The 121,896-nt window shown below is 37.6% G+C and overlaps 3 protein-coding genes across 5 annotated transcripts; 1 reads left to right on the top strand and 2 right to left on the bottom strand.

Annotated features, from left to right (window-relative positions):
• Positions 1 to 742: 742 nt before the first annotated feature.
• On the top strand, positions 743 to 19,381 carry LIG1_1 (tRNA ligase; the record flags this gene model as incomplete). 2 transcript variants are annotated; one of them, XM_051211017.1, is made up of 20 exons in its annotated part: positions 743 to 930; positions 4,528 to 4,575; positions 4,612 to 4,721; positions 4,755 to 4,771; positions 4,810 to 4,884; positions 4,919 to 4,991; positions 5,034 to 5,103; positions 5,135 to 5,197; positions 5,230 to 5,286; positions 5,318 to 5,490; positions 6,835 to 6,899; positions 7,209 to 9,002; positions 10,115 to 10,316; positions 12,272 to 12,571; positions 14,701 to 14,816; positions 16,126 to 16,226; positions 16,901 to 17,136; positions 17,267 to 17,464; positions 18,375 to 18,467; positions 19,187 to 19,381. In XM_051211017.1, exons 12-20 carry the CDS (start codon positions 8,875 to 8,877, stop codon positions 19,274 to 19,276), a joined length of 1,464 nt encoding a protein of 487 aa, XP_051071047.1. In that variant the 5' UTR covers positions 743 to 930; positions 4,528 to 4,575; positions 4,612 to 4,721; positions 4,755 to 4,771; positions 4,810 to 4,884; positions 4,919 to 4,991; positions 5,034 to 5,103; positions 5,135 to 5,197; positions 5,230 to 5,286; positions 5,318 to 5,490; positions 6,835 to 6,899; positions 7,209 to 8,874. The 2 variants fall into 2 exon arrangements, with proteins under 2 accessions (XP_051071047.1, XP_035588593.2); XM_035732126.2 differs by having other exon boundaries at positions 4,919 to 5,103; positions 7,209 to 7,310; positions 8,725 to 8,996; positions 19,187 to 19,276.
• Positions 19,382 to 19,444: 63 nt separating this feature from the next.
• On the bottom strand, positions 19,445 to 53,983 carry MS3_00003273 (uncharacterized protein; the record flags this gene model as incomplete). Its single annotated transcript, XM_051211015.1, has 13 exons — positions 53,946 to 53,983; positions 51,146 to 51,324; positions 49,335 to 49,419; positions 49,091 to 49,298; positions 48,657 to 49,042; positions 48,536 to 48,619; positions 47,075 to 47,354; positions 45,025 to 45,341; positions 38,023 to 38,645; positions 32,899 to 33,104; positions 28,332 to 28,394; positions 21,078 to 21,388; positions 19,445 to 20,210 (listed from the first exon to the last, which is right to left on the bottom strand). Exons 2-13 carry the CDS (start codon positions 51,171 to 51,173, stop codon positions 19,445 to 19,447), a joined length of 3,357 nt encoding a protein of 1,118 aa, XP_051071046.1. The 5' UTR covers positions 51,174 to 51,324; positions 53,946 to 53,983.
• Positions 53,984 to 77,868: 23,885 nt separating this feature from the next.
• On the bottom strand, positions 77,869 to 111,762 carry GLUD1_1 (glutamate dehydrogenase). 2 transcript variants are annotated; one of them, XM_051211013.1, is made up of 14 exons: positions 111,675 to 111,762; positions 110,688 to 111,276; positions 110,569 to 110,655; positions 110,341 to 110,429; positions 109,869 to 110,105; positions 105,237 to 105,425; positions 104,782 to 104,938; positions 103,066 to 103,148; positions 100,889 to 100,951; positions 94,254 to 94,512; positions 93,048 to 93,167; positions 90,150 to 90,242; positions 80,753 to 80,979; positions 77,869 to 78,440 (listed from the first exon to the last, which is right to left on the bottom strand). In XM_051211013.1, the coding sequence occupies exons 2-10, from the start codon at positions 111,256 to 111,258 to the stop codon at positions 94,393 to 94,395; spliced, it is 1,596 nt and encodes a 531-aa protein (XP_051071045.1). In that variant the 5' UTR covers positions 111,259 to 111,276; positions 111,675 to 111,762; the 3' UTR covers positions 77,869 to 78,440; positions 80,753 to 80,979; positions 90,150 to 90,242; positions 93,048 to 93,167; positions 94,254 to 94,392. The 2 variants fall into 2 exon arrangements, with proteins under 2 accessions (XP_051071045.1, XP_051071044.1); XM_051211014.1 differs by lacking the exons at positions 77,869 to 78,440; positions 80,753 to 80,979 and having other exon boundaries at positions 85,310 to 94,512; positions 110,341 to 111,215; positions 111,249 to 111,762.
• Between the last annotated feature and the right edge of the window lie 10,134 nt (positions 111,763 to 121,896).

Raw genomic sequence — 121,896 nt, 5'->3', positions numbered from 1 at the left:
GAAGCTCTCCTTCTTATGGTTTGGCATATATGTGAAATACCTAGCACTTGTAAATCATCAACGTAGATCATCTATGCCGAAATGATTGGAGGCGTAGTTGAATTAGACGTGAATCGTGTGACAAACTAGTTAACGTCGAAATCACACCTCGTGGTCGGCACCTTACGTGGATTACCCCATTTACGTATCAAGGTACAGTGGATGTTTCCGAGACTGTACAACACAAAGGACGTTATTACAGGAATATATTAGTTGAAGTAGATCCAAACGAAGGTATGACCACTGCCGTATGGGTCAGTCCGTGGCGTACGATTAACTTATGCGGGTTGGTTGTCCTTGACCTTGACGTCGATCGGTGATTTGTTCGATATTCAATGACCTAACTGCCGGATGATTTGGCTAGGGCTCAGTGGAATTTCACTGACCCTACACACTTTCACACTCAATAATTATATCAGTGATGCTTATATGATAGTAACTTTCGTTAAGAGACTCATCCTAGACCATAATTTTTACTGTCTTCGCTTTTTAACCAGGGGTTCTGATTCACGACAGAAACACGTTCATATAAAGCGCATGTAGATAGCCTTAGATGATTGAAATAATAGCTTAATTAAGATTTATACTAGTATATGCAATAATGAATTTCCAAATGAGTTAAAAAATGCTCGAAAATAGTAGTTATCGGTCTTCATTGTTCGTCGAATTATATTATAATTCTCGCTAGCAGTCAAATTTAAAAGGTTGTTGCGTAGTGACCTTGCTTGAGGAGGTTGTTCAATTCAATCTGGCAAGTGTAGGTGTCCGGCTTGCCTGCAATCGTCTTTTCTCTCTAAGTTACTCAGGGTCTTGTCGTACGAAGTTTGCACCAAAAATCCATCTCTACATACTCAGATATACTTTTTATTCCATGCCGCAGAAATCAATCTTGTGAGTTATGTGTCTGGAAATAATGCATCTTAAAACACTTCATCTAAATACTTTCATGATTTTAATAATCGCCTAGATTGTTTGTATTAGGCTATATTTGTGAGTGAATATTTTTCCTAGAGTGTCATATAGCTAAATGGTTTTGGTAACCATTACCTGTTTTTTCTAGAATTTCAGTCTCCCTATTTTTGGGAAAGTTTTATCTTGTTTAGGTAAATTTTGGGGAAACGGCGCAAAACCCTGAAGTTTCTCTAGACACTTTTGGGATTTTCCCCAAAATCTACCCAAACTAAACAAAACTTTCCCCAGTATAGGGATGTTGGGTTTCTTGTCTAGAAACCAAATTTTCACTTCATGTGGTTTCCCTAAAGCCTGTGGAGCCGAAAATTTGTGTACTTATATCAGGAGTTATGTGCTACTTGATTTCCCCGAAAAGTACTACCGTAGTAATCTTTGGATGGCACTTTTCCTACTGGTCTCGTATTATCACCGAAATTTTTTGATGTTTTTCGTGAACAAACATGTGTGTATTTGATGAAAATGGTTAAAGGCGCGACATTTTCTGATTTTTTTCCAAATGATTCTCGGTTCTGTTGAAAAGGCTTGAAATGTCATATGCGATGGGCTTTTTCGCAAGTTCTGGAACGGGCATATTACTGACTAGCATGTTTATTAAGGAGAGTTCTTCAATTAACCTCTGATTAGTAACAGTGGTAGCTGGGGACGGTCTGTTTTCATGTTCAATATGTTGGGATATCTTAAATCAAGAACAATTAAGATTTGTTTTTCAATTGACTTGGGTGTATAGTCTTCAGAAAATGCATCGAAGTAAACAGCCATTTGAATTCTTCGAAATTTTTTTAGGGAATTTTATCATCTCCCTGTTTTTTGATAGCATCTCTTTCTACCGGAGCTTATCAAGTCTAATCAAAAGTGTTCATTAATTAAAGCTCTCTTATCATTCATCCTTCAAATTTTAAATACAACTGACTGAGTCGATTCCATAGAAAAAAAAAACAAGTTTATATAGTAGTTTCCATATAGTGCCCTCCTATTCAACATCGTTACCAGTTTCTTCAGCTAGGCTTCAAGCTTTGATTTATTCTTCGTTTGACCGCCCCCAAATGCCTTGGTATGGCTGAGGGTGGGTAGAGTTATCCCTCTCGAAATGCTATCACATGGCCAGAGAAGTCCTACTCACTGCCTTCTCGCAGCGGGGGTGTTGTTTTCAACATTGAGAGGACGAAAAGCGAATGTCTGGCGCTTTAACTGGGTTGGTGGACACGGAGGGTCCACCTAGGGTCGTTGGAAAATTCTAATTTTAAACCAATAGTGCACACGGGTTCCGGGGCCCTGAAGGAACACATGGCGTATGAATCTATTGTTCGTCAACGGCTACATTGGGGCTGCATTTCCTGACGTTGCTCCACTGCCTTCTGGATCAAACCAGGCGTTGCCACCTAAGAAAACCACCTGTTTTGGTCTAGGCACCCGTGCAGTATCACATCCCACATATGTATTCGGTGCCCCTTTATATTAATATTTGTGTTCAAATAAATAAATATACTTCGTTTGACAACGCTTCTCAACAATACTTTCTAAAATCTAAGAGAATATTAGCTCTGACCTTATTTTGCAGCCAATATTTTCTATTGTGTTCGACTTACATGTTAAGGTTAAACCAACGATAGCAGTTGAAATCCCAAAGAACCTACCAAACAAACACCTAACTTTTTTCGACTGGCGTCATAGTCAAATTAAATGCAATGACGTTTTTCACATGATCAGATTTGTAAAACTTCGTTATTTCCTTCTACACTTACAAAATATCATAGATACTAGGTCACATTTTTAGTGATGTGAAGTCAGAAGGCCTGAGTTTAGGGTGAACATGGCAGTCAATCAAGCGTCGAGTCTTATACTAGTTCATCAGTTCAGTTTGCCACTTTTTGTTAACTCCAAGGGATGAAAATGTTTCTAAGATAAAAGATGAGAGTTGATAAGGAGAAACATTTGAAAGATGTAAACTGGTTGCAATTCTAAACAAAATATGTGCATCGGAAATGTTATGATGGGTTCTAATCCGAATTCTCCAGTTGAATCTTAAGGTTTCACCTACTTCATCTATAAAGCCCACAAAAATTAAACCAACAATATTTGATTATATGAACAGACGTAAATATACCCAACTACTCAGTCGCTTTATGAACATGCATGTACATCATCCAACAACACGCGTCTTTGTAAGTAGCTTAATTAACACTATTAGACCTAACTATTTATCGCAGTTCGACCGAGTTGTCCAAAACCTCGCACTTATAATTAACGTTGCTTAATCAACGATATCATACTAATCTAATGTTTCAAAGTAACCCGATTTCATCTATATCTAAATATCAGCATACTGTGGTTGGTAAATCTGATCAAATATGCTCTAGGGTTACAAGTTTTGATAATTTAAGCAACTAATATGGTTATCTTAATTCATAGGTGTTCTCTTAACTTTTGCATACTACGCTATCGTGTTCTATATTCCGTTTACTTTATTTGACCTAGTCTGACTACTGTGCTCTACTGTTTTCTCATGTTAACTTAGCGGTGGAAAACACTAAATATGCTGAGTCCGGAGGTATATTCAACGTTGTACTTTATTATTCAACTGCTCATTGTTAATTCTCGTTCATAAACTCCAAGGATCAACAAAGATACTCCCGGTATTCCCCTGTACGTGAGTGGAAATGTTTCCATTCAGCATTTGAGCTCTTGTTCATCAGGAATATACGAAGAGTGTTAAACTTCATCATCCTGCTCAATAGAGCACATTTCTCATCTATATCTAAATATAATTTTCAATTTATTCAAATACTATGTTAAGTACCTAGTTATATGTATCTTGATTTCGTATAAATCAGAGGGGTGCTTGGAATTCTTACCAATCACCTGCCAAAATATATATCATGTCTGTTCCTCTGTTTCCAATCCTAGCCGTCTGATTTCAGACACACTTACAATCTTAGACTATTATTTTTTGTTCAAAGGATTTATATCAAGCCATTTGTTCCCGCAGGATACTGGAGTCCATGTGCACAATTGGTTTGGAATCCGGTTAAAGCGTCGGGCATTCGCTTTTCGTCCTCTCATTTTCGTAAACAACACCCCCGCCACGAGAAGGCAGTGAGTAGGACTTCCCTGGCAGACGCGTATATAGCACATGGACTCCAGTATCCTGCGGGAACAAATGGCATATGAACCAATCGTTGGTCACCGGCTTCCATGGGACTGCATCTCCTTACGATGCTCCACTGCCTTGTGTGTTAGACCTTTAGGTCAAAGTCTCGGGGTGTGACCCCCTAAGATAACCACCTGCTTCGGTCTGGGCACCCGGGCAGTATCACAGCCCTCACACATATCGAATGAGACTTGTGTGGCGCATATGTATTTGGTGCCTCTTTGTACCAATATCTATGTGTTAAAATAAATAATAAATAAAATTCAGCCACTGAAACATTTTTGAGTAAAATTAAACCAGTTAAGCCATTTATTATTCTAACCGACTTAAAATATTATGCTCTAACTTTGAAGTTCTTTTTACTGTAGATCATTCTTTTCCGGGAGTGACAAAAAAGAAACTGAGAAAACAAATAAGTAGTATTGAGATTATTGCTTACATTCTGTCGTAAGGGAAAAGATGATTAGTTCAAAACAGCCTGACAATACTTCACATAAAAGCATAAAGCGCAGACGCATCATTGTCGAAAGTGATGATTCATTAACAGAAATGCCCAATAAAAGTAACTAATTTTTTTGTGTCTAAGTAACATTAGGTAGTGAATATGTTCATGTATGTCAATTGGAGTATAAAATTGAATAACATTTTAGAACGATATTAATTTTGAAGAAAGTGATGCAGAAATCCCTTCTAAATTACCTGATTTAGTACATCAACCAATAAGTGTATGTTTCTCCTCAAAATTTGTCATAACCTAAGAATCCTACAAGTGAGGATAAATTGTTACAGAATGTGACTGATACAAGAACTAAAGACAAATTCAAGGACTTAAGTGAGTCTAATTTAGTCCGTTTTCAGTGTGCGAAAATTGAAGCAGGCAATATTCTAAGCAGATCAAATGTTAATGAAAAGTCGTCACGGAGTCCTGACAAACTAGTTACCCGGTATGAATTGTCAATAATGTTATTTCTTTAGTTACGACCCCAGCAAAACGGATTATCACCCTATCCATGATTGCAACTGGCGAGAAGGTGAAAGGTTGGTGACTACTTGAAAATAACAATTTCTAGTGTCCCTTATTTGTCATTGGCGAGAACATTTGAGTGTATTGAGGCCACATCTGGCAGGTAACATAAATTTAAATTGTATTGGTTTTAGAATAAAAATAACAGAAATGCTGTGCAATTTTTTTCGCTCAGTCGGTTTGTTGTCTTCATTTGATTTGACAAGCTGCGTTTACCTATGCCTCAACCAACTGGGACCCGCATATGAAGGGATGGAACTAGGCGTGGGGGAGACAGTCCTATTAAAGGCTTTGGCCGCAACTACAGGTAATTCCGCATTTCTTTAACTTTTTCTGATGTCTACTAACATACGACTAAAAGCCAAAATATCTTCTAGTAGTTGGTAATGTGTATCAAAATGAGTTCGAAATTCAATAGAAAATGTATCTGACAAAAAATTATACACCGAGTGTATTTTTACTCGCTTTTGTTAGTAATTCAAATAGTTAAAACTTCTAAAGGACTTTGATAAACATGTGAATAACTTGTCTTCCAAGAGGCAATAAACTTGGTTTTTGCAGATGATTACAGTTTTTACCATATTGAAGGAGTGAAAAATATTCACATGGCTCATTATTCATGTCCAAGTTGTTGAAGAGATAGCTAAGTGATTAAAGCACTCACCTTTCAATAAGTAAGTTATTGGTTCGAACTCCACTCCAGATATTTCATTTTGAATCCCTGGATAGTGTCAATATCCCTTACAGAAACAGTGCGTAAGATTGTAGTTGGTAGTTAAGTTGAATTATCATCTATTTAGTCTTAAAACCACTTAGTATGTGATGGCTGGAGGTAGTTCTTAAGTATTTAAACCTAACTGAATTAAGTACTTTAGAACCGGTCCCTAGACTACCAAGCTGTACTTCAGTAATGCTTGTTTTCTACACGCTTCTCTAAAAATGCAATAACGTCAATTTTCCTGAGCAGTAGCTTGGTGTTTGAGGCATTTGACTTTTGGTTCAAAGTCCCAGACTCGGACTCCATTACATTTTCTTAAGCTTAGGCAACCGAGTAATATTATTAACCGTCACAGCGTGACTTATACTCAAGTACCTGGTTAATGGTTTTATTTAATTTTACTGATTTTAATGTAAGGTAGTCTACTTAATAAACAACTATTGTCTTGATAAAAATAATATTTTTAATCATTCAAAGTCATATGAGTGAAAGCTAGTTAATTTCGCTAACAGAAATGTCAAAGTTGGTCTGGAATAGTAGCAAGTGTTTAAGTGATCTATATTCATCAAAATTAGTGTACGTTTGTAAAAAGATTTACTGACCGTTTCTAACTTTGTTATTTAAACTGTGATCGTTTTAATATTGGTTATTTTTACTCTTATATACATAGATTAGATATTTAATCCAGTAACATTAGGAGGAATATCATTTTCTTTAATTTGGAGTAAGATTAGGAAGAAGTCAGCTACGCTGACGTTTTTTGTCTACAAGATATACGTGGCCTAATAATATAGAAATTTACAGGTTTCGACTATACAGTTGGAGACATTTTTAACCTCCAGACTCATCTGTTTTATCTAACTCACTTTAAATAATTTAATAATTTTATTATCAATTGGGAATTTGTTAACATGTTGTGCATGGTTTTCATAGGTGTTGGGATTGAACATATGCGTTCGAGTTTGAAGCAACATGGTGATCTTGGGGTTGTCGCCGAAGTAAGTTTCTAAAACAAAGTTGATCGTACCCTACTTTTTATGTAAATATCTGTAGATAAAATATTTCAGTAGTCGTAGCTGAGTGTAATAGACGTTCATTCTACAAGTATGAGGATGTAGTAAAATCAGACGACTGGCTACTGTTTTTAACACCTTACAAAATCTTTATGAATAACACCGCAGTATTTTAATGGAAATATGTTTTTATTGGTCCTATTTGGCCAATATGTTCAGTATTCCTATTTTTTTTGTCTTAACTTGCTTATGATATATAATCCTAAAACTTCACTGTGAATGGAATTTTTTCAGACTATCAGATCACGCCAGAAAATCCTGTCAGCTCCGAAACCATTGACCATTTCTCTAGTATTTTCTAAACTGAAAGATATTGCTTCAATGTCTGGAAATTCAGTAAGTTATTATATTCTCTTTTGAGAATGATTGGTGTGTTAATTAGCCATTTATCCTATGAAGTAAATTTCATCTTGTTGCTTTAATCTAAACAAAAGTTCAACTTTCATTGATCATATCTAGCGAAACGAAAGTTCATTCATGGTCATTTTGTTTATATTGTCCCACTATCCATGGGAACAGACAGACTGATATTTCCTCATTAAGTCTGCCATGCAGCAATTTGTCCATCACTCTTTAAAACTTATCGCTGAAAATTTTCTAAAATATTATCAACAAGAAGTCTTCTCAAGCTTTCTATTTGTAGCCTGCTTTTTTCTCCCAATTAAACCTAATAAGTATCAGTTTGTTTTTCAAAGATTTCTTCAAATTCCAAAGAGTTTGGTAAATTAATTTCATCATGGCTGAGAAGTTTGTCAGTTTTTTACTTAATGTTAGCCTCCTGTTTATGAACTCCATATACATTCCATCTTTTCAGCTCATAAGTAATTAGAATTTTTGAGCCCAGCTCCATTTCAGTCCTAAATCCTATAGATGGACGCCAATCAGGAAAAGGTATGACAGTTTCTTTTGTATTGAAGGGGAATTTACATATGGTTGACGTGTTGATAGTTTACCAGTCGTTGCTTTTAGACTTATCTCCATCACTTTGCTAGCAAAATGGAGTCATATAAGGACCCCATATCCGTGTCATCTTCTTGTTTGTATCAGTATAATAAGTGAATAGCAGAATCTCTTACATTAGTTATGTCCATAAATAAACAATTGTGCAAATCAAGGTACTGCATAATGCCCATTACCATAACTTTGGTTTGTGACATTATCTAGCTTTACCTGCTAATTACCAGTCGATGGAATATTGACTTATCGGAGTAAGTTTTATTCGTAATTGTATCCATTTTATGCTCAGCGAATTTAAACGTTTATTACTAATAGCTTTATTTCTAGTTTCTGTACTATTTACACTGTTTATATTTTAGAAATTGATTAAACCGCTTTGTACTTGTTTTACTCGTAGTTTCCTTTCAGATTAATTCATCAGAGAGATTAAACGCTACAACTGGCACGTTTGTCAGTAGGAGAATTTAAACCTACTTGTCCCTGTGTATTAGTCTGAATATTACTAAGGATTATTATCACTTATCTGTTTGCGATTTTCTACCGTAATTTTAACTAGGTGTTTGCATAAAATTTCAGTTGATTAGTAACCAGTTATAAAACCCTAACTTACCACAACATTCAATTTTTCATATGACGCATATACAACAAACTACTTGAATCTTTACGCATCTAATTTTTTTCATGCTGTTCTGCGTCAGTTCTTTGATTTTATTAAAGCGTGTTGGAACAGTAAACTTCTTTTCGCATTCTGATAGTCAAATCGACTTCGTCAACTTTCCCATTCGCTTATTAGGCTCAAAACAAAAAGGTGGAAATTATTCGCTCGCTTCTAGTGGCTTGTCGAGAATCTGAAACTAAATATATTATACGTAGTTTATCAGGAAAATTGCGTATTGGCTTAGCTGAACAAACGGTGCTCACAGCTCTTGGTCAGGCTGTGGCTATGACGCCATTTCATTTTAAAGTCGGTGATAAAAGCACGCGAGTAGTCAATGCTTCTAATGGTATGTCTAATGAGCACTGGAAAGTTACAATGGATACTGCAGTTGCAAATGTTAAAAGGGCGTATTGGTAAGTTATTTGTTAAGTATCTTTCACTTTATTTGGCATCCTGATTTTACAACCAGGTACCGGTTGATTATCTCACGTCTTAAATAAACGCTGGTTATCTGTGACTCCTTGTAGTAGGGTTTGAACCTTATCTTCAATGTAAAGTTCTTTATATTGTGTTGCTACAGCATATTATAACAAATGTTCTGCGGTTGTGATCGAAAGAGAGATATTATCAATACAGAACCTTGAACCTATGTGTATTGTCCAAAATTACCGTACCTGATCATCACGATAAGATTTAAATAACAAGAGTAATCGAAGTAATGTAGTAGCAATGATAAAAAGAAAGACTAAGACGTGGGAATATGATTTGAAAAGTCAGTGATAAGGTATGTATGAAGGGTTATAGGGATTCAAGAGTGAGAAACTAAAGGATAAGTATATCTAAGTAATTGTGAACAGTTCTAAGCCATGCCATCCAGTTTTCAACGACTGATCGAGGTTATCGAGTGGACCCTAACCAGGTGGTCTGTTTCTACCGAAATGACTTAATTCAATTGTTAATGACTTCATGAACTAGTAACACATTTTGGTTTGACCACTCCTAGCTTCCCATCTATTTCTACACTAGTAAGCAACGCTCGTCGAAGTAGGGGATGATTGGGTATTAATAACATTTTTCTAACTACTCCAGCTGATGAAGATCCACTACTTCATCAACCGATTTGCCATCTTTGCCAATCACCCTATGCATTTATGAATAGATGATTCGAAATTTGTTTCTATGTGTGTTTAAAATCCATGAAGTAAGCATTACCAATGTATGATGAATTGTTTATCCATGTTCAGTCATATTTTTGTCTATTCCCTTTAAGAATTAAAAAAAACGTGAATGAGAATTAACTCAACTACCATCAACTGATTACAGAATGTCAACATCAAAATTCAAATAAAACTTGAGATTTTTTGATACTAGCTAGGAGCACTATTAACCATAAAAGCTTCATTCTCTTTAGGTTAAATGAATCTAGGTTTGAATAGACGTTGCTGTTCATACTCCCTCAGTTGGATTCAGAAATATTATGAACTATATGATTTCCTTTATTCTACCTATTTCTCATCTCATCTAGCGTTTGTCCAGACTACAGCCGTCTTATAAAAGCTCTTTTAACAAGTAGTCATGAATCCCTGGATCAAATATGCACAATCACTCCAGGTATTCCTCTAAAACCAATGTTAGCTTCTCCTACACATGGAATATACGAAATTTTAAAGAGGTTTGAAGAATGTGATTTCACTTGTGAATATAAATATGATGGTGAAAGGGCTCAAGTAGGTTGATATCGTGAAATACAAATAAGTTTTTCTCTTTACAAAAGTTAACTTGCGTATTTGTGTCATTATTCTCGTTGGGACATATTGGTTAAAGAGGTGTTGGTATACTGGTGTAAAATCGTAATAATAATAATTTATTAACATTGTTTCTGGTTTGGCCATTACAGAATACACTATCTATGCAGTCCACATTAGCAGATATTTATTACTACGTGTTTAAATTAGTCGATTTCATAGTTGTAAGATTGAGATGAAAGTACAGTTCAACTCGTGTTCATATTGCTTACAGTTCCACAGGTGAAGGGTCAATTTTAAAACGAATTTGTTCTGAGCACTATATGTACACTGTGTACACAGTTTCATTATCAAAACACCGATTGTTTTAGTTACTAACAGTCCATCCCCATTCGTTTCCTCCAGAAAATATCGAGTGATTTTCCCCGACTTTTATGAATTATGTGAAAGGGAACTACATCAGGGTCGTCACTGACTTATATTATAAACTATGTGTAATTACATTTCATGACACTAAGTTCAGCGATTTTTTGGACTCGAGTCGAGGAATTGTGATGAACCAACAAATGTCACTTGTAAACAGTGTCCTTTCATACCACTGCCTCATGTCATAAACTGACCATCTCTCCGCTTTTTTCAACTCAGAAAAGGAAAATAATGCACTGCATAGAAGTTACTAGGGTTGTATTAGTAAAACGTTCAAGCCACTAAAACCATTGTTTTAACATGATAACACTAATTGCACGTTGGTAGGGTGATAGATAGGCTGTACTGTCCCTTGTGAAACTGTCTATCGTCCAGAACGTCGTTAAAGGTTATTACTTGTCGTCCCATCGGCTCGACAGACTGTTCTGCTCACACCAGACTTCTCAATACCAGTGTTTTAAGTGAGTCGAATTAGCTTCCAGCAACTGCTGTTTCCAACTCGATATCACTGTCCGACCATCAGGTTTCTCGGTCGTTACCCAAAATTCCTTCACACAGGACTTTACATGTAACTTCATACTGGCGGTTCATCGGACTAAATTAGCGTGCGCCGAGTGGTTGTAGAGAGCTTTCAGATACCCAGTGCTTATAAACTGGACGTTTTGCGAAGGCACTGGTTACATGACCTGCCATTTTGACGGCTTCATGCAGACACAAACAACGCTCATTAACATTTTTGTGAACTGGTAGCTAACAGCACATAAACAACAGTTGATAAGGATCCAATCGATTAGTCCCGCCTCTGCTCTGATGCTTAGTGTACAATCACTGCCAGCCAAACCGATGTCACAATCTCTGAAAAACTACATGTGAAACAGGCTTTTCGGATCGAGAGATACAATGCAAATGTCCAGAAATCGGACAGAGTTTTGAATAAGGCAAACATCGGTGTTAAGACTTGACTGTTTTGTTTGTAGATTTATCAAAACATAGTAGTCTAGTTATGATTTTCTTCTGCTTCTGTCCAATAACTATGAGTTCAATAAACGCAGTTACTACATATGCTAAAAAGTGATTGTTTATAAGATATTCTTACCGTCTAAAACTATCAATCAAAGCACCAGGAAGACTATAAAACTTGTGTATTCATGTTGATGAAATCTAAGACTATAGAGCATCATGAATAATAAATCACAGTATATGGATAGCTAAGACATTTATGGTACAGAACTGAGTGACAGGTTTATGATTAGTTTGATGTAATTTATGGACTGCAAAAGATATATCGGCAACTGATAAATCAAAGAATCTTATAATCAAAACAGTCTAAAAATACTATAAACCAATATCTTGATAAATACGCATTGTATATATATATATATATATATATATATATATATATATATATATACTCATTTAATTCTCGGAGAACATCTTCAGAATCTTCCCTAATTCTAAAAGCTTATGTTCATCGTCGAAATAAAATTACGGCTTTTAAAAATTTATTTCAGATTCATATTCTCCCTTCAGGTGCCAGTCACGTGTATTCACGTAATCAAGAAGATAATACGACAAAATATCCTGATATCGTAAATAATCTGATGTCTAGGGTTCTGCCAGAGTCTAAACTAACGCCTCATGCAATTGAGCTACTCAGTGAAATTGTTAAAGATAATAAAAGACAAGTTCAATCAAATGGTATAATTGGAAACAAACTGGAGAGTTGTATTATCGACTCGGAAGTTGTAGCTTGGGATCGTTTAGCTGGACATATTTTACCATTCCAAGTTCTATCAACGCGAAAGCGTAAAGTAAGTAAAACTCAGTAAATATCTTTAATTACCTTAATTTCATCAGTTTACTATTTCCACTGTATGAAAGATTACTGTGTATGCTCACTCATTTATGAGTAACCGAATATCCAACTAAGTATATCTTTATGAAATTTTGTCAATGTAGATAAAAGATCACCTTTGTTACAATTTCTCTTATTGCTTAGTATTCTTGGACACTACTTCACTCGAAAAGTCTCAAGTCAGAACACGATTGGATAGGAACGTGATTATATTCCAATTGAAAGAGTTGTATGGAAGTAGGAATCACAGTAAAAAAAGTTAGTAATTTATAATTTATACACAAGAAGATTCTAGAGTCTTCTCCAGGTCTCTACTAGCGCTGATTGGTTAAGAAATAGTCAGTCAGCCTACCGCAACACAATCTTGCACGGGGCATGTTTTGATCTAATTTATATTCCGTTAACAACCTTCAAGTCTTTAATCCATAATAAAATATTTATACTCAATAATTTTGTTAAATAAAATCTGGTTGATGCAGTGATTAAATGAACCAGATACATTTTTTACAGTCACTTGTACAATGGATATGTTATTGACTAAGATCTGCAAAAGGCTATCCACTTTGATTTTTATAACATTATAATTGACGTTAAGGGTCACACGTTTACGCTGACACTTGAAATCGACTCTTGATATGGTGTAGAATTTATTTGTTTGCTGGCTCGGTATCAAAGGGGCGCGTTTGACTTCTGAGTGAACGTTCCAAAGGTGTGTGTAATCTATCTAAACAACTGTTTACTTAAAATTGTTTGTATTTATTCGTTTTAAAAATGAATGAATCCTAAACGTGCCACGTTTCGCAGTAACTTGTGAAAGGATAACTACGAAAACTGAACAATTGTCGTTCATCAAATAAAGCATGAAGACAGACATTACATATAGACCTCAAATATTCGATAATTATTTTATCTTGGTTAAGGCTAGTAAGAGCGCTAGCACTCACTACTATCTATATATAGTTATAAACGTAGGCTTTTGCATTTTATGATTGGCTAAAACTGTGTCACATTTTCCCTTAGCATGTTTTGCACATATACTACCAGGAAATATACATTCCGTTTTAATGGCTTTTAGTGAATCTAATATTGGTTTGTTGTTTGCTTGTTATTTATTGCAAAAAGGGCAAATTAAACATTTTACTAATGTTACGGAAATAAGTGGTTATAGTATACCCCATTTCCATCCGTTACTGCATTCCTGGTGATAGACTTGGACTGAATCAATGTGTTCTTCGGAATATGATTTTCATATTCACTATATGCGTGTCACTCCGCATATATAGACTTTAGTATGTTACCATTCATTTAAATAACTACTATTTTATGATTCTCTGTTCCTTGAAGAAATTCGATAGCTTTTGTGTCCTTTTAGGAGTAGGGTACCCTCTAGGAAGACTTATGTAGGTAGTTATTCACGATTTCACCTTGTTTGTCTCTGTTGAGAAAGAGCATAAGTTATTGTCGGCCAAGATTTATCTATATTAACTCATCTACACTAGGTGTGTGGTTTCCGGGTTTTCAGAGAATAATCTGTCACGAGCCACAAAAATTCCAGTGCTTGCTCAAATGAAATAACAGGCTTCAGAAATACACCATGTGTATCAAAGAATAAACATTTTTGGTAGTTTGGATAGTTCCCAAGTGATACAAAACTCATTAGAATAAAATGTCCATATACAGTTAAGAACATATTCTTTGCGTTTGATTCTTGATATGTAAACGTTTGAGACACCATGGAGTTGCAAAGCTTCCAACGTCTTTGAAGATCAAGGTGTAATCGGATTACAAGATGGGTAGATTATAGGAGCACAATCAAAAGTCACTATGTTCATTGTGCGCACAATTTCAAGATGATAATGTTTCGAATTTAACTGACTAGTCTATCCGTTTATAGGGTTTTTTATGGACTGATCCGATGCTCCCTATATTTTCATGTTGATTATAATTTTTATGGTCACTCGGTGTTAGAAATAGGATGAAACCTCTGTGTTGTTTTAATTTGAATGAAAATTAATAATTTTATGTTGCCAACAAGAAATTAAGGATCTCAAACATAATTTTTTCGTATTTTCTTCATTTTTATAGGATGTAGATGAATCTACACTGAAAGTACAAATATGCATTTATGTATTCGATATACTTTTTATAAATGGTGTATCTTTAATTGAACAGCCATTACGCATACGTCGAGAAATACTTCGGTAAGTCTGCACTTGTTTTATCGCATACACTGCACAAATATTGAATCTTGAGGTTGTCAATTCCATTTTATTATCGCATCGCTTTTCATGCACTATCATTTTGATCTAGATTTAATCAGCTTTAATTCAGACACATATAAAACAATGATTTTAGCCTGTCCTTGAAAGATTTGGTTTTCTTTTAAAAAGCTAAAACGATTTAACTTTTGAACAAACTACATTTAGCGTAAGCGCGATTAGGTAGCTGGAACATTATAGTGGGTCTAGATTAGTCATTGACTAATGAATTTTATTCTAATACTACATTATTCATAATATGTAATGCTCTATACTTGAATGTTATCTCACAGTAAAGTGCCACTAAAAAAATAAACGAATGGTTTTTATTGAAGTGTTCACAAATTGAGTTTCGCCTAATATAACATGATAACTTATAAGTCTTTTACCGGAACTGTCGATCCGATTTGCTAGCCGTTTCTAATAACTCCAGGCTAAATTTACACGGCAGCCTGAATATGAGAGAAAAGATACGAAGGCCGGTGATAAGAACTTAATTAACTCCCAAAATAAATCAAAATGATTTAAAAATACACTACACTTTATATGATTTATTTACAGTTGAATTAACAGACAGATTTGTATAAATTAAACTGAGTTGTATTTAACGATAATAATTCAGTAACTTACTGTGTAAATATATATCATATTATGCAATTAAGCATCTGTAATTCTTCTTAAAATGTGATGAATCCATATCACACACGATTGGAAAAAAATTATTCCCACTTCAACTGATCGAGCTATTACTCGCCATATTTTGGTGTATGCTACTTATCTTGATAGATAAAAGTAGTATGTAGTACCAATCGGAAGCAGAATGCATACCAGCAGAAGATTGAGTAGAAGTGATCAGAAATCAATTGTAATAACAACGAAGTTGAAAGAATCATGAAGCACGCAAAGAATAACTGATGGAAGATGTACAAATTATGTATTTGATGTATGGTCTTCATATTTTACGAAAGTACTCTATAATCTTACATTATACAAAAGATTGGACTTTTCTATCTGACTGTTTCTTCACGAAAATATTACTAACTAATAACACCTTTTCAAAAAGTATTAATTCCATTGACTGAATGTTCTTTTCTTCTGTGAAGACGAAATGTTTGAATAAAAACTTATGTTTTGCATTACTTTCTACTGTCTACTTGGAAAAAGTACATTTAATGGTAGATTCACTAAAGTTGTATTAGGATGTGAAGTATTTTCTGTTATCAGTTTTCTGCAACTATCTTTTTTAATTTAGAGAAGTATTTCCGCGCATTTCTGGAGAGTTCATGATGGCAACCTCTCTTGATTCATCTGATACAGATGAGATCGCGACTTTTCTTGACGAAGCCATCAAAGGTAAATCATTTTCTCTGATTAACAAGTAAATCTAACAATTTCTAAACCACAAATCACAAAAACCTTTGTAAGCAAATATATATAATTAATAACTTATTATTTTCAAGCTATTCACATTTACCCGGAATTTATTAGCCAACAATTCGATAACCTCCCTGGTTGTCACGTGAAACTACTCGACATAATTACCTTTTAACTTTTATACCAACTAGTCAATACGTAATTATAACTGTCAGTATAATATCCGAAGCACCTTTGGTTTGTTATCACCTCCAGCAATTATCTCATGGAGAACGACTCAAAATATTATCTTTCGGTTGTATTATTAGAACTTTTAGAGTTACGGCTCATTTGTTTCGGCATTTTAAAGGTTCATTTCTCCCTTTATATGTCCAGGTTTATGGAGTTGGATAATTTAGGCCTTTGTTCAACGGTCATCGCAGGTACCATAGACTTTACTGGATCGGTTTACTCTATGCAGAGTCGGTTAGAAGATCAATATGCATAAATAAGTGGCAGCAGTTTTATCGATCACATAAGATCAACAGCACATTCACAAACACCTTATAAAGTACACATTTGACGAAGGATAACAAAATCATCATATTTAAAACACTTGTTTAACATCTGTACCAAATAAATTAAAATTAATTACCGTATTTAAATTCATCTAGGTAATTGTGAAGGGTTAATGATAAAAACACTGGATCATAATTCTACCTACGAAATCGCTAAAAGATCTCATAGCTGGTTAAAATTGAAAAAAGACTATTTAGAAGGTGTTGGTGATACATTGGATTTAGTGGTGATAGGTGGATTTCATGGAACTGGTAAACGTGCTGGTCGTTACGGTGGTTACTTGCTGGCATGCTATGACCCAGATACAGAAGAATACCAGACAATATGCAAAGTAAGTGATCTATTGTATTATTCTGTTCTGAGTCATGTATGGGAGACTTCTAATCTACTAAGTTGCACCACCTTCAGGATATGAATTCCAAGATTAATGAATGGCTCACTCTCGGTTATTTCTTCCACAGATTGGTACAGGAATGAAAGATGATGAATTGGCTTCATTTTCGGAGTTTTTCAAGAACCATGTAACTGACAAAGCAAAACCTTATTATCAATACACAATTAGTTTAATTCCAGACCAATGGTTTGAGCCTGTTCAAGTTTGGGAAGTAAAGGCAGCCGATTTGAGTATATCACCTGGACACAAAGCCGCTGCTGGTTTAGTAAGTTCTTTCCATAGTTCATAGGTATTGTAATATGAAAAGGGATATGTTTGAGGCTATCTTTATCTTAATTAAAAAGTCACTACGTGTCACACTTGCATATTTAAGACCATCAAGTTGAGTAGTGATGTGATGAAGCAATAAGTATCTCCATTATCAGTAAATTTGTTTGTCGAATAAATAATCTCTAAACTTATATATGGCATTGAACATGCACTTGGCGTTTGTTATCAGTTTTTGGTTATCTCCAAAATATTAGGAACCAATATTATTCCAACAGATACTAGCTAAACTAAGGATCGTCAATGGCTCTACTTGGTCTATGCATTTAATAGTCTATAAAACAGTTGTAAACCGAAATATCTGGTATTACAAGGTTGACAGATTAGTAACATGCTGTCGGAGAAAAACTTTACACTAAGAATGCAGATAAAAATTGTCTGCAGTTACGGTTTATTCTTTGATTTACTTTAGAGATTTAACACAAAGTTACATGCAGGGTAAATTATGCCTAGTGCATTAAACTTGTTGCGTAATATCACTGAATTCTCAGAAGACGTGGACGGCCTTATTGTGACACGTTTAGCATTCAAAGTTTATCCACATGGCTATTAACAGGTATACTCATATTTGAAATTAGATGTAGTTAAATCGATCTTACTAAAGATTTAACTGTATAAGGAATATGATCATAATCAATGTTTTTCAATACAAGGGCCTATTCCCATGTTTCTTCCCAATGTTGGTCTTATTATGTTATCGTAATACAAGGTATAATATAGATTTCGTGCATTATATCTGTAAAATAGTTTATTGAGTTTTTCTTTTTTGAACTACATATAATCGATGTATATACTATCTGCTCGAAGTGATGAGCCTAATTAGTTTGTTTAATGTACACGCTCTTCAGGCGGATCCACAAAAAGGTATTTCACTGAGATTCCCGAGGTTCGTTCGGATTCGAGATGACAAGAAGCCTGAAGACGCGACAACAGCCCAACAAGTAATTTTTCTTTTGTTAACTAGTCTTCTTTTTGGGTTTTGAAGATGAATGACACAGTGACAGTGTATTTTAGTGTCATACTATTTGTAGTTATTGTAAAGGTCTTACGAATAACAAGTAACGACCTGTTTACCGACTTGTTTTGCATTTCTGACGAGTCGAAAATCCAATCAAAATATGCATCTTCAGTCTTCGTATTCGAAAATACACATTCAGTCGCTTCAGAATCTCTAGATTCTTAAAGCGTAAAAACACATGGGCTTACTATGTTAATCAATTAAGAAACTATTTGGTCTCTATGTACGAAAAACTGAATACTTACATGATGCAAAACATTTCGAGTAAATTACGAATTACAACCAAATTATAAAGCAAACAATATAAACTCAAAGTAATGGCAATATGGATTTATACAGTTAAACTGTAAAGTAAGATTACTGGTTCCAAATTCCAAATTTATGACAGTACTACAACGATTTCCCTCAATTCCTTCAAAGAGATAACAAAACTGGTAATCAGCTCCGATGCTAACAATAGACAATACGTTTGCTGTGTTAAGATAACTGATCAATAAAGGATTGCTTTGTTGTGTGGACAAAAACTAGACAGTTATCTTCTATTGCCTACCATGTTTGTATAAGTACCTTAATAAACACCTACATTTACCCACCTTTACATTTGTATTCCTTGTCGTTCATATTTCATTTAATTACCTCCAGGTTTATGAACTTTATCAAAGTCAAGAGCAGATAAAGAATCAGCATGGCAATATACAAACAGGCAACAATGATGATGAAGATATGTATTGAATTCATATTCTTTTTTATAAACACAGGCACCACCTTATATAACATTAGTTGTAAAATATTTTATATAAAAATGATAAATTAAAATATAAAATACATCTATTTGTGAACCCATCACAAACAGCTTCAGTTTTAAGTTTAGTTCTAATTACAGTTCGTGCACAACGAGAGTCATAGGAGTTTGGGAAGCGATCGTAATCGTTCTAAATCGAGAATTGGACTGTTTATAACGTTGGGCTCATAATCAAAAATGTGTGAGTATTCCGATACTGTTAAAATTGGTCGTATAGAAGTATCTTTTTCTGAAGAACAATCAGACAAGGTAGACAGATAATTAGTGTCAGGGTTGCATATTTCAGTATGTTGTGTCATTTGTAATTTATCTAAACCCAACTCATTCATTATATTTGGGAGCGACTCTCCACTTGTAAGGTCACCGCGTATATCAGGTGATTTTGGATCCATAGACACAAACGGAATGGAAGATGATGGACCACTCGATGGAGCACATACAGAATCATCCCTTTGAGCCTTAAAGCAAGTATAGTTATGTAATGCATTTTTGTGGTTAGCGGTTGGAGTACTATTTATTACTGGCGCGGTACTTTGTTTACATTTGTCATCTCCATGACATTCAATTATACCATGTCGCTTCATATAATCCAGCGTCGCTAAGCTGTAGTCGACTACGATAGAACTATCTGTATCCACTGTTCCACTACCAACAGCTTTGTTACCCAAATATTTATTTACTAAAGAAGATAAGTAAATACTTTGATCGGTATCGCCTGCACATCCACTATTAAGAAAGTTTTCGCTTCTCTTTTTCACATTAACTAAATGTATATCTTGAATAGATTCTGGAACAGTTAATTTCTGGTTCACATTGAGCTGGTTTGTTGAATGACTGGGATCAACATATGTATGGGTGTCAGTTCTAAAAAAAGATAATGAAAATATAGTATCAAAAAGAATAGTTAGGAATATATTTTACAAAGGTTAGCAAACGACTGGTGTGTATTTACATCTGACCCACTGTACTGACTGACAGTCATTTCCACTTGTGTTCCATTGGGTTTTTAACACGGAACAGGACCAATGATGCACCAACTTATGGTAATAAAGTAAAAACGTAGAATTGAGGAACAACATAGGGTTTAATAACTCGTTTGCTGTTTGATAAATGGACGACTTAGCAACACAAACTATCTGCTGAACTTTCAATAAAAATTACGTCCGTATTCATATAGTTTTCCATGAATCTTTTCTTTTGCGAGTCGCTTACTTATTAGTTATTAGTCAAATTGTTGCACAACCTTTGCAGCAACTGGAATTTTCCTTTCACATGTAATATCAGTATCCCTTCCTTTCTGAACTATCTATATCAATTGTACTGCGCATCGTTTTCAACGACAAACGTATTTTCTTTAGCTTTTTGTATCTTCGGATCTTTAGTTGTAAAGAAGCGATAAAAATGAAACAAACATTTCACTGATTACTTTGATGGCGAATTTAGTTGAGGACTGGCATGATACAGGACCCTTATATGTTAAATAAGGAGATAGTCAGTTCTTGGAAAAAAGTGAAGGTCTAGTGCATTTAATAATAGATCTGACTTTTGTTTGTCAAATAACGTCTACTATTATCTGGTGCTTACAGCTTCTTACTCAGATAACTGCCACAGCAGAGAAGTGCTACGAGTGGTTTGTTGCTACCATCGTCTAATTTCAGTTTGCGTATTAGTTATTATAATACTGCATTAATTTTCTTCAAATGTGAAGGAATACTTCGGAAAATAACTTACCTTTTATAATTACCATTAGTTAATGCAGTATCATTGACCTTGGTGGCCGATGACGAGGAATTATCACTTTTCTTATTTGGATCAGACTGCAACCAATTTGAAACTCTTCGATTGAAATTTTCAGGATTTTTATCACTATTTACACGATAGTTGACACAATCGTCTTTTTCGTGAAAAACAATAGGAATAGAATTTGATGTACGCAATTCTTGATTGAAAAAGATTTTCGTAATATTATTGCTATCTGGATGAGGTGCGGAAGCTGCAGAATCACATCTCATTCTATTATTCAAAACTTGTTGTATATTTGCCTGCCATGTAAAATACAAAGTATTGATCGGTGATTAGTGCAAACGAAATCCTGGTGAAAGGTTGACCCAAAATTTAACATACCAGCCAAACGCAATATAGAACCTGGTACGTGTGTACATTGTTTCACGTTGCACACTCCATTAGCAAAGCAAGATGAGATTGTTAGGGCGAACCCCAGAGTATTAACAGTATTAAAGATAACAGGAAAGATCAACCATTGCAGATACAATTCGAGAAGATATAAATTAGTGAAATAAGATTATGTGGAATCTAGAAACTTAGGTTTTAAAGGAAGATGAAAAACTATAAACTAGTGACATAAAAAAGATTATGACGGATTCAGAAACGTAGAACTCAAGTGAAAACAAAGAGCGGATGCGCCTGCGCCATTGCGAACGATTTCGAGCCATGTGATACAAAGTCTCTAACCATTGGTTACGATAATCACACAGACCTTAACTAGATAGTCTACACCCACCTACATGGCTCAAAGCCAATCAGGCTGGTTCTGCCCATAACTTTCTTCCAAGCTACTCCTATACCAGACAACATTACCCGTCGAGGTAAGCAGACATACGTAATACATGTCCCAACCACCTCAGTTGGTTAAGATTCACCACCTTGTCAACTGATTTACCACTTTTACCTAGGGCCCTAGCCCAGGCATTGGTCACTCAGTGGTCTCAAGACACACGAGCAATGCTTCGAGGACACCTATGGTCGAATACTAGCAACCCACGAATATCCTCTATTTAATGCCAATGTTTTACATCCATAAATTAGAACAGAGTGAACTGTTAGTCTGAAAACTTTGGCTAAGGGACGGATAACTCGCCTATGCTACAAGTGATGCAAATTGACCAAAGCCAATCGAGCTTTCTGAATCCGTGTCGAGATTTCGCCAGACACCAGCCCATCGGGACTGATGGGACTCCCAGGATAAGTGAAGCGGTCGATACGCTCAACTACTTCACTTCCTGTCATTAGTTCGGGCGTTGGTTCAGACCAGTGCAGAAAAAACATTTTGCATTTGGAAGGAGAAAAACGCATCCAAACTATGCTTTTGTTGTTGCTCAGGGTAGTCAGGAGACTGCATTTTTTCAGTATCTTCACTAAATGAAACTGCATCATCCGCGTACTTCAAGTCGACAGATGAATCTCTTGGTGGAAGATCGACCTCCGAAAAATCAGACGATGAGTGTTTTGTCTCTAAAAGTGTTTATGACAAAGCTAAATAAAAATAGGGAAAGCGGACAACGTTGATGAACACCAATTGAGGTTAGCGATTCCGATAGCGGTCCGTCATAAGTTCTAACTCGACCAGCAATGCTCGAGTAGAGAGCCTGTACAAGGTTCATTTACTTCTTTGATACTCCTTCCAATGACACACAGAGCTCGATCAACAGAGTCGAACGCTACTTTAAAGTTAGGAAGTACGACAATAATTTGACATGAAAGGGTATATCTATGGATATGTGGTATATACATCCGCATACAGGTGTAAAACCAGAATGGTTTTCTCGGGTTCACTCTTCATGAGCCCTAGTTAAGCGTATCCTACCCACTTCCAGCGCTTCCTGATTTCTTCCTCCACTGGGATCTGGTTTGTTCTCTCCCACAGTAGGTTGTTGCCGATAGTGTCTGGCCAACAGATCCGAAGTATTTTGCGTAGCAACTGTTAATGAACACTTGTATTTTCTGGATGATGTCTTTCGTAGTGCTCCAGGTTTCCGCCCCATACAGTAGAACTTTCTTGACATTTGTATAGGAAATTCTTACCTTGATGTTGGTTGACAGTTGTTTTGCGTTACAGATGTTCTTCAGTTGTAGATATGCTGATCTTACTTTGCCGATCCGCGCCTTCACATCTGCATCAAATCTACCGTGTTCATCAATGATGCTGCCCAGATATGTAAAGGTTTTTACATCTTCCAAATCTTCTCCGTCAATTGTGACTGGATTGGTGCATGCTGTGTTGTAACGGAGAATCTTGCTTTTCCCTTTGTGTATATTGAGACCTACTGCTGCTGAGGCTGCTACTACACTGATCATCTTCTCCTGCATTTGTTGTTGCGTTTGCGATAGAACAGTCAGATCATCTGCGAAGTCTAGATCGTCCAACTGCATCCTAGATGTTCACTGTATCCCATGCTTCCCCCAGATGTTGGCGTTTTCATAATCCATTCGATCACCAGGGGAAAGGGAAAGGGTGAGAGTAAGCAACCTTGCCTGAAGCCGGTCTTTACTTCGAATGAGTCTGTCAACTGTCCTCCATGCACGATTTTGCAGTTTAACCTATCAAATAAATTCCGTATTATATTGACCATCTTCTCAGGCACACCGTAGTGTCAAAGAAGCCTCCATAGTGTTGTCCTGTCCACGCTATCAAATGCCTTTTCGTAGTCAATGAAGTTGAGGTAGAGTGATGAATTCCATTCAACTGATTGTTCCACAATGATCCGTAGTGTTTCAATTTGGTCTGTACACGATCGATCCTTACGGAATCGAGCCTGTTGGTCTCGAAGTTGAGCATCTACGGAGTCCTTCATTCTGTTTAACAATACCCTGTCGAAGACTTTTCCTGCTATTGAGAGAAGAGTAATGCCTCTGTAGATCTCACACTTGCTGAGATCGCCTTTCTTTGGTATTTTGACCAGGTGTCCCTCTTTCCAGTCTGTTGGTACTTGTTCTCCATCCCAAATCTTGCTAAAGAGAATGTGGAGTATCCTTGCAGTTACTGCTACGTCTGCTTTCAGTGCTTCTCCTGGAATTCGGAGCATTATCGGAGAGGGTATTTTAGATACTATATCGGTCAGACTGATTCCTCTGTGGTTGTTACAAGAGGATATTTGTCCTCTCTTATGGACTGGTACGACCAGCAACTGAGACCAATCAGATGGGACTACATCCAGTCCCCACATTCAAACTAAGACCTCAATCAATCTAACTGCTAAAACTGGACCACTATCCTTGAAAGTTTCCGGGATAAATTCATCTGGACCTGGTACTCTCCATTGCTTTAGATTTCCTATAACCTCAACCCCACAATTGAGAGATGTATTTCAGTTTGCCACTCGGGTTGATTGGAGATAGTAGGTAACTGAATTGTGACTGAAGGTCAGTTGAACTGTTTCTCAAAGTGTTTTGCCCATCAATCCAATCTAATGGATTGGGAGTGAATAATGGTTCCATGTTTTCCGAGTTAGTCTCAATAATAGTCGGATTTTTAGTACCAGTTTCCTTGATAACTCCGAATAGCTGTTTATTATTACCCATCGCCGCTACCTTTCCCATCTCTTCTGCTTTCGTTAACCACTACTGATCTTTTGTTAGCTTGATTTGTCGTCATTATCGTTCACCTAGTGTGACAGGATGAGTTTTCGAGCTCTGATCAACTTAGTGGATACCATCGAAAATCCATTGGTTTTCCTAACTTCCGATCTAAATTATTGGTAGATGTCACTGGCGTATTTACAGCTGCTTGGGTATCGTTCTCAGCTCCTTCAGGATAAACTTTCTGTACAACCGACCAGGTGCTTAACTGATTCTTCCCCGAATGCTTCTCCCATCTTTCCGTCTCTGAATCAGTATTTAAGAGGTCTTCCTGCTCTGAGCTTTCTACATCCAGTAAAACCTATAGAAATGCGTGCTCTCACTAGGGCATGATTACAAATTGTATTAAAGTTTTCTTCTAACGGCATGATTTTAAATAATCAGCAAGCATCAAAAGATACCACGAACCAATCTGATATATTTAAATGATTCATTTCTTCAGAAAACTGAAATGTGTTGTTTAAACTATGGGCCACCATTCTTCTTCGGATTCGTTCTAATAATTGAGCTAACCATCGAGCCAATTTGTAATATGATGAGTTTACTATACATATTGTGAGTCTTAATGGATGTTGGATTTTTGTACTTTCAAAAGACCATATATAAATGAAAATCATGACTTTTCCCTTCAGACTGTTGTAAGTTGCGTTCTCAATGAGTTCCCAAAGATTTTTATTAACCCTGTTTTCGATTATTGCAATGACATCTTTTCTAGATTTACCAAATTGGAATCTTGATTTATCATTGCGAACATTTTATGCACATCTTTTTGATTCATTGTTACAACACTTGAATCTTTATCTGGCCATACTGCTGCTTGTCCAATTATCCAGTGCTTCTTCAGTTTCAGTTTTGCCCTGGTCGCTACCACCTGGTGATGATCTGAAGCTGTTTCGGTTCCTCTCTTCATGCCTATATCTTCTATGGGTTCTCTAATTTTTTATTCATGAATGTGTGATCAATCTGGTCTTCCATAGTGGGGGAACCCATGCAGCTCTGTGTGCTTTTATAGGGAAAATGCTTCCACATATGACCACGTTGTTGAAAGTATATAGATCTACTATTCTCTTGCCGATCTCAGTTTGTTTTCTCAGTCCATTTCGTGCTATGATGTGTTGGTACCCAACCCGATCCCGACGTTGAGGTTCCTTATCAGGATGGTGAGGTGTTCTTCTGGGTATTTCCCTATGATGAACTGCAGGGTCTTATAAAAATGGTCTTTATCATGTTTACTACTGTCATTGGTGGTCGCATAACAATTTGTTTTGAAGGATGCTTTGGTAATCCTTGAGCCATGAGTTTCCTATCCTACATGCGCTTATATACGTGCTTCTTTGCACAGCAACAACACAACTTATGTGTGGTGGCCATTTTCTTCTTCATGATCAAAATACATCTTTCCTGAGATTAGTGTCTTCTATCCAGGTTGTGCCCAATAAGTTTCACTTATTGCAACACTGACAGGGTATGATCTTCTCATTTCCATTGCTATTTTGAGGACTCCGTCGGTCTCCCACTTGGTCCGAACATTTCACGTACCCATACTAATTGTTGTCAGAAGTAGCTTCGGCCTCATGGCCTCAAAGAATCTCAGCTTTCACCATGAAGCATCATAACTCTCCTATATGAAGACCCTTTAGATCCCAGAAAAGAGTTCAAACGGTTTGAACAACTTTCTGGTTAGCGTTTTTGTAGTAGGGTTCTGTTTTTACGAAATAGGATTTCTAACTCTATGTCCAATGCTCCTCCTCTGTGCCTGGGCTTGGGGCCGGTAGTAACCCTAGAAGGGCTCTAGGCAGCGCTAATACAGTTCGTACCATTATATTGTATTATATCAAAAAGTTGGCTAGGTGGTTTATGTAATTGACTTCTAAGAATTCATCACGGATTTGAACATTTCTGATCCTTTAGCAGTACGAGTAGTTAGTTAGTATCCTCTAGTTGCCATATGTTGTTTCATCGCATTTCGTTGAATTAAGTCTTAAATTTCATGATGGTTATTGATTTGAGACGTTGGTAGTCATGGTTCGGAATTCGAGATAACGTCTATCGTGCTAAAATTAGTTATTTTCTACATTGTAGTACTGTTAAATAGTTATTATTTCGCCTTCATATTTATTGACTGTTTGGTTTCCCCATATTTTTTTCTACAGTGTTGAATTTTTGTTTTGTACGATGCTTGTTTAGATTTTCGTTTGTATCAAAAGGATTTTCTATCCAACATATCAATCTCCCCAATGAATATAATGAAGTACGTATAATTTTTCATGTAATGTAATTCACAGAAAAAAACTGAAAAGATACTAGTATGTAGAATCTTGTTTTACAGTGTAGTTTGGGGGGTTCGCTTAGTACAGATGAGAATATGATGCAAAATTTTTGAACTTTTACTAATTTTCTTAATGTAATTCTTATTCTAGCTGAAACATTCCACGAATTGATATTCTTCATCATAAATTCTTAGTCATATAAAAATAACCACAATTCCGAAATCTCAGAGTTTTATTTGGGATAAACAATAGCTTGAAAATGATGGAAATTTAATCTTCACAATGGCGGATTTCAATAATGATAAATGTTTATTCGAAGTCTTAGCACATACTCCCCAACGTAGGACCAGACACATATATGCATAGGTTCAAGTTGCCATACCTCATTAGCACAACAAGATGAACACCGAATTCATACAAATAGTTACTTCAAAAGTAATAATATATCAAAGAAAGATTGTGTATAAGGATATATACAGGAGGAAAGAATTAGTTCGTAGAAAGAAAGGTATACAGCAATTTTAATCCCATAGTTTAAGGGAAGAGAAAGAGTATATATACCTACGCCATTGTGATCGATTCTGAGCCACGTCACACAGTCTCCAACCATTGGTTGCGATAGTCACGGGGACCCCAACCAAGTAGTCTGCATCTACCAACATGACTTACACTAGAAGTTAGTGACTTCAAGCACTGATGCCACGTTTGGTTTGGCCGCCCCCAACTTTCTTCCAACCATTCTCAACACTAGTCAGCATTGCGCGTCGTGGTAATCGGTGTTCAGGCATACGCAACACGTGGCTCAACCATTTCAGTCGATGAAGATTCACAACCTCATCAACTGATTTACTATCATTCCCTAATACCCTGCGTCTAACCTCACTATTACTTACCCGGTAATCCCAGCAGATGCGAGCAATATTCCTAAGACATCTATCATCAAACACAGGTAACTTTCGAGGGCCTTATCAAATGCCTGTTAAAGTGACTTGAACTACTTTTCGAATATTCGGAAATATTTGTATTTTCAAAAAACAATCTATAGTTATTGGCTAGAATTTTAATCAAAAACACTTTGCTTTATCGAAATAATAATTGTAATTGTGAATGATTATCCGCAGTGAACTTGGTAATTTCTTTATAAAATGCGATCTGATCCAAAACAATGTAATATGGACCATATTTATTTATGGCAAACTACAATATTCACCCACTGACTTAATTCATGTAAGAGCTTAAAAAGAGACCCCATTTTCTAAAAAGAGCTTCAAACTACCCAATGATCATATCTGACATTTTACGAAAAAGACATGATAAACTACCTTTCATTCGAACTTACTAACAACCAACTGTATTTGTCTGCAGTATCACTTTGGTATTGTAAATCCATTTGTAGTTCACCCTGGTTTTAAAAAAACACAATAAAATATGGATGTCAATTCAACTTTTTTACTTCACAACCTGTAAGTCATAAATTATTCATATTTCTAGTAGTTCCCTATTGATTTTTCTGGATTACATCAAGCTATGAGATATATTTTTGGTTGATATTTATGAACAGAAAGCCAGACGAACTAGATGCTATTTGTTAGATTTCTGCTGTTATTTGAAGAGCCTTTTAGTTAGTGGAACTAATTTCAATAAGACTGAAAAGAAAGTGCGGATTCAAAAATAAACTAAAATACATAACAACATTCAAAACATAACATCATTCCTAAGGGAAATATAACCACCACAAAAAAAAGCATCAGCCCACCTAGTGGAACAGCGCGAATTTACTCAATTCTCTACACGCGAAAATAAAGTAAGAGGAAGACTAGTGCCATACCTGATCAGCAGGATAAGATTTAAATAACAAGAGTAATCGAAGTAATGTGGTAGCAATGATAAAAAGAAAGACTAAGCCGTGGAAATATGATTTGAAAAGACAGAATGATAAGGTATATGTGAAGGGTTACTGGGATCCAAGAGTGAGGAGCTAAACGATAAGTATATCTAAACAATTGTGAACAATTTATCAGATGGTGCACTAGATCACATTCCCATCTGAATAAATAGAAATAATCGAATACTTTTGGATCATCGAAAAAAAAATAATGGGAGACGTAGATACCAGTAATCATCAGATAGTATTGAAGTTGTACTACGGAACACTCCTAAATTTAGTAAACAATAATAGATGAGATCGTAACATTGATGGGGGGTAAATCATCAGTTTTTCCATAAAATATCTTAAAAGTGACTGTACAACCTATTCGACTGTACCGTAAAAACGAAAGGAAACATTTACTTATCTATTTGAACACATAAACACCGATACAAGGGGGCACCAAATACATATGCGCCACAGAAAAATAATGAGAATGTGAAGAGATAAATATAAGGTGCGTATAAGAAGAAAAGAAGTACAACAATGAACAGAAATTAGTGTATGATAATGAAATAATAATAATGGGAGAGACAGGTCAATTAGCAGAAGTACACCCACAAAGAATTCTCCAACTTAAAGACGTTATGTCTTTTTATGAAGAAAGTGAAATAAAGTTGCAGCACGATCGCCAATAGCGAATGTAAGGCGCGTATGAGAAAAAGGGGAACAACAACGAACAGAAATTAGTACGTGAGTGAAATATTAATAACGGGAGGAAGAATTCAGTTAGCGAAAGTACAATTAGGAAGAATTCTTTCAGTTAAAGAAGTTACATCCTTTTTTATGAAAAAAGTAAAATAAAGTTACAGCAGGATCGCCACTGGCTTCTATTCTGAGCCATATCTGATAACGTCTCTAGCCACTGTGTAGCACCATCTCTAGGACCCCGACCAGGGAGTCGTGAAGGACCGCCAGAAGCAAGTCCTTTGCAGCTTTCTTTCATGCCACGACACCATGTCATGCACTGACCACCTCTCCGCTTCTTCCAACCAGTCCCAGAGTCGGCAAATAATGCACAACGTGGAATTCTCTGGGACGACATTCGTAGAACATGTCCAAGCCACCGAAGTCGGTGTTTCAAGATGGTGACATCGATTGCATTATCATCTCTGTGCCCGAACACACGATGCCGAACCTCTGCATTACTAACATGGTGTTGCCACTGGATGTCAGCAATCCTTCGGAGACAGCGATGATCGAACACAGAGAGTCGTCTAACGTCCTCAACTCGGAGAGACCAGGTTTCACAAGCATAGAGCAAGACTGCTCTCACCGACGCGTTGTAGATTCGACCTTTTACAGCCAGACTAACATCACGAAGGCGCCAAAGGTGGTCCAGATTGGCATAAGCGGCTCTAGCTTTCTCTATACGTGAATCGACCTCACCACTCACGTCACCACCAGCAATTATGCAGCTACCTAGATACACGAACTTCTCGACTACTTCTATCTGCTCACCATCCAGGGTGAGTACAGGATTAGAATCCTGCCAGTCTTGTAGAAGTACTTTGCAATTCGAAGGTGCAAAGCACATACCATACCTACGGACACTGATTGCCAACTGATTAAGTGCGGATTGCATGCCTTGGGTATTATCGCACAGTAAGACAATATCATCCGCATAATCAAGGTCGAGAAGTCTTTCTCTAGGCAACGGATCCATACCACCATTACTTACATCCATCAGAGCTGTTTCCAGAATGTCATCGATCGCAAAGTTGAAGAGGAATGGTGAGATTGGGCAACCCTGTGTAACCCCACTGCTCGAATGGAACAATGGAGAGGTGGTTGTATGCCCTCACTCTGCCTGAGGTATTTGTATATAGGGCTTTTAGGATGTTAATAAACTTCTCAGGCACACCCTTCTTCAATAGACAATCCCAGAGAACAGTCCTGTCCAACGAATCGAAGGCAGCCCTAATGCCAAGAAACACTACGATTGTTGGCCTTTGATAAGTATGGCGGTGTTCTAACATTTGGCGAAGGGTGAAGATATGATCAATACATCCTCTACCAGAACGAAACCCAGCCTGCTCCTCACTAGTTGATCTTTCTCGGGTTTTGAACAACCTACGAAGTATGACGAAAGCCAATAGCTTGGACGCAATCGGAAGTAGACTTATCCCCGATAGTTGTTACAGGAACGACGTGAAGCCTTTTTAAAGATAGGGACAACTATCGACTCATTCCATGACGTTGGTACACTCTCTAGCTCCCAAACCTTTGTAAACAACGTCGTGAACCCACAACTGACTGTACCCGCCATTTTCATGGCGTCATGAAGTTGCAACCAATGCTCATCTATACTTTTCGGTGGAATGGTAGCTAGCATAGAAGCTAGCTCGGTTCGATACTTACTAGCAACAGAAGTTGCAACCAACTTGCTGACATCAATCCTTTGGTGGCGGTCACTTTGTTGGCCACTGGGAAGTAAGGTGAGATTGGCGCAGACCAGGGCATGATCAGAGTCCAGAGGGGTACTCCAAAAGGAGCGGCAGTCTTGTACACAACCACGCTAGCGGTAGCTAATCGCGATGTGATCGATCTGAGTCCAGGCTTGAGATGCAGAAGGAGGATGCCAGGTGGCACATCGGCGATGACTGTGCCGAAAGTTAGTGCTAGCCAGAAACAGGTTGTGGTCTGTGGACAGTTGCAGTAGACGGTCCCCGTTATCTGTCCTGCGACCAACAACTCCCCATCGGCCACCTAAACGACTCTCTTCTGTGTTTAGACGCCCGACCCGAGCATTCAAGTCTCCGGCTAGTACTAAAATATCTGTCGAACGCACTTTCTGGAGAAGAACAGATAATTGGTGGTAGAATTCATCCTTGATTGCATCCGGGCTGCAATCTGTCGGGGCATAGGCGGAGATGACGAAAAGACATCGTTTTTCAGGCCGATTTCTTCTCACTTTGATTGAACTTTCTAATCTAACAGCACATAACCGACTGTTGATGGGGATCCAATGGATTAGTGCTGCCTCAGCTCTGGCGCTTAGTGCGACACCAACGCCAGCAAGACCAGACGAAGATGACACAGGGTCCCCGGGTAAGCGCACGTAAAACAAAAGCGACAGATGAAGAGCGAATCTGCAGTACTAACTAGAGCCTTGTATACGACAGAAGTCGATATTAAGACTTTATAAAGATATAACCGACCCTATCTGTTTCCCGAACTGCGTTAGTGTGCGAACGTTGAACGAAGCCAGTTTGAATGGTATACGTGATTTCAGAAAGACAGTTTCAGTATTCGTATTCGATGGTAGCATTCACTTTTCGACCAGTCAGTGACTCGAGATCGTTTAGATAGAACAAAGTTCTCACCATAGGCAATCTGCTGCATAAGTTGAAAAATAAGGATACACAAAGTGGGAATAAAAGAGAGTGGATAAGTGACGTAGTATATAAAAAAAGGAATGTGAATTGTCTGACTTTTAATAGAGGCGAAAATAGTACTTTCCGTAATTATCGTCATTTCATTTTATTTGTGTGTGGGCTGTGATACTGTCCAGGTTCCCAGACCGGAAAAGGGGGTCTTCTTAGTGGGCCACAACCCGAGCCTTCGACCTAAAGGACTGATCCATAAGGCAGTGGAACAACGTCAGATCTAGTCCCATGGTAGCCGGAAACCAACAATTGGCACATATGCCGTTTGTTCCCTCAGTATTCTGGAGCCCATATGCACCATTGGTTGGTAATCAGGGTTTTCCAACTCCCCTAGGTGTCCACTAAGCCGGTTAGAGCGCCGGACGTTCAATTTCCGTCCTCACAATTTCGTAAACAACATCCCCACCGCGAGAAGGTAGTGAATAGGACTTCCCTGGCAGTGATTGTATGCACGTGGCCATGTGAGAGCATTTCGAGAGGGAGAGCTGACTCTCTCCACTCTCGGCCGTACCAGGGCATGTTGGGGTGACTGTACAACCTATTCGATTCTACTAAAAAAAGGAAATAGCTAAATTTTAAATAAAACTTACTTTCTTTATGCCTTTCAAATGCACCGGGCTTGATGATTTGAGTTGCAAAATAGGGCGATAATTCTCAAACACATCTTGTCTTGAATAATTTACATTCTTGTTGTGATGTTGTACAACGCTTAAACTATCATTGATAAAGGATGACTTTCTTGTACAAACTGAAGATTGCACATCCTTATTATCCAGACTATCACAACTTAGCCGCTCTGAAAAATGAACATTCAGCATAAAATCTAAGAAAAAATATGGTAGTATGGTAATGATACATTCATATAAATTAAACAAAAATAAAACGAAAAACCACCTATTCAAAAGAGGATTATTGCTTTTATTAACTATGGCTGACAATTAAATAACCATTAGAATGAGAACAAACGCCAGAAATATAAAATTTGCCTGGAACTTAACTACATTTTCTACCTTCAGAAACACTAAATTTCCAAATAGCATTTTTATAGAAAGTTCAGAGAATAATTCGATTCCCTAATGACACAAAAATTTATACAATGGATATATGGTCAAAATTCGAGGATACTAACTAACTACTCGTACTGCTAAAGGATCAGAAATGTTCAAATCCGTGATGAATTCTTAGAAGTCAATTACATAAACCACCTAGCCAACTTTTTGATATAATACAATATAATGGTACGAACTGTATTAGCGCTGCCTAGAGCCCTTCTAGGGTTACTACCGGCCCCAAGCCCAGGCACAGAGGAGGAGCATTGGACATAGAGTTAGAAATCCTATTTCGTAAAAACAGAACCCTACTACAAAAACGCTAACCAGAAAGTTGTTCAAACCGTTTGAACTCTTTTCTGGGATCTAAAGGGTCTTCATATAGGAGAGTTATGATGCTTCATGGTGAAAGCTGAGATTCTTTGAGGCCATGAGGCCGAAGCTACTTCTGACAACAATTAGTATGGGTACGTGAAATGTTCGGACCAAGTGGGAGACCGACGGAGTCCTCAAAATAGCAATGGAAATGAGAAGATCATACCCTGTCAGTGTTGCAATAAGTGAAACTTATTGGGCACAACCTGGATAGAAGACACTAATCTCAGGAAAGATGTATTTTGATCATGAAGAAGAAAATGGCCACCACACATAAGTTGTGTTGTTGCTGTGCAAAGAAGCACGTATATAAGCGCATGTAGGATAGGAAACTCATGGCTCAAGGATTACCAAAGCATCCTTCAAAACAAATTGTTATGCGACCACCAATGACAGTAGTAAACATGATAAAGACCATTTTTATAAGACCCTGCAGTTCATCATAGGGAAATACCCAGAAGAACACCTCACCATCCTGATAAGGAACCTCAACGTCGGGATCGGGTTGGGTACCAACACATCATAGCACGAAATGGACTGAGAAAACAAACTGAGATCGGCAAGAGAATAGTAGATCTATATACTTTCAACAACGTGGTCATATGTGGAAGCATTTTCCCTATAAAAGCACACAGAGCTGCATGGGTTCCCCACTATGGAAGACCAGATTGATCACACATTCATGAATAAAAAATTAGAGAACCCATAGAAGATATAGGCATGAAGAGAGGAACCGAAACAGCTTCAGATCATCACCAGGTGGTAGCGACCAGGGCAAAACTGAAACTGAAGAAGCACTGGATAATTGGACAAGCAGCAGTATGGCCAGATAAAGATTCAAGTGTTGTAACAATGAATCAAAAAGATGTGCATAAAATGTTCGCAATGATAAATCAAGATTCCAATTTGGTAAATCTAGAAAAGATGTCATTGCAATAATCGAAAACAGGGTTAATAAAAATCTTTGGGAACTCATTGAGAACGCAACTTACAACAGTCTGAAGGGAAAAGTCATGATTTTCATTTATATATGGTCTTTTGAAAGTACAAAAATCCAACATCCATTAAGACTCACAATATGTATAGTAAACTCATCATATTACAAATTGGCTCGATGGTTAGCTCAATTATTAGAACGAATCCGAAGAAGAATGGTGGCCCATAGTTTAAACGACACATTTCAGTTTTCTGAAGAAATGAATCATTTAAATATATCAGATTGGTTCGTGGTATCTTTTGATGCTTGCTGATTATTTAAAATCATGCCGTTAGAAGAAAACTTTAATACAATTTGTAATCATGCCCTAGTGAGAGCACGCATTTCTATAGGTTTTACTGGATGTAGAAAGCTCAGAGCAGGAAGACCTCTTAAATACTGATTCAGAGACGGAAAGATGGGAGAAGCATTCGGGGAAGAATCAGTTAAGCACCTGGTCGGTTGTACAGAAAGTTTATCCTGAAGGAGCTGAGAACGATACCCAAGCAGCTGTAAATACGCCAGTGACATCTACCAATAATTTAGATCGGAAGTTAGGAAAAACCAATGGATTTTCGATGGTATCCACTAAGTTGATCAGAGCTCGAAAACTCATCCTGTCACACTAGGTGAACGATAATGACGACAAATCAAGCTAACAAAAGATCAGTAGTGGTTAACGAAAGCAGAAGAGATGGGAAAGGTAGCGGCGATGGGTAATAATAAACAGCTATTCGGAGTTATCAAGGAAACTGGTACTAAAAATCCGACTATTATTGAGACTAACTCGGAAAAACATGGAACCATTATTCACTCCCAATCCATTAGATTGGATTGATGGGCAAAACACTTTGAGAAACAGTTCAACTGACCTTCAGTCACAATTCAGTTACCTACTATCTCCAATCAACCCGAGTGGCAAACTGAAATACATCTCTCAATTGTGGGGTTGAGGTTATAGGAAATCTAAAGCAATGGAGAGTACCAGGTCCAGATGAATTTATCCCGGAAACTTTCAAGGATAGTGGTCCAGTTTTAGCAGTTAGATTGATTGAGGTCTTAGTTTGAATGTGGGGACTGGATGTAGTCCCATCTGATTGGTCTCAGTTGCTGGTCGTACCAGTCCATAAGAGAGGACAAATATCCTCTTGTAACAACCACAGAGGAATCAGTCTGACCGATATAGTATCTAAAATACCCTCTCCGATAATGCTCCGAATTCCAGGAGAAGCACTGAAAGCAGACGTAGCAGTAACTGCAAGGATACTCCACATTCTCTTTAGCAAGATTTGGGATGGAGAACAAGTACCAACAGACTGGAAAGAGGGACACCTGGTCAAAATACCAAAGAAAGGCGATCTCAGCAAGTGTGAGATCTACAGAGGCATTACTCTTCTCTCAATAGCAGGAAAAGTCTTCGACAGGGTATTGTTAAACAGAATGAAGGACTCCGTAGATGCTCAACTTCGAGACCAACAGGCTCGATTCCGTAAGGATCGATCGTGTACAGACCAAATTGAAACACTACGGATCATTGTGGAACAATCAGTTGAATGGAATTCATCACTCTACCTCAACTTCATTGACTACGAAAAGGCATTTGATAGCGTGGACAGGACAACACTATGGAGGCTTCTTTGACACTACGGTGTGCCTGAGAAGATGGTCAATATAATACGGAATTTATTTGATAGGTTAAACTGCAAAATCGTGCATGGAGGACAGTTGACAGACTCATTCGAAGTAAAGACCGGCTTCAGGCAAGGTTGCTTACTCTCACCCTTTCCCTTTCCCCTGGTGATCGAATGGATTATGAAAACGCCAACATCTGGGGGAAGCATGGGATACAGTGAACATCTAGGATGCAGTTGGACGATCTAGACTTCGCAGATGATCTGACTGTTCTATCGCAAACGCAACAACAAATGCAGGAGAAGATGATCAGTGTAGTAGCAGCCTCAGCAGCAGTAGGTCTCAATATACACAAAGGGAAAAGCAAGATTCTCCGTTACAACACAGCATGCACCAATCCAGTCACAATTGACGGAGAAGATTTGGAAGATGTAAAAACCTTTACATATCTGGGCAGCATCATTGATGAACACGGTAGATTTGATGCAGATGTGAAGGCGCGGATCGGCAAAGTAAGATCAGCATATCTACAACTGAAGAACATCTGTAACGCAAAACAACTGTCAACCAACATCAAGGTAAGAATTTCCTATACAAATGTCAAGAAAGTTCTACTGTATGGGGCGGAAACCTGGAGCACTACGAAAGACATCATCCAGAAAATACAAGTGTTCATTAACAGTTGCTACGCAAAATACTTCGGATCTGTTGGCCAGACACTATCGGCAACAACCTACTGTGGGAGAGAACAAACCAGATCCCAGTGGAGGAAGAAATCAGGAAGCGCTGGAAGTGGATAGGAAATACATTGAGGAAAGCACCCAACGGCGTCACAAAACAAGCCCTCACATGGAATCCTCAAGGCCAAAGGAGGAGAGGAAGACGAAGAAACATATTACGCCGGGAAATGGAGATAGACATGAGAAAAATGAACAAGAATTGGACGGAATTAGAAAAGAAGATCCAGGACAGAGTGGGTTGGAGAATGCTGGTCGGTGGCCTATGCTCCATTGGGAGTAACAGGCGTAAGTTATTAAATTCAACAGTATCGGAATACTCACACATTTTTGGTTATGAACCCAACGTTACAAACAGTCCAATTCTCGATTTAGAATGATTACGATCGCTTCCCAAACTCCTGTGACTCTCGTTGTGCACGAACTGTAATTTGAACTCAACTTAGAACTCAAGCTGCTTGTGATGAATGAACATGTTCGTGTTATACATTCGCTTTGCCTTCTAGGATAAAAAGTACCGTACACTGACTTATGAACATTAAGTGACATGAATTCATCAATAAAATATAAGCTTTTTTGTTTGTGTGAAAATTCCCTTCGTTGGTATCAAGTATGCTGGAATGAATCCAAATGTTAAGGTTAAAGGATGAGCAGATTCCAGGAACCATTTCAATCACTGAAGTCACTTCATAAAGTCCGCATAATAGTCATGGAGAAACAATTGACCTGATAAAAACCTCTGCAACATGTTCCATACTTTTGGTGAAAATACGTTACATAAATACGTTTACATAAAATATACGGTTTAGGAGTAAAATTAGTGCTATTCATTGAATGCCAACACTAAAGTAATTTAGCTATCAACTGACTATAAATAAGTAAACAAAAGGAAATAGTTGAAGTTTCAGTATAAGATATGTTATAAGATATTACACATAAAAATACCTTTATTCTTGAAACTGGTTCTACTGGATACAAAAGTTGTGTTAACACCAATACTTATACCCCGTTTTATATCATGCTTGTTAAAACAATCCTGGTTATTACCACGTACCAAACCATTTTTCGAAGTATCAGATGCCAAACAGCCAATTTTCTTCTTACCTAACATGTTAGCAATGATTTTTTCAAGACGCTCCAACTGATTCATCGGAAGGTCGGAAAGGATAGGAAGAAAATGCATTGTTATGTCGATAATATCAAACCTTGAATGAATCTCCGAGAAAACGGCTTTGGGACCAATATTAACAGTACATCCTGTGTTAGGAGTTGAAGTTGTACTAACTGGTGAAACTGATGCAGATGAAGTAACAGGATTAGGAAAATTCCGATAACGATTTGGATCATAATTATAAATATCTTCTTGATTGAAATTATTGTCAGATGATTCGCCACTTTTAATGAAACCATTTGATTTTCTAGGAGGCTCTCTAGGAAAAGATTCTTCATCTAATTGTTCTGAAGTAATTCTATAGGAGTGACTTCCTCTAGAATTCTGATATGAAGTTTTAACACCCTCTTCGGATAGTAAAGAAGCTTCCAGAATATTAGATTCAGACAAATCCAAGCTAGGGAAGAAAATAAGAAAGCTTAGGTAACATGATCAAATACAAGCAATTTTTGATGTCATGTGTGCATCCCCTGTGTCCATCTTATAGAATTCAAGAAGAGAACAATGGAGAATAAAATCCAACAACAGACTACAGTACTGTCGAATTGTGAATTTTTACTCAGAGCATAATATTTGATATAGACTTAAACGATTCCATTCACTACTACTTTGTTTTTATAATAAACAGCATATAACAATTGATATAATATTAAAAACAGTTGGTACAATGGTGAACTCGTTAAAATGTGTTACAGGAATGGAAAGGATCAATGAAAATCCTTTAAAATTGATGGAAGCAATCATTTGAAAAATGGATACGAAGTCTTTAAGAGTTCAGTTGTTTTAACCAGTTCTCATTGACGACAACAATGGACAGAAAAACGTCAGACGTAACAAAGTAGTACAGAAGATCAATTTCTTACATTTCAAAATAAAGAAAACTTTAAACAAAATGGAAAACTGACAGTAATAACATAAAATAAATGACACAATCGAAAAACAAGTGAGGATGGATCATGAAAATCTCATAAGAAAGATGAATATTGGATACAACTGAGCTATTATGCATTATCTAGCAGAGTGTGTTATCTAAAGTTGTGAATCATATCGGAGTCCATAACAATAGGTCTCTGGATTCCTTTGCATGGTAAAAATTCTAAAATTATTTTTTTTGCAGCTCTAAATCAAATATATCAAGATTTTAACAAGACACACATCTTTTTATTTATCTCTAGATTCGACGAATGCATTAACTAAAGTTATTATTAAGTCAAACAAATCACTAAGAAATGTGAACTGCTTTTATCCACTCTACTAAAACAGTTTGTTTACGTGAACTACCATAGTACACAAATCTAACAGTGTTACTCTAAAAACTAGTCTTGAAGTATTCAACTATAGTTTATAATAAAATTGATATCTTGAATTAGATTTCAGAGTACGAGTTTGACTTCGCTCATAATTAACAAGATGCGTTCATGCATTTTAATATGAATGTTTACGTATCCACAAAAACGAAACTCTACTCTATGAAATCCCAGGCTGTTGATCTGAGCTTCATAAGGATGAGTAAACTGTAAAATATTTACAATCTAAATTAGTTTACTCACCATCTCATACATTTCGAACAGTATAATTTCATACCTAACTCTGTTTCTATCTTATTTAGCTTGTTTTCATTCCCTAATTTTATTATTATTCCTTTTATCCCTTCGTTTTTTTTCTTGCCATCACCCATTAAGGTGGTTATGTTTGCTACGACTGTTTTAAGTAATTTAAACACTTATACATTTATTGGATAAATGGCTATCATTATGTAGGTCATACCTAACCGCTATTACAAGAAAAAATACTTGAATTTCGATTGAAACATTTCTGACTACGGATAACAATTTCATTTTAAAAACTAGAGCTACAGAAATTGGGATGTCTTAAAATGATGTTAATAAGCCAGAGCGGCTACTGCAAATCTGGACTATCTTTGGCGCCTTCATGATCTTAGTCTGGCTGTAAAAGGTCGAATCTACAACGCGTCGGTGATAGCAGTCTTGCTCTGCCCCCAAATGCCCTGGTACGACCGAGAGTGGGGAGAGCCCGCTCTCCCCCTCGAAATACTCTCACACGGCCACGTGTATACAGCCTCTGCCAGGGAAGTCCTACTCATTGCCTTCTCGTGGCGGGGGTGTTGTTTACGAAAATGAGAGGACGAAAAGCGAATGTCCGGCGCTTTAACCGGATCCCAAACCAATGGTGCACATGGGCTCCAGTATCCTGCGGAAACAAATGGCATATGAACCAATCGTTGGTCACCGGCTACCATGGGGCCGCATCTCCTTACGATGCTCCACTGCCTTGTGGGTTAGACCTTTAGGTCAAAGACTCGGGGTGTGACCCCCTAAGATAACCACCTGCTTCGGTCTGGGCACCCGGGCAGTATCACAGCCAACTACAAATATGATGAACTGCCTATAATTATGAAAACTACTTTACTTGCTTCAACTAACAATCAAATGATTCAAGTGATTATTATTATTATTATTATTATTATTATTATTATTATTATTATTATTATTTCCCACATTATTCACCCTCTTTTATACGTATACAGCGGCTCGTCTTTGGTGGAAATTCGACTGTATCTAAACGATCTCGAGTCACTGACTGGTCGAAAAGTGAATGCTACCATCGAATACGAATACTGAAACTGTCTTTCTGAAATCACGTATACCATTCAAACTGGCTTCGTTCAACGTTCGCACACTAACGCAGTTCGGGAAACAGATAGGGTCGGTTATATCTTTATAAAGTCTTAATATCGACTTCTGTCGTATACAAGGCTCTAGTTAGTACTGCAGATTCGCTCTTCATCTGTCGCTTTTGTTTTACGTGCGCTTACCCGGGGACCCTGTGTCATCTTCGTCTGGTCTTGCTGGCGTTGGTGTCGCACTAAGCGCCAGAGCTGAGGCAGCACTAATCCATTGGATCCCCATCAACAGTCGGTTATGTGCTGTTAGATTAGAAAGTTCAATCAAAGTGAGAAGAAATCGGCCTGAAAAACGATGTCTTTTCGTCATCTCCGCCTATGCCCCGACAGATTGCAGCCCGGATGCAATCAAGGATGAATTCTACCACCAATTATCTGTTCTTCTCCAGAAAGTGCGTTCGACAGATATTTTAGTACTAGCCGGAGACTTGAATGCTCGGGTCGGGCGTCTAAACACAGAAGAGAGTCGTTTAGGTGGCCGATGGGGAGTTGTTGGTCGCAGGACAGATAACGGGGACCGTCTACTGCAACTGTCCACAGACCACAACCTGTTTCTGGCTAGCACTAACTTTCGGCACAGTCATCGCCGATGTGCCACCTGGCATCCTCCTTCTGCATCTCAAGCCTGGACTCAGATCGATCACATCGCGATTAGCTACCGCTAGCGTGGTTGTGTACAAGACTGCCGCTCCTTTTGGAGTACCCCTCTGGACTCTGATCATGCCCTGGTCTGCGCCAATCTCACCTTACTTCCCAGTGGCCAACAAAGTGACCGCCACCAAAGGATTGATGTCAGCAAGTTGGTTGCAACTTCTGTTGCTAGTAAGTATCGAACCGAGCTAGCTTCTATGCTAGCTACCATTCCACCGAAAAGTATAGATGAGCATTGGTTGCAACTTCATGACGCCATGAAAATGGCGGGTACAGTCAGTTGTGGGTTCACGACGTTGTTTACAAAGGTTTGGGAGCTAGAGAGTGTACCAACGTCATGGAATGAGTCGATAGTTGTCCCTATCTTTAAAAAGGCTTCACGTCGTTCCTGTAACAACTATCGGGGATAAGTCTACTTCCGATTGCGTCCAAGCTATTGGCTTTCGTCATACTTCGTAGGTTGTTCAAAACCCGAGAAAGATCAACTAGTGAGGAGCAGGCTGGGTTTCGTTCTGGTAGAGGATGTATTGATCATATCTTCACCCTTCGCCAAATGTTAGAACACCGCCATACTTATCAAAGGCCAACAATCGTAGTGTTTCTTGGCATTAGGGCTGCCTTCGATTCGTTGGACAGGACTGTTCTCTGGGATTGTCTATTGAAGAAGGGTGTGCCTGAGAAGTTTATTAACATCCTAAAAGCCCTATATACAAACACCTCAGGCAGAGTGAGGGCATACAACCACCTCTCCATTGTTCCATTCGAGCAGTGGGGTTACACAGGGTTGCCCAATCTCACCATTCCTCTTCAACTTTGCGATCGATGACATTCTGGAAACAGCTCTGATGGATGTAAGTAATGGTGGTATGGATCCGTTGCCTAGAGAAAGACTTCTCGACCTTGATTATGCGGATGATATTGTCTTACTGTGCGATAATACCCAAGGCATGCAATCCGCACTTAATCAGTTGGCAATCAGTGTCCGTAGGTATGGTATGTGCTTTGCACCTTCGAATTGCAAAGTACTTCTACAAGACTGGCAGGATTCTAATCCTGTACTCACCCTGGATGGTGAGCAGATAGAAGTAGTCGAGAAGTTCGTGTATCTAGGTAGCTGCATAATTGCTGGTGGTGACGTGAGTGGTGAGGTCGATTCACGTATAGAGAAAGCTAGAGCCGCTTATGCCAATCTGGACCACCTTTGGCGCCTTCGTGATGTTAGTCTGGCTGTAAAAGGTCGAATCTACAACGCGTCGGTGAGAGCAGTCTTGCTCTATGCTTGTGAAACCTGGTCTCTCCGAGTTGAGGACGTTAGACGACTCTCTGTGTTCGATCATCGCTGTCTCCGAAGGATTGCTGACATCCAGTGGCAACACCATGTTAGTAATGCAGAGGTTCGGCATCGTGTGTTCGGGCACAGAGATGATAATGCAATCGATGTCACCATCTTGAAACACCGACTTCGGTGGCTTGGACATGTTCTACGAATGTCGTCCCAGAGAATTCCACGTTGTGCATTATTTGCCGACTCTGGGACTGGTTGGAAAAAGCGGAGAGGTAGTCAGTGCATGACATGGTGTCGTGGCATGAAAGAAAGCTGCAAAGGACTTGCTTCTGGCGGTCCTTCACGACTCCCTGGTCGGGGTCCTAGAGATGGTGCTACACAGTGGCTAGAGACGTTATCAGATATGGCTCAGAATAGAAGCCAGTGGCGATCCTGCTGTAACTTTATTTTACTTTTTTCATAAAAAAGGATGTAACTTCTTTAACTGAAAGAATTCTTCCTAATTGTACTTTCGCTAACTGAATTCTTCCTCCCGTTATTAATATTTCACTCACGTACTAATTTCTGTTCGTTGTTGTTCCCCTTTTTCTCATACGCGCCTTACATTCGCTATTGGCGATCGTGCTGCAACTTTATTTCACTTTCTTCATAAAAAAGACATAACGTCTTTAAGTTGGAGAATTCTTTGTGGGTGTACTTCTGCTAATTGACCTGTCTCTCCCATTATTATTATTTCATTATCATACACTAATTTCTGTTCATTGTTGTACTTCTTTTCTTCTTATACGCACCTTATATTTATCTCTTCACATTCTCATTATTTTTCTGTGGCGCATATGTATTTGGTGCCCCCTTGTATCGGTGTTTATGTGTTCAAATAGATAAATAAATTTAATGAGTGCGTAATCTACGGAACCAATAAATCAACCGTTTCAATTAGTAAATAGAACTTAATTTCGGGGTTACATTTTGCATCTTCCTGATGGTTAGTAAGCTTGTTTGATAGTAATCCATATGGTAGATAAATTACGAAAAGTGATGCAAATATAATTCAGTAATGAAATATAACCATACACGCAATAATGTTCGCGGCACGTAATTTGTGAGAGCTTAAAGCACTATTTAGATACTTACAGAAAGATACGCAGATTGTGTTTGAACCCAATTTATATTCTTTAACTCTTCATAACCTCATTGTTATTGTGTGATGCATATGTATTTGGTGCCCCTTTGTACCAATATTCATGTGTTCAAATAAGTATATAAAATAAGAGAGAAGAACCAACAAGGACTCAGAGTGGACTCTAGTCTACTCGTACTTGTTAACGCGTCATTGGTTCAGGACAGGGCCAATGTCATACAAGTCGGTGTTCTCATTGGCAATTTAGTCACGTGATATTTGACAGGGCAAAAGCCATAACAGTACTCATAAATACTATCGTATCAGGTTTCCAAATTCCTTGATTACTCGGTTAGCGAGTAATGGTGGCTTTCAGAGGGATCGACGACAATACTCATCCTAATAAAAGTCTCACTATTAGTAATAAAAATAAATTGCAACTATGATGCGAAAACGGAGTTTAGAAATTAAAGCAGTCGTGCACAAATCACAGAACGCTAAAATTACGATCCAACCCAATCACCGAAACAGCAGAATGGTGAGCAAAAATTAGTCGTTTTTGGCATATCAATACGTCACCCACCACATGATTTGTCTTGTTTCTACATTAACATTTAATGAATAAATTAATTAATAAATAATCAGTTTCTATCTATAAAGAGGGCAAACCGAGATAAATATAATAAGGTGGAAGCATAACTCAGTAAACAAATATAACGTCATATGCAAGTTCACTAGTCACAACGGTATTGTGATTGCCACTGAAATTACTGAAACACCAACTAGGGGAATGTAAGTGGAACGTATGGCTTAGCAGTCCCAAGTTGAATATCTAGATTAAACAATCACAAGATGTATCTGGGTCGTTTAAAAACTTTACTCTGCCGGAATGTCAACTATGAACGAATTCACCAAGTGAGAAATATTACAACTGAACTGATAGACACACAATAAACACTATGTAAATATGTTCCAACTATGAACGCGATAGTGAAAAATAACAGAGCTCAACTAACTTTTTAAATTCACCACTAGATGGGTGAGAATTCAGATTACTTTTCATACTGTTCTGCTTTTCAGATACACAACGGGCAGAGATTTGTGATGTCGCAGAAAACAGAGTAGGAATCGCTAAACGAACAAACTTATCTTCAAAATATTCCAAACCATTAACAGAATCACAAAATTGTTTCACTGAATCTTTTAAAATGGTCAAATTTTCTTTAGGTGAAATATTTTTTACCAAATTCCATGTAAAATATTCTGAATTTTCGAAACTGGATTTTGGAAGAGATACACTATCTTCAAGGCTTGACAAAAGAGTAAACTTTAACTGAAAAATGTTTTTATACAAAAAGAACAGAAAGATACTAAGCATCATACTTTAATTACTAGTGGTATAAATTTTAACTATCCAAGTTCGAAATAATGAAGTTAGGAAACTGAAAGTTTCACTTATAATCCAATAATTCCTACTTGGGAATAAATAGATAAATCATATAGTAAATCCATTTCCGGATAATTCGATAATTGCCCTATCTCCATCATGAATAATCCGTAACATGCAGGCAAAAGGAACAAGTGAATTTTCAAACTGAATTAATACTTCGCCGGAATCTCCTTTATGTCTGCAAACATGATGAGATAAAGTTATCCGTTTCATAATTGGAAGAAAACTGGGAGGTGAAATGGAAGGTTTGGGAGACTTAGGCATGAAGCTAGTTTATTTTAATAATACGCTTGCATTTGATATTGACCAACATGGTAATGCTATCCATAAATATATATTACTTGGTACAACAAATATGTTTTGCAATACGTTAATATGGAAACCATTTTGATATATCTAATCATTGTTGTCACCTTATGATTTTTGTTTTTTACTCGTAAAAGTAATTTTCGAAGTGTTTATCTGATCCCATAGTTTATATCATTTCTATCGATAAACAGCGTACCTTACCTTCACACAAAGGCTTTCACATTTTACTTTGTCTAGTACATATTAGTTAATACAACTCCCTGATAATGAGAAGTCAATACAATATTCAAGGAATTTCAATTAATCAAGAGTCTGGTACACTCAAAATAATTTCATGTGACACGTCACGGTACAAAAAAGTAACACCATATGATAAAAAGTAAAGATATTGCATATAAATAATAAAAACAAGTGTGGCCAATTGTCTTTCTAAGAATAGTTTAGTTATAACGTTGAATACGTCCAAATAAGAACATCCACCATCATTTCAATCATCAAGGCCATATTGTGAATATGTAAATCTTGAGCCCTTACAGAAGCACTATGTACACATTATGTTCACAGGAACGAGGGTGAATGATTCACCATACACAATAAGAATATTAGTGAATCTCAGGAAAATAAATTGTAGAAGTTATAAACGGAGGGAAATGTTGACGACTGTAATCTCAAGTAAAAACTAATTAGTTAGCATTGTAACAACTAGTCTTTGTTATTCGAATATGAAACGTAGCTTGAGATTTGAAGTACAGTGAAGTTGTATAAACATAAACATCTAATGACTTGATAAAAAAACAAAGAGTCGCTCAGGTTAAATACTACGACCGAATAAGTAACACTTTGAGTAAACTTGCCAACTTTTATCAACCAAGATTATCAAACCGTATGTTGTGTATGCTACGTTACTCTCAACATTGATAGGGCTGAAGTAGAAGTAAGTCCTAAGGATCTACAGTACACACAACACCGAGCTATAAAATTAATGAGGGATATTTTCAGGAATACTGAGAACGTCACGATAGTAAACGTTAATCGTTGAAATCACTGCTTAAGATTGTCAGAAAACGATTAGAGTCATGCAAAGTTTTGACATTTTTATCTTGCTCAGATACACGCTAACCTACCTAGTTTGAAAAGCTTCTTGTAACCAATTTCATTAAACCCGATTTTTGCGACTAAAACAATTTTATATGTAATTGACAAATCACTAATCCGGGAAAATTTAAGTGGAAAAGTGTGAAATCTGGATCATATATTTATACATTATCTATGTGATTTTCGGTTTAAGTTTATAAGCAAGATATTACCTGCACTGGATCTTTAGAATTTCTGTGTAGCCTCATATAAACTGAAGAATCACAAGTATCAGTTTCACATGAATATACTATACTGGTTTCATAAAAACGTGGCAAGCTCGAATCGCATAGATAAACAGCCAACAACATGGGTGAATTGTTTGTCGAATTCATGTATCCCAAATAATCACCTTTGACCAATCTATTTATTTGGGTTTCATTGATCAAAAGAAATTGTAAGCAAGCTTTCCATATGCGAAAATCACAAGCTCCTTTAACCCCAGAAATCCATCTTGAATTTATAAAACATTTTAAAAGATGGATCTTATTTGAATTTTATAAAAGTGTACAAAGCATATAAAGGCATACGGTTATAAAACAAATAAAATGTATTTTACGGATAACAAACTAAAAATATGAGTAACCGTACGTCATGTAATTCTAAATTAGTGTAAACAACTAAATGCAATGAATTTTTCTTTTTACGACATTATACAGCAATAGTAGTGGCTTCATATAATTATATTTCTTCAACGTACGTGACCTAGAAAAATTTTTTGTGAAAAGAATGTCAAAAAGAAATCTGGAATGAAACGTTTTACAATGTCTGCATATCTAATCTCGCTAAGTACATGTATTAGCTCTACACTGTAGGGTACACTCATGTTTGGACAATACTAATCTCCTGTTCACACAAACGCAGATTTGAGCTCTTCATTCAATACCTGACAGTCGATATAAAATGAAAATAAACACTACATTGAGAATGATCTTTATGAGGAACCGACGATCTAAATTATACGTCTAGTTGTGCTCATCTAGTTCTACATGCCTTAAATTGCACTATTTCGAGAGTTCTTAGTTAGGAAATCGGTTCAAATACTTCTAATTATCATACCACTTCAGTTTTTAAATTCACAAATTTCAAAATATTCGTTTGATTAGTTGTCAGTAACAATGACCTGCAGCCACTTGGTTAGTTTCAAAAATTCTGACTTTAGTTTGACAGTAATTACCTGCAGACCCAATAGTACTTGGTAATAAACTCCTAGGTGTAAAGATGGAGTACTGTCAAGGACTCTGAGAATCAACTCATGAGCCAAGGCTTATGGTTACATAGGAATGTTGTATGCATCCTATGCTTAGCACACATCCATACTAACCAACACCATTTTCGATTTGGTGTCCAATTTTACAATAAGGTAACAATGTGAAAAAGTTCAAATTAAACTGATAGTGACTTTAGGAAACTGATAGTAATGAATATTTAATATATCAAGGTTTAGTTGATGAAAAAGATGGTTTTGAAAGTTATTAAAAATAAACATTTAAAAAGACAAAGAGGTGGTTAGAGTTTTAAATTAAGCTGTTATTTATGAGTCATGAGAACCGAAAGAAGTAACCGATTTATTGTTTGATCTATGATAAGACTGGTTGAAAGGATTAACATATTGAAAGAAAATTTTGTCTCACATTCCGATGGGAGATGAGGTTAGAATAGTTGCATCCGTATCCAAATGAAGTGAAATTTTCCCCGTGTTAGTTATGTTTAGATAACTAAAAAAGAAACAATTAGAGTAAAATAGATACATACCCAAAACGTATTTCAGATCCTCTATAATAATCATTTGAAGATTCAGTAAATTCAGACAGATGAAAGTTAGGTGTCTCCAGGCATTTTACGAGTAATGATGAAACTAAGGATGGTTTACCGATCGGCGTTAGATTCACTAAATAGTCTAGAACCAAACATTCCACTTTAAACTTCGAAAAGTACATTTCGGAGGTCAAATCTTGAGGTTTGTCAATCCTTCCATCCCTGTTATTGCCGTTTTTTGTAACACAGGCGTATGCCCAGAACTGTATACAATTGGTGATATCCAAACTTAAGGGCTTTAGAGTATAATCATTCCAAATAGCTTGAATGGCACAATCTAAAGACTGGCTTTCTGCACTGCTAAAAATATCGTATTTAGCAAGCTAGTTTTTAGAAAATCGTGAATTTACAATCTAAATGGAAAATAATACCTTAAAAGGTATCAAAAACTCATCAGGGATGTTTGATTGACAATACTGTTTGTTCTGTTCAATTCTATTCACAATAACATTCAAGCTGGAAACTCCAACAAATGAGTATCTTCCATAAAGATATGTTTTTAGGCTATTCTGCCGGCACTGCGTGATCATTCTGTATGCTAACTTGCAAACTTTCTTAGGAATCATGCATTTCACACTACTGTAAAAAGCTCATCTTTTAAGGAAAACGTCTTACCATTGTGATGATACTGATCCAAAGGAAAACATTGTGTCATTGTCTTGCCCTTTATTGACATGACTGGCCATTAAAATGTGTATAGCTACAAAAATAAAAGTTCAGATCCTGGAATATTCGAATTAACTACATACAAAATGATTGCAGACATAATAACTAAACCAAAACTTGATTTTAAAAAGGCATTTTATAAGAATCTAATAAAGCGGATTATGGACATTATCATCAAGCTTATATATCTTGACGAAAAACGAGTAACTGCACTTTCCTCTCCCTCTATTTATATTTGCGTTAATGTAGAATAATTCATATCAACGTTCTACTGTATACAGTGGCATATATCTTTGTTACTTGTAGTTGAGACATTTACAGGATTAGCCACCATCTAAAGCATCCCTAGAAGTCTAAATACTGTTCAAAAAAGCTGAGGATAGAACACCGTCTGTATGATTAAGTGGTCCATAGTCTAGAATCTTCGCGAAGTCTGACAGTATCATCAACTGCAGATGGAGTATTTGAAGAAGAAACACATAGATAATTAAGAGATAAACACGAAACAGCTGACGCAATAACAGTATTCATAGAGACCAAAAAATAAACAAAATCAAACAAAAACGTCGGAGTGAGGTTTACAAATTTTATTCTTAGTTGAAAGCAAGTAAGATAAAAGAACTACAATAGGTAGCAAAAAGATGATAAGAGCAAACAATATAAATATAGGAAAAAAGCGGAGCAATAATTAAATGGGGATTTGTTTCTTTATTTTGCTAGTGGAGACAAAAAGCATGCTAATGATATTGTGCCATGACAAAAATGGCTTTGAACTATTAGTTCTATGAAGGCATCTTAATCATGATGTCCTAATGATGTAAAAATGGCCGAAAACCTATTCTTAGAGGTAAAATTAAGCCTAACGATTCGCTTGGAATGTAGCGAAACTAAAAGGATTATTTCGAATGTCTGAAAATAGTCTTATTGGTTATATTCAGCATTTTGGACTTGGAAATGTCAGCATTTAAATAATATAAACACAAAACATGTTGACAAAAGTTTGAAACCTGAAAAGTTATATAAGATCCCTTTTGCACTTCAAAGCCGTCAATATTACATGAACACGGATTCGCTCAGTTTTGCCTAAACTTGTGAAGTTCGACCCACAGGTGACACAGACACAACCTTTTTTCAAGTCAGTATTTATCCATCGCCTTGTCTGGAAATGTATGGCTGTAAGCATTTCTCAAGAAACATAGTTAACCAAGTGTTTCACGAAAACCTGGTTTTAGGTAACAGAACTTATTAAACACGTCTTACTAAGGAACTACACATTTGTCACGAAAGTTTCACAAAAATGAGCAAACTTATATTCACTTCATAAGTGCAAGAACGTATAAAGCTTCAGTCTGTATAAAGATGGAAATCGAAAAATCACCAAAACACACCACTGAGAAAGTTTCATACACATAGTTCCCTTTATAATCTTGAAAAGAGAAAGAACAAAGATTTCAGCAGAATGGCATGGATTCATTTTATTTCGCTTGGTTCTTGCCAGCTGCTCAAAACCTGTTATATTCAAAATTCATAATTACAAAGTACGTTCAGTCTACTTACATGAAAGATTTTAGTTGAAATGACAAAGTAAATGATTCAAATATCGAATGTCGGGTAAAATTCATTAACATTATTCACGACCTTAAAATCAAGGCTTGCAAGGGCTTCCGAAAACCCTTCGAAGTTTATCGATAACTTATCTAATATAACGCTCAATAATATAGAAGCAGAAGTCTTATCACTTGGACTCAAATTTTACATACCGAAAACAAGTACTGACAGGATTGACATAGAAGCTCAATTCGTAAATTTACTTGACCAGTTAAGAGACATGCATCCAATGAATGAAGTAAAGGTGTGGTTCAAATTAAGGTTAGTTGATATTGCCAACCAACGTTGCGTTTCATCGACATTCAAGTCCAATACTGCATTCAAAGAACATCTGACAGCGTTAAGAAACACCAAAAAAATAACAAGGTAGTGATCTTGAGTTCAGATAAAGGTTCATCCTAATGAATACAACTGATTATATCACTAAGATGAACTCAATCTTAGACGAACAACTGAGATTTAAGACAGATAAATTCAAAAAGGATTAGAAACATATACATTAAGAGATTCATTGCAATTTGCTGACAGACTAAATCGTATGAATATTGCCGGTGAGTGCGTGGTTTCTTTTGATGTAACATCCTTCTTGACCAAGAAACCACTTTTGAAACTACTGATATAACTTTACAGAATTCTGATCTCCCACCTTTATTAGTCCCAGCATTCAGAAAACTATTTGTGTGCCCAAAGGACGTCCAATTCTGGTTTAATAACACCATATTGCGTCAAGTTGATGGTGCAGCAATGGAAAGTTCATTAGGTCCAATTTTGGCAGATATTTTTGTAGGATATCTTGAAAACACGGTGTTTAAACAAGCGATTAGCGAAATAACGGGATATTCCAGATATGTTGATAACGCGTTTATTGTCTGCGACAGTAATCAGAATGCAACCCACCTGTTGGAACTCTTTAACAATGTTCATCCCAATATACAACTTACTTTGGAACACTAGAAGAGTGAAATGTTCCACTTCCTTGATATTGTCATACAACCGTGAGAAGACAAGATATTTCAACGTTCATTTTATCGAAAAAGTACTTGAAATAGTCTTTATTGAATTTTAATAACTTTTATCCAATAAGATTTTTTAAAAAAGCATTAGTCAAAACACTATTTTAAAGGGAAGAAGGATTGGTGAACGCTGAAAAATGCCTAAGAGACAACTGCTACCCACAGAAATTTAGGCAAGACTATAATTCATGGACGAACCAATCAGGTGTAAGATAACAGGTCATGGGTTTTTGTGAGAAACTCATTCATCCATTTGACTAAATAGCGTTTTGGCATTTTAGCTTATGTCAGTTCATGAAAAACCTAGATCTAATTCCTAACCCTAGCCGCCAACTACAGATAACTCAAACTCATCGGACCGGCCTATAACCCTCATTTAGTCCTAGTCAGTAGGTGGATATTCTCAAGGTAACTTAAGTGTTACTCAAAGGTCGTCCGTCAATGATGGCCTCACTTAAATTTATTGACAATGTAAAAAATCTAAAGGAAACATGACGGACGTGACCATAGTTAGTAGAAAAAACAATATATACATATGTAAATCTCATCTTCAAGAGTGATAAAGTCGCAACCTCAATCAGCAGGATGCCTAACGCTGAATTATCCAGAACTTAACCGGCAGCCAAACTATTAATTTTATATAAAAAAACAAGTTCAGTAACCCAGTCAAAGGTCGACAAGCACTAATTTCATTTTACCGCCAACTGTGCTCATAAACTAACGTGTACCTGACAAAGCTGCTACACTGGCCGAACAGTGGGGAGAGTATACCTTAGATTTTTGAGTACGTTTCAAAGAGACTGAGAACAAGAGGAAGAACGACTTTAAACAGTGAAATTACTAAACATCTCTTGGATACAGAGCATCAAGTCGATACCTTGCAATCTTCCAAGATGATTAATAAGCAGCCAAGATCGTCTTATCAAGTTTGCCGAAGCCACTGCTATCAGGCGTCAAAAACCTGATTTATGTATTCAACAAGGGGATGGTTACTAATTTTTCCTCACCTCAGTGACAAATACCACTCCATTGCATTCTGTAGCTTTTTTCAACCTTCTTCCGGTTAATTACACCATTACGTCTTTTTATTTAAACTGACTTCTAGATTAGTGATCTTATATTATTAAGAGAGCTTTACTCATTTGACTCTCACTTATCAGCATTTACTCACTGAGTAACCACTTGTATCTGCCCATCTGGACTCTCGTTACAGTCAGAGTTGTAGAATATTCTACGTAAGATATGAATTTACAGTATTTTATTCAGTCTATTAGGTCTATTTACACCTTTGAAATAGATACTTATGTCTTCAAAATAACTTCCGATTAAAATGTTTCATGTTAGTAGTTCGAACGCACTTTGTAATTATGAATTTTGAATATAACAGGTTTTGAGCAGCTGGCAAGAACCAAGCGAAATAAAATGAATCCATGCTATTTTGCTGAAATCTTTGTTCTTGCTCTCATTAAGATCGCGAAAATGGTCTGACTATAATTTGATGTACATCTCCGGAAATAAACTCCTTACACAAAATTTACTGTGACTACTGAAGTAGCAATATTGATGCACTTGTTACTAAGAAATTGTTTCGCACATAAAAATATATATTTCTCCTTTAAATTGGTTACAATAACTTGAAGGGTATGAGAGTTTCTAGCCCATGGGCAGTCAAAAAACCTTAAAAATGTACTGTATCTCCCTGACAGCAAATCAAGTCATCATAAAATAAGACGATACAGCTGTTGTGGATGACGCCATTTCACTTATTAGATAGGAAAATTGATTAAAATTCACTAGAAAATACCTCTATAATATTTTATCATATTGCTTTCTGATAAAAAACAAAAGTTAAATCCAAAGCTTACATCGTTCTCCTTGATGATGAAGAAACATGCAAGTATATAATCTTATCAAATCACTCCTGGCATAACTTACGCACCTGTGAGAGGATTCAAAACAGACTGACCTCCAGTTGTTACAACAAACAACGTAGAAACCAATCTAAACAAACACATGCCCAATCTTTATTGCGGAAATTCAATATTGAATTTCTTGCATAGAATTGGTTTGAAATTATCAATTACATTCAAACCAAATACCGCTTATGAGAACATTATTGCTGTGAATTTTTTTTCAGCAGTCAGTTTCTCAAACGGTCCCCAAAAGCTACAAGCAACCTACAATCATCAAGAACCGCACTCTTCGTCCGCTAAACCGCAAAAGGCACTGCTGGGCAGAATACAAACGAACTGACGGCAATGAAGCGTACAGGCAATACAAACATATAAGGAATATATGCACGAAGGCTATAAGAGAAGACAGGCTTCGGTACCAGACAAAGCTTATGGATAAATTTGTCTCTAATCCGAAAAGCTTATTCCGTTATGCAGCCTCTCTTCGTCAAGCAAAACTTGAGTTCCCCAACTGCTAGATCCTAACGGCCCAACCGACTACGACAGCGACGCCGCTAACCTTTTGGCTGAACAATACTCTCGAACATTTCAACCGACCCACATCAACTATACTGAGGACAGCTTCATCTGCAACTGCACAGGACTTTCCGTAGTGAACCTGAGCGCTGACTTGGTGTTCCGGAAACTGCAGCACCTGAGTAACGACATTTCTTCTAGCCCAGATATTGTCCATTCTGCTATACTGAGGGGAGCAGCCTCAATCAAGGCAACGCCGCTTAGCGTGATGTTCTCACACTCACTAAGTCGAGGAAAATCGGAAGCTGGCTCACATCACACCAATTTTCAAAGGAGGTCGGTGCAGTGAACCTTCAAATTACCGACCGATGGCTTTTCTCTCCATACCCTCAAAAATCATGGAGTCCCTGATATGCGATGGTAAACATGACTATTTACTGTCCTTAAATTTCTTCTCACCCAAACAGAATGGTTTTAGGAAGGATTACTCTTGTATAACCAACCTTCTGACTGCGGTAGACAGATGGACAAGCATCGTCAATCGTAAGGGGAAGGTTGATATCATTTACCTTGATTTCTCAAAGGCTTTTGATAGGGTTAACCATATATGTATTATCAATGAGCTCAAACGATTGCGTTACTGACCAACTCTGATTAATTGGCTTACTTCATATCTGGAAAATCGATATTTTAAGGTCAGAGTTAACTTCACTTTATCTCAGGCTATGGAATGTCCTAGTAGGTTACCCCAGGGCTCAGTACTATGACCTCTTCTCTTCTTGGTTTATATAAATAATCTTCCTCAACAGGTAACGTCAGACTTATTACTTTTTGCCGATGACGTGAAACTTTGGAGAGAGATACGCAACCAAGACGATATACAGGCACTTCAGGAGGATCTGACTCGAATTCAAAGTTGGGCAGACGATAACGCACTTGCCTTTAACACGTAATAGTGTAAAGTAGTCCATCTGCGACATGTCGCATACTACAGTTATAACTTAGGAAACTCCTCCCTAGTAGTATCTCGAGTCGAAAAATATTTGGGAGTCCTGGTGCTCTGCGATCTAAAGTCTTACGCTAACTGTGACAAAAATGCCTTCCGAGCAAACCTTGCACTGGTGACATTGAAGCGCATTTTTGGCCAGTTTGACGGAACAACTTTCCACATAATCTTCAACAGTTTTATTCGTCCCTATTTAGAGTACGGGAACATAGTATTTCCTCCCTCACTCCAAAAAGATAAGGACACTCTGGAGTGTATCCAACGGCGAGCCACGAAATCAATTCGGGGACTCAAATTCAAAACCTTATGAAGAGTGTTTCGTGCCTTAAGGTAACCCTCGTGCTATTGATAGAAGAAACCAGACAAGTAGTGAATAGGTCTTTATTTCGATCTTCGCGCAGTCACAGTGGAGTGTGGGATTATTTGTTCAGACAAACAAAGGCTCTCAACATTCAATATAAGATAATAGGGAGTATAACGCTTATAAAAATAAGGAAGTGAATGAATACTTGAACAATACTGTTTTGGCATATGCTTGGTTGTTTGTGGTCAACTCTTAACCAACCAACCTAAGCTGTTACAAGTGCTCTCAATCACTGAAGCTTTACCCATTAGAGTATAGGCGTCTTAGAGGTGACCTTCTGATGGCTTACAGTATCCTCAACACTTCCGGATATATTCTTAAACCCTACTTATGCTTAGTCCCAATATAAGCTTAAGGGGTAACACCCAGAAACTGGAGACACAACATAGCAGAACGGACTGTAGACACAACTCCTATTACTTAAGAGTTGTCAAATGCTGGAATTCGCTGCCGACTGAACTAGTCCAAGCGACTTCCCAGGAGTCCTTTAAGAGGAAACTTGACCCATTATTAAGGACAGGATAAAATCTTATTATGAGTTACCGATTTTTTTTGTAATCTATTATAGTTAATCTGCCTAGGTTCCTGCTTGGAGGTATTGGTGATCCCCTGCTACTAGACACTGAAGCCTGTTAAGCGAAGGCTTCTTCTATTCCGTCCACAACCATTTGAACCGTTTGAATACGCTTTGATTAAGTGTAATCCAACATGTATTGAGGTGACAATGAGTCTGTATAAAAAGAACTGAAATTCGGTTTTTGCTGCACCCTTGAAATTAAAATGTTGAAACCATGGAGCGTTGTCACCTCGAATGGGTGTGGCTTGAGCCGGAATAACCTTCATGATTACGTTCAAGCAACCAATGATTTTGTCATGTTATGATGCGATTTTTATCAAAAAAAAACTAAATTATGCTGTTAATTTTGCCGTGACTAATTATTATTCACCACATCAAACTGAGTTGCACCGAATACGTGCACTACATGTTAAAATGGTATTCTAATTTATAGAATGCTCAATAGTATTCATGGACGTTATGAAGTGGACCGTCAGTGAATGATAGAGAAAGGTATGAATCTAAGTTTACTTTTGGTAACTTGTTTTGAAACCTATGTTTTGATGTCAAAATGATTATAATATTCAGACTTCGAACAGTGTCGCGTCTTTATCACGTAAGTCGACTTACGTGATAAAGGAAATGTGACATCATTTCTCAAGGACTGTTGGAAATATAGTACTACATGCAGTTATTGTCTGTTGGTTAGTGCTTTGGCGTCGTCCATCAGGAAGTGTAAAAGAATTTTCTTGAATGTAATTAATTTTCAATTTCTAACGCCTTGGCAATAATTTATAGCATCAAAGTGGGAAGTGCATTTTGGTTAACGATAAAGAGAAGATGCAAGTGATCTGCATTCCTAGCAAATGGCTGCTGAACAATGATCATTACGTTTTTCACGATGATGTTAGTGAGCATGATATTGTTCATGGTGTTGATTTCGACAGTCGATTCCAGTTGCGAAAATGCACCGTTATGCATCGTTGTGGTAAGTTGTAATCAATTTACATTTATTGTTTTCAGAAGACTACAATGTAGCCCAGGAATTAAAAGTGTATTGAACAACGGTTCTGGGCTACAATACTGACATTACGACTAACGATGAAACGCAGCCTTGTGACGCTGAAAAGCCGAAAAGGTAAATTGTTCAACTTATTATATCACTTGTGTTAGGGCTGTCAAACGAAAAAAACCGATTATTTATTAGCCTCAGAAGAACTAAAGGTTGTTGAAGTTGGATTTGCCCTGGTGGAATTTCCAGTTGTCAAAATTTTGACAGGAAACTTTTCTCCGATTGTGAGGTTTGTACCTACTTTGTCAATACTCATATAGTAGTTCATCAAAAGCTGACGTATCATCACCACTTCCACGTACGTCGACGGAAGTTAATAAACCGTGAGTTGCATTTACTGTATTCCTGATAACAATAGTGTGTGCGATGAAACAAACAAAATGTTAAGAATGCTCCTGAAATCGGTCAGTGAGTTATCTACGAAGATGGACAAAATGCTATTTTTGTGTGAACGCTTAGCCATGGGTGTAACTGAAAGGCGTACAGAGGAAATGGATAGTGATGCTACACATTTCCCATTAAGAACGCATGAGGAGTTGCGTTCTTTAGAGGCAGCTTTAGAAAACCGAAAATTCCGGCATCATTTCGTAAGTTGTAAAAGGTGTTTGAACAAATTTTAGGTGGAAAGATTATATCACCTACTGTGTGAGGATCCTCGGAAATCAGCGAAAGCCAGTCTGCAATACCTCCTTTCGCCGGAACTGGCGAACACTTACACCTTGCACGGAACCAGAAGTAAATTTGGTATTGGTAAGTACAAATTTTACTCGACGGTTCAAAGTAAGTCCACATTACTGTATTAACATATTTTTAGGTGCTTTGTGTTCACCTTTCCGAAGTGCAAGCTGCCCGGAAAAGGATATAATACACGCCATGGCTACAGCAAGCCAGGTTTTCTTGCATGATGCAAAAGATAAAGTACATAAACGTGGACGGCCATCCAAAGAAAGGGTGAGCTAAAACCACTTAACATGTTTGTTATAATACATATTTGTAAAGTTTGTCCTACATTGTTCCTACCTGTTCCCTTTCTACTCTTTTGTATATTGTTTTATACTACTTAGTTAAATTCAGCAAGCAGTTGTAACTGAAGTTCACTTTGGGGATTTCCCCAAAGTTCTCAGGATGATAATTATCATTGTATTTATCAATATAATCACTGTACTTTAATTACTGTAAGGGCTTATTACTTTGTGATCAATACTTAAAGTAATACAACTTTTGTCTTGTCCGTTTCCCTTTCAGCTGGCTTCGCAGGCTTTATCAGACGTAATTGTAAGTTCATTGTTCACATTGTTAAGAACACTGTCATACTGTTGGTACATCATCGACCTTTCACATATCTTAACACGTTATTATACACTAAAAATGATTTTTTTTATTTTTTAGAATATTGTCAATGACAATTCTACAACGAAACGAAAAACTTTGTATACATGAATTATATGTAAATTTATTAACTGTCCAGTGCTTCCAGGTTTTCCATGGTGGTCTCGCTTCAATTGACTCATGATTTCAACCAGTGAAAGTTCTAAAATCTCCACAAAACCCCTTCTGATAATAATCATCTGCTCACTAATGACTGACTTCAAGAGACACTCCTGAAGTTCTAGTGACAAGCCGTTACCCGTGGAGTTCAACCAGGTCTGTTTGAGATATCAGCTCACTGAAGACAATGGTGTACGGCCGCGCAACTTCGTGGATTGGTCGAAGTTAGACATTAACACCGTTGGATGCCTGCTCAGTGGTCTAGTGGTTAAGTGCTTGCGCGCGAAACTATAAGGTCCTGGGGGCGAGGTCGTGGATGCTCACTGCTGAGGAGTCCTATAATGGGACAAAACGGCCGTCCAGTGCTTCCAGGTTTTCTATAGTACGATTTCTTCGCCACTTGCTGTTAATGTTAACTACATACCCCTTCAGTGTTATTTTGGAAAACAGACATTTTTTCATCTAAATGTGCTATTTTCTACAAGGAGGATATGTAGTGCTATGTCAAGCCCACATAGCCTATCCTAGCTTCCGGACAGGCCAGTCTATTCATCCTTTTCGAGTCACGTTTTGACCTTGTTAATTATTAGCTTATCAACCTTGATTGTTTATGTAAGTATATGTGTGCACTTCTTATCATCTTCATTAGATGCCATATGCAACAAATTAAGGACATTTAATACGCGTTTCCAATATAGAGACTATGCAAACGCTGACTGGGAAAACTTTCGATTTCTAATAAAGCACTCTGACTGGGGCAGTTTCTTTACCAGTGATAACCTCTTAGAAACATCAGAAATATTCAATACCACCACCAAATCTGCACTAGACACTACTATACCATCTAAAACTGGTTTTAAAACAAATTCTCCCTATACGAATCAAAAGACTAGGTCTAAAGTGCGAAAACTGGGAAGGACGTACTAAATATATATATATATATATATTTCCACAATGGGAATACATTTCATGCTCCAGATTTCGACATTAAGTGCACCGGCAAAAACTATCTTAGTACCATAAACTTCGACATTAGGAGTATACATACCGCCATTAAAACCCTTAAGCCAAATGCGAGTTATGGTGCCGATGACATCCCTTCAATCCTTTATAAAATGTCAGGGCCGGACATACAGACGCTACTACTCAAAATATACACATTATCTTTAGAGACAGGTACATATCCGGAAACCTGGAAGGTAACGTATGTTCTTCCCAAACACAAATCCGGACCGAGAAACCTGGTTGAAAACTACAGACCTATAAATATCACTCCAGTCATATCACGCATAATGGAAAAAGTGATACAAAATCAACTATCTGATCACCTACTCGAGGAAGATCTAATAGACCCGTCACAACACGGCTTCATTAGGACAAGGTCGTGCAGTACATGTCTGATAGACTTCTTTAACGAGGCTGTTCGTATACGCGACCGGAAGAAACTAGTTATCATACTATACTTCGATATTAAGAAAGCCTTTGATAAAGTACCTCATAATCTTCTAATCAACAGACTTAAGTCAGTTGGAATTGTAGATCCCCTTTTGCAATGGATCAAGTCTTTTTTTACGAACAGATATCAAATAACCAAGATGAACTCTAATACATCTACACCTTGACCAATAACCAGTGGTGTTATGCAGGGTAGTGTCTTGGGTCCATTGCTCTTTATAATCTACATCAACAATATATGCAAGTGTTTTAGCACGGGTAAGACCTACCTCTATGTCGATGACTTAAAAGTCATCTATGAAACTGACATTTGCGATTTACGCAGTACTATGCAAACAATCCAACATGAACTCAACATGGTAGACGACTGGTGCAAACGCTGGAGGTTAGAGCTCAACACAGAGAAATGCGGCTGGTTATGTATAGGAGACATCTCTTAAAATGAAACTAACACTTAGCAATCACACACTGCCTAGACTGGCATCAGTAACTGACCTAGGGGTACATTACTCACACAGTCTTAATTTCTCTGAACACATCTCAGCCAAAGCGTCCAAAATGCGGAAATTGCTTGGCTTCATTCTCCGTAATTTCTATCAAAATGAATCTAAAATCCTTCTTTACAAAGTTTGTGTAAGACCTATCGTTGAATACCGTTCGTTCTTATTTTCCAATCTACGCCTATCTGATATACTAAAGGTGGAAGGAATACAACGAGACTTCACCCGCAAAGTACTTAAATCTGACTCAGTCACTGACTACAGTACCCGATGCCAAGTCTTAGGAATAGCACCCCTTTGGGAGAGAATGCTTAGGTCTAATTTCATTCTCTACTTTAAACTACTCAAAAACCTTACTTATTCAACATGTAAGATAGTTCTTGCTAGAGATTCACATGAATACGAACTTCGAAACAAAGTATCTACGGTCAAAAATGAGAAATACAGATCAAAAACTCGGGAAAACTTCTTCCTTGCCAAGTATGCAATATGGAACAGTCTTTCTTCCGAAATTCGTATGGCAAATGAATTACATACGTTTGTAAAACTGCGTGATCAAGCACTCACTTGCACGTACGAACACATCTGCGCTCCACTCAGACATCATAGGCTCTCTCCATGTTTAGACCAAAATGGACTTCAAGTTCACTTTGCCTTATTCTTCCTACCTTGCAGTTGTATTAGTTACTTTTTCCACCCTAATTCTTCACTTGAAGTAGACAGGTAACTCACTGGACCTATCAATACTGTTCAACTAAACTCGGTCGCTAAGGGACACTCACTACCACCCTCAAACAGTCAAAAGGACAGCACTATCGATTGCCTACTACCAGTGGTCTTGCATCTATGGAGCCTGTTACCAATCAACTCGTTAGGACAACACAAAAAAACATCAGCACCAAGTTACTGTGAGTTTCTTTTTGTTTATGCTGTATACTATCAATCAATCTGTGATATAGATTGTTCTCCTACGCTCACCACTCAGACTGACGTTTCCAATATTATGCTGGATTGACTATTCTACTAAGACAACCTATAACATGCTAACTCGGACATTTACACTAGGATTGTGTGGCTGACATCGGATGAACAAAAAAAGGAAAAAAAATTAGATAACAAAAGATATAGTCATTAGTATTCTTAACACTTCACCCTCTATATAATAAACCGCTTTCCTTGTCTTCAGTAATAAGGATAGGAGGTCTATTGACCTATATTAATCCTTGCAGTTTGTAATACTGTGGAGGTCCAATCTCGTTTTGAATATATTAACAGACGGTTCTGATATCACGTGTTCCGGTAGAGAATTCCAGTAATTCACTACTCGGTGCGAGAAACGGAACTCCAGACGTAAACGGTTTGATCTCGGTTTTTGAACTTTCTTCGAATGTCCTCTCAAATGATCGGTTCTAGACGGAAGCAAAAGATAAGAAATGTTAATACCAAGGTCATCGCTCAGTATACGATAGGCCAATATTAGATCACCCCCGTATTCTACGGTAAGATAGCGGAAATAAGTTAAGGTGTCTCAGTCTGTCTTCATAAGATAGACCAGATAGACCTTGTACCATCGTAGTAGCTCGTCGTTGGACTCGTTCTAGCATATCTGCTTCGTACTTGAAACAAGGACACGCTGCTTGAATCCCGTATTCTAAATGTGGTCGCACATAAATCGGGTATAGTAATCTAAACATTTCATTGTCTAAATACTGGAAAGACCTAAGAATTGACCATAATACCCTATAGCCTTTTGCAGCAGCAGCCTTGCAGTGACTAGTGGTTTTGAGATCATTGCTTAATATGACTCCTAAATCTTTATAGTTTCTTGCTTTGGGTAGCACCAATCCACGTAGTGTATAGTCATACGATTCATCTGAGTTATTTAACTGCATCACTACACTCTTATTAGGATTTACTTCTAGTGACCACCTGTCTAACCATGCCACCAATGAGCTAAGATCGTCCTGTAATACTATTCTATCCGACATACTATGTATGGGTCTCCAAATCTTTATGTCATCAGCGAAGAGTAGAACGGATGACTTTGCTACAGTTGGCAATTCATTTACATAAAGTAAAAAGAGAAGAGGACCTAGGATTGTACCTTGGGGAACCCCACTTTTTACAGGTACCCACGAGGAAAGAGCCCCATTGACCCTTACCCTTTGTCTCCTGTCATGGAGAAAGTTACTTATCCAATCGACGACTGTATAATGGATTCCAAAACGTTCCAGTTTGAATTTAAGACCAGAGTGGGAAACCTTATCAAAGGCCTTACTTAGATCTGTTAAAATCACATCCACGGGAACATTCCGATCTTTTGCAGCAGCCCAATCTTCTCTTGCAATGAGAAGATTTGTCAAGCAAGATAGGCCTTTCCGAAAACCATGTTGTGCCCTGGAGAAAAGATTTTGCCCTTCAACATAGTTTATAACAGCTATCCGAATGATTTTCTCCATCAGTTTTACAACTGCACTAGTTAAGCTAACGGGTCTATAGTTACTAAATCCCTACTCCCAGCCTTATACATCGGACTTATTATGGCGTCTTTCCAGTCTCTAGGAAGTCTGGACTGTCTCAGAGACATGTCGAATAGTATCGCTAATGGTTCAGCAATTTCATCTGATATGGCCTTCATAATCCTAGGATGAATATCATCAGGACCGCTGGACTTATCAGGTTTGAGATGCTGAAGTAGCCTTAAAACAGTACCTTTCTCAATGACTACAGGATCCATCAGCGAGCCGTCACGGTCACGATGAATCGTTGGTCGTTCCTCATTACCAATAGAAAATACTTTACTAAAATATTCCGATAAAGCTCCAGCTTTTTCGGCATCATTCTCTGCTAAGATTAACGGATTATCTCGTATCAAAAGTGATGGAATCCTATCGTTCCTTTGAGTTCGCCTTTTTATGTACGAGAATAACCGTTTCGGACCATATCTAGAATCCCTAACCAACTGTTTTTCGTATGATAGTCTATTCTTACTTATTAACGCTTTACAGGCATTCCTAATCTTACAATAACTGGATCTGTATTGTTCTAAGCCAGTAGAGATGAACATATTCCAGTGATTCTTCCTTTTTCCAAGGAGTTTCCTGATCGTTTTAGTTATCCATGGTAGACTGTTAGTCGGTCTTCGCGGTACCAGGTATGGTATGAACGGGGACGTAACTAGTCTAAATTTTCCTTTAAATACAGACCATGCTTCTTCAACTGATATGCTAGTATCTACTAACCAATCTGTCTTAGCGGCGCATTCCTGAATGGCTGATATGTTAGCTTTCCATACATTTGGGCGAGGTGTAACTTGATCGTACAGCATGTCTCTAGTTCTAAACGCGAATGACAAAACAGCGTGATCGCTGTCCACTAACGGTGGAAGAATATTTAGGTCGACAATATCCTCAGTCTCATGAGTGATTACCAAGTCGAAAAGAGAAGAACCTTGGTTAACACCAAAACGTGTGGGTTTGGATACATACTGCACTAATGCATGCTCCATTATTGTTATCATGAACCTACTATCAAAGGAGTTTATAGATCCTTCTGTGGTCATCTCAGTCCAGCTAATATCAGGTGCGTTAAAGTCTCCTGTTATCAAGCACTCCAAAGATGAGTGTGCTCTAAAATAAAGTCATCAGCTAAGCAGATTGGGCTGCGATAGATGACACCTAGCATAAATGTACTACATCCTATAGCCAACTTACAGCTAATGACTTCACAAGTACCGCTATCATGGGATTCGCTAGTAGGAGCGAATATTTATGCTATTGGCTATATATAACAGGACGCCGCCTCCTTTTCTACATCCATGTCAATCATTCCTGATGTAATGGCATCCGGATAATCCTGGAGTCTAAGTCATGGACTAACCAGGTTTCTGTTACTGCTACTATGAGTGGCTTTAACCTGTCCACTAGTGCTTCTAGTTCATAGAACTTATTTCGTAGACTACGAGCGTTGGCATATAAAACTCCTAAGTAGAACAGCCTATCCACACAGGCCTTGGTAGCATTCGCTTCCAAGACCTGACTATCCGAAAACCCACTAGCCGGAGATTTTCCTCGCCGTTTTGCCGACGGGTTTCAAGTTCAGCTACTGCTTTCTTCCTTTTTATTCTATCTTCGAGAGGCATGTCAGGTCTAACTCGGATGTCAGAATTGTCGTGACAACGAGCGCTACTTAACAAGAGATCACGTTGCTTCTCCGATCCTAGGATTACCTTAAGGAGTCTGCATGGACGAGGTTCAACATTGTCCTCGGTCCTCTTGCCTATTCTAACCAATTTTTTGACCTGAACTCCCTTGGAGTTATCTGGTAAAATACTACGAATGTATTCTCCTAGCTCTTCTAAGTCATGCGCGTGTCTAATTTAGGGGTCAGGGTCGTTTGACTCCCGCAATTTGCTCGCAATGATATTCGATGTTATTAGATTTTTCTTCTCAGTCACGCCAGGACGGGTTTCACTCTTACCATCAGATTTTGGTAGTACAATTTGTGGCTCACAATTTGAGTCCACCAGTGAGTTACTAACTACCTGTGTACTGCCTACAGCTTTTTTTCGTTTCGTTTCGTTTCCTACGTACCGTAGTCCATTTTTCATCCCTCATAACACTGGGACTATTTGGAACGGTGACTGTTTTATCCAGATCTTCGGTTCCCACTAAAGGTGCATTATTAACAATGTCAGTACCAGGTGGTACTACTCCTGTTAATGCCAACGGAGACTTCACTTTTACGTCTGTCAGAGTCGGTCGTTTGAGGCGTCGCGTAACAGCAGGTACTACACTGACACATTCGTCACTGTCAGTGCCCGTGTTGTCAGCGCATATGCCATCGTTTTTCTTACAGGCCAAAGCCAATAGGCTCATAGCCTCCTGTAATAGTAATGCCTTGTTGGCACAGCAAAACATGCAAAGCCAATGTGAGTTAGGCTTCGAACATCTTTTGTATGCAGTGGGACTTAAACAGGTGCACATTTTGTGGAACCACTTATTGCATTCGTCACATTGCATTCCCTCCTCCACAGGGAACAAACACTTTGGTTGTCCACATTTGTGAGTACTACCAACCATTTTAGTCAGATCAAGGTGTAACACACAATATGATCACAGTATGAACACAAATGTCAGTCAACGAATAAAAGGTTACCACAAGACAAACTTGAGCAAGATTTTAAACCTTAACTAAAGTACTTTGATACAGACCAAGAATGCTTTCGAATGTAATAAATACACAAAAGCCGAAAAACTCAATAGAATATCACTTTAATTGCAGTAGATTCCATTAAAGTGTAAATCTAAGTTTTGATACGTAATTTACGATCAAAACAGTTAACTAATTCAACGAGAAACAACACCACTGTCCTTTTTAGTTAGAGCGCGTCTGTACTAGCCTCGAATTCCTTTCCTTCATGTGAGCTTACTTCAACTTGTTAAGCGACACAACTCGTTGTTCTTTATTACTACATCCTCTAATATGGAGCCTCTGACTTCATTTCACTCTAACAAGAGATAATATAAATTCGTTATACCTCTGTCCGTTCTACTACACAATGTTAAGCAACGTTTGGCGTTCATATCCAAGTGCCTTGCTGCTCTTCTGTTCCTCTTTTTTTCTTCTTCTTCAGAAAATTGGTCTGTGGGTACAGCTATGAAAATTCTGACGTCTGGAACAAACTTGACGTACGCGTCCCCTCAAAGTCACGGTTAACAGCAAGCGCCCTACGAGTATACTTCATAACAACTATAAACTTAATAAGTTAAGAAGCATTTTGTTAACCAACAAATGTTGTAATTTATAGATCATGCCTGTATAAATGGCGTGTACCTGCACATGCAGAAATATATTATATATATATATATATATAAGTGTTACAACTTCGTACAATACACTCACCCCTCACGTTTCACTGTACTTTACCAAGTATAGTAAGATTTATCAGAAGGGGTTTTGTGGAGATTTTATAAATTTCACTGGTTGGAATCATGTGTCAATTGAAGCTAGACCACCATGGAAAACCTGGAAGCACTGTACGACCGTTTTGTCCTATTGTGGAACTCCTCAGCAGTGCGCATCCACGACCTCGGCCCCTGCGAGATTCGAACCCAGGACCACTGAGCCGGCATCCAACGGTGTTAACGTCTAACTTCAACCAATCTACGAAATCGCGCGGCCGCACACCATTGTCTTCAGTGAGCTGGTATCTCAAACAGACCTGGTTGAACTCCACGGGTAACGGCTTGTCACTAGAACTACAGGAGTGTCTCTTGAAGTCAGTCACTAGTTGGCGGATGAGTCCCATACTAGGACGAGACGGCTGTCCAGTGCTTCCAGGTTTTCCATGGTGGTCTCCCTTCAACTGACTCATGATTTCAACCGGTGAAAGTTCTGAAATCTCCAAAAACCCCTTCTGATAATAATCATCTGCTCACTAATGACTGACTTCAAGAGACACTCCTGGAGTCTAGTGAGAAGCCTGTAGCGTGGTGTCGAGTCGAAATTGACTATGAACACCGCTTCCAAAAAGCACGTGCCAAAATATCCATTAAATCCCATGGAAGCCAAATATCAGAGGACAGTTAATGGACCAAGTCGAGATATATTTGCTGGCGATCTCGTGGTATCGAACGAATACCAAGATCGTGCCAAGGAATGGTACAAGCGAAAGCAGAAGAAAGGAGTACATGCGAACAGTACAAAAAACCGCGGAACAATGATGGAAGATAATGGAAGCACAAAATGGCTATAATTAGCACAGTTAAGCAAAAGCACATTAATACAAGCACTGGTACAGTTGGTTATAATAATAATTGTTTTTATTAAACCAGTCGTGTTCTCGTGATAAAAGTGAGTCACTACACGAGCCCCCCGCTAGAAAAGGTTTACACTTTCGAAAGGTAGCGGTTTACATCTTGGGACTGATCGACTGACGAGCGGTTGTAGGACGGAAGGGTTGGAGAAACAGGAAAGCAATCGTTGATTGTCGAGTTGCCAACGAAGGTCGTTTTCGGAGAACGGTACCAGTAGCGATGTGCTGTATTTGTTGCTTGAGTTGGCATGCTACACCAGAGTGGTTTGTATCCAGAATCTGAAGATTGTGTTCGTGGGGAATGCGGACCAGAAACACTGCAGATGTAGGACGAAACCACGTTGAGCCAAAAGACCAGAAGCGACCGTAACGACCAAGCTCGAGACCAAGCGTATGCCAAGCATTCGAAACCAATATACCGACTGAGTGCGTTGACAAGAGCGTGGGTGGCCAATCCAGCTTTCGCCAAAGTTGACTGAAGTTGACGGAACCAAACTGAGATGGTCGAAGGCGTGGGCTCAGGAAACAAAAAGAAAATCAAAAAAGAGAAGAGTGTAGCATGCGTGTAGTAAGGAATAATCCTACACAGTATCGGTTGTTGACTGTGCGACTATTCGCAGGAGCGTACGGGTAACCGTACTCGGTGACCGGAACGTGAGATGGCAGTCTCGTTCGCGTCGCGTGAGCCTGCAATCTCATACGAAGTTAAGGGCTGCGTGGTCTGCTGATCTGGACGTGAGACTGACGTCTCGTCCGTAGACGGCGCAGATGACACGTGCTGTTGACTGGGACGTGAGAATGAGGTCTCAGGTGTATCTAGCGTGGGACCTGAAGATGGTTTGAGGATCCCGCTAGTAGGTTTGATAGATCTAGCATTGAATCTCAGGTTATCAGATAGGGCACTGCCATCGACGTGTGCTGGTTTGAGACGATCAATGCTGACGAGCACGACGCGGCCATGTCGATCAACCTTGAAGGTCTTTTCGTGACGAGCGATCACGTGAAAAGGGCCTTCGTAAGTTTGTTGCAAAGGTTTTCGTACCGAATCTACTCGTATGAAAACATGTGAACAGGTAGATAACTCTCTCTCGAGAGCGACCTGTCGATGTTGTATTCGAGTTGACACCGGAGACAGCGTTCGCATAAATGCAGACAGTCGATGGACGTAGTCTGATTTACCGAAATTAGGTCTGCTCCGTGGTGTGAAGAATCCTCCGGGCAGACGCAATGTCGTGCCGTATACAAGTTCAGCGGCGGAACATTGATATCTGCCTTCAAACTCGTCCTGATACCCAAAAGGACGAGTGGTAAGGTTTCGTACCAGTTGTTGTTTTCGTGTGCTCGAAGAGCACTCTTAAGTTGGCGATGAAACCTTTCAACTAAACCATTGGATGCTGGGCGGTATACGGCAGTGCGTATGCGTTCCGCATCAAGCAGCCGGATCAGCAAGGAGTATTATTCGAACTCGAACTGTTGTCCTCGGTCAGTCGTGACAGTCGAGGGACAACCATACAGCTCTATTCATCGTTCTACGAAGCGGTAAGCAACTGTCTCCGCCGTAATAGACGTGATGAGAACAGTTTCGGGCTATCTTGTGAAACGGTCGATGCACGTATGTGATCATACCCGTGCGATGGTGGCAGTGGTCCTACAATGTCTAAGTGAACGTGATCGAAGCGAGCATCAGGCGTAGCGAATGTACCAAGGGGGTGGCTACGTGCCTGTGCACTTTTGATCGTTGACATTGCAAGTATTGCTTTACCCACAAACGGACATCATTATTCGTGGACGGCCAGACGTATCGTGCAGCAATGAGGTGTAATGTGGCTGCGATACCTGGGTGAGATAATCCATGCAGGGCATCGAATACGAGACGACGGTAAGCAGAAGCTACGATAGGTCGGGGAAGATCAGTGGAAGTGTCACACAGGATAGTACCTGAGTTAGTGGCTAGGGGTACTTCCCGGCACTGAAGGGATGTAGAATGTTACGCTTCTGTACAGGAGGGATCACCTTCTTGAGCGGCAGCCATGCCAGGCAGACCAAGCACCGGCAAAGCAACCGCATTCACTTGGACACGTAACAGGGCATCGGCAACATAGTTCGACCTGCCTTTAACGTGACGAAGGCCTGTCGTGGACTGGGAGATATGGTCCAAATGTCTGCAATCTTGTGGTGAGTAGCGGTCAAACTTGGTGTGCAGAGCATACGTTAAAGGCTTATGGTCGGTGAATAAGATGAACTGACATCCTTCTACTGCGTGCCGGAAATGTTTGATGGCGCAGTAGGCTGCTAGCAGCTCGCGACCAAAAGCGCTATATCTCGTCTCCGTGGGAGTAAGGCGTCGTGAGAAAAACTCTGGGGGTTGCCAACTACCGGAGATGTTTTGTTGCATGACTGCTCATATAGCAACATCGGATGCATCAACCGCTAGACTAAGCGTGGCTGATGGATCGGGATGGGCGAGAAGAGTGGCTTGCGCAAGGGCCGTTCTGATTTCGGTGAATGCACTACGTGGAGAATCGTTCATTTCTAATCTGCGTGGGTTGCCGCGAAGTAAGTCGGTTAGTGGTCGTAACCGGTCTGCTACGTGTGGGATGAAACCGAGGAATGCCTTTAGTTCCTTGAGTGAGGACAGCACGTTGTACTCCCTTATTGCACGTACTTTGCCCTCGCAAGGTTAAATACCCTCTTGCTTAATGACGTGACCCAAGAACATTATTTCCGGTTTGCCTAATTCACACTTGTCCGGGTTGACTATTATTCCATTATCCGAAAGACGTTGGAATAAGAGTGAAAGATGTTGATAATGTTCATCTACGTTTGATGATGCGATTAGCAGGTCATCAATATAGACGTAAACCAAATCTAAGTCTCGTATTATGCTATCGATAAACCTTTGAAAAGTTTGAGCAGCATTCCGTAATCCAAATGGCATTCGTAGGAACTCAAACAAACCGAAAGGAGTCGTGACAGCAGTTTTTTCGACATCTTCAAGAGCGACTGGGATCTGATGATATGCTCATACCAGATAGATCTTAGAAAAGATAAACGTGCCCTTGGGTGATGCCGTGATGTTGTGTATTGAGGGAATTTTTGAAGTAAAGCGTGGAATATAACATCACGCGAATGAAATACGCTTAAGATTCGGTATGCGTTTGTTCGAGCTTTAAAGTGCATGAATTTACTGTTCGACAAAGCATCGACTAGCTGCAGCCTACGTGAATTGACTAGCAGTTCATAGTTCTGTAGGAAATCAATACCGAGTTTGGCTGTGGGAACATCGGCAATGATGAACGACCACAGATACTGCCGTCGGTTGCCCAGGTTAACCGTAAGTTAGATAGGTAGGAATGACTAAGCTATTCTCAGCGCGTATTCAAAGCATTGTAGCTTGAGACTTACTGTCACCAATAGGCACGACAGAAACTTGGGCACATGTATCTACTAGGTACCTAGTAATAGTGTGATGATCATGCACATAAAATAAACGGCCAACCTGAAGTGTAGGGCCGGCGAGTACGACTGCATTTACTCGCCGGCCCGGGAGTTTCCCACTTTGTAGAAGCACGGGGCTCGACAACGGCGGGCACCGGACCCGAAGGAGCGGCGAAACCAGCACCAACCCGCATTCGCTTCCGAAGACGCCTTTTGGCGTGGCTTGGAAGATGCCTTCGTTGGGCGAGTGGTTACGGCCTTCCCAGAACGTGACTTGGCTAGGGGGACGTTGGGATCTAGCACATCGGAACGTTCTCGAAAACTGAGACTGGCATGAATGAAGCTACTCTTATCACCCTGAGCCAAAAAGCGGCTAGCGTCGAGGTCTACAGTCGAGCGTGACGTCGAGGCAACTATATAGTTGTCTCGGGTGATATTCCTTGCCAATATCTTATCTAATACGAAGGACACCTGGTTATGCGGTGTATCCTCAGGCAGAGCCGTAGTCGTTGGTTGTATATTTGCTGGTAGTGATTCGAGGCATAATTCCTTAACTATTTGAAAACCGGCTGTAGCGGGTCCTAATAAAGTCTGCAGGCGCGTGAGGTGGTGTTTCAGTTTAACATCACCCAGGGGGTGACGTGCTAACAATGTTCTCAATCGTTCCTCCCTCGACGGGAGGAAATGTCTGACAATCGCCGCTTTGAGATGATCGTAAACGTTAGGTTCATTCGGGTTGAGGACAACCTCACGAACAGCAGCTATGTGATCCCCAGGTAGAGTTTCCAGAGCGTGAGCATACTTCTGCCGCTGATTCGTTTTGCGGCGGATCTCGAATTGAGATTCCAGTGCCGCGAACCATACTTCTGGATCATGGGGAATAAATGAGACAGGTCGGAAATTGATGGACCGTACATCTGAGTCTATTATATTATCGTTATCAACCAAATCAAGTTGTTGCCCGTATATTATGTGTTGAAAAATATCACTACGAAAATGTGCAACAAAAGTGGATAGATGGATAATAGACTCACCATGGTAATATTCTTCGGGAGATTTTCCAGAGGTTGAAACCTGTTCACAGTTTTGACTCACCAGATGTAGTGTAGCGTCGAGTCGCGGTTGACTATTATCACCACTATAGGAAGACAACGTACCACTTACCAGGTTAGATCCCTCCGTAGGCCAAATATCAGGAGGCAATTGAAGGTTGTACTAAGATGTATTTTTTGGTAATCTCGTGCCAACGTTTACAAGCGAGACTACTAAGCGTACACGGGTTCGGGCAAGGTCACAGACCACGAAAAAATGTGTGCTCTTAGTACACTTAAACAAATAGATACAGTAAAACAATCACTGGTTCAACTGGTTATAATAATAATTGTTTCCATTATACCACTCGCGTTCTCCTCATAAAAGTAGGTCACTACAACAACTCTATGATCGAGAATCCCATACCGAGTAAAATCATACGTCGAGAATATAGTATTTCGAAGATATATTCAAAGTCTGTTCATTCGTTAAGAAGTATGTGTGCTAAGCCGACTAGTTCTTGTGAGGGATGCGTAATAGTGAGTGTTCAATAATGATCTGGAGCGGGTGCGTGACCGAGTTTCTTCCGGTAGGAAAATTGCACAGGTATTCAGTGTTTGACAACGCTTTAACCAGTAAAACCTTCTAATATGAAGCGTCCCCACCAAGAGAAATCAAAAGACAGAATCGAGGAGATCGGAAGATATATTGGATGTGATATCAATATATCGAGAATCGTCTGATCTAATCTGGCTAGTGATTGCAGTAGATGTTGAGCACGGCGTTCCCACACGTGATCTGGTGCGGATGCATGACCGAGCGCCTTCAGCTAGGTGAGTCCATTAAAATATGTGGTCAGTATCCAATGTCGAAAACTTACAGAGATATTTGTTTTTGGGATTTATTTACCGCTAAAAGTGTTTTGGGGTTTATTTACTACTACAAGTGCTTATGTGCTTGATTACATAAGTGGCTAGCGACTGTAAGTGGTTGTGCTTTGATTCAGGTCTATACGTTTGACCTAATTTTATTAACATAACTTGCTAGTCAGAAATTTACTTTTGAAATAAGCGTTAAAACACTCACTTTTAAGTCTTAACGGATTCCAAGAAATGTTAAGCTTCCGAACATTGTGACTCAGTTTTGATAGTTGCTCACATTACAAACATAATTAACTTCAGGATTTCCGTCCACTGATTGAGATTTGAACATGATTTTGGGACAGCATTTAACTGACGATGACAGCGTTACACTAACACACTAGTTTGAAGTCGATATGTTGCACAACATACCTTGCCAGCAACTGGAATTTTAGATGGATTATCAAGCAATTCAAATTCGGATGCTCTATCAGTTGTTTTTGTGACAGGTGCACCAAAAGTGGCAATACAGTCTTAAATAAAGTCCTTCACTACTGTCCCGACTGTAAGTCCCATGAATGGTACGGTTAGTAAAAGCTTCGCAAATTTGTCTTTGTATGTATATGAGTAATTATCTCAATTGTAATTCTATGAGCGACCGACCGAACCAACAGAAACGCGAACTAAACATGTATGCGGTGAAGAGCAAACTCATAAGTAAATTCGTATCGTACTTTAACTTTTTCTATTAATGAGCATATATGTGCAAATATCTATGTTGAGCTTGCCACATATATCTAGTACTTATCAGTTTGACAGCAGATTTCGTGTCAAAATGAGAGAAAGTATGAAAAAGTGACGAGACGTACCTCTGGTTGTACCATAAATTTTTAGGTCATAATAGCTGTTTCGGTTTGAGACTGGATTTATTTGTAGATATGAGTTAACACAACTATCAATCTTCTCCCTCATTGCATCCCAGCTTCATAAGATTTATGGTTAGTTACGGAGTCCTATTAATTCAAGTCAAAGTAACGAATCTGGTGTTTAATTAATTTTGCCGTTGACCTATGGAATAACACTGATATCACGGATCTCTCGAGGTGGATGACTTTGAACCCTGACCAAGAATGTATTTTCCGGCAGTTTATGATCTGTGAACTCCTCACCTATCAACATCTGTCATAAATGTTTAATGTCCTCATTAATCGAGAAAAGTGTACGTTCAAAACGGTATGCTGTGCTTCTGCTGAAGTAATTCACTGAGGAAAAGAACGACAGTCACCTAGCAGTTTGAACTAGCTGATTAGAAACATGAGTCAAATTGAAAAATTCTGGCTTTTCAGTCGACGCACTGGTCGATGGTTGCATTTGTTGTGCACGAACGGATATGGATTGATGACTGGAGTTGATTTGACATTAAAATTAAAGTAGTACCTGCAAAACTGTCCAGTATGTCTGAACTCTCGTGAACTGCCATGAAGTTTTACATTTCTCACTGACTGTTTGTGTTTGATTCTTTTTGAGAAACTTTACGTAATATACGGAAAACACCGATTGAGACACTAAATAAGAAGAAATTGGTTCAGCGGAAAGTTCTCTTTGACTAAAATACACAAATTTGTCCTACCTCTCAAATCAATTCTTGAACTGTCCAGATCCCCTTAGCATTCCATAACAAAGTGGCTGTCAGAATTCTTAGAACCCGTAAGAAAACGCATTTTTAGACAGTACGTACATCCTACTTTTGAATTCATTGAATACTTAAGAGAAGTAAATGTAAATGACCCAATTATGCTATTTCTGGATGTTGAATCACTATTCACTAATGTTCCTCTCACAGAGATCATCAAATTTACCTGCAATTACATAAATAATAATGAAATTAACACCGGAATATCAGAAGCTTATTTGAAGGAACTATTACTACGTTGCACTTGCAACGTACAATCCATATTCAACAACGTAATTCACATGCAAAAGGATGGCATACTGATGGGATCCCCTTTTGGTCCATTACTAGCGGATTGCTTCATGGCTAGTTTAGAAAACAACCAACTTAAAACGACTATCGAAAACTTCCACTTGTATAAAAGGTACGTACATGATATTGTTAAGTCTGTTTTACGTCCTCTGTCCTTATTCACTTTCCTTCGACTCTTTTGTGTACTGTTTTGTACTACTTATTAATATTCAGTAAATAGATGCATTCCTAGCAATTTCTAAGCTTACATTGTAACGCAAGTTTGTCGTGTAATATTTTGAAATATTTACATATACTTATAACATTTATTGTACTTATCATCATAATTACTCTATCTCAATCATTGTAACAGTTATTCGCGATTTTGGGCAATCGTTTAACCCTTGTTTCAGCACAACAGTTCCCATATCGCTTTCTCGTAGTTTCGAAGTTTTCTTGATGATAAACCGTTATCAAGTTTAAACATTGCTAACGGCTGTTATTTCCGCACCATCTAGATTTTTTTTATCTCAAACAAAATGATGCGGTAAACGTCACAAGCACCTCACAATTTGAGGTTTTTAACCACTTTTTGTATATTATTCAATAAAGAGCCACTGTTTTAGACAAATCGTGGCTTTGTGAACTTCGATTTTGCATGTATCTCAATTGGGTGATTTGGACTCTTCGATAGACTTAACAGATATTTTTATCATTTGTAACAACAACTATGATCTGATCCATCTTCTAAAGACATTTAAATACCGGCACCCAGTAATAAATTCCGCACTTGAAGTTGAAAACAAACTGAATATTCACTTTATTGATGCGGAAATGACAAGAAAACAGGACGGAACTTTTAAAAAATCTATCTACAATAGTGAAATGGCCAACTGTCAAGTATCCGCAGCTGGGTCCCCATAAGTCCAAAGCCAAACCTCATAATAACACTCGCTACGAGAATACAAAGTATTTGTAGTCCCGAAGTCTTATGAGAAAATACTGATCGAAAACTGGTATCCTTCGATATCCATTAACAAGAACATAGAACTGAAACTGCCTAAATCACAAGTAACTTCAGTCGAAAAAAAATTATACGTGAACATCGACTTCAAGGATGATAGTGCTACAAACGTCTTAAAGAGAATTATTGATTCATTAAAGAGAACGTTCATTGCAGCAACGTTGTGAATAGTAATCTCCAGCCGATCATTTTTCATCAATAATCTTAAGGATCAATTATCTTTTCTGACCAACTCAATGTGGATTTACCAACTTACTTGTTCGTGTGGAGTTAGGTATACATGTCGTCCAATGCTTAATTTATCCTAAAGAATCCAAGAACATTACCCAGTGTGGCTAAGAGGAGGAAAGGGCACAATAAGAAATTCAATAATCGAACACCTTCTGAACACAGGTCACTGAATCAACACGGACTCTGCGTTCAAGGTCATCCACAAGGTAAGTAGAAGCCCTCCAAAGGCAGTCATATTGCATCTTCTTAGCATTACCGAAGCAACAGCCATACGTCTGGGAAAACCGAAATGGTGCGTTCGAAAGAGATTGGTATAACCTCTTCTTCTACCGTGGTCTTAATGTTTCGTAATTTTTTATACTCTTCTTCCTTTACAGCCATCTGTTTCTTAAAACCTTCTACCCTTAACTGGTTTATTTCTGTTTCTATGATTCTCTTGATTACATTACATTTCAATTTCAGTATTTTATCTCATCATGCTGAGCCATCCTCTCTCAATCATAATTCCCCTGTCTATCTTTATGATGAATATTTAACACCTTAACAACAAAACTACTATTAGTTTCCCTGTTTGAAATTTTTTTATAACTTTGATTATTCTACCTCACTGTTACCATGTATAGCAGAACTTTATTACCATTATTATTGTAATTATTATTCTGAAAAAATAAGTGTGTGTATTTGCGATTGTACAGCTTTGAAAATGAATCCACCGAAAAGAGAACTCTTCGTTGAACCAATCTTTCTTGAACACTTTAAGTTCAAAATGAGCATTGCCTGAACGGTCTCTTGAGTGTTCAATATTTACAGTGAAAGGCTTTCCACTATAATCACGCACACAACTCATGTTTAACGAAGTGAAGAGGATGACGAATAGTTCATTTCATTGGGAGATCTGTGGAAAGGTCTTTGGACTCTGAAAGGTTGCTTGTGACTAAACCAGAACTTGCACAACGATTCAAACATAGGATACCGAAGTAGTTCTCTTCCGAGTGTCTATATCAATTTAACCGGTTCTTTGTGACTAGGTACATAGGGCGTTTTCAAAGGCCCTTATCCTTCAGTACTTGCGAATATGTACCTCAATTTTCAGGAAGAAGAGTCACTAAGTCAATCAATAGCCTTATCTTTTCTAACTTGGTATGTAACGAACACCACATTAAAATATATGAACGCCTCTCGGTTTCGCATCAATCCCAAAGCAGCAAAAGCATAAATCCTCAACGTAGCGGAAACCATGGTGATCAACTGCATATGACCTAGATTATGTATATAAAATAAGGTATGTTCAACCTTAATGTTTGCTAAGGCCTCGTATTGGTTCACTTCAAATTTAAACCAGATATTACAAACCCTTACCGTCTAGTCCTCGCTATTGTCATCTATACTCCACCCCATCATTAATTTCTAGATTCTTTTTTATCGGTTTAAATGAATTTCTCACCGTAGTGACCCTAACAACACATCTCTTATTTCATACTACATTCATACGATGTCATCATCGTCGTTAATATCGTGAGAAGTCCTCCATTTCTCCTAATATCACTACGAGCGGTTTGCAGAGATTTTTCGAAGGTCATCACATCACAGACTGATCTTAGTTAAACAACATGATATTTTTTGTATTTTATCATATTGATGGTAGCTTTACAACTTAAAACGAATCATCTTTCATTTGTTAAATGGACTTTTTAATTCACAGGTGACACATTTTTAGGCGTTTAAACGGTAACAGTTGTAAGAGCTTACTATTTTAACACATGACGGTATCTAATTCACTTTAGCATGGATCATTTCCTGCAGTATAAAACCATAATTATGGACTTCCACTTGTACATGATGATGAAGTAATTGAAAACAAATTTTCGCTCAAATACTCAGTGTATATTTTGATTTTCTAAACTCCAGATTCCTCATGAGGTTACTTTTCTAACGCCATTTAATTCCGTGTTGCATGGAAGTTGTTCCGTACAAAAGTTTGAAGACATCTGATAAACAATAGTCCCAAATATATTCGTCATATAGTCTATTTAGTGATGATAAATATCACACATCGAATGTATTAATTATCGCAAAACAGTAGCCACTTTGATTTTTCCACTTCATTGTTCCTAGCATGATGCTGTTGATCTGACTAATAAGCCAACAGTTCTAGATCGTCTCGCAGTACTTCATAACCCCCACATCATCGATGCGAGACTGTAAGAGAGGTGAAAATATTTATGAGATGGTATATTTTGGATTACCAGTAAATCTAGGATTGACAGAAAAACGAGAAAACTGTCAAAATTCAAGACAGAAAAGAAACTTATCAATCCTCGATTGATAAGCAAACAAACAAACAAACGTATATTTTTCACTGTTTATGTTTAACATTCAAATAAAGTTTCAACACTCTCTTATCACGATCTGTAATAGAAAAGTAAAGAAAACCATTTTGAAAGGACAAACGTTATATTATGTGCTAAATATCCATCGATTCATTTAAAATATTAATCGGTAAAACAACGGTCAGAAGATTTAATCTCCAGATAAACTACGTGATCATTTATTTCTGTCTTACTGGAAATGTATCACACAGAATTGTTTCTGATATTTTCGGTGACCAAAGTAAAATCTCACCAGAGATATTCAGCATCCAGAATTCAAAACTTTATTCACTTATGAAGAGCAAATAATTGGTTTAGTAGATTACATATTCTAAACCATGCCCACAATCATTTTCCTGCGTCACTGTGTTGCATGAGCAAATCTATTGATTCATAGGCTATATAGTATTAATCATTAGAATAATAATCGTCGAGTTATAGGCATTCATCATCATCACCATCATGAGGCGTCATAGTTCTTCTAAGTGAAGACCTTCTGATTCCCAGGGCAGAGTTTAAAAGGTTCGAGTAATTTTTTCTGGTTAGCGTATTTTTAGCGAGTTAGTTTTCTCCGGGATGGAGTCGCTAACCCCATGCCCAACCCTCCTCCTTTATCTGGGCTTGGGACCGCCAGTAGCCCCCGGAGGGACTCCAGTCGGAGTGGATCTGATGCAGATGTGAAGGCGCAGATCGGCTGAGGAACATCTGGAACTCAAAGCAACTGTCAACCAACACCAAGGTCAGGATTTTCAATACAAATGTTAAGACAGTTCTACTGTATGGGGTGGAAACCTGGAGAACTACGAAAGCCATCATCCAGAAAATACAGGTGTTTATTAACAATTGTCTACGCAAAATACTTCAGATCCGTTGGCCGGACACTATCGGCAACAACCTACTGTGGGAGAGAACAAACCAGATCCCAGTGGAGGAAGAAATCAGGAAGAAGCGCTGGAAGTGGATAGGACACACATTGAGGAAAGAACCCAATTGCGTCACAAGACAAGCTCTCACATGGAATCCCCAAGGCCAAAGGAAAAGAGGAAGACCAAAGAACACATTACGCCGGGAAATGGAGATAGACATGAGAAAAATGAACAAGAATTGGATGGAACTAGAAAAGAAGATCCAGGACAGAGTGGGTTGGAGAATGCTGGTCGGTGGCCTATGCTTCATTGGGAGTAACAGGCGCAAGTAAGTAAGTATAGGCATTCATCAGTACCGTGTGCATTCAAAACGGTAAAATTCACATTTATACTTTAGACTATTAGTTTTTTTGTCACTCTTTATGATAACTAAGGTGGGTACAACATAGTTTTACAGTGACTGAAAATACTTTACAAAATCTCAACTAAACAAGCCTATCTGACAAAAATATTGAATTACGAAGTATGGACGTAATATAATCTGTTATACAACTTGAAATTACATCCTGCTTTGAATGTTAAATACTAACCTATTTGAAATACATCTTTATAATTGTTTACATGATCAGTTTAAACAGTTAACATTAACCGAGTTCAACTAATCTGAATAGAAGGTAATCATTGAGTTTATTCGGAAATTTATAATTTTTACAACATATTTAAAACGATAACAATCGTGAATATTTGTCAGTTTCTAGACATGAAATATTATCTCATATGACTTATTTTAAATCACTTGATAAGCCAAGAAGACATTATATTAATCAATCGGTAGCGTACCCAGACATTTTAATGACGTCTGAACCTTTGTCTACAAATAAGTTGAACTTTTTCCGTTCACATCAATACAAATGAACGTATAGTAAAGTCACTGTTTTTTTTTTCTGTTTAGATTAACACAAAAATTCAGGCTAGACTAAGCAATTGGTCAGATATGTCTAAAGCACTGCTTTGAAAATAATCAATCAGTTAGCGCTAGGTAAAATACTCCAGACAGATTGCTTTAAAGACGAAAACGTAAAGTTTGACACGACAAAATAGTAAACTATTTGGTTAAGAAATGACGCTAGATTAATAATTGAGACCAGACAATGTTGCAAGTTTTTTATTTCTAAAGTTTTTAAAAACATGTTTTGAAACATATGATTAACCATAAAATAACCAATAAATTCAAAGGACATATAGAACAGTTCCAAAAAATTATTGTATCACTTACTGCTTTTCGCCGAACAAAACAAGGGTAGTAACCTTGACCATATTATAAATGCAAATAGCTTGCAATTACTTATCACTCATTAATATAGCTGCTCAAGAAATCTGCTTCATTCACAGATTAGATAAGATAATAAGGTGTAGTGATGAGCCTTATTGGTTAAGTTGCAGGAGATATCCCATGGGTGAACTTTTCACTGTATCTGTGTCACGGTTGTTGGTGGAAAGCGTCTAACAAAAATCGAAACAAAAAGTCATTTTACTGTAAATTGAATCACATAACTAAAACAGTTAGCTACGAAATCCAGATGTTATGTTTGTTATTACCCACTAACACCTCTTGAAAAGTTTACGAATGCGAGCACACAATAATACTAAAATTCAATAACAAGCTCTTCAAATATAATTATCAAAGTTCTTCAGTTCCCATCAGTTTTACTTGCTATCGAGAGGCCAATTAGGTTGAAAAAATTTTAGAAATGTAAACAAACCATAGGATTTTTATTAAAGAAACGTCTAATAGTGCAGGTTGTGGCTTTTTCATTTGTTGACGATATTTACTTTGTAAATCCTCTGTTATTACCAAATTACAAGTGTATATACAACGGTGCTATGATTGCCATATATCCACAAATAATTGAAATGCTTATTATCAGTATGAGGATTTGTGAAGATCGTAGTATTTTCACACCCGAGCTAGACCACCATAGTAAACATAGAAGCGCTGGACGGCCGATTCATCCTAATATGGAACTCCTCAGCACAGTCCCGCACGCGGAACTTGAACCCAGGGCTCCCAGTTACGCGCGCGAACGACCAATATCTAGACCACTAAGCTGGTATCCAATAGTGTTAATGTCTAACTTCGATCAATTAATCTCTCTCTCTCTCTCTCTCTCTCTCTATATATATATATATATATATATATATATATATATATATCATGATACCATTTCCCAAGTTAGAGTTCAGATTTCTTTAAAATTTATGTCAAAAAAATAACACTATCATCGCCTAATGTTATTTTGTATATCCATCTAATTTCTGAATTGATCGACTCAAAAAGTTACTTCATACCCTTTTAATTGCTATACGACGCTCTTAAAACTAGTTATCGATAAAAACTACTATTCAATTTGGTACTTTCTCATGTTTAAATGCTCCTCCATCTGATGATACTACCTATTAAGAAAACCAGTTAAATCTCTTTTCAATCCAAAATGTGGAACCTAAAAATTCGGTAGAAATCTCAATTATGTTATATTTCAACCGATAGTGAATTTACTTTGATAACACCTATGAAGGCTTTGAAAGTGTCCTAAATGTCAACTAAATATAAACTCATTTCTAAGTTTTATAAGTAAAAGCAATCACATTTCTGAAGACAATTCTCTTGACTTCTAATATACGAACTGTGTTGACTGAAAAATAAATGATCACCTTTATATGACTGATATAAACATTTGTTGTTACAACTCAGTTTTATTCAAGTGACATGCGTAATACGTCCAACATTAACGTAATTTATTCCTAAACACCCTGGATGGTTGATAAACATTGTTAGCCAGATAAATGAAAGTGATTTAAACGGTAGGCTTCAATGGAGTTCATTAGAGGAATATAAAAACAGATACATAAAAATCATTCAAACTATCCAGGTCAAATAAAATGGAAATCAACCGAAGTTATATTGATGTCACCAGTTAGCAGTTGGAAATATAATCAACCCGTAGAAAAATAGTTGATTGTTCATTTGAAAAGTAATCTTGAGTGTTTTGAAACGTTAGAAAATGGTCACATTCTAGTCCAAAGAGTAATGTGAAACATTAAAGGGAAAGATGCGTCAGAAAGTAGAGTAATTACCCATTTGAGGTATACTAAGAAAAAATGAATACTTCTAGAACTAGAAGAGATTTTCAGTCTTTTTAAGACGAAGGTAAAATGAGAGATGGGACATAACATTTTTGTAAGTACGGACCCGTTTGAAATGGTGAATTGCTAACGCTTTGGTTTTGCATGGATTACTGGACTTCATCCACTTTGAGTCAGATTGTTTTGCTTCATCAATGACTTTAAAGTGCCTCGTATATGACCCGAGTTGACAAAGTACCCTGTGCTCAGTTGTTTGAATTTTATAACACATAATTTTGTATGGATAACCTACTTTGATAAACCTGTCTAGGTGCACACACCACGGATGAGTCAGGACTATTATGCCAAGCTTAGTGATATTGATCAAGCGTTTGACTTCCGCAAGCCAAAACTTTAGAAATTTCGCTAAGTTTCAGTTTCAAATGTAGTGAACCTAATAACTTTTAAAATGATGAAGCGTAAAATATTGATTAAACATTCCTACTAACATTCTTAGCTTTGTACTCAACCTGTTCTATTGCGTTTTATCGATCTCATTTTAGATAAGAATTAACATAAAAAATAACATGTTGGTGCATATACACTATGCGTACAAATATCAATCAATCATTTTGCAAACGCCTTCACGTGTGTGTGAGAGAGAAAAAGATTTCCTGTATTATTATTTCTACTTGAATAAGCTACCATGAATCTAAAGATGTACCTTTATTATCTTATACATAATTTAGATTTTAACTTGAGAAACAGGTTTTCACTGGTATTCAAACTTAGATCAATTCATGATTTCAGTGTAGGAATTAACAAATCAGAAGACCTCAGTTTATTCATTCAATTAGAGCTCATAATCCTTTGGTAGAGTTGGGTTCCATTAGGTAAGCAGTTTGATTACGAAGCTTTGATCATCCTTATGCACTACACCATCAGATTTTATTAAGTACAGAAGCTCATACGCTCTACTTGTCGATATTTTCTGAAATTGGATGAATCAATATTCGTTAGTTGTAACGATTACTGATATACAATACATAAGGGATGGTTCTTCTTGCTAATTAGCTTGTTGACTTTCAAATAATCCATCACTAGGTAAATGAATTATAATTGTCAGACGGTAACATTGACATTGTAAACACTTTATGTGAAAATTATATTTGAAATAATGTCAGCGATTGAAATATAGGTAATTCCAACGTTTCATCCAGCTAGTGTGTCTGGACTTGTTGGACTACAAGAAAAAAGCCAGGGAACAGGTTGTGATATTCAGAAAAATATCCCAAAAATTATCCTGTTAAGTCTAATACTATCCTTAAACGTGAGATGGTGTCATTTTCCTGCAGGTCAATATTTATTTCACGTGTCGTTTCCCTACTGGTCAATATTTATTTCACGTGTCATTTTCCTGATGGTCAATATTTATGGTAGTCCTAACTGAATAAATATGCATTTGTCTGTAAATACTTATTCTTCTCCTGACTCCATAAACAATTTTCATCTACGGTTCGTGTTCTGATATATTGGAGATTGGGAACAGTATTGGGGTCGTACTCGGATATCTGAAGTTGGTCAGTCAGTAGAAATTAGAGTAACCACCCCGCGGTCCGCAATAGGACATCTAAAAGAGGGCCCGTATAAACCAATTAAAGAAGTGAAAAGCAGGACAACACTCAATAAACTTAAGGCTGAAAGCAGTAAAATCTTACAGTCGTTAAAGATTAAGCTAGGATTTTCACTATGGTTTATGTTATATCCAAACAGTTGTAACCCTTGTAGATTCTATGGACTTCCAAAATTCACAAGAATAATACTCCACTAAGAACAGTGGTTGATTTTACAAATTCACCGACATACAATCCAGCGAAATACATAGCTAAGATACTTAAACCGTATGAAAAACTGATTAATCATATAATTAAAAACTATGGAATTCAAGAATATTATCGATACCAACGATATACAAGAGGATGAAATACTGGCAAGTTTTGATGTATCTTCTTTATTAACTAAAATACCTGTCAATAGAGCGTTGGATATCATCTATGATTGTTTAGAATCTGATTCAGATTTGAATTTAGGTTGCCCATTAGATCCATCTGAGGTTATCAAATGCTTGGAATTATGTTTGAGATCCACATTATCCATATTTCGAGACCTTTACAGAAGGTATAGCAATGGGTTCACCTGTTTCTCCGATTGCAGCGAATTTATTCATGCATGCCCTAGAAACCAGTGCAATCGAGAGAAGCGTATGTCCACCAAAGGTTTGGTTACTTTATGTAGATGACCTTTTTGTTATCATTAAACGGGCTTAGAACAATTTTTTGAACATGTAAGCAACATATCGGAAAGCGAAGAAAATTTTCTTTTCGACGAAATCATTTACTTAAGCTGTACATTCGTATATATAGTTATATGGAAAATACATGTCTATAGGAGGATAGAAAACATTGCATCACAAAAATGGATTCGAGACTCTTATTATTAAATGAGGTTACGTACTAATCAAGGGGTAAGGAAGAAAATCGTTTATGGGTCAGATAATAGCCCAATTGACAGATATGAAGAAAAAAACGACAAACATATAGGTCATAATCAAGAAAACTTGTATAAGGTAATAATAATAATAAGAAGAATAATAATAATAACTGATTAGAGTTTAAAATAGCAAAATAATAATTTAAAAAATTCAATAATGGTCAGATAAAAGTGCAGAAAAAAATACCCAGAAACATACCCATTAAGGGAATTAAGGCCTAGAAAGGATGAGAGGTTGGACGAATCGTTTCTGCACACAAATTTCGGGCTTGAGTTCGTGGATTACCAGTGCCTCAGTAGTACATAATATATTACTTCGAAATCTCTTTGACTATGTAGATTCTTTTAAACGAGGAAGCATTTGAAGCGATGTGTCCTGTATAGAAACAGTAATTGTTTTACATTCACCTTTTAAAAGCCAAGCCGGACAGTGTTCTGAGATGTGTTCGTAAAGTGATCGCTTTGTGCGGCCCATGTAACGTGCCCCACATGAGCAAGTAAATTTATAGATACACATTGATGTGGCCCAAAGCGGAATTTTATCCTTCACACATCCAAGAATGGTAGGTCGGCTTGAGAAAACGATTCGGAGCTTAGCTGCGTAGAACGTTTTATTCAACGATTTTGAAAGCCGTTTATTTAAGATTTCAGCAGCCGTGTCTCCTTAAAATTCCATACTCATTAATAACGTTTTCTTCTGTACTGTCGATGCTTTTTCAAGATGAAGTCTAGGTGTTAGGTTGCTATCGACGAATTTAGGTGGATAACCATTTCTGATGAGAGTTGAAATACTTCCTCATCTATTGTGTCAGTGGAACAGATTCGTTCGATCCTAGAGGATAAAGAGTGAATTAAGTTTCTCTTTCTACTCAGTGGAATCCAACTATGAAAATTCGTGTACTGTCCATTCCAGATAGGTTTTTTATATATAGATCTCTGTAAAAAACCACCCAGCATTCTTTGCCTCTGCTTCTAAGGTGAATTGAATTGAGGGGTGGCAACTATTAAAACTATTCAAACTGTCATTGAGGTTCACGTTGAGTGTACATCGTAGTAGTTCTTTGAGATAATGTTACAGATAAGGAAGATCAACAAGTTGAATGGAATAGAGTATTGTCTACACTTAGGGATAACAACTACCCAAAACAGTTTTTAAATAAGATTGTTATAAGTGAAGGAAAAATCAAACTAGAATGTATACGGAAAGACGGGAAGCCCACCGTGGTCACCCTATACCGTAGTGAAACATAGGAAGAAATCAGGCGGATTCTAAACAAGCATGAAATAAGAGTGTATTTTCGAGCGAGTGAGACCATAATATCGACATTAGTGAAAGTTAAGGATAGGTTACCAAAGGAAGAACAACAAATTATTGTCTACGAGATCAACTATCATGATTGTAATGCAGTTTATGTAGGAGAAACACCCAGATAATTGAATGTAAGGTTGAAGGGACACAAACAGAGTTTGAAAAATGTTCCCAAATCCTCGGTAGACTTAAAGAAACTTGAGAATAAGTCTGCGATAGCTTTAAATGCGTTAGAAACAGGACACAAGATTAATTTTGAAGGGACAAAAATAGTTCAGAAAGGTTTTAACATTCATAAGGAACGATTGAAACAGAAACACTGTATATATGAACGAACGCGAACAGCTTGAACCGAAAGGATGGTATTCAACAAGCGACTACCTGGAAAATATTCGTTGAGAAGTTATTCGACCCTTTCTTTATTCAACCTGTTTATTTCACATCCATCGTTATTTTGACTGAAATTAATGTGAGTTATTTTAGCAATACAATTATGTATTTGATGAATCACATTTGACACGCACATCTATGATTCAGAAACAATCTTTTCAACCTTGAACTTGCACTTTTATTTATTCATTCATATAAAACATTAACACTGAATATCATTAATACCTTAATCTTACACATACATACAATTAGTTTTCAGTCATTTATTTCCACATCGTGAAATTTTCACATGATTCCCATGTAACTGACTCATGTTATCCCACTTACAAAATCAACATCCAAATATGATTGGATTAACATAGTAGAGATTTGATTGTTAAACGCTATATATATATTTCACCCTGACGTAGTCCAGACAAGTTAGCTGGACGAAACGTTGGAATTATCTAAATTCCAATCGCTGAGATTATTTCAAATAATTTTCACATAAAATGTCTTGTCTGTACTCGGCGCCCAATTCCTGTCAAACTATTGGTTCTAATCTTGACCAATATTCGTATAAATTGATATTGTAATTTACAAATAAACAGAAGCACATACCTTAGTTTCATAATTATCTATCACCAACAAAAGTGCGAAATCAAAAGGGGTTTTGTAGAGATTTTAGTAATTTCAATAGTTGAAATCATGAGTCAATTGAAGCTAGACAACCATGGAAAACCTGGAAGGACTGGACGGCCGTTTCGCCCTATTATGGGACCCCTCAGCAGTGCGCACCTGCGATTCCGCCCTCCATGAGACTCGAACCCAGGACCTATCAGTCCAACGCTTAACCATTAGACCACTGAGCCGGCATCCAACGGTGTTAATGTCTAACTTCAACCAATCTACGAAATTGCGCGACCGTCACCATTGTCTTAAGTGAGCTGATATCTCACAACAGACCTGGTTGGACTCCACTGGTCACGGCTTCTCACTAGAACTCCAGGAGTGTCTCTTGAAGTCAATCACTAGTGAGCGGATGAGTCCCATACTAGGACGAGACGGCCGTCCAGCGCTTCCAGGTTTTCCATGGTGCTCTCGCTTCAAATGACTCATGATTTCAACCACTGAAAAGTGTGAAAGTTTAACCTATCAAGGCTTTCATACTGAGGGCCCGTAAACTTAGGCAAACTAATCGACGAGGTTCACAAGACATAACACATAACAAGGTAGCACAGTGGTGCTTAAAATGGCAACTGGAGCTTAATACGGCTAAATGTGGATGGATATGCTTCGGCGATACATCACTCAACCTAGACCTTACCATATATGGAGAAGTGTTATCTAGGTTACATACAGTAGTAGACTTAGGACTTAGATACTCCCAAGACTTGTCGTTTACAGAACAGATATTGAAACAAACCTCTATGTCTGAACGTCTAGTAGGTTACATTACTCGAAACCTTTATAGCAATGAGTCACGTATTTTAATGTACAAAGTTTGTGTTCGACGTTTTCTAGAATATTGCACGTTCATTCTTAGCAGTACACGCATAAAGGATAAATTAAGGCTGGAATCAGTACAGAGACGATTTACACTTCGTATTCTTGGAGCTGATTGTACCTTAACTTATAATTCTAGATGTAATAAACTTGGGCTAGACCCTTTATGGAAGCGGAGACTCAAACTAAATTTTATCTTTTTCTTCAAACTACTTAATAAACTATCCTTTACATCCAATCACGTGATTCAATATGCAGAAACTTCTTATTATGCCATCCGTGACTCCTTGGCACTAGTGAAACAAACTTAGTCTAAATAATCTCTTTATATGAATCACTTTGCCTGTAAATTTTTTAGACTCTCGAATAACCTACCACAATCTATCCGTACGATAAAATCACTCCGATTATGTGTTCGCTGCATACTGCTCCTCTGAAAATGCATTGAGTGTTCTAGCACCTGTAATTGTATCTCATTCCACAAGTGATATTATAGGAACTTTAAATGTTTAGCCATCTTTATTAGTGCATTCCCTAAGTAAAACCACCTACATGCTGTCACTTTATGTTAACACCGTCCCCAGCAATTTTAACTAATTTGAATAACATCAACAGTATATCACTGTGTCACATGACACACGCATTTTGGTAGACCTGATTGACATATTTTGGTAATTACTGCTTTGTTGTTCTGTGCTGTGTTCGTTTTAATTTCTCTAGTTGTAGGTAATTATCATAAATTCGACCTGGTACACAAAATGACCTTAATTACTCCGTTCATAAATCACCAGGCTGTCCATTTAAGAAATATTAAAAATTCCCGGCTGATCCATTGGATCGCTGTAATACATGTACTACCTAAACAATTACTGAACTAGTATACTTAAAACTTTCTTCTATCACATGTTTGTTCTGTACATCTAATGTTAATATTTATATCAAATTGATCATGCCTATAAACTGACTTGAATTCTGTAATTATTATTTTCTGAATATATAAATTATTATTATTATACGATAAAAAATGACAAAACTGACAGAAGAATTATCAATAGAACAGGGAATACCGAATTGACTAGTCGTTATTAAGTAATTAGCGTACTTAAACCATAGTCTTAAACTAAGCTGATCCATAATAATGTTTTAGCAATTATTTGCTCTACTCCACATTTAATTGTTCCGACAGTCAACGTAAACTGTATGCTTATTTATCAGTATGGGGGTTGTGGAGATTGTTAAGTTTTTGGTTGAGATCATGAATTAATTGATGTTAGACCACCGTTGGAAACCTGGAAGCACTGGACGGCCGTTTCGCCCTAGTATGGGACTCCTCAGCAGTGCGTATCCACGATCCCGCACCCCGCGGGATTCGAACCCAGGACCTACTGGCTCCGCGCCTATTTATTTGTCGCTGCGTAAGTTTTGTAGTACTCTATTTTACGATTTGGATTACAGTGACTCATTCCTTTAACCTCTTTTTTTCAGAAGATAGTTTCGGAAATAGATATATCTATTCACTTTAGCTACATATTAAAAGTAATAAACTTTATTTACACGACGGTGTAACGGTATGTGTCATTTTTTTGTTGAACAAGTAAATTATGTTTGAATGTATAAACTCATAGATAGTATGGATACTATGAATAGATAGCAAACTTGAACTTATAAACGGTCAATTCCATCAAGCAAACAGTCAGATGTATGAAAAATTAGTTTTCATGTTCAAACAAGCCGTTTACTTACGGCGGTTGCAATGTTCGTAATAGTGCATAAGAGGACAAAAGTCACTTGTTTACAAAATATTTGTTTAACATACGTAAGGTACATAAAGTTAGTCCAGCTTCTACCTCTTTTAAATATTGATTCAGCTGATTGTCACGCCACTCATTTGCTGCTAACAAACGAATTTCTAGTGAACAGTAAAAATATGATCAATTAAGGTAATTCTAATCATATAGTATGAAAAATGGATTACCAGAAAACCATAAATTAAAAGTATTATTTATTTGATTTTACCTTGGAAAATATTATAATGACTACATCACTCATTATTAAATCGGTATATCTAATGGCTTGAGTTATATTATTACTGTGGTAATAACTAAGTGTTCATAAATTATAGTGAAGTCTTCAAGTTAATCCTGTGAAAATTATATGTGTTTGGTAATGAAGGTTTACACTCCAAAAGAAATAGGAGAGGAAACGAAAGTATTAGTCGACATCAGAAATGAAGTTGCCCTAAATGTCAATCATAAAAATAACCGATAATAGTTGACAAGATACTTAATTGCAAGATTTCATAAAAAGCGAAAAATAATTGGTGTGCAATAAATATATTTTTTGTGATACCCTGGTTGTCAACAGATCCTGAAGTAATCGAACAATTGTTCATTTATGGGTCCAGACCAAAAAGGTCAGTAAATCGATGTTAAACTATAGAATAAATGATGAAGAGGAGACTTTCTGATCCCTTAAAAAGAACATTCTTCCCAGCAACATTGAGAATATTATTCTCAAGTCGATCATTGTTCACCAGTAATCTGAAAGATAAATTATCGCATCTGACCAATTTACCTGCTCTTATAGAGCTAGGTATATAGGTGTTTCGATGCGTACTTTATCCAAAATAATTCAAGAACATCATTCGGCGTGGCTAAAAAGAGGAGGCAACAGCTCAATAAGAAGTTCTATAATCGAACACCTTGTGAACACAGGTCATTCAATCAAGACAGTCTCTGCGATCAAAGTCATCTGCAAGGTACGTAGAACTCTTCCTGAGATAATTAGACTGCATCTTCTCTGCATTGCCGAAGCAATAGCTATACATCTGGAAAAACCAGAATTATGTGTGCAAGAGAGACTGGTACAACCTCTTCTTCTACCATGAACTTAATGTATTAAAATTTTTCCCTCTTTTCATACTCTTGTTCCTTAACAGCCATCTGCTTCAGCTTCCATCTTCCTTAAAATCTTCTACGCCCAACTGGTTTGTTTTTATTTCCACAATCATTCCCATTACATTTCATCTATGTTTCAACATTTTATTTTATCATGCTGAGCCATCCTTTCCCAATGATAATTTCCCTATCTATCTTTTGATAAATACTTAAGCCAATAACAATCCTACCATTCTTAAACTTTCCTTGTTTTAAATTTTTTTAATACCTTTGTTTATTTAACCTCACTATCACCATGTATAACAAGTTTATTATCAGTATTATTATCATCCTGTAAACATAAGTGTATATATTTGCGATTGTACAGCTTTGAAAATGAATTCGCTGAAAAGAGAACTCTTCGCTGAACTAATCGTTCTTACTACATGATGAAGTAATTAAAATTTACTCTTGTTGATATGATGGTTATTTATTTTTAAAGTAGTTAGCTGAGATGGTATGACTATAGCTAACTGATCAGAAAAAATTGTCGATCAATGATGATTATGAAGCTTACCAACAAAGTATCACTTTCGTTTCGAATATGTTACTAAAATTTTACATTCTTCTTTACATAGACAATTGTTCAAGATCAAGTTAACGAAGAAAGTAATATTCTTCATCGAAGGAAAAGTAACAGTATTATGTTTTTACTGATGGTATAATTTTTGGGGATTCAATGAATGTCAGAAATTGTTAGGTCCCGAGACACATATTGAATGGTAACTTTTGGATCCTTTTATGGACCAATACTAAACGTATATTTTTATCGTATAACTGTTAAATAACTAAACTATTCATATTATAAACTTTATTTTGACCTATGAACCATTATTATACGTTTTACCATTCTTGAATTATGCCCTGTCTATTAGTCACTACCTCCCACATTCACAGCTACATTTGGCCAAATTTTGTACAAATGTTATTTTCTATTTTATGCTACGTTGTGGTCGGTTTGATTGGTATATAAACTCAGTATGTCTGAAATATAAGGATTCATATTGCAGAGGCTGAGACTAGTGTTCTGGACTTAACTGGCTGGGCTAGGCGGAAAGCAGAACTCTAGGCTGCTCGCACGTGTGTTATGTGTCCTTGGTCCGATCGATAATTCGCTGCTTCTGATTGGCAGCTATGGGGTATAACAAAAATGTATTCGATCTACCTTGAAAACTGGATCAAACTCTAAGATTTCATTTCTCAATGGTTTCTTCGTAAAGAGATTTATCCGCATAATCTAACTCCAGTCGACCAGATAATGAACTTCTAGTTTTCTCCCTTTAGACAAAGGTTGAATCTAGTTCCTTTCTTTTCCACGGAGATTTTGAAAAGTATTCACAGAGGACTGTATAGACGAGTAATTGTGGTTTGCGAAATTGACTTATACACATACTTCTTCCCCAAGCGAATTGAAAATGTCTTAAATGTTATCAGACTGACTCGGAAAACGTACAAGCATGACATTTCAAAATAGGTCCTTGAAAACTCTTTAGAAGATCGATCAACGAAGCAAACATTCTAAGCGTCTTAAACTAAGTATTTGTTTGAACGAGAGAAAAGCAGCTTACAGAAAACCTCGATTTGTATACAGTAGCTTCCAACCTCGAAAATAGCCACACATAATGTCCGCATGTAAAGACTAACTGACATTTTTTAGAACACGTTCCAGTTTCATTCGGTAGAACAGAAGGAATAAACGTAAAACCATTCGTTTTGTAACATGTAGCTGATCGTGACTTACCTTCAGATACATAGTTTGATGTTATCTTTAAACTTACATTTAATGCATTGAAAGGTGTCCATTTGCATCTCCATTGAATGGCATAAGCATTAACAATGCCCTATCTCAAGTCATAGTGTTGTGAACGAGGACACAGGCGTAAGTAAAACCTCGGTGCCTATAATTTAAATAAAGAATGGACTATAAATATCTCTAAACTCTGATAACCGAGTTGGCTAATAAAGGCTGCTGTGGATATTCAGAGTAATAACTTTAATCAATTCGAAGCCGTGTTTCCTAATTCTAACCAATATTAGAATTCATGTTTAGCTTCCGTGTGCTGACGTCAGTCTGGATCGAATGTGCAGGTTATTTTCCGCGCACAAGATGCCACCTACCATAAGACAATATCATCTGCACATTGTGAGACAATCAAATGTACTTACCTACTTGCGCCAGTTACCCCTCATGGAGGAGCATAGGCCGCTGCTGGTCAACAGCATTACCCATCCAACTCTGTCTTGAGCAATCCTTTCCAGTTGTTATTCATCCTTTTCATGTCTGCTTCCAATTCTCAGTGCACTATGCTCTTTGTTCTTCTACCTTTCCGTTACCCTGCACGATTCCAAGTTAGCACTTGCCTCATGATACAGCTCGGTGATTTCTGTAATGTATGTTCCATCAAATTCCAGCATCTTTTCCTAATTTCCTCTTTAACTGGAAGCTTGTTTGTTCTCTCCCACAATAAACTGTTGCTCATGGGATCCAGACAACGAAAATTCAGTATCTTGACTAAACAACTATTTATAATTACTTGTATCTTTTGATGTTGGTTGTAGTAGTTCTGCAAGTTTCAGGTCCGTGCAGTAGAACTGTCTTGACGTTCGTATTGAAGATTCTGACTTTGATACTGGTCGAGTTTTTTTGAGTTCTATATATTCTTCATCTGTAGGAATGCATCCGTTGCATTGTCAATCATTGCCCTTACGTCTGCATCAGATCCTCCTTATCCGTCGATGATGCTTCCCAGGTACGTGAAAGTTTACACCTCTTCCAGTGCTTCTCCTTCAAGTGTGACTTCGCTGATACTCGCTAAGCTTTATATATATATATATATATATATATATATATATATATATATATATATATATATATATATATATATATACGGACTATTGAAGTTGTGACTACGTTTGAAAGTTAGAAAAAATTGAACACATTGTCATATCTTAGTAAACAAACAAAGCTAAATTACTTCCAATACCTATAAAAGATATTTTATTTTGATTACATAAAAGAACTGCCAGTTGAATATCTTTTATTGATACAAATGATGTGTAGTTCCTTTTTATTATGCCGTAATTGCAATTTCGACCATAAAGACATGAAGTTGCACAATACATTTAAGTGAAGACAAAGCCAGATTCCAGGTAGACATTGTATATTTTTTCAATCGCACTGATATATGCAGCTGTACGAACATCTAATCCAAGGTTGTAGGCATTCGCAATATTCATGATGCGCTATAATATTATAAAAATAAATTAAAATTACGAACAAACGAGTAAAGTATATTAACAACAAGAAATAATATCTATAAAACATTCTTTAGAATTAGTTGATTATGAAACTGGAGAAATAGCGACTGTAAAGGTACCTAAGGGAATAGGATTAATTTCATAAAATGAAATAACGATTTTATTTTACTTTCGCCCTAATAACTATTTTCCATTAAACCAATGTGTTGTGACTTTATGAGCCGCTTGTTATCACGTAATTTATTCGCCAATCAAAATACGACTTATTCGCTCTTATACTGTACTAAGTCAATGACGTCCGAACGGTCTGATCAGCCTAGCGTCCTATTGGTCCGTTGCTCGCCTAACCCGTCCAGCTGAGTCCAGAATGCCAATAACAGCCTCCACTATGCGAATCATTTATTTCAAACATACTGGGTTTATATACCAAACAAACAAACCGCAATGCAGCATAAAATAGGAAATAACATTCATATACAATAAAGCCAAAAAGTGGCTGTGAATGTGAGAGGCAGTAGTCAATAAACTGAACATAGCTTAAGAACAGTAAATCGTACAATAATAATATATAGGTCGAAATAAAGCTTATAACAAGGGGAATATAGATATACATAATCTAGTTACTGAATATTTACACCATAAGAATATATTAGTAATATTAGTCCATTAATAGGTTTCAGACGTTACTAGTAATGTAACCTTAACTAGGATATAACACAATGGACTCTATGTAAAAAGCGAGAGAGATTGATAATTACCTCTTGAAGTGATACCCGATCGAAGCTGCTACCTTGACGCGGTGGTCGGGCTTGCCTATCGTGATGACCCAACCGTGCTATATTGGCTGGAACATATGTTCCTGCAGGTTCTACCATGCCAGGCAGGTCGATTGGTGAACGGTAAGACTAAGAGCAGCAACTCAAGGTCTGAGGGCGAAGTCGTACTGCTGACTGTAGAGGGGTGTGACAGCAGTAAGGTGTTTCCCTCGGACAACCAGCATGATAGCGATGCTGCCTTCCCACAAGGAGGGGTGGGGTTAGAAAAGGTCGACCCTAAAAATGTCACACCTCACCTTACCTCACGGATTTCCGTCTCCGGCGGTAAGGCCCTTTGAAGAACGGAGCTAACACGTCAAAAACCTTCCACAAAAAGGCCGTGCGCGACCGGCCTCAAGCAGTTGTCCCTTGGGCTCTGTGGTCACGCTCCCAGGTCGTCAAGACCAACACTAATCCAATTTCCTTTTCAGGTTCCTCAAGAAATACCCTTCCACGGTGTGGGCAGCCGGGAAGTGGCATCAGCCCTCATACCCGTGACAGCACAAGAGACCAAGTTGGTCACATTCCAATCCTTCCTACACCTCCTAATTCCTCTCTTATCTCCCCGACTAACCCTCCCCACGTCTCTTTATCACCTCGCACCGCTAGGGCAAACGATTCGAGTACGTGGAACGCCATTCCTGGTCTCCTGAAACCACGCTCTAAACTACACGTAGGAGCTTTTAACGTGCGAACACTTTGCCAAATAGGACAGCAGGCTTCCTTAGCTAAAACTTTAGAATCTCGCGCCATCGATGTGTGCTGCGTCTCCGAAACGCGCATACAGGATCCAAGTAGCGTCATTCATTTGACCTCACCATACCAAAATAAAGAACCGACTCGATTTACGCTTCGTGTATCTGGAAGCCCTGATTCTGCTTCCCGTGGCCTCGCCGGCGTAGGTATAGCATTGAGTCCTAGGGCAGAACTAGCTCTCTTAGAGTGGATCCCAGTAGACAGTCGTTTGTGCGCTGTCCGACTGAACGGAACAGTAAGGATCCGAAAAGATAGGGACACTCGTCGTTGCCTCTTCGTCGTCTCTGCCTATTCTCCCACTGACTGCAGCGCAGATGATGTAAAAGATGAGTTTTACAGAAAGCTTTCCGACCTTCTCCGAAAAGCTAAGCGTTCGGATGTAGTAATAGTGGCCGGTGACTTTAATGCTCAAGTAGGTAAACTAAGCGGTAGGGAAAGACACCTGGGTGGATCTTATAGCATCGTGGCTCAAAGAACAGATAATGGCGACCGTCTGTTGCAGCTATGCTCAGATAACCGCCTCTTTCTTGCAAATACTAACTTTAGGCATAAGGAAAAACATCTTTTAACATAGAGACCCCTAATTCGTCCCAACGTTGGACCCAAATAGATCACATCGCTATCAGCCACCGATGGAGGGGCTCGATAGAAGACTGTCGCTCATTCTGGAGCACATGCCTAGATTCAGATCATGCTCTAGTGCGAGCGCGTATTTGCTTGCGTCTTACTGGACGTAGGAAAGACGCTGCAAGGAAACCTCTTAGGGGCCTACTTAATGATAGTCAAGCTAAGAGTATATTTCAGGAACAACTAGGAAAACAGTTAGGCAGCCATTTATGTGATGCCCACCCCGATGCAGCATGGAATGATATCCGAAAAGCTGTGGAAACAGTAGTGATATCTGTTAGTAAGGTAAACCATAAGGTTAGGGAGAAATACTAGATCTCAGCAGAATCAAGCACACTGATAGATGCTCATCCCATCTGGCTCCGAACATGACGAAGAGCGGAGTCAGCTTAAGCGCAAGCTGACAAGAAGCCTACGCAATGATCGCGAACAGTGGTGGGTGGCGAAAGCAAGAGAGATGGAAAAGGCAGCGGCAATAGGTAATAGCAGACAATTGTTCAGACTCGTTAAGGAAACCGGAATTAGGAACCCGACCGTTAGCGAAACAATCTCAGAGAATGATGGACATATTATTCATTCTCAATCCAGGAGATTGGATCGATGGGCAGAACACTTCAGGGATCAGTTCAACTGGCCTTCAGCCACACTTCGGTTTCCCACGATCTCTAGTCAACCTGAATGGCAAGTTAATGTAGGTCCTCCGTCCCTTTACGAAGTTGAAAAAGCCATAGGAAATCTGAAACGAGGGAGAGCAGCAGGCCCTGACAGGCTTACTCCTGAGATTTTTAAGGATGGTGGTCCAGTATTAGCAATGAGATTAACCGAGGTCTTAGGTACAATTTGGGAACTGGACGTAATCCCATCTGACTGGTTTCAATCACTGATTGTGCCAGTCCATAAGAAAGGACAAAAGTCCTCTTGTGACAATCACAGAGGAATCAGTTTGACTAATATAGTGTCTAAAATATTAGCTTCAATAATACTTCGACGCATAACTAAAGCTCGTGAAGAGCAGACTAGAGAAAACCAGACTGGTTTTCAATCTGGACGTGGTTGTATAGACCAGATATGCACACTACGTCAGGTTCTAGAACACAGACACACATTCAGACGCCCCACAATCGAAGTATTTCTCGACCATAAGCCAGTATTCGAGGTTCAATAGCAGTGTTTATAACTGAAAGGAGTACCAAAGAAGTACATTAACCTTATAAAGGCTCTCTACTCGAACACAACTGGTAGAGTGAGAGCTTATGGATAACTGTCATCAGAATTGATTACGTCAAGTGGTGTTCGTCAGGGTTGTCCACTCTCTCTATTCTTGGTTGGTTTTGTCGTCGACGTACTTCTAGAGATAACACTTTCCTCATCTAAATTTCCAGGAGTTGGACTTTTATCGGGAAATTCACTTTTTGACCTAGAATATGCCGATGACATAGTTTTATTTGGTGAAGGTGCTGACAAAATGCAGTCTTCTGACCACTCTAAGCAACAATGCAAGCATATTCGGCATGCGATTCTCTCCCTCGAAATGCAAAATACTGCTTGAGGATTGGGTTGCATTGACACCCGAACTAATGATAGGGAGTGAAGTAGTTGAGTGTGTCGACCGCTTCACTTATCTTGGAAGTCTCATCAGCCCTTGTGGTCTGGTGTGTGACGAAATCTCAGCACGGATACAGAAGGCTCGACTAGCTTTTACCAACTTGCGTCATTTATGGCGTAAGTGAGATATCCGTCTATCAACCAAAGGACGGGTTTACTGCGCAGCAGTTCGTTCCGTCCTATTTTATGGCAGTGAAACATGGCGGGTAAGAGTAAAGGATATCCGTAGTTTAATAGCATTTGATCATAGGTGTCTTCGATATATTGCGCGTATATCCTGGGACCACCGAGTAATTAATGCATTTGTTAGGAAACGGGTACTAGGTGAGGATGGTAAATCAATTAATGAAGTAGTGAATCTTCATCAGTTGAGATGGCTGGGACACGTGTTACGTATGCCGAACGACCGACTGCCTCGACGTGCGATGCTCAGTGTTATAGGAGTAGGTTGGAAGAAAGCTAGGGGCGGCCAAACCAAAACATGGCACAAGTCCATGAAATCACTGACAAGTGGACTGAGTCATGTTGGTAGGTGTAGACTACCTGGTTGGGGACCGCGAGATGATAGCAACCGATGGTTAGAGACTCTGAATGACATGGCTCAAAATCTTTTGCAATGGCGCAGGTGCATCCACTCTCTGTGTTCTCCCAAATTCTAATCTTCTGAATTCTTCATGTCCCTTTTTTTCCTCTTTCCAAATTTATTTCACTGGATTATACTCTTTAAATTACATCTCCAAACCCTAACCTTTCCGATTACTGCTTATACTCTTGCCACCTCTACCACTACGGGATCTGACTCGACAACTGCATCTCTGTGCTGATGTCAGTCAGTCAGTCAGTAACAACGTAGAACTTCGTACGTACGTACATCAGTTCGAGTTGCCACACCACATTAGTACAGAGATGCAGTTGTCGATTCAAATCCCGTAGTGGTAGAGGTAATAAGAGTATAAGCAGTAATCGGGAAGATTAGGGTTTGGAGATCTTATTTAAAGAGTATAATCCAGTGAAATAAATTTGTGCTAATGTGGTGTGGCATGTACGTACGTACGAAGTTTTACGTTGTTACTGACTGACTGAATGGAAAGTTAACATTTTATCCAACTGAATTTCATTAGTTTTTATGACTGCTTTGACAATTATATGTGACCATATTGTTCGTAACGTATAATGCAAATACATCACATTTTTGACATTAACTACATCTTCTTACTGCTCTGATAGAATTACAATGTACATCATGTTAGATCAAACAATGATCAATTAAATATTTCAGTTTTAGTATTTTGCTTTCATTTTTGAAACAATAAATCTAATTAACTAGGAGTGGTTGGTTGATAAAACGCAATTGTGTTTTGGTATATGTTCATATCAGCGATTATACAACTACGATAGCATATTGGTTTAGTTGAATCTCGGATAGACAAAGGAGGAATGTTTGAGATCTAGTGTGTGGGTGCAACTCCAAAACCAAACATACTAGAGTTATAACCGATAACCAATGAAATAAATGTTCAAGACCCACACGTCAGACGATATCAAGATGACATCTAAATGTGATTCAACAGTGCTTAATCAAGCATATTCCAACATGAAATATCAGTCTATTTAGCGTAAAATGTAATAAAAGTCATATTTTCAAATACATCTTTTTGTTTCCAAAGTCTATTTATCTTGACTCTGTACAATGAAAATAACCGAAATAGCCTAATCAGAGAAATGAGTGAGTGACTTCTTTTAACGATATAAATTTCTGCTGCAGTTATGCTAGTGACTCTTGATCCCTAACGAGGGCTGAAACTGTTAAATCCGAACGAAGAATAAATGAGTGGTAACTGCTAGGAATTATTTATGGACCATTATCACATATATTCTTATTGGATAACTATTATGTAAATAGTGTTTTTTGTAAATTCATGTTCCTTTTATCATAAGCTTTCATCTGACCTATTGACTACTATTATACGATTTTGTATTCTCAAGTTATTACCAATCGATTAGTTAGTCTCTTACACTCATAGCCACTTTTGGTTTAATCTTGTATAACTGTTATTTTCTATTTTATGGTGTGGTCTGGTTTGCCTGTATATAAACTACGTATGTCTGAAATATATTATCCATACAGTGGAGGCTGAGATTGTGTTCTAGACCCAAAGGGCAGGGCTATGCGATAAATTACTATTTTGAGGACCACTGAAGATTCAGAGTTGACACAAGGCTACTAGTGCTGGTTGACATGTCACTAGTTTAGCACAGGAATGAGGTCATATAATTCGGGATTCTGATTAACGGTTTTATCACGTGATAATTGACAGGGGCAGAAGCCATAACAGAAAAAACTAAGGTTTAAGTACTCTTGATCATCTGCTTTAACTACACCTTTCGGAATTTAAAGAATAAGGAGGATAGACGTAGAACTATTAATTAACCGGACATCAATCAGTAATACATTGGATGGTACTTATATTATGATGACATCTAAAACATGAAATAATTGTTCTAAATGTAATTATCACACCGAATCACACTATAAAACTAAGTTGGTGTAAATTTACTTTAGCAGATCGCTCCATAGTATACTCCAGACCAGAGTGAACAATATCGCGTTCAGATGCCCCCTGAAATGTTAATGTAAAAGCAAATTAAGTAAACTAGATATTATTATTGAATTTAAAAAATTAGATTAAGTACAAATAATGATAATTGTAAGATGCAAATTGACCATTGTATTCTGTAAGTGGATTATCGTATTAAAAGCAAGTGTCTTGGAAAATAAAGTATGAGAATTGAAACTAGTATCATATTAACATCAATACGATCAAATATAGGGGATATCAAAAAGCTTTAGAAATTACAGATCTATATATTCATTTAAAGGGCTCAGCAGTTTTCGAGGCTATGAGTAACAAAATATGTATTCAATTTTGCTAATTCCAGTGATTAACTAAAAACTTGATTAGTACATTTGTATCTAAAGAGAATTTTGTTAGATTTCTAGACTCATCAAAATCATTCAACAGAACAACTATGTGATTCGAATATAGTTTAGATTATGGAATGAAAACCGTTGAAGGATCACTGAAATCCAGCAAGCATTGATCAGTTTATTCTATGATTTAGGAGCACGAAATTCCGACATGGATTTCGAAAACTTGCTTCGCTTTTGCCAGATTGAGTTACTTGTGACGCGGGCTTATTGAATGACGAATATACAGCATACCAGTTTAATCAGGCATATGGGTTTGAGAGTAAAAAAACATATGTAGGCTGTGGATATTTGACCATAGATGCTTTCAAAGAATTCTTCATTAATTGTGGAACGACCAAGTGAAAAATCGTAAGACTAGGCATAGGATACTAAGTGTAGATGGGGTTGTGAATCTTGAACGACTGTGGCATGTTTTATGTATGTTTTATCACAGCTTACCTCGAAGTGCGATATTGCCTGGCAGAGAAATAGAGATAGACACACCAAAGACATGTCATCAGTTTGTGAAATCACTGACTATTAAACTAAGCTGAGTTGACAGACCCACATGTTCTGGTCGAGGTCCGCTAGATAACCCAAACCAATGGTTGGCGACTTTGGGTCAAAGTGGGACAGATGCATCCGCCCTGTATTCTCGCTTAAATGTAAGCTTTAACATTATTTTAAACTTTTTATTCGTCAAATTCAACCCTTCTCGAAATAAGTATTTCAACGTTTAATCTTTCTACATTATAATTGATACGACTATTATTTCGAATGTTTCACTATTAATCATGTTAATTTTATCTCACTATGACGTGTTATGGTAACTTCGGCTAATACTTTTTCTAGGTTCTACGTTCATCTACTTGTCAGTCATACACACCGGTAACCTGAAATGTGATCGAAGCCTATCAAAGTTATTTTATCCTAAAGCTAAAAGGCAACTCCTTGACCCAAACTATAGTTTAGTTTCCACAGACAACCTGGAACAGATGAAAGCAAACTTATCATTACATATAAGACGGACAAAAACGGTTTCATTAAAACATTATTTCAGATTTACTCTATATACTGCAAAAGTTTTCTGTACTAACCAACCGTCTAAACTCCCAATCCTTTTAGATGATCTACAGAGATGGACATAACCCGAAAATTGACAGAGTATTACTACAAAGATCTATCAATTGAAATCATTTGAGTTGAGAAGAGTAACTTTAGCACTAGGTATCCAACATTAGGCTACACAAATACAATACAAATCAAGACATGTCACCTTACAAGTAAGAAGCCTCATCGTTACAAGGTTTATATAAGTACATTATTAAACCGTAGTTTGTAGATCATTCAAAAAATGTATAACAAGGAATTGTCATTTGCAATGGATAAATGTTATGAAACTGCAGTTAAACAGCCTCAAACATGCACAATAAACTTTATTAATAAATTACTCAAGGTGTGCACATATTAAAGAGACAAAAATCCATTACTGAATAAGTATGGGCCATTGTAGCACGCCGAACACTAAACAACAGTGCTCAACAAACCAAATTTAATGTAATTCGAGTGTGGCGCAACTACATATAGATTATTTATGTAAGCTGGATCTAATACAAATATTTTAACAGGCTATGATTTACGTGGATACAATTTTCAGGAAGAATTTGCATACAATAGATGGTCTAATAACAAGATAGCATACTTTTCAAATAATTTTAATTCTGGTAACATGACAAAAACAGGAGACCAAAAATACCAAATTACCGCAATGCGAAGCTGAAAATCTTCGGATGGTGTTATCGGTATTTTGTCAGCGAACTTCTTCTCTAGAGACTGTTGTACACTATCTGTAATTTAAAAAAACGAGGTAAATAAATTTATCTCTGGATAAAAATGTGAAGTGAATGAGTTAAATGTTAATTTCTCTTTACTGACCACATTGGAATGGAAAGTGGTGAGCGAAAAATTCGACTAACATTCAAAATATGACAACAGCTACCAGCTACAGCTTGAGGCACCTAGAATTCCAGCCCCATATGTGAAACTAGCATACATACACTTCCAGATTGCAAAAAAAGATTCAATTTTAACTCTAATTAGCTATCCCAAATATTCAAATCTTAAGCTTTTCACAATTCGGAACCTATTTTTTTTCCACGTCAGTCTACCCCCTCCTATTTTTTGATTCAATATTTCTCTTATCTTTCCTGATTTTCTGTGTTACTGTAAAACGCAGTAACTTAAACTAGTGCTTTCATGTATGACTACTGTTTTTTAGATAATTCTCGATGAACTGGCAGACACTAAATGGGCATCAGAGACAGAAATGAAAGAGTTAAACTGTTGTTACTAAGTGGGGTTCTTAGTTTTACCTTAGATTACATTTCATTCATAAATTAGATAAAACCTTAGTTGGTTTGAGCAATCAAAACTCCTCATCGTATTCTGCTTCCTGTTTGTCAGTCTGCTTAATCTGACCTGAGTTCACAGGGTATTTTGCTCGTCTGCCATTGATTGCTGCTGAATAATGGACAGTTAAGCTGTTTCTCAAGACGTTGAGCCCTGGAAGTAGATTATCGACCCACAACTCCCAGCAGTTATTGCTAACCGATTGATTGATAAGGTTAGAGATCAATACCAAGAGGCTAGACAAACACGACACCAGTGACTACTCAGTGGTTAATTAATTGAAGATATGTTATATTTCATATGGAATATGGACTTATAAAGACTTTATTTACGCTTTATTTCCCCCAATAGGAGGTAAACAGATGTAACCAAATGAGTTCCGATTAAAGATTTGATTCATAGTGAACAAATGCATTTCTAGACTCGCTTCAAATGAGGCATTTTCGAGGTCTGCAAGACATCTACCTAAATTCCCCTACACAGAGAAACCGTATAAATACTCTTCAATCGACATGATGATATCATCGCTTACTAGAAATAACATTCTCTATACCCCAAATAAAAACTGGTCGGGAGATTTTATAGACTTTGCCAAAAATGTTATATCTAAACATAATTCACGAGTACGTCTGTAGTAAATGAGCTTTGAGTATGATATTAAGAGCTCGTATGACCAAAAATAAATAAGTATGAGAACACATTATTACTGACTAGTGGATTCCATCAATAATTTAAACATACTGTCGACCATTTGTACAGTGAATTTGTAATTTCACGTGCTATGGTTAATAGTAAGTTGCGCTGCTAACTAAAAACTGGGAACACTAAGGCAACTTGTCGGTTTTATTTTCGTGTCATTAACTCACGAAAAAGTCGATTATCAGAAACACCTTCACGATTGAAGTAAAATACATACTGGACGGCAACCCAATGAGTATTAGGTACGAGAAGTATTAATTCAAGGTAGATTATGACGTAAAAAGACCATATTACTCCTTTTAATAGTTAATTAACGTAAAATACACTTTAAAAATACTTATGTTTTCGATTTATGAAGATGAAATAACTTACTTAGTAACTGATAGTTGGAATCTCGTTCGTACTTAAAGGTTAGTCGACCATAGCTCACGTGATTTAAATTTTTAAGCCATTCAAAATACGAGACAGTAACACCACCAGCATTCAGATACAAATCTGGAATAACCAGCTTATTCTTCTCCCGCAGTATCTGGAATGGAATTAAATACGAAATATCTACAGTTGAACTGAACTTAAATCTATGATTTGGCATACCGCCAACCAAGAAATTCAAATCTAGCAAACGAAGTAAGAGAATTAGTGAATACAGTGGACTAGCTAACAAAACTGTGATTTGTGGGATGGCGAAAATGTAATTTATGAACTTTATAAAAAATGCCATGAAATATGAGCACCATATTTAGTGAATTAGTTGCCAAATGATTAATTCTGTATCTAGACAGAAGTTTGTTTATGAAACAACAAATAAGCTCGCAAAAAAAACTAACTTTATCAGCTTTTGGTGTGGTGGGACCATTTGCACCCTCCCCAATTAATTTTGCTCTGATCTTATCAGCGTTGCCACTATGGATTTGTTTTTCATTTGCCGCAGGAATAAGGATATCACATTCTTCGAAAAGAAGAGAACCTTTTGTATATGGTTTTGCATGTGGAAAGCCAACAATCGTACCATTTGCCTATCGTTAAGTAATAAAACAGAAGTTTTGATAAAACAAATATAGCACGCCCAAAAATAGTGAAAACTAATACTGTAATTAACAGAAGCCAGACTTCTTCGAAGAGCAAGTCACTTACATATTTTTTTAGACGGAGTATCATGCCTTATTATTATTTATTTATTTGAACACATAAATGTTGGTACAAGAGGGAACCAAATATATATGCGCCATATATATATATATATATATATATATATATATATATATATATATATATATATATATATATATATATATATATATATATATATATATATATATATATATATATATAATGCCTTAAGGGCAGCTAGATTTTTAATGCTGAGCTTGGTCAAATTATGAACCGGAGATGGAATTTTATATCGTTCTTCGTAGTGAAGAAGCCAGTTTGCCGCTTTCACGAAACACAAATTCTCCTTATTACACTGGAGCAACCTCCGCCACTGGTATCGAGATAGATGTCTAGAAAGTTTTAAGTAACACGTAAAGTACGTATCAATCAGAAAACTGATTCATAACAAAAGCAAATAAAATGAAATGACAGAAGTTTAGACGATACCTACAGATGTTCAGTATAGACAACAGGCAAGACAGTAACTAGTGCTGAATCAATGTGATAAACAAATTAGACAGATGTATACTGATTACTAAATTTTAAAAAATGCAATTTACAAACCCATGAAAACATCCTACTTATCAATCCAAAAGAGCTGGCGCTTTAGACTTTATTTTGAGGAGAAAAAACGTGAGTCGTATGCAGATGACTCTTTGGTGCTTATATTTGTGAACTACTTATGACTATATGTAATATGCTAAGAGTACAACGAACGCATATATCGACGTTACGTGAATTCCAGTAGTATCAAAAATAGGGTCCCTAAAATAATAGCTACTAAAGGTATTTACTACTTATACAGAAACTATTTAAATGATGGGAAAAGTTTGTTGTGGAATATTACGACGTTATATGAAGTAATGCAAATTATGAATGGGATTCCCATAGATGTAAACTCAGATTACAATTGCATTTCGTTCTGTTGAGTGGTGGTTTATTAGTAAGGACGTTCAGCTTTCCACCACTAAGTCCCACATTTGGAAACCCACCTACCTGCTTCGGTTTGAGCAACCGGGAATTATCACTATTCAAAACATCTTAAGTATTGCTCTTACCCAAGTGTCTGGTCAACGAATGAGTTGACTATATCGCTAGAGTTCAGTAAGTTCTTACCGACACGAGCGGATTAGTCACGTGTCGAAACTTTATACATAGCCAAGGTTATCTCATGAAGTGGAAATTTGAAATATGGACTATGTCATAATCTATCGACGCAATCACCTATTTTCGAATTGGCACCTAGGTAATAGTATATTACATCTATTTTATTTATTTGTTTATTCAAACACATAAAAACTAATACAAAGAGGGACCAAAAACATACATGTGGCACACAATAAGTATCAGATTGTGAAGAGACAGAGAAACGATGAGTATAATAAAAAAGAACAACAGTGAATAGAAATTAATGCATGAGGGTGAAACAATAATAATAATAATAATAATAATAATAATAATAATAATAATAGGAGCAGTTCAGTTAGGCAAAATACAACCACACAGAGGATTCAATTAGGGAGTTCCTCTTACTTATATGAAGAAAGTAAGAGCTATAGAATGATCGCTACTGGATTCTACTCTGAACACCGTGTCGTATCGCCTCAAGGACTTTGAGCAGAATCGTGAAGAAACAACGGATGCCGGTCCTGTACAGCTTTCTTTCGTACCCCAGTACTACGTCAAAAACCAACAACACCTTCGCATTTTCCAATCAGTCCTTGCGTCAGCAAATAATACACGATGTGGAATTTGCTGAGACAAAATTCGTAGCACATGTACAATTCACCGAAGTCAGTGATTCGAAATGGTCACATCAAATGAGTTATCATCGCTGTGCCAAAATACACGTTGATGAACCTCTGCGCTACTAACATGGCGTGTCACTGGATGTCAGCAAACTTCCAAAGACAACGACGATCAAACACAGAGTCGTTTAACATCCTCAACTTCGAGATCAGGTTTCATAACCATACCATATAATTGCTCTCATCGACGCATTACAGATCCAACCCTTTACAGTCACACTAACATCATAAATGGCCCAAATTGGCATAAACTGCTCTGGTCTTCCCTATACGTGAACTGATTTCATCATTCATGTCACTACCAGCATTTATGCAGCTACCCAGATACATGAACTCGACTACTTCTATCTGTTCCCTACCAAGAGTGAACTCAAGTTCAGGATTCTCCCAGTCCTGTACAAGTACTATGCACTTAGAAGATGGAAAGTACACGCTATACATACGGACACTGATTATGTGCGGATTGCATGACTTGGGTATCATCGTACAGCAAGATAATATCATCCGCATACTCAAGATAGAAAAGTCTTTCTCCAGATAACAACCACATCACAATTATCTACACCCATCATGGGTGCATCTTAAACGTCATCCATGGGAAATTGGAAAGGAATGATGAGATTCGGTAACCCTGTCTAACCCTACTGCTTGAATACACAATGGAGAGGTGGTTGTATGCTTTCATTCTCTTTGAAGTGTTTGCATATAGGACCTTAAAGATGTTAATACTCTTCTCAGGTACACCCTTCTTCAACAGACAATCTTAGAGAACAGTTTAGTTCAATGGATCGAAGGCGGCCCTAATGTCGAAGAAAACAATGATTGTTGACCTGAAATAAGTTTGGCGGCGTTCTGACATTTAACAGGGGTGAAGATATGATAAATATATCTTCGAGCAGATCGAAATCTAGCCTGCTTCTTGCGCAAGCAAGGGTATGATCAGTCTTGTACACAACCACGCCAACTGAACGCGATGTGATCAATCTGAGTCCAGGCTTGAATGCAGAGTTAGGACACCAGGTAGTACATCGGCGATTACTGTACCGGCAGTTAGTCCTAATCAGAAACAGTCTGTAGTCTGTGCAAAGTTCCAGTAGACGCTCACCGTTATCTGACCTGCAACCGATGAGTTCCCATTGGCTACTTAAACAGATCCCCTCGGTCTCTAGACGCCCGATCTGCACATTCGAATCTCCGGCTAGTACCACAATATCTGTTGGACGCACTTTCCGGAGACCACTTAACTGGTGGTAGGACTCATCCTTGATAGAATCCAGGCAATTTGTTGGGGCATAGGCGGAGATCAAGAAAAGTCATCGTTTCCCATACCGATTTCTTCCCAATTTGATGAGGCATTCTTACTTGGTAGTAAATAATCGACCGTTGATTGGGACCTCATAGATTAGTCCTGCTTATATTCTGGCGCTTAGTGCAACGCCAACGCTACATAAACCGGACGAAGACGTCACGGGGTCCCTGGATAACCACACACGAAACAAGCTTTTGAAGCAACAGATGGAGAGCCAATTTACAGTTCTTCACTAGTTTTGAATACAGATATCGGATAGACAACAGATATCGATGTTGAAACCTTCTGAAGACATAGCCAACCCTATCTGTTGTCCGATCTGGATTAGTGTGTGCTTTTTGAAGGAGACTAGTTAGGGTGGCATAGGTGGATTCAGAAAGGCTGGTTCAGAACTCGTGTTCGGTGCTAGCGCTTAACCCTTGACCAGTCAGTGACTTGAGATCGTTTAAATAGGACAGGATTTCTACCATAGGTGAGCTGCTACATGAGTTGAAGGATAAAGTAATACACAAAGTGTGATTGAAGGGATAGACAAGTGGTTCAATGTAAAAATGACTAATTACAATTAGTTTCCAGTATGATTTGCGAGGATGGGAGTAAAAGCATAAATAGTTTATCTAGATGCAGTCGTTACTTAGTTCGTGTGGATTGGGATACTACTTGGGCGCCTATACCGAAGTAGGTGGTTTTCTTAAAAACAGTCCCATAGCAATTTCAGTGAGTAGAACTTCCCTGGTACTGGTTATATAGGCATAACCATATGAGAGCATTTCGAAAGGAAGAGTAAACTATCCACACCCTCAGCCATACCAGGGTATTTGGAGGCGTTACATAGCTATAACGAGTGATGAGCCACATGCTCGTTTAGCATATTCGAGTAGTACACAAAAAACAGTTTTACTATCTGTATTTCATACACTATGTTGCCAGTAAAGGAAACTGCATAGATGAAGCATCATGATAATGAACATGAATAAACCCTGGAATTAAAAATTTAAATATTCGATCAATGGACGCCATAAGTAACAATGAACCGCAGACCCTTAGATGAGTAACTCATGTTCAAAATTACGAAACCACTGGTCAAACAAAATCGCTTCAGAGAAAACTTTCAAAAGGTAAACTTCAGGAATTAGTAGACAAAACGTCTGTTACAACAGGATACCAAAAAATAAGACAATAAAACTTACGATTTGCCAATCTTCGAGTTCTCGTGGGTCTATACCATCTGCGTTGTAAATCTGTCCGTCGATTTCAGCAATACCAATACATTTTGCACCAGCTCGTACAAGATAACGCATTGTATGCAAACCAACATTCCCGAATCCCTGAACAATGAAAGTTTTATCCTTCAGCCCCGGGGATAAACCGATAGCATCTGCATATTTTGGGTTATTTAAGAAGTTGTCTATCCCATGATAGACCCCCTGAAAAGTTAAAGTTATCAACAACAAAAATGCAGCAGTTAACAATAAAACGTTGAACATGGAAGTTCATAATCAACCCAAATGTATGGTCACTGATATTGCAATATAAAACAAAAAAGAGCTTGCAAATTACTGCTACAACAAAAAAGTTTACGAGTTTTTCGGTTGCGAAGTTAATATTTGTGTAAACTTAGTACGGTCAACAGGTGGAAGTGATTATCAGACGATAACTTACGCGTCCTGTTGCAGAAATGCGACCGTGAATACCACCCATAGCGATAGACTTTCCTGTTACACAAGCATGACTGTGCATATCGTTATGTCCTACAAAAAATGAAGTTCCAAAAATGTTAGAAGTAATATGTTTGAAACCTGGAAAGAACAGAAAAGATGTGTCTAAACAAACTAATATGAACTTACCAATAATGCGTAAAACACTAGTTAACGATTAATTTGAACGTACCTACGGTGTTTGCATACGTATCCGCAATCCAGCTCATCTCCCGGGGTCCAGTCCCCATATCCGGAGCAGGAACATCAGTTCCAGGACCTGAAGACCTACATGAATTTATACGAACTAACCAAGAAATCCTTGTTTTGCCAACTCTAGTGCAAACCGACGGGTTATCCTTTCTAATTCTGCCGGAGAGTGGTCTTTAGGATTTATCTTAATTCCCCCCTTGGCACCACCAAACGGAACATCTACGACAGCACATTTGTAGGTCATCAGAGCAGCAAGAGCCATAACTTCTTCTCTGCATACATCCATACTATACCGAATGCCACCCTTAGTGGGTCGCCTGTGCACACTATGTTGAGCTCTAAAGCCCTGAATGATCTTGAACGTTCCGTCATCGGCTTTATGGGGAAAGTTGACCTCGAAAATGTGAGTAGGTGGCCGAATTATGTTAAGGGTTCCTTTAACAATCTTTGTTTTTTCATTATCTGGCGCTTTTGATTGAAGTTTTGACATCAAATTTTGTTCAACAAGGGCTGAAGCCTTGTCATAATAACCTTCAACCATGAGATGAAACGGTATATCATCTTGTTCAGTGCTATATGGACATTTTCGAACATTCACAAAATGAAAAATTGATTTTCGACACAGAACTTCAGGCTTATGTATCAAATTACTAAACAAACCCGTTAACATTTTTGAAGTGGAAACAAACTGGAAGGGAAAACAAATGACAAAACAACAGTGAAATAAAACTCAAGCGATCGGATTTATGTATAATTTAATAGTGAGATTATAATTCATAGATTCTAGCGCAAAATGAACTCAGCAAAACTGTTAGATAGAATTTCGGTATTCTATCTGATGTGAATTCGTGGTGAAAACCCTAGCCTAATTTCTTAACCTCACCGTCCAGATGTAAATCTTATTCCTAACTCCTTACACTAATTTACAAACTTCATATAAAGTTTGTTATATATATAACCCCAAATGTAGGTGGACATCCACAAGGTCACATAAACTCGCATGAAGTTCGTCCATATAACATAGTACCGTCAACTATGAAGATACAAGCTAAAAACACAAGCAATAACGTAGCAAACCAAGTTTACAGTGAATCCAGTTTCCCACGCAGCTATCCAGTAGAACTAAGTCAAACTAACAAACTTGGATAGTTCAAGTAAGACCTTGAGATCAACCAATCAAATACTAGCCAATCAGAAAGTAGGTCACGAGAATGAACTGTATTATGCAAAACAACAAAATTCGGTTTCCAAATATCAGGATTTCATGTTCATATTTCTAAATGAGACGCTTTTCCGACAAGGATTTGCAAAGCAATGGATGTATTTCTGCAGATGAAGAATATATAGAACTCAAAAAAACTCGACCAGTATCAAAGTCAGAATCTTCAATACGAACGTCAAGACAGTTCTACTGCACGGACCTGAAACTTGCAGAACTACTACAACCAACATCAAAAGATACAAGTAATTATAAATAGTTGTTTAGTCAAGATACTGAATTTTCGTTGTCTGGGTCCCATGAGCAACAGTTTATTGTGGGAGAGAACAAACAAGCTTCCAGTTAAAGAGGAAATTAGGAAAAGATGCTGGAATTTGATGGAACATACATTACAGAAATCACCGAGCTGTATCATGAGGCAAGTGCTAACTTGGAATCGTGCAGGGTAACGGAAAGGTAGAAGAACAAAGAGCATAGTGCACTGAGAATTGGAAGCAGACATGAAAAGGATGAATAACAACTGGAAAGGATTGCTCAAGACAGAGTTGGATGGGTAATGCTGTTGACCAGCAGCGGCCTATGCTCCTCCATGAGGGGTAACTGGCGCAAGTAGGTAAGTACATTTGATTGTCTCACAATGTGCAGATGATATTGTCTTATGGTAGGTGGCATCTTGTGCGCGGAAAATAACCTGCACATTCGATCCAGACTGACGTCAGCACACGGAAGCTAAACATGAATTCTAATATTGGTTAGAATTAGGAAACACGGCTTCGAATTGATTAAAGTTATTACTCTGAATATCCACAGCAGCCTTTATTAGCCAACTCGGTTATCAGAGTTTAGAGATATTTATAGTCCATTCTTTATTTAAATTATAGGCACCGAGGTTTTACTTACGCCTGTGTCCTCGTTCACAACACTATGACTTGAGATAGGGCATTGTTAATGCTTATGCCATTCAATGGAGATGCAAATGGACACCTTTCAATGCATTAAATGTAAGTTTAAAGATAACATCAAACTATGTATCTGAAGGTAAGTCACGATCAGCTACATGTTACAAAACGAATGGTTTTACGTTTATTCCTTCTGTTCTACCGAATGAAACTGGAACGTGTTCTAAAAAATGTCAGTTAGTCTTTACATGCGGACATTATGTGTGGCTATTTTCGAGGTTGGAAGCTACTGTATACAAATCGAGGTTTTCTGTAAGCTGCTTTTCTCTCGTTCAAACAAATACTTAGTTTAAGACGCTTAGAATGTTTGCTTCGTTGATCGATCTTCTAAAGAGTTTTCAAGGACCTATTTTGAAATGTCATGCTTGTACGTTTTCCGAGTCAGTCTGATAACATTTAAGACATTTTCAATTCGCTTGGGGAAGAAGTATGTGTATAAGTCAATTTCGCAAACCACAATTACTCGTCTATACAGTCCTCTGTGAATACTTTTCAAAATCTCCGTGGAAAAGAAAGGAACTAGATTCAACCTTTGTCTAAAGGGAGAAAACTAGAAGTTCATTATCTGGTCGACTGGAGTTAGATTATGCGGATAAATCTCTTTACGAAGAAACCATTGAGAAATGAAATCTTAGAGTTTGATCCAGTTTTCAAGGTAGATCGAATACATTTTTGTTATACCCCATAGCTGCCAATCAGAAGCAGCGAATTATCGATCGGACCAAGGACACATAACACACGTGCGAGCAGCCTAGAGTTCTGCTTTCCGCCTAGCCCAGCCAGTTAAGTCCAGAACACTAGTCTCAGCCTCTGCAATATGAATCCTTATATTTCAGACATACTGAGTTTATATACCAATCAAACCGACCACAACGTAGCATAAAATAGAAAATAACATTTGTACAAAATTTGGCCAAATGTAGCTGTGAATGTGGGAGGTAGTGACTAATAGACAGGGCATAATTCAAGAATGGTAAAACGTATAATAATGGTTCATAGGTCAAAATAAAGTTTATAATATGAATAGTTTAGTTATTTAACAGTTATACGATAAAAATATACGTTTAGTATTGGTCCATAAAAGGATCCAAAAGTTACCATTCAATATGTGTCTCGGGACCTAACAATTTCTGACATTCATTGAATCCCCAAAAATTATACCATCAGTAAAAACATAATACTGTTACTTTTCCTTCGATGAAGAATATTACTTTCTTCGTTAACTTGATCTTGAACAATTGTCTATGTAAAGAAGAATGTAAAATTTTAGTAACATATTCGAAACGAAAGTGATACTTTGTTGGTAAGCTTCATAATCATCATTGATCGACAATTTTTTCTGATCAGTTAGCTATAGTCATACCATCTCAGCTAACTACTTTAAAAATAAATAACCATCATATCAACAAGAGTAAATTTTAGTTACTTCATTTATTCGATATTTAAAAGAGGTAGAAGCTGCACGAACTTTGTGTAATCTTTGTTTCTCAACGAATTATAACTGTCGATGTATGGTTTTACTCAATTGGACTATTTGTACAATACACTCACCCCTCACGTGTCACTGTACTTTACCAAGGAAATACGGTTTCTTCGCTACTTGCTGTTAATGTTAATTACATACCCCTTAAGTGTTTTTTTGAAAAACAGACATTTTTTTCATTTAAATGTGCTATTTTCTACAAGGAGGATATGTAGTGCTATGTCAAGCCCACATAGCCTATTCTAGCTTCCGGACAGGCCAATCTATTCATCCTTCTCGAGTCACGTTTTACCTTGTTAATTATTAGCTTATCAATCTTGATTGTTTATGTAAGTATATGTGTGCACTTCTTATCCTGTTCATTTGATGCCAGTAACTCATTTTGTTCGGCTATACATATTGATTCACGCTTGGTTAAATTGGGTTGGCTTACGTGCTTCTCCACTGCGAGCCATTTCCTTTCGCTGCTCTCTCTTCTCGTATTTGACTTATTTAATTCCATTATTCACTAACGCGAGTTAAGTCGATAATTTTACGCTAGGATTTGGCGGAATGTATATTTCAATAACAATAAATCATACGGTCTAACCGGAGTCAGATCTCGGGCCAATAAAAAGGTAAGCAGTCTTTTCTGACTCCGGTCCTCATTTGGAATGCGTCTGTCAGCTGTCCTCCATGCACCACTTTGTAGTGTAGTCCGTTGTATGAACTCCGGATTATGTTGACGATCTTCTCAGGTACACGACAGTGTCGAAGAAGGTTTCATAAGGCTCTCCTATGCACACTGTCAACCGCTTTCTCATAATCAAGGAAGTTGATGTATGGTGACGAGTTTCATTCAATTTGATTATCCAACGATAATCCGTAGTGTCGCGGTTTGGTCTGTACATGACCGATCCTTACAGAATCCGGTCTGTTGATCTCGAAGCTGGGCGTCTACTGAGTCTTCCATCCGGTTCAGCAACACTGTTGAAATCTTTCCCTGGTACCGATAGCAGTGTGATTCCTCTGTAGTTCTCACATTTACTCGGATCTCTTCTTTTTGGTATCTTGATGAAGTGTCTTTCTCTCCAGTCCGTCGGCACATGTTCTTCCTCCCAAATCTTCCTGAATAGAGTGTAGAGCATGCTGGCAGTTGCTTCTTTGTCTGACTTTAGTGCTTCAGTTGGTATGTTGTCAGCTCCTACTTCTTTCCCACTCTTCATTTGTCTGATGCCCATTCTGATTTATTTGATCGTTGGCGAACTCTTGTCTGTGGGAATATCTATGTATGCTGCTTTGATTCATGGTAAATTCACTGGGACTGGTCTATTCAAGAGTTCCTCAAAGTGTTCTACCCATCTGTTCATGGTCTCGATGGTTGGTTTGCATTCTTTGTACTTAACTGGTTTCTCTGGTTTACAATATTTTCCTGCTAGTTTCTTCGTTGCATCATAAACGTGTCTGATATTTCCTTCTGTTGAAGCTTATTCTGGTGTAGTTTCTAGCTCTTCCATATATTTCCCCTTGTCAATTCTGACGCTCTTTTTCACTCGCTTGTTTGCTTCTGTGTATTCAGCTTATGTTTTGACTTTCACTGTTCTCGTTTGACTGTTGTTAGTTGCCGTCATATCTTTTCTTTCATAAATCTTGTCCAAGGCTTCGATGGGGACTCATTCCTTATGATGATGCTTCTTGTGACCCAGAACCTCCCGAGAAGTTGGAGTTAGTGCTTTTTTGATTCCTTTGCAGTTGTCCTCCATAGTAGTTTCTCCTTTCAAAGAACTCTGCAGGGCTTGGAACCTGTTGATGAAAGCTATATGGAATTCGTTCGTTCTGACGGACACTCACGGTTACTACGTACTTATCGCGGACTTCGTCTCCTACATATCTTATATATGCCCCCAGTAATTCACATTGGCGCGTCTTTATCTTTGGATTATAAGAATTGAAATGCAGATATTCCACTGATCGTTACTCTATTACATTATAAATGAACACCTTATATTTGAAATACATTATATACTCATAGTCTGTGATCCTAGTATTAACTCGGTTAATACTTAATGATAACTATACACTCAGATATTCTGTTTAATTAACCGAGCTCTATACTCACTGAGTTTCAAATTATGGCAAATAACTTCAGCAAAATAGAAATTTCACCAACTTCTTAGCCAACTAAAAGGTCAAAATCTGTAACCCATATGACTGATGATTCAGTAATTGACAATGTTGAACCTTTGTCTACTGAACCTTATGGCTCTTATGCATAAATATAACTATCACTGCCTGATTCTCCCTGCAACAACCTTTCCATCTCTTCATGTAGTATGCCAACGGTAAGACTGGTTGACATGAAAGGCACAATACTCATGCGCATCGGGAAGTTGTCGCAGTCTAACAGGCAGCAGGTTTTAGTAAGGCCTACATCTAAATTTTCAAAAACCAAAGAGTCTAACGGTTCATCTCACATATAGGGAAATACTGATCGATATAGTAAGATATCCGTCAGTTACAAAACAATCTTGTCAAAATTAATGGTTGACTTAACCAATAAGCACCCCTAACACACATATAGAGCCTTAATGCCGAACAAGTCTTGAACAACTCACAAAAACGGAGTGTATTTTAGTGTTTGTGGCTGAAGAAATGACAACAGTGTGGTGTACTTCTACAATGCAGTTTGCATACAATCTCTCTGAACTCACACTCAAATAAGTTGAGGGATATTTGCTTTAGAGCATGCGGTATAGTGAACGTCAACCGACAAGTCATCCTACATAGAAACAAGTCAGATAAATCGACATGCACACTCTTGTTTAAGTTTGGCAGTTGTAACGAGGCTAAACAATTTATTGATTCGAGCATATTATTGGCTTGTAATGGCATTGAGTCCTGACCACACAATCCTCAAAGCTGAGCATCAGACAGCTGAGAAAATAGGCACTCAACATTTAACGCGGAGAAAATCCCGGCGACAGAGAAAGCGGGAATAATGAATTCAATTAATTCGAATTGATCGGATGGCATGGCTCGGCCTTGCAGGTGTGGTCTTACTTATCCGAAGTTTGTTCTCCATCATGTATTGGTGATTGTTACGATGTGATGAGTTGTTATAGACGATGATGTGACCTTCGCATGAGATCTTATAGATTAGGGAGTTATATCATGACAAATCTACAATTTTGGGATTAGGTCTATTATTAGGGCAGTACGAATATTGAAGTAGATCATAATACTACATTGGTAAGCCCGACTGAAAAAACTCAACATGCTACTATTTATTCTTATTTCCGCATGCATTATCGTAATGCTATATTGATTAGTACTCATAACTGGTCATCAATATTAATTAGCTTTGATGGTTCATCGACAAGCTTTAATAACATTTACATGCTTCAGCGAAATAAACATGTTTAAACATTTACCTCTAGCAGATATGACCTGTAAATAACTGAAATATACATCGACTAGCAACGTAAGCAAGGACTAAATAGTCATCTGGATCTAATTCTTCATATTGTTTTTTTTCACTTAACGCCTCATTGCGTTTTAAACTATTCACTATCTTATAACATCTTTTCTTCCGATCACTGCCTGCCTAATTTCCAATTTTCGAGTTCCATTGCCAAACAGTGAATACAGTACTCCAAAAACTTACAGTGAGTCTAATCTATAAATTTCTGCAATCATAAGGTCGTTTGAGATGGTTTGTGGCGACCTATTTTTATCAAGAGAACGCGATTGGTGTAATGGAATTTAATTATCATCATAACCAATTGTACCATGGATTGTTTTACCGTACTTGTTTGTTTAACTGTACCAAAATACATACATTATTTCGTTGATTGTGACCTTGCACGAATTTGGTTACGCTAAGTAATCACACTTGTAATCTGGCACGATCTCGGTATTGTTTCGATACCACGAGATCGCCAACAAATACATCTCGACTGCAGCCATCAACTGCCTTCTGTTATTTGGTCTACGGGGGTTCTTATCAGTTAACTGGCACGTAGATTTCCTATAGTGGTGACCATAGTCAACCGCGACTGGACGCCACACTACAAGTTCATACAACGGCAGCCACATATTTATGTGGATTCATTCAATTGTTCTGACTCGAACAAGTCCAACAGAATCAAGCACCTTGGAATTAGTTTCTATACTGCGTGTTTAATCCAAATGCATTCGGATCATTGCTGCTCTTCACAAATGGCCTTATATATGTCAAATCTATTAATTAATCTAATTATGTCGAAAATAATCCAGGCGAGTTTTACCTTTATTACCTTTCCCGGTTAGTTTACTGTGTTTTTAGCACTTCTTAATTTAAAATAATTCTTTCCGTTAGACTGGTTGTGTGTATTTCACACGAGCTACTCTCAAGACGTTTTGGTAGAAATATTTAATACTTTTATTCTTCCACATACTATGAATATAGAAAATAAAGCACTAGTTAGTAAAAGACAGGAATTACCTATACTTCGGCATTTTAAATCCTATGTGAATTCAAATTCTCTTCACACGACTAAATTCTTTATAGATAATGGAAGCATTGTTGACGACACTATTATTATTTGCGAACAATTCAGCCAGCACTTCTCGCAATGCTGCAAAACTGGAGCTGAAAACATTATCAATACATTTCCAATGCTGACATCCAGACAACTATCGAAAATTGATTTTATACCTTTCAACATCAAGCAGACCATTGCTGCCCTGAAAAAGTCTCATGATGGCGGACCTGACGGGATTCCTTCATCGTTTGTGAAGTATGGCATAGAGAATTCCCATAATTTTGTTTAAAACTTTTCAACCTATCTATGGAATATGCAATCTATCGATCTGTATGGATAACATCTCTTATCACCCGTAGATTCAAAACAGGATCACGTGGTGATATAATGAACTATAGGCCAATTTATTTAACATCCGTGCTCTCAAGAGCCATGGAAAAAATTATCCACAAACAGCTATTGTCATATTTACTCCCGCCTAGTCTGATTAGCCCATCCCAACACGGGTTTATGACTAAACGCTCATGCTTCACATCGCGCCTGGAGTTTTTTTTATCAAATTACCCCGAGAAGAGAGGTTGGTCAGCCAGTGATAATTCAGCACTTCGACTTTAGTAAGGCTCCCGACAGTGTCTCACGCAAACTTCTTCTTCTAAAACTCTTCATTTGTTATACAGAATCCGCTTTTATCTTGGCTCAAATCTTTTTTACAAGAACGTAGCCAAATCGTTCGCTTTGGATCTTGCTACTCTAAACCCGTGAATGTAAACAGTGGGGCTACACAAGGAAGTGTTATTGGTCCATTATTCTTTCTCCTTTTTATCAATGACGTGTGTTCCCTCTTTCAGTATGGTAAATCTTTTCTTTTTGCTGATGACCTAAAAGTAGTTTATTCATTCTCTTCTTCCACCAAAGAAAGCTATATTTCAGCGATAATGCAAGAAGAAATAAACAAGTTATGCGAATGGACTGTTTCGTGGAGTTCGCCACTTAATGTTGACAAAAGTGGATCTATTCACATTGGCCGCTGCCTTAACCTAAATCGGGCTATACACAAAAATACACTGAATCCTCTCAACACTATTCGTCACTTGAGTTTGTGATATAGCAACAGTTTGGACCTTTCTGAGCACATCGCATCTCAAGTATCCAAAGTTAGAAAGCTCGTCGGATCCATAAAGATACACTTCAATGATATTGGGTCGAGATTATTATTAGTATTATCCAGAAGATGTATCTTACCAATTCTTGAATATGTTATTTTAGTTTACAGTAATTGCAGGCATAATGACCTGATTAAAATTGAAGGTGTTCAAAGAAGGTTCAACAAAGCTGTTTTGGGGTATCCCGACAACAAGGATTATTACCAAAGAAGTCAACGGCCCAAATTAGGACCTCTCTAGATCGGGCGTATCAAACTAAACCTTGTCTTTATCTATCAGCTCACTAACGCTATTTCCTATTCTTTGATTTCCACCCCTTCATACTCTATGATATCATCCCACAATCTACGCAGTAAGGAGAATATTCTAGAGATTCCAAGAACCCACACAAACCTACGCCATAATTTTTTCGTTATTCGCTACTCAACCATGTAGAACAGACTGTCAGTGAACCTTTGTTGCAGTGAAACTACAGCCCGGATCAGAAGTCTCCTTGATGATTTTCTTTCCGAAAGTGGATTGTGTCACCTATTGAATATTAATGTATTTAATAATAATTTATACAAACAAGGTCCGTCATCCATTTAACTGACTGAAAAGCAAATTGAAGCCTTTGAAACTTTTCACGTCTAATTTATTTTATTTCTATTCATCTTAATATATGAGGTCTGCTTATGTTCGTATCTATTATTATTACTGTTATTAATATCAATAATGGTCCCCCGACACATTAGATATTCTTTCTATCACTTGTTATCCTTCTAAACATATTTAATTTCTGATTGTTCTTTGAAATTAATTGTGACTTTCATAGCACCATTCTCAATTATTATTGCACAAATGTTTATACTAATATCCGGTTTCACTCTGTATACTATTACATGAATCTACATGTATTTATCCGAGCCAACTAAAGAATTTATTTTATTCATTTACTTTCTTAAATTTTTGGTTTACTTCAGAGGCCGATATTCCTTACACAACGATTATTGTCGTGGTTTAGCCCTTTCGCTAGGTGTTTATTGCTTTTCTCTTTCTTTTTCATCTAAATAAAGATTATTCTTAAGAATCCCAAGTTTGTGATTACGACAATAACTTGTGTTACATTTGAATTAAATTTTCAGACTCGTTTTATCCTCACTATGCATATGTGACTCATACATATTGATACCTGGTTATTCTTTGCACCTAATTGAGACTCATAGCATCACTCCAAACTATGACTACACAAACTTTTACTCAAATGTTATATCTTTCTGCAATGATTAGCTATTTTCCTATTTATTTTGCTTTGTATTTGCTACTCATTTGGCGATACATACATAGTCGTTTATTCTTGTTCTGTGTTCATAAACACGCTTATTAAACTATTTGCGTATTTCACATCTTTTTTTCTATTCCCTTATTTTCTCTCTTTCCTTCTTTAAACTCAATTCAATATTCTTCTCAATTACACAGAACCTGATTTATTATCATTATTCTATTATTATTAGTCTCTTTTTCAAATATGGCAAACATAATGCTAACATTATTGAAACTTGTGTATTATTGCATTTTTGAAGAAACCCGAAACGGTCTCTTCACAACACTCATGTATCCATAAGATGTTTGTGAATAATAATAATAATAATATGGGCATTACTAATATCGAAGTAGGCCGTAATCCTACAGAGTCATTCACGGGAGTATATTGGGCCCATTTTTATTTCTTATACATATAAACAATATATAACATCATATAATTTGGGGAACTATACTCAAATGCTGGTGATCTCAAAATAGTATACAGCTTTAAGCCCGAAGCTCTATTAATTGCACACGAAGCCTTAAATTTGTAGGACGTTCCTCCTTTATGATTTCTTAATCTAGTCAGCTAATTGGTTTCATAACGAGGAACTTTTTCACAACAGAGGCTTACTCCTTGCGAAATATGTATTCTACCTTCACTTGAATATCGCTCTTTTGTCTTCTCGAACATGAAT

Source organism: Schistosoma haematobium, chromosome ZW, assembly GCF_000699445.3.
Source record: "Schistosoma haematobium chromosome ZW, whole genome shotgun sequence".
Taxonomy (NCBI): domain Eukaryota; kingdom Metazoa; phylum Platyhelminthes; class Trematoda; order Strigeidida; family Schistosomatidae; genus Schistosoma; species Schistosoma haematobium.
This window is presented reverse-complemented; position numbering and strand designations above follow the sequence as displayed.

Coding starts and splice junctions, on each gene's coding strand:
- GLUD1_1 (XM_051211013.1), bottom strand. CDS start 111,258: ATGTTAACGGGTTTGTTTAGTAATTTGATACATAAGCCTGAAGTTCTG. Junction 110,656..110,687: donor GGCAAAACAAGGATTTCTTG/GTTAGTTCGTAT, acceptor GTAGGTCTTCAG/GTCCTGGAACTGATGTTCCT. Junction 110,106..110,340: donor GCATTTCTGCAACAGGACGC/GTAAGTTATCGT, acceptor TTAACTTTTCAG/GGGGTCTATCATGGGATAGA.